The sequence below is a fragment of the Xenopus tropicalis genome, chromosome 3 (genome assembly GCF_000004195.4).
Source record: "Xenopus tropicalis strain Nigerian chromosome 3, UCB_Xtro_10.0, whole genome shotgun sequence".
NCBI lineage: Eukaryota > Metazoa > Chordata > Amphibia > Anura > Pipidae > Xenopus > Xenopus tropicalis.
Window position 1 is genome coordinate 147504670 of NC_030679.2, and position 143514 is coordinate 147648183.

The following is a 143514-nucleotide window of genomic DNA, read 5'->3' on the forward strand; positions in this document are numbered from 1 at the left end:
CTCTAACACCCAGGATGAATTTCTCTATGAGTAAGTCACCTAGATACAGTGCTACAGCCCCATGGAAGCCGTATGGCAGCTCCCTCTTCACTATATTGTGATTTGGTGGATCTGTTGAGCCTGCCCTGCCAGATACATAGTTATTAGGATCACCTCGGGGTCGCTGGGGATCCTGGGAGTTGGAGTCGGATGGAACCTGAGCCTGATGTTATGTAACCCGTCTCCGTGCCTCAGCCAAGAATGGGGCCACTCAGCACTTTTCTAATCCTCTGTGTCAGCAGAGAGAAACCAGCGCATTACTGGGGGCCTCAGTGCGGGGTAAATCCAGTGATACAAAGCAGGGCTCGTTGGCCCGGGGCCCTCAAACACATGGGCCCTCTTGGCATGACGGCGCCGGCTACAGTCCAACAATCACATTGCAGGTCATGTGACTGTATCCTCTGGCCGTTACTGGCTGTAGCCCCCAAACAGCTGATGTAGCTGAATGCTTACCCTATAATACCCAGGTTCATGTTGCTAAGTAACAATTGTGAGATAGAAACCAAACGAGATACAAGATCTGCCCCCCAATTAGTCCAGTTCTTCCTCCCCTTGGCTCGATCTCCCTCCACTCCCCAAGTTTCCCATCTTTCCATCGCTGATCGCACTCAGGGGGTCACACTCGGCTCTGGTCCCAGGCCCGGCCCGATGCTCCAGGCCCACACTAAGGCCATATGGAGCCCAGAAGGGCTGGGGCTCGCAATCCTATAATAGGCCATTGTTTCCAGCCTAACACACAGCATATGCACGTAGGACTGAGATGTAACTCATTGGTTGATACCCTGATGCCCTTGTGGAGACTGAAGCAACCAGAGGGGGGCAGGATTGGCTCAGAAAGTCACCTACCAAGTTAACCCTCAGCTGTCAAGTAGGAGCTCATTACTGACTAGGGCTAATTGGAAAGGTTCCTGGCCATCCTTGTCTCCTTCAGGAGAGCTATGATTGGTTCAGCACAGAACAAGAAAGTAAAGATGTAGGTGGGACAGAGAGTAGGTGAGTACTGCAGTTGGAAGGATAGGGAGCAGGTGAGTACTGCAGTCGGAAGGATAGGGAGCAGGTGAGTACTGCAGTCGGAAGGATAGGGAGCAGGTGAGTACTGCAGTCGGAAGGATAGGGAGTAGGTGAGTACTGCAGTTGGAAGGATAGGGAGCAGGTGAGTACTGCAGTTGGAAGGATAGGAAGTAGGTGAGTACTGCAGTTGGAAGGATAGGGAGCAGGTGAGTACTGCAGTCGGAAGGATAGGGAGCAGGTGAGTACTGCAGTCGGAAGGATAGGGAGTAGGTGAGTACTGCAGTCGGAAGGATAGGGAGTAGGTGAGTACTGCAGTTGGAAGGATAGGGAGCAGGTGAGTACTGCAGTTGGAAGGATAGGGAGTAGGTGAGTACTGCAGTTGGAAGGATAGGGAGCAGGTGAGTACTGCAGTCGGAAGGATAGGGAGCAGGTGAGTACTGCAGTCGGAAGGATAGGGAGCAGGTGAGTACTGCAGTCGGAAGGATAGGGAGTAGGTGAGTACTGCAGTCGGAAGGATAGGGAGCAGGTGAGTACTGCAGTCGGAAGGATAGGGAGTAGGTGAGTACTGCAGTTGGAAGGATAGGGAGCAGGTGAGTACTGCAGTTGGAAGGATAGGGAGTAGGTGAGTACTGCAGTTGGAAGGATAGGGAGCAGGTGAGTACTGAAGTTGGAAGGATAGGGAGCAGGTGAGTACTGAAGTTGGAAGGATAGGGAGCAGGTGAGTACTGCAGTCGGCTCAGCACACAACTAGGAAGTAGAGCAGATGGAGCAGTGTGCTGAGCCGACTGCAGTACTCACCTGCTCCCTATCCTTCCAACTTCAGTACTCACCTGCTCCCTATCCTTCCAACTTCAGTACTCACCTGCTCCCTATCCTTCCAACTGCAGTACTCACCTGCTCCCTATCCTTCCAACTGCAGTACTCACCTGCTCCCTATTCTTCCAACTTCAGTACTCACCTGCTCCGTATCCTTCCAACTTCAGTACTCACCTGCTCCCTATCCTTCCAACCGCTCTACTTTCTAGTTGTGTGCTGAGCCGACTGCAGTACTCACCTGCTCCCTATCCTTCCAACTGCAGTACTCACCTGCTCCCTATCCTTCCAACTGCAGTACTTACCTACTCCCTATCCTTCCAACTGCAGTACTCACCTGCTCCCTATCCTTCCAACTGCAGTACTCACCTGCTCCCTATCCTTCCAACTGCAGTACTCACCTGCTCCCTATCCTTCCAACTGCAGTACTCACCTGCTCCCTATCCTTCCAACTACAGTACTCACCTGCTCCCTATCCTTCCAACTACAGTACTCACCTGCTCCCTATCCTTCCAACTACAGTACTCACCTGCTCCCTATCCTTCCAACCGCTCTACTTCCTAGTTGTGTGCTGAGCCGACTGCAGTACTCACCTACTCTCTGTCCCACCTACATCTTTATTTCCTTGTTCTGTGCTGAACCAATCATAGCTCAAGGGAGACAAGGATGGCCAGGAACCTTTCCAATCGGCCATAGTCAGTAACGAGAGCACTTTGGTAAGCTCCTACTTGACAGCTGAGGGTTAACTTGGTAGGTGACTTTCTGTGCAAATCCTGCCCCCTCTGGTTGCTTCAGTCTCCACGAGGGCATCAGGGTATCAACCAATGAGTTACATCTCAAGCCTATTTTGGACCACGGCTCCTTTTAGGAGCAGCTTGCAGGGGTAGGGCCCCTTTCTTGAGAAGGTTGCCAGTCCAGATGGTAGTCTTGATGCCAAGAATAATAGAGATAGGAAGGTCTATTTCCCAGAATATGAGCAAAACGCGTTGCCCAGGAGTTTGAAATCAGACAGCTGATGTTTTTGTGCAAAAATGTACTATTTTGGGATGTGGGTTGAGGCTTCTGTCCCCAAGCACCGAGAAAACGATGAAACGGAGACACGACGACTGGCACCAATAAACAGACACTGGTTTTCCTGCCATTGGGCACAAAGCCCCCCAGTCCGGCCCTGACCCAGGCGCGTTTCCAGCCACTGAAGGATGGTTTTCCGCTAAATATCTTTATTTCTGTAACAGGAGGGGAAAGAAAAACAGCAGATTGTAGGGAGAATGATAAACGGTTGCATGTGTACGAGGGCCGATGAGATAACTGCCCAAAGATCAGCCCCCGGGGGCACAGAGGGAGCGTGGGATACATACAAAGCCACATGTGGGGCAGAACCCGGACCACACACGCTAAGGAAAGGTGTGTGTGTGCTTTTAAAGGAAAACTATACCCTATTTAGAATTGTCTTGTTGATTCATGTCTATTTGTATTTATTATACACATGGGTGGGAGCTGCCATACTGTTTCCCTTGAGGAGATACCTTGTGCTTTCTGTGCAGAACATTCTCTATATATAAGCGTAGGAGATGAAGGTATATGTAGGGGTAGGGGCCGCCATATAGGAATAGGCACATTCTGATCATTTCCATGTACGATTGTCGGGAAAAATAAGGGCAAGTTAAACCCTATAAAAATCAGAATTCTGCCCCAATACAAGGCTGGAGCAGTACTAATGGTAGGAATATTCTTCTCCTGTCTCTCCTCTCCCCGCAGCTTTCTCTCTCGCTGTCTCTCTCCCTCCCGCCTCTCTCATTCCGTCTCTCCCCTCCCTCTCGACTGGTCTCTCTGTTTCCTGTCATTTTTTTTTTTTTTTTAACTTCTCACTGGACGAAGCCCAGGAACCAGAAGAAAACACATAGAGATCTCCAACCAGCTAAGATCCAGCGCTCCTCTCATTCTGTGGGTTTCTCCTACCTGCGGGGCCCTCACCCACCTCCACCGCCCAACTCCGCTGCCGGGAATCCGACTCCGACTCTTGCCTCTGACATCTTTAGCGATACCCCCAGGGGAATATTTTTGGCTCAAAAAAATATATATATATACACCAAGTCTATGGTCTATAGGTCACTGTATTATTCATTGGATGATATCCGAGGGGCCCAACAAGATGGCAGCTGTTCGGCCAACTAGCGTCACATCTCTCCGGAATGCCGCGGTCTTTTCGAGACGGAATCTGGGACAGATTTTCTATCAAATCCAATGTGTGGATCTGGTTTATGTGGATCTTTAATATCATGGTGTCCCACAGGAGTCCATTGTCTTCTCCTCCCAGTGATACTTGAATATTGTGCCCCTAACAGATCTGCTTGTACCCCTAACGGATCTGCTTGTACCCCTAACGGATCTGCTTGTACCCCTAACGGATCTGCTTGTGCCCCTAACGGATCTGCTTGTGCCCCTAACGGATCTGCTTGTACCCCAACGGATCTGCTTGTACCCCTAATGGATCTGTGTACCCCTAATGGATCTGCTTGTACCCGTAACGGATCTGCTTGTGCCCTAACGGATCTGCTTGTACCCCTAACGGATCTGCTTGTGCCCTAACGGATCTGCTTGTACCGCTAACGGATCTGCTTGTACCCCTAAGGGATCTGCTTGTACCCCTAACGGATCTGCTTGTCTTCTCCTCCCAGTGATACTAGAATATTGTACCCCTAACGGATCTGCTTGTACCCCTAACGGATCTGCTTGTACCCCTAACAGATCTGTTTGTACCTCTAACGGATCTGCTTGTACCCCTAACGGATCTGCTTGTACCCCTAACGGATCTGCTTGTACCCCTAACGGATCTGCTTGTACCCCTAAGGGATCTGCTTGTACCCCTAACGGATCTGCTTGTACCGCCCTGGCCTGCGGTGCTGCCATTGTGATTTACTCTCCGGTGCCTATTTATAGCAGTCATGGAATTAGTCAGTGATTTATATGGATGTGAGTATGATTACGAAAGTCTGGCGTATGGAGACGACGCAGATTTTGGATATTTATATTGCAATTCGGACGAGCCAAGAAGCCCATAAGTTACAGGGGAGTTGCAGTAAAGTGACAATGAGTCGCTGGCGTAAAAAAGGCGCTGGAAAGCGTACCCTGCTGCTGCTTATTCTCCTGGCCTTGGTATTGGGGGGCACGGCGCTCTGCTTGGCCTCTGTCAACCTGATACTGACCACCACAGAATGGGGCAAGAGTCTACACCAAGGACAGGTGCTACTGCATCAGGTAAGGGAATCAGCCAATCGTGGAATAGATCCAGTACAGTAGCTGAATTGCTTGTATATTAGTTGGCCAATCTTGGAATAAATCCAGCACAGCAGCCCAATGGTGTGTATGTCAGTTGGCCAATCATGGAGTAGATCCAGAACAGCAGCCGAATGGTGTGTGTTAGTTGGCCAATTATTGAGTAGATCCAGAACAGCAGCCGAATGGTGTGTGTTAGTTGGCCAATTATTGAGTAGATCCAGAACAGCAGCCGAATGGTGTGTGTGTTAGTTGGCCAATTATTGAGTAGATCCAGAACAGCAGCCGAATGGTGTGTATGTTAGTTGGCCAATCATGGAGTAGATCCAGGACAGCAGCCGAATGGTGTGTGTTAGTTGGCCAATTATTGAGTAGATCCAGAACAGCAGCCGAATGGTGTGTATGTTAGTTGGCCAATCATGGAGTAGATCCAGTACAGCAGCAGCCAAATGGTGTGTATGTTAGTTGGCCAATCATGGAGTAGATCCAGTACAGCAGCAGCCGAATGGTGTGTATGTTGTTTGGCCAATCATGGAGTAGATCCAGAACAGCAGCCAAATGGTGTGTATGTTAGTTGGCCAATCATGGAGTAGATCCAGTACAGCAGCCCAATGGTGTTTATGTTGTTTGGCCAGTCATGGAGTATATCCAGAACAGCAGCTGAATGGCATTTACATCAGTTGGCCAATCATGGAATAGTTGACCTTTATGATCCATAGGTATGACAAAGTAACAGAAGCATTTTGATTAATAATACAAAACACCATTCTGGGCAACTTCCCAATATAAATTATACATTTTCAATAATATGGGGCTAAAAATGGCAGAAAATGGCCATTCAAACCTTACCCCACACCCCACACAAGTAAATGATTCCCAAGTCCCAAAACTGCCTCTGGCAAAGCATTGACTCTCAAACAGCAGCATATGTGGAACTCACCGACACTCCTGTACTGCTGTAAGGGCATTGAGGGATCATGTATTGGTAATAGGGCCCGACAGTAGCCCCTTAATCTGCCCAATAAGTCACCTTATACCCTTAAATAATCCAGTTAGCCACCACAGATTCCTAAATCGTACAGGCCACCACCACTGTACTAATATTAGGCACAGTACAACAGCACTGTGGATCATCAAAGATCACTAACAAGATAGTGGGCCACCAAAGACCCATCATGAGAACAATGATTATCAAAGATCACTAACGAGCATTGAGGGCCACCAAAGACCCATCATGAGAACAATGATTATCAAAGATCACTAACGAGCATTGAGGGCCACCAAAGACCCATCATGAGAACAATGATTATCAAAGATCACTAACGAGCATTGAGGGCCACCAAAGACCCATCATGAGAACAATGATTATCAAAGATCACTAACGAGCATTGAGGGCCACCAAAGACCCATCATGAGAACAATGATTATCAAAGATCACTAACGAGCATTGAGGGCCACCAAAGACCCATCTTGAGAACAATGATTATCAAAGATCACTAACGAGCATTGAGGGCCTCCAAAGACCCATCATGAGAACAGTGATCATCAAAGATCACTAACGAGCATTGAGGGCCACCAAAGACCCATCATGAGAATAGTGATCATCAGAGATCACTAACGAGCATTGAGGGCCACCAAAGACCCATCATGAGAATAGTGATCATCAAAGATCACTAACGAGCATTGAGGGCCACCAAAGACCCATCATGAGAACAGTGATCATCAAAGATCACTAACGAGCATTGAGGGCCACCAAAGACCCATCATGAGAACAGTGATCATCAGAGATCACTAACGAGCATTGAGGGCCACCAAAGACCCATCATGAGAATAGTGATCATCAAAGATCACTAACGAGCATTGAGGGCCACCAAAGACCCATCATGAGAACAGTGATCATCAAAGATCACTAACGAGCATTGAGGGCCACCAAAGACCCATCATGAGAACAGTGATCATCAAAGATCCCTAATGAGCATTGAGGGCCACGAAAGACCCATCATGAGAACAGTGATCATCAAAGATCACTAACGAGCATTGAGGGCCACCAAAGACCCATCATGAGAACAGTGATCATCAAAGATCACTCATGAGTATAGTGGACCATCAAACATCACTAGTAAATAAAAAGGACCACCAAAGACCATTAAGGAGTATAATAGACCATTAGTGATCTCTAAAAAAGCACAGTAGGCCACCAGATCTCTAATCAGTAAAGTGGACCTCCAAAGACCATTAGTGAATACACTGGGCTACTAGATGACTTGTTAGTTCTATGGACCTCCAAAGTGACCAAATGTCACTCAAGCTATTTGTTGAGCAGCTCTCCGGTTTGTAATTTTATCAGCTGTATGGTTGCTAGGGTCCCAATCACCATAGCAACCAAGCAGTGGTGTGAGTGAAACCCTGGCATATGAACAGGAGAGGCCTGAATAGAAAGATACGTAATAAAACTTAGACTTGAGAGGGAAAAATAAAAGTAAATGTAATCAAGGGATGTCTGGAAGTTGCCTAGAATGACATTTAGGGTTTATATCCCCTTTAATGTGCCCCTTTGCCACCCCTGTAAGCAGCCAATACTGGCAGTGTGAGTGTGGGGCCGGGTTTAGTGTATGTCTGTGGGGCGGCCCCACATGGGGGCCCAGGAATAACGGGGGCCGGCCGGAGGGGCAAGGGGGGACATGGGAAGCTCAGGCACGGATAATGCTGACACAGGGCTCTGGGCTCAGCCGTTACCCCGGCAACTCATGTGCATCAGTGTGGGGCCCGCCCCTGGCCCTGTGGGAAATGCAGCATCTGGCACAGATTAGCGCCCAACACATGTTCTTGCCTGTCAGTTATCTAATCAGGCAGTTAGCACAACCGCGGCTTGGCAACGGGGACACGGATACTCTGGCGCCTTACGCTTCTCTATTGGCAGCCACGTAAGGGGCCGGCGCACGTGTTATATACAGGCCAAAACCTTGCGTTAGAGCTGCTGGGGGATAAAGGCAATGAAACCGATTAGAGGTTTAGTGTGAGGGTATGTTGGTGTTAGTGTGAGGGTATGTCGGCGTTAGAGCGCTGTTAGTGTGAGGGTATGTTGGTGTTAGAGTGCTGTTAGTGTGAGGGTATGTTGGTGTTAGAGTGCTGTTAGTGTGAGGGTATGTTGGTGTTAGAGCGCTGTTAGTGTGAGGGTATGTTGGTGTTAGAGCGCTGTTAGTGTGAGGGTATGTTGGTGTTAGAGTGCTGTTAGTGTGAGGGTATGTTGGTGTTAGAGTGCTGTTAGTGTGAGGGTATGTTGGTGTTAGAGCGCTGTTAGTGTGAGGGTATGTCGGCGTTAGAGCGCTGTTAGTGTGAGGGTATGTTGGTGTTAGAGCGCTGTTAGTGTGAGGGTATGTTGGTGTTAGAGCGCTGTTAGTGTGAGGGTATGTTGGTGTTAGAGCGCTGTTAGTGTGAGGGTATGTTGGTGTTAGAGCGCTGTTAGTGTGAGGGTATGTTGGTGTTAGAGCGCTGTTAGTGTGAGGGTATGTTGGTGTTAGAGCGCTGTTAGTGTGAGGGTATGTTGGTGTTAGAGCGCTGTTAGTGTGAGGGTATGTTGGCGTTAGAGCGCTGTTAGTGTGAGGGTATGTTGGTGTTAGAGCGCTGTTAGTGTGAGGGTATGTTGGCGTTAGAGCGCTGTTAGTGTGAGGGTATGTTGGCGTTAGAGCGCTGTTAGTGTGAGGGTATGTTGGTGTTAGAGCGCTGTTAGTGTGAGGGTATGTTGGCGTTAGAGCGCTGTTAGTGTGAGGGTATGTTGGTGTTAGAGCGCTGTTAGTGTGAGGGTATGTTGGTGTTAGAGCGCTGTTAGTGTGAGGGTATGTTGGTGTTAGAGCGCTGTTAGTGTGAGGGTATGTTGGTGTTAGAGCGCTGTTAGTGTGAGGGTATGTTGGCGTTAGAGCGCTGTTAGTGTGAGGGTATGTTGGTGTTAGAGCGCTGTTAGTGTGAGGGTATGTTGGTGTTAGAGCGCTGTTAGTGTGAGGGTATGTTGGTGTTAGAGCGCTGTTAGTGTGAGGGTATGTTGGCGTTAGAGCGCTGTTAGTGTGAGGGTATGTTGGTGTTAGAGCGCTGTTAGTGTGAGGGTATGTTGGCGTTAGAGCGCTGTTAGTGTGAGGGTATGTTGGTGTTAGAGCGCTGTTAGTGTGAGGGTATGTCGGCGTTAGAGCGCTGTTAGTGTGAGGGTATGTTGGTGTTAGAACGCTGTTAGTGTGAGGGTATGTCGGCGTTAGAGCGCTGTTAGTGTGAGGGTATGTTGGTGTTAGAGCGCTGTTAGTGTGAGGGTATGTCGGCGTTAGAGCGCTGTTAGTGTGAGGGTATGTTGGTGTTAGAGCGCTGTTAGTGTGAGGGTATGTTGGTGTTAGAGCGCTGTTAGTGTGAGGGTATGTCGGCGTTAGAGCGCTGTTAGTGTGAGGGTATGTCGGCGTTAGAGCGCTGTTAGTGTGAGGGTATGTCGGCGTTAGGGCGCTGTTAGTGTGAGGGTATGTCGGCGTTAGAGCGCTGTTAGTGTGAGGGTATGTCGGCGTTAGGGCGCTGTTAGTGTGAGGGTATGTCGGCGTTAGAGCGCTGTTAGTGTGAGGGTATGTTGGTGTTAGAGCGCTGTTAGTGTGAGGGTATGTCGGTGTTAGAGCGCTGTTAGTGTGAGGGTATGTTGGTGTTAGAGCGCTGTTAGTGTGAGGGTATGTCGGTGTTAGAGCGCTGTTAGTGTGAGGGTATGTTGGTGTTAGAGCGCTGTTAGTGTGAGGGTATGTTGGCGTTAGAGCGCTGTTAGTGTGAGGGTATGTTGGTGTTAGAGCGCTGTTAGTGTGAGGGTATATTGGTCTTTGAGAACTATTAGTTGCAAATAGCAAACCAAGGCAGTTAGAGCTCCCCTAGAGGCTGCCACAGGTAATGCAGAACTTTCATTCCCCACTATCAGCTACACACAGGCATGTATGTATATTATATGTATGTAACGCAGGGAACTCTGTGTTTTCTCTTTAAAGGATTTGCCCCCCCAGCAGCAGCAGCTGGACTCCGACACTCAGGTGAGACCCCCATATATATAAATGGGACAGTGTGTCTGTACGGAGACCCCTACACCTCCCTGTGCTACTGTGCCGGGCACAGCATTGTGTGTATATATATACTGTATATCAGAAGCATTGTGTGTATATATATATACTGTATATCAGAAGCATTGTGTATATATATATATACTGTATATCAGAAGCATTGTGTGTGTATATATATATACTGTATATCAGAAGCATTGTGTATATATATATATATACTGTATATCAGAAGCATTGTGTGTATATATATATATACTGTATATCAGAAGCATTGTGTATATATATATATATACTGTATATCAGAAGCATTGTGTGTATATATATATATACTGTATATCAGAAGCATTGTGTATATATATATATATACTGTATATCAGAAGCATTGTGTATATATATATATATACTGTATATCAGAAGCATTGTGTGTATATATATATATACTGTATATCAGAAGCATTGTGTATATATATATATATACTGTATATCAGAAGCATTGTGTGTATATATATATATACTGTATATCAGAAGCATTGTGTATATATATATATATACTGTATATCAGAAGCATTGTGTATATATATATATATACTGTATATCAGAAGCATTGTGTATATATATATATACTGTATATCAGAAGCATTGTGTGTGTATATATATATATACTGTATATCAGAAGCATTGTGTGTGTATATATATATACTGTATATCAGAAGCATTGTGTGTATATATATATATACTGTATATCAGAAGCATTGTGTGTATATATATATATACTGTATATCAGAAGCATTGTGTATATATATATATACTGTATATCAGAAGCATTGTGTGTATATATATATATACTGTATATCAGAAGCATTGTGTGTATATATATATATACTGTATATCAGAAGCATTGTGTATATATATATATACTGTATATCAGAAGCATTGTGTGTATATATATATACTGTATATCAGAAGCATTGTGTGTATATATATATATACTGTATATCAGAAGCATTGTGTGTATATATATATATACTGTATATCAGAAGCATTGTGTATATATATATATACTGTATATCAGAAGCATTGTGTGTATATATATACTGTATATCAGAAGCATTGTGTATATATATATATATATACTGTATATCAGAAGCATTGTGTATATATATATATATATACTGTATATCAGAAGCATTGTGTGTGTATATATATATATATACTGTATATCAGAAGCATTGTGTGTATATATATATACTGTATATCAGAAGCATTGTGTGTATATATATATATACTGTATATCAGAAGCATTGTGTGTATATATATACTGTATATCAGAAGCATTGTGTGTATATATATATACTGTATATCAGAAGCATTGTGTATATATATATACTGTATATCAGAAGCATTGTGTATATATATATACTGTATATCAGAAGCATTGTGTGTATATATATATACTGTATATCAGAAGCATTGTGTGTATATATATATATACTGTATATCAGAAGCATTGTGTGTATATATATATATACTGTATATCAGAAGCATTGTGTGTGTATATATATATACTGTATATCAGAAGCTGTATATAGACCCCTACACCTCCCTGTGCTACTGTGCCGGGCACAGCATTGTGTATATATATATACTGTATATCAGAAGCATTGTGTGTGTATATATATATACTGTATATCAGAAGCATTGTGTATATATATATACTGTATATCAGAAGCATTGTGTGTGTATATATATATATACTGTATATCAGAAGCATTGTGTATATATATATATATACTGTATATCAGAAGCTGTATATAGACCCCTACACCTCCCTGTGCTACTGTGCCGGGCACAGCATTGTGTATATATATATACTGTATATCAGAAGCATTGTGTGTGTATATATATATACTGTATATCAGAAGCATTGTGTATATATATATACTGTATATCAGAAGCATTGTGTGTGTATATATATATATACTGTATATCAGAAGCATTGTGTATATATATATATATACTGTATATCAGAAGCTGTATATAGACCCCTACACCTCCCTGTGCTACTGTGCCGGGCACAGCATTGTGTATATATATATACTGTATATCAGAAGCATTGTGTGTATATATATATACTGTATATCAGAAGCATTGTGTGTGTATATATATATACTGTATATCAGAAGCATTGTGTGTATATATATATATATACTGTATATCAGAAGCATTGTGTGTATATATATATACTGTATATCAGAAGGAAAGCTCATTAGAGGAATGGCTCACTGTATAAACCTTATTGCCCCCAACAGATCTATTACCAGAATGTATGGGAGAAGCAGCAATATCTGTACCAGAAGCTGAGGGAGAAGAGCCGGCCCAAGCGCGCAGGTAGCCAATGGGCGGATGTGTTAGTGCCGGGGGTAGCGAGGCCTCGCCCTGTACGTGGGGCACAGTCAGTAAATAATATTATCTGCCCTTTCCTTCCTTGCAGCAAAAAACAGAAACAAACGTAAAACCCTACTGAGTGCAGCTCATTATGAAGGTTTGTGCCCCATATACCCCTCCCTATTGCCCCATATACCCCTCCCTATTGCCCCATATACCCCCTCCCTATTGCCCATACCCTCCTATTGCCCCATATACCCCTCCCTATTGCCCCATATACCCCCTCCCTATTGCCCCATATACCCCTCCCTATTGCCCCATATACCCCCTCCCTATTGCCCCATATACCCCCTCCCTATTGCCCCATATACCCCTCCCTATTGCCCCATATACCCCTCCCTATTGCCCCATATACCCCTCCCTATTGCCCCATATACCCCCTCCCTATTGCCCCATATACCCCCTCCCTATTGCCCCATATACCCCCTCCCTATTGCCCCATATACCCCCTCCCTATTGCCCCATATACCCCTCCCTATTGCCCCATATACCCCTCCCTATTGCCCCATATACCCCCTCCCTATTGCCCCATATACCCCCTCCCTATTGCCCCATATACCCCCTCCCTATTGCCCCATATACCCCTCCCTATTGCCCCATATACCCCCTCCCTATTGCCCCATATACCCCTCCCTATAATTGCCCCATATACCCCTCCCTGTAATTCCTCCTATTGCCCCATATACCCCTCCCTATAACTCCTCCTATTGCTCCATATAACCCCTCCCTATAACTCCTCCTATTGCTCCATATACCCCTCCCTATAACTCCTCCTATTGCTCCATATAACCCCTCCCTATAACTCCTCCTATTGCTCCATATACCCCTCCCTATAACTCCTCCTATTGCTCCATATACCCCTCCCTATAACCCCTCCTATTGCTCCATATACCCCTCCCTATAACTCCTCCTATTGCTCCATATACCCCTCCCTATATCTCCTCCTATTGCTCCATATACCCCTCCCTATAACCCCTCCTATTGCTCCATATAACCCCTCCCTATATCTCCTCCTATTGCTCCATATACCCCTCCCTATAACTCCTCCTATTGCTCCATATAACCTCTCCCTATAACCCCTCCTATTGCTCCATATACCCCTCCCTATAACTCCTCCTATTGCTCCATATACCCCTCCCTATAACCCCTCCTATTGCTCCATATACTCCTCCCTATAACTCCTCCTATTGCTCCATATACCCCTCCCTATAACTCCTCCTATTGCTCCATATACCCCTCCCTATAACCCCTCCTATTGCTCCATATACTCCTCCCTATAACTCCTCCTATTGCTCTATATACCCGTCCTATAACTCCTCCTATTGCTCCATATAACCCCTCCCTATATCTCCTCCTATTGCTCCATATACCCCTCCCTATAACTCCTCCTATTGCTCCATATAACCCCTCCCTATAACTCTAATTGGTCCTCCTGTACCATCCCCATCTCTTAACTCTTATTTCTCTTAACCACTCCTCCCTCTACCTCCAACTAGCTCCGCCCACTGCCCCACATAGTCCCCAGTTATAGCTCCCCCTATTGCCTCTCTGACATCTTGTTTCTTTGCAGTCAGATTACCCAGAGGCTTGGGTCAGACAGAGATGAATGCAGGTAAGTACACAGTCCCCTGTTGAAACCCTGAATGGGCCATACAACTGAAATATCAGCTACTGACCCATAATCCTTATTCCTTTTGCAGACAAAAATGGTACAATCCTGCATTGGGCGGAGGTGCCTCTGAATTCCAGCAGCCCAATCCAGTATGATGGCAAGAGGGGCGAGTTCATAGCCAACCAGAGAGGACTGTACTATCTGTACTGCCAGGTAAGCACTCACTGCTCCGGCCTATTAACCCCCCCCACTCCCCATATAATTGCTTTATTATACTTTCTAGCACATATTTTGTTTGAAGGAGCAGTAATATCTGTATAATTACATTTATGCTACAAAAATCCCTCTAAAGCAGGGGTGTCGAACTCAATCAGAGAAGGGGCTAAAATCTAAAATCCAGCCTAAATCTTGGGCCGAATGGTTTACTGAACAGTCAGAAACTGACAATGTTAACCAGAAATGTGGAACAATCTTTTCCTTAACAGTGCTGTTAACCAACTCACATGCTATCAAGCAAACCATAGCCCCCCATACCCCCCATAGACAGTAGCCCCCACACACAGTACCCCCAATTGCCCCCATAGAAAGTACCCCCAATTGCCCCCATAAACAGTACCCTCCATAGACAGTAGCCCCCACACAAAGTGCCCCCAATTGCCTCATACACAGTACCCCCCATAAACAGTAGCCCCCACACACAGTGCCCCCAATTGCCCCCATAGAAAGTACCCCCAATTGCCCCCATAAACAGTACCCTCCATAGACAGTAGCCCCCACACAAAGTGCCCCCAATTGCCTCATACACAGTACCCCCCATAAACAGTAGCCCCCACACACAGTACCCCCAATTGCCCCCATAAACAGTACCCCCAATTGCCCCCATAAACAGTACCCTCCATAGACAATAGCCCCCACACAAAGTGCCCCCAATTGCCTCATACACAGTACCCCCCCATAGACAGTAGCCCCCACACAAAGTGCCCCCAATTGCCTCATACACAGTACCCCCCATAAACAGTAGCCCCCACACACAGTACCCCCAATTGCCCCCATAAACAGTACCCCCAATTGCCCCCATAAACAGTACCCTCCATAGACAATAGCCCCCACACAAAGTGCCCCCAATTGCCTCATACACAGTACCCCCCATAGACAGTAGCCCCCACACACAGTGCCCCCAATTGCCCCCATAGAAAGTACCCCAAATTGCCCCCATAAACAGTAGCCTCCATAGACAGTAGCCCCCACACAAAGTGCCCCCAATTGCCTCATACACAGTACCCCCCATAAATAGTAGCCCCCACACACAGTGCCCCCAATTGCCCCCATAAACAGTACCCCCAATTGCCCCCATAAACAGTACCCTCCATAGACAATAGCCCCCACACAAAGTGCCCCCAATTGCCTCATACACAGTACCCCCCATAAACAGTAGCCCCCACACACAGTACCCCCAATTGCCCCCATAAACAGTACCCCCAATTGCCCCCATAAACAGTACCCTCCATAGACAATAGCCCCCACACAAAGTGCCCTCAATTGCCTCATACACAGTACCCCCCATAGACAGTAGCCAGCCCGCACACACGGAGCCCCCACAGAAAGTACCCCCAACAGACCAGTGATGTCGGCGGCTCCTTCTCTCTTATGCCGCGGCAACAGGCACTACTATAAGGTTGCGCCTCGTCGCTGACGTGTGACGTCATACGCACGGGCGCAACCTTATAAAAGGGCCTGTTGCCGCGGCATAAGAGAGAAGGAGCCGCTGGCGAAGACTTAGGGAGCGGCGGTACTGCGCATGCATAATAGATTGGCCGTCGAGATCACAAGCCTCCTATGACAGCGCCGTGCGGGCCACATTGCAAGGCCTGGCGGGCCGAATTTGGCCCGCGGGCCTTGTGTTTGACATGAGTGCTCTAAAGCTATAAATATTGCTGTAATGCCCCATACTCACCAGTAGGTGGAACCATATGGCCGCAAAGTGCTCTCATTACTCACAAACTAATAGCAAATCTTCCAAAACCTAAAGCTCCTCCCCCCGGAGAACTAAGAACCAGGAAGGAAAGTAATAGGTAGGTAGAATCCTACTGGGTTTACAGTGATTTTTAGGAGGTATGGAGATCCAAATTATGGAAATATCCCTTATACGAAGCAACCCCAGGTCCCAAAGCATTCCAGATAATAGATCCTATACCTGAACAACTTTCAAAATTCGCCACCACAGCTTAAGGGCTGCCACCATAAATATGGGACACAGTCCAATCAGTGGAATGAAGATAGTGTGTGTGAGACTCCAAGCCAGCCTTGGAGGACAAACCATTGGTCTGGACCCCTTAGCTCATAACAAGGTCAAAGATATGGGAAAAAATGTCCTTTTTTTTTAGCCTTAATTACAAAATATATTGGGCAGAGAAAGGGTTTTCATTCTGACCTCAAAGCTAGACTTTCAGGTGTATCTAAGACCACAAATAGGTATTTTCTCCAAATCTAAGCCCAACTGGCCTTCAGGCTGAGGTCTATCTCCAGGACACGCCCCCTGGGAGCCAGCCCCACAGACTTCCAACCACTGCCCTAAGAGAATGATTTGTCGATGAAGTGCTTAATTGCTGATGGCTTCATTATGGACCAAGAAGCTCCTCAATATACAGCCACAGTGTAAATTAAATGACGAGTCTGCCTCCTTTGCCCCTCTCTCCCACAGGTTCACTTTAACGAGGCCAGAAGCGTCTACATCAAGCTCGATCTCCTGTTAGATGGTTCTCTGATCTTCCGTTGCCTGCAGGAATACTCCACCACTGCCGCCAGCATCCATGACCCAAAGTTGAAAAGTTGTGCTGTCTCTGGCCTCATCGCCTTACGCCCCAACTCATCCCTCCGTCTCCGCACCATTCCAGACGCGAGTCTTAGAGTTGACCGATTCCTGACCTACTTTGGACTCTTCCAGGTTCACTGATGCAACGTTCTATGATGCACCTCCCGAGGAAGATGGTTTGGAGATGGTTTTAGGAAACCCATTCCATTTTGGACATTTTAGAACCAGGAGGAATCTCGCTACTGGGGGCCAGAGGTGGTTTATTTCCAAGGAGATTTATCTGGATTAAAGTAAGGTCCTGGAGTGATAGATCCATACACATATTTGTCACAAATCTGGATTTTAAAATGTTTGATTAATGGGTGCAGGAATGCCTGGAACCCCATACCCAGAGAGAGAGATTGAGACTGCGGATATTATGTCTTCTGGCAACTGAAAGATAAGGACCAGAATGTACTGCCAATCATGAGCAATCCAAGGACTCCGAGTACTGTTCAATTTCAACGTTCTCTAAATTCCGAATCTGGGAACAAACAAGGAGATTTATAAGGTGGAAAATGTGGACTAAAGGGTAGATGAGGACTACCTGGAGCGGAATGTGATGGAAATCTTAAAAAAAACAAAACAAAACTATTGCTCTCACAGCCAGACAGGGTCAAGGATAGCAACATCTAGAATACATGGCTCATCTAGAACACATTACTGCTTTACAAAGTTGTTTATCAAACAACCAGACTGCACTGAAGATCTAGAACAGATTCTAGACTGACTTCCAAAAAAGAAAAAAGGGCAGGATAAGGATTTCAACAATGAAAAGGGAGACTACTACTATGCTCATCATGTACATTGAACCTCAGACAGATCCAACAGAGGCCTAAACACAGTGGTGTTCTAGAACCACATAAATGTCAAGATTTTGGGTTGTTTGAATGCATTTTAAAGCACTGGGTGGAACCCCTATCCAGTGGAGGTGTCAAGGTATCCATACGCCCCAACAGGTTCATCTGTGCTGTACCATAGCTTTATAAACAAACCTATTAAACGTTTCTAAAATGAAACCAAGGACTAAGGATGAAGGTCCTGCCTGTGTGTTAAATCAACAGACTGAACGGCAGAGATAGTGAGGGGCAGTGGCTATATATGATGTGCACATTTACTCATTTATCTACATTAAAGACATAATCAGGTACAGCTGTGGCCCAATTGAAAGCAGTTACATCTTGACTTTCTGTCTTCCATTGGCAAGTATTGAGGGTGACCATCTGGGGTAGAAGCCAACAGTGTTATTAGAGTGCTCACTTACAGCAGAAGGGTTAACAGAGACAAATGTAATAGAAAAGCATCAAGATACATGTCATAGGCACCTTCATTCCTACCAACAACTGCTGGGGGATTACTAGTTGAAGGCATCTGGTTTAGAACTTGGTCTATGGTTTTGTTGGGTTTTCTAGCTCAATGTGTCTGTTCTGTTCTTAGGGTCACATACAGAGACCCAAACTCTCTGGAGCATCTACGATCTCTGAACTCTCCCCTATATTGTCCTCAGGTCAGACCATCTACTTGGCAAAACTCAGATTCCAGTACACCCACTAGAGCCAACAAGGGTGCCAAATGAGACCCAGAGACCCAAACTCTCTGGAGGATCTATGATCTCTGAACTCCCCTATATTGTCCTCAAGTCAGACCATCTACTTGGCAAAACTCAGATTCCCGTATACCCGCTAGAACCAACAAGGGTGCCAAATGAGACCCAGAGACCCACACTCTCTGGAGGATCTATGATCTCTGAACTCCCCCTATATTGTCCTCAAGTCAGACCATCTAATTGGCTCAGACTCAGATTCCAGCACACTCACTAGAGCCAACAAGGGTGCCAAATGAGACCCAGAGACCCACACTCTCTGGAGGATCTATGATCTCTGAACTCCCCCTATATTGTCCTCAAGTCAGACCATCTACTTGGCTCAGACTCAGATTCCAGTACACCCACTAGAGCCAACAAGGGTGCCAAATGGGTTGGGGAGGAGAGCAGCAGAGGTGCAGAATAATTATGCTTTTGTTGAGTAACAGTAAGTGGCCAAGGTATGTGGAAATCAACGATGGTCTGTAGTTATAACTAGATTATAGGGAACTAGAACTTGAGGCGAAGGATAGTGGAATATGGGCTGAATCAGAATATCTGGAGATACTCTATTGCTCTGGTTGGCCCCAGTAACTGGCTACAAGTTGGTCTAGCCTTTAGTACATTCTAATGTTCTGACTAGTTCCAAGTTGGTCTATCCCAGAGAACATTCCAATATCTCACTGACCACATCCTGGTCTGCCCTGCAGATGAAGTAGATCCAGATATGTACAGCACTTGAGTATCATAGAGCCAATGCCACATTAAATTCTAATCAGAGAGAGACAGAGTGTATCAATGTAATCTCAAGCAAATGTGACTGCAAGGCAACTCTGGAAAGAGAGAAGATGATTGGGTCAAGACACTTTGACTGTATTATGGTGAAAAAGTAACCTTCTCATATGCCTCTGCCAACAATGCCAAATTGCTGACCACTTGTGCCTATAATAACGCCCTATACCAGCCTCTCTCTCATAAGCTCCACCCCTTCTGAGGCCCGTGGGAGGTAAGACTTTATACAGGTAAAGGGGTGGTTCACTTTGAGGATATCTTTTAGTATGTTAAAGAATAGCCCATTCTTAGTAACAGTTCGACTGGTCTTCCTCTTCTCTTTCCATCTTTTTAAATGGGGGGTCGCTGACCCCGGCAGCCAAAAAGCTATATGAGTCTACAATTATATTGTTATCTTTCTATTCAGTCCCTCTCCTGTTCATTTTCCTGTCTCTCTTTCAAACCACTGCCTGGTTACTAGGGTAAATTGGACTCTAGCAACCAGATAACTGCCGAAATTCCAAACTGGAGAGCTTCTAAACAGCTAAATCATTAAAAAAAACCTCAATTAGTTGTTGAACTACAGCCACCGCCATTCGCTGGTAGGTGCAGATGAGAGGTCGGAATGCCTGGACTTACAGCCAATATCTACTTATTGATTATATCACTGCAAACCCTGCCACTATACGGGAGTGTGTTGCAACTGTCTCTTTTCAAAAGTGACTGCTATCTGCTGTGTGTGGAGTCCGGGATACTGTCCGTTTCCCATATCCTGACCTTGTTTTGTATGGGGGTCCGGCCATTTATAGGGGGCCAGATATATTAATATATGCATTTATAACTGCCACTTATAATAAAGATATATTTTATAAAGAGCTCGGAGTAATGTTTCTTGGTGGGGGGGGGGGGTTAATATACAACAAATAATATATATAATTGTAAATCAGTTTGGGAATATATGATTGGTAGTGATGTGCTTATCCCAAGAGCTGACATTTCATTTAGAGTCTGGCTGTGGCATGCTGGGAGATGTGAAGATGCCCACTGCCTGGGAATTTGAGTGGTCCTACATTAACCCCCAGGTTCAGCACTTTCCTTTACAGTCCTAGGATCCAAGCCCTGGGGTCTCAGGTTCGATTCCAGCCGGGGGCGCTCTCTTGCACTACGTCTGTAAATTCTCCCCGCCTCCGGCAGCTTCATTGGCTCCTAATAAAAGTGACCAGGAGAATAATGATATTGGCACGGCTTGCCAACGCCGGATTTCCCCAGAAGCGCTCATTTGCATGGCATGATCTTTCCTGGTGACTCATTTAACCCTTTGTTAGGGAATACACCCACAGTTTGGGATAAAAAAAAGGAAGGCAGATGCTCGGGTAAAAGCTGGTGAGACTGTTGTTGTGATCTCCCTAAGGAGAAGGTACAGAAATTATAGTAAGGTAAGTTCTCTACTGCTTGGCTCCCTCTCTCCCCTACACCAACTCACCTGCCCCTCCATCAGCCCCTTCTCTCCCCTCACTAACCACTATCCTCCCCTTCTCCCCCTCCTCTGTGTTTTGGGACCTTTCACTCTCGTCTGTGTAACTTTCGTTTTCCTGTAGACACGACTTTCTTTTCCTTCTTTCTCCCTTTACTCTTCTGCTCCTACTGGATTCGACGGTTCTCCCTCCGGCTACCAACCCTCTTCAGCCTTGAGGTTCATCAACTGCCAAATGACGGTATGTCGGATTTGTTCTCTCTTCTCCAGTTCCATAAAACCCCATATTGATCTTTGATAACGTCATTCCTACATTCCTTCATGCTTTACCAGGCCTCAGAATCCCAAAATTCCCTTGCGGAGAAAAGTTATATATAGATTATAGACATTGTGTAACTAGTGTTAGATATCTTTAGGATTTATGTGAGCTGGGGCCCTCAACAAACCAAAGTCAAACAGGTTTGGGTTACAAATTAATGGTGCAGGTGCCAAAACTGCCACCTTGAGCCCTTGCACATTATCTTTTGGCGAGCCCTACTCATTGGCAGGCTCCTCCCACTCAGTGATGCCACTGTTGGGGAAAGGGTTCAGTTCGAAGTAAGACATTGTGGGTCCTAGTTCTTGTGACCCACACATCCCTAGCTTGATGCCACCATGAAGGCATACCTCAGGAACAGGAGAGCGCTTTCATATGACCATGGGCTGCCATATTTCTTGGCAATACTAGAATTATATCAGCACAATAACTTCACAATCTCTATGTCCTGTTAGAGACGCTCATAATGTACTGCCTAAGGCAGTGCTCCCCAACCAGTGGTTTAGGGGCAACATGTTGCTCACCAACCCCTTTGATGCTGCTTGAAGTGGCCTCAAAGTAGGTGCCTGTTTTTACATTCTTGGCTTGGAGGCAAGTTTTGGATGATACATTTTCACTCTAAGCCAGGGGTGGCCAATACGTCGAGTTGATCCTCCATGGATTTCTGGTGGACCGCGATCAAGCTGGGGATGCGGAAGTGCTCCGTGAATGCGTACACATGCACAACGCACTTTTGCGTCGATCCGGTCGATCGCGACTGGACCAAGTCTGGCCACCCCTGCTCTAAGCACAGCCCCCTGCAGGCTAGCAGCCCACATGGGACAACCAGATACCCAATAATTGGCATCCCCAAAGAACTTTTTTCATGCTTGTGAGGCTCAACAACACTTTACATCTGAGTTTGACTCACAAGTAAAAAAGGTTGGGATCCCTGGGAAACAAGATGGCAGCTTACCTTATGGGGTGCAGGACCATAAAGCAGCCCTATAAAGGTACTGCTCCTGCAGTAGAACTGGGCTCAGTCCCAGGCACCACTGTTTCTCAGCCTATATTCCTCACACACTCGCTGTGCCTTTATTCCTTCCTGTCATTGGGACGTGTTGCAATAAGCCCTTCATTCTGTCACGCCCTCCCTCTCTTCCTTTAAGCCACTGTCCCCAATTAAGGAGAAAAAGCAGAAGCCGGAGTCGTGATGTCCCACATGGTGATCTGCGGATCTGTTAGCCTGGCACGGGGACTCTGGGGGGGTACAGGAGCCTGGCTGGGGGTCCTCATTTGCCTCATTGCTCTCATGTGCCAGTCAATCCACATCGGCAACCTGCAGGTGGAGCTCTCCCTAATGAGAAAGAGTCAAGAGGAACCGAGGCCAGAGGTGAGTGGCTGACCTTGCACCTTGATTACTCCTCTACCTTTATTGGAGAAAACTTTAGATCCCCCCGTGTATGAATCAGGAGGGGACACCATGTCCTCCCTTATTAATTAAATGAAAAATATTCTAAAGCCTAAGATGCAAAAAATTGACACGAATGTCCATGTTTTCTTGTCCACTATGCTGCATTTTTTCCCCCAAAACTCTAGTGTTAAGGTTGCCATACACGTTAAGATCCACTCGCTTGGCGAGGTCACCAAGTGAGCGGATGTTCTCCCGATATCCCCTCCTACGCGTGGGCGATATCGGGAAAATGTAGGCTAATTCGATCGTTTGGACCTGGGGCCAAACAACTGAATTATAAAGGGAGCAATGGGAGCAGTCGGTTCGGGGACCGCATCAACAAGCCGATGCGGTCCCCGATCCGACTAAATCTTTTAACCTGCCTGATCGATATCTGGCCAATTTCAGGCCTGAGGGACCAATATCAGCAGCTACAATCGGCCCGTGTATGGGGACCTTAATAGCAGACACCTGTTGCAAAATGGCCACATCAACAGTCCTTGCCAAATGGCATCTATAATAGCAATCAGATCACCAGATAGACAGTGGTTGGGCAGGCCACTGTCCCCACACACAGGCCACCAATTCAGCAGCCAGTCCAGGCACGTATGGCCAGATGTTTATCTGGCAGCTGTTAAACTGAACTCCCAGCATGCCCTAATAGCAGAAGGATGTTTGTGGATGGTACTAGTTGTAGTGCAGCCAACAACAAGCTTGCACCACTAAGAAGGTCCATGTGGAATATATAGTTTAAGAGTTGATACAGTGAGGATTAATAGGATGGGACATCCACTCACGACCATATGATCCTTTACTACAGTGGTTCCTCATGTTGTGGTGACCCCCCAACCATAAAACGATTCCAAAACCGTCGGAAATATGTATTTTCCCATGGTCTTAGGTGACCCCTGTGAAAGGGTCGTTCGACCCCTCAAAGGGGTCCCGACCCACAGGTTGAGAACCGCTGCTTTACTATATCATGTGAGGCCACTGTGTAGCAATGGAAGAGTTATATTATACAGGGCCCTAATCTTGTGGAATCAGATGACGGTGTGCAAAACATGCAATAAATGCCTGGCTGAACAGTACAGTCGCACAAGAGCTGAGTCACACACCGCACCTTCCCGCTGGGTCTCTTTATCAGACTCATTAGGCGCTCACCATCCTCATGGTTATGTGTTAAAGAAACAGTCCCATGTGATAAACAGGCACTCAACTGTAATGAGATGGTTAATGGAGTTTGGGTATTACTGGGCTGAGCCTTCACACATCTCATCATTCCCATAGGTGAAGAAGCACCACAATACAAAAGAAGAAGGCCTGGCAATCTGTCTCAGACAGAAAAGAGACCTCACGGGAGCCAGAAGGCCAAGACATCACGGTGAGGTGAAGCAGAAGGGGTTGGTGAGAATTGGGTGGGAGATACTACTTTAGAGATCATTCTAGCTTACAGCACCCTTTCTTTTCTCTTGTAACGCAGGACTAGTCATAATTTGGTGGGGTAGAGTCACTACTCCCAACAGGCATGTGATTCATGGTGGGGCTGTATTATTATTCCCACTAGAGTACATGCTCTTGGTGGGGCTGTATTATTATTCCCACTAGAGTACATGCTCTTGGTGGGGCTGTATTATTATTCCCACTAGAGTACATGCTCTTGGTGGGGCTGTATTATTATTCCCACTAGAGTACACGCTCTTGGTGGGGCAATATTAAATTTCTTTCCATCATTCTCATGAGATGGTTATGACTCCCACCAGGGGGAGAATATTGACAGGGCTGTGAATTTATATTCACCGGGTGAATATTGTTGGTGGGGCTGGAATATTACAGTACCAGGCATATCCTCTTCGTGGCATTGCAACATGACTTCCACCAGACAAATGTTCTTGGGGGGACTGCAACAATACTTTCACATACCCTCTTGGCAGGACAGTAACATTACTTCCACCAACAGTACCCTCTTGGCAGGACAGTAACATTACTTCCACCAGGTGTATCTTCTTGGTGGGAATGCAACCAAAGCGCAGGACTGGGCAAAATAATGTTTTAGTGCTCCAGAAGGTACAGTCTGAGTTTTTTCTTAAAGAGAGTGGGTGAGTTTTCCCTATGGAGGGATTCAGAGATGGAGTTCCAGAGGGAAGGTAGCGAGATAGAAAGGGTTAAGCCGAGAGCGCGCAGTGGGTGTGGATGGTGTAAAGAGACGGAGGCTCTGAGAGGAGCGGAGGAGATGACCAGGAACGTGCAGGGAGACCAGTGAGGGAATGTAGTGAGGAGCAGGGAGACCAGTGAGGGAATGTAGTGAGGAGCAGGGAGACCAGTGAGGGAATGTAGTGAGGAGCAGGGAGACCAGTGAGGGAATGTAGTGAGGAGCAGGGAGACCAGTGAGGGAATGTAGTGAGGAGCAGGGAGACCAGTGTGGGAATGTAGTGAGGAGCAGGGAGACCAGTGAAGAAATGTAGTGAGGAGCAGGGAGACCAGTGAGGGAATGTAGTGAGGAGCAGGGAGACCAGTGAGGGAATGTAGTGAGGAGCAGGGAGACCAGTGAGGGAATGTAGTGAGGAGCACAGAGACCAGTGAGGGAATGTAGTGAGGAGCAGGGAGACCAGTGAGGGAATGTAGTGAGGAGCAGGGAGACCAGTGAGGGAATGTAGTGAGGAGCAGGGAGACTAGTGAGGGAATGTAGTGAGGAGCAGGGAGACCAGTGAGGGAATGTAGTGAGGAGCAGGGAGACCAGTGAAGAAATGTAGTGAGGAGCAGGGAGACCAGTAAGGGAATGTAGTGAGGAGCGGGGAGACCAGTGAGGGAATGTAGTGAGGAGCAGGGAGACCAGTGAGGCAATGTAGTGAGGAGCAGGGAGACCAGTGAAGAAATGTAGTGAGGAGCAGGGAGACCAGTGAGGGAATGTAGTGAGGAGCAGGGAGACCAGTGAAGAAATGTAGTGAGGAGCAGAGGAGGGAAGGGCTTTGAATGTCAGCAGAAGGATTCTGTAAGCTCCTTTGCTTAACAGGCAGCCATGCTAGTGAGCTTAATTGAGGCTGAGCAGGTTCCCTCTTAGGAGAGAGCAGGAGAATCCTGGCAGCAGAGTTTAAAATTGATTGCAGGGGAGAGAGGTGGGAGTCTGGGAGGCCGGTTAGTAGGAGATTGCAGTAATCTAAGCGGGAAAGGATAAGGCCATGTATTAGTGTTTTAGCTGTTACTTGTGAAAGGGGCGTATCTTGGCAATATTGCGGAGGAAAAAAGGCAGGTTTTGGCAGTGTTATTAATATGGTTAGAGAAGGAGAGAGACTGGTCAAAGATAACCCCAAGGCAGCGTGCAGAATTTACAGGGTTGATGATCATGCCATCAATAGTAATGGTGAAAGTAGGAGAAGGGCCAGGTTTGGGCAGGAAGACCATGAGCTCTGTTTTTTTGGTGGGAATGCAACATTACTTCCGCTAGGTGTATCTTCTTGGTGGTATATTTACTTGGTAGTAGAGCAATATTACTTTGATCAGGCTTACTGTCTTACTTGCCAAGACTGGAACATTACCCCCACTAGACGTATCTTCTTGGTAGGAGTGCAACATTACTTCCACCAGATGTATACTCTAGGCAGGACTGCAACATTGCCCACCAAACACTTCTTCTTGGTGAAGCTGCAGTACTGGTCATGTGCACCGTGTGAAGTCAGTCCCTTGGACCCATTTGGGTGGGTTTGTTTCCTCCCACTAGGCGGGGCTGTGACATAACATTACACACCAACTGACACTAAAATACTTCCTTCTGTGCTTCTAGGAAACCGTTCATATGTTCACCTGGTGCCTGATCATTTCTTTACCAATGGTAAGAATTCCAATCCATACCTCACCCCTGTCCCTCTAGTGTGGTGCCCTTTGGGAGTTCTAGACTCTTCTCCTTTGACCTCTCTAAAGAACCAGCAGCAATTATCATTCTGGGTTCCATGCTGTCTTCTTCACTAAGCAATCAGGATAACTTGATGTTGAATGGTGGGAAGGAACCAAGTGCTACAAGAGAAATTACTTTTGCAGCGTACCAGTGGTTAGGAAGGTCTCTTCTGGATGTGAGGGAATGCCAACGTCCTGGCAAACAGACTGGGCACAGTTATGCAAAGGTTCCTATTGTTCTATTCCGAGCATAGAATGAAGCAACAATTTGACATTTCAACATTTTTTCTCAAGTGTTTTGTTTTGACCAGATTGCTTAATTGTCTATTAATCCATTTCTGGGCAGGTTCTACCCACTCCGATACATCAACTCCAACGCCAGTTCCTCCCTTGTCCATTAATCCCAGAGACATAGGTGCGCTTACTTCAGGAAAATGGCAAATAGGGACGGAACCCTGCAGAACCTGAATTAGAACGCAGTGGGGCTTTTAATAACATAGGTGCCAAATAGTAGGGATGCACCGAACCCAGGATTCAGTTCGGGATTCAGCCAAGATTCAGCCTTTATCGTCAGATTTGGCCGTATCCATGCATCTGGCGTTCACCGAATCCACACCCTTACAATCATGTGACTTTTTGTCAAATAAAATATATTTTTCCTTAACCCTTCCTTATTCTAATTTGCACAAGCACAATTCGGTTCAGTATTTACAGAGGATTTGGGGTTCGTCCGGATCCTAAAATAATGGAATCGGTGCATCCCTAGTGCTAAACGGCACCAGTGCTGTTGCCTGTAGCAACCAATCAGATAACAGGTAATTTCTGGCCACACAAAAACAGCCTTCTGGGGGTATAAGTATGGGCGACTATTAAAAAAATATATTGCAAGGTTAATAGATTGCTTGTAATGCAGCGGTTCTCAACCTGGGGGTCGGGACCCCTTTACGACCCTTTCTCAGGGTGATGGTCTTAGGAACCGAGACACCGCTCCTCTATGGTTGGGGGTCCCCACAACACGAGGAACTGTATTAAAGGGTCACGGCATTAGGGAGGTTGGGAACCCCTGTTCTAATGGGTCGCTGCACCAAGATAATTTGGTGTAAATGAGTTTCTCCTGATAGAATCTACTGTCCCTTTCTTACGATTAACTTCCCCTTGTATCTTCCCCCCTCAAAAAAGTTCCCTAAACTTCCTGCGTTCTCTCCCCCGCCCTTTGTCTTTCAGACGCCCTGGATGCCACTCTCGTCTCCTGGAAAGTGTCTATGAAGGAAGGGCGAGCATTTCAGGTTCAAGGTGTTAATGTGACAGTGAGGAATTCTGGGATATATTCAGTATACAGCCAGGTATATCATTCCTATGTGTATCTCTCACTCTGTCCCTCTCTCTCTATAAGATACACAGCTATCTCTCACTCTATCCCTCTCTCTCTATAAGATACACAGCTATCTCTCACTCTGTCCCTCTCTCTCTCTATAAGATACACAGCTATCTCTCACTCTATCCCTCTCTCTATAAGATACACAGCTATCTCTCACTCTATCCCTCTCTCTATAAGATACACAGCTATCTCTCACTCTATCCCTCTCTCTCTATAAGATACACAGCTATCTCTCACTCTGTCCCTCTCTCTCTATAAGATACACAGCTATCTCTCACTCTGTCCCTCTCTCTCTCTATAAGATACACAGCTATCTCTCACTCTGTCCCTCTCTCTCTATAAGATACACAGCTATCTCTCACTCTGTCCCTCTCTCTCTATAAGATACACAGCTATCTCTCACTCTGTCCCTCTCTCTCTATAAGATACACAGCTATCTCTCACTCTGTCCCTCTCTCTCTATAAGATACACAGCTATCTCTCACTCTGTCCCTCTCTCTCTATAAGATACACAGCTATCTCTCACTCTATCCCTCTCTCTCTATAAGATACACAGCTATCTCTCACTCTGTCCCTCTCTCTCTATAAGATACACAGCTATCTCTCACTCTGTCCCTCTCTCTCTATAAGATACACAGCTATCTCTCACTCTGTCCCTCTCTCTCTATAAGATACACAGCTATCTCTCACTCTGTCCCTCTCTCTCTCTATAAGATACACAGCTATCTCTCACTCTGTCCCTCTCTCTCTCTATAAGATACACAGCTATCTCTCACTCTATCCCTCTCTCTATAAGATACACAGCTATCTCTCACTCTGTCCCTCTCTCTCTATAAGATACACAGCTATCTCTCACTCTGTCCCTCTCTCTCTATAAGATACACAGCTATCTCTCACTCTGTCCCTCTCTCTCTATAAGATACACAGCTATCTCTCACTCTGTCCCTCTCTCTCTATAAGATACACAGCTATCTCTCACTCTGTCCCTCTCTCTCTATAAGATACACAGCTATCTCTCACTCTGTCCCTCTCTCTCTATAAGATACACAGCTATCTCTCACTCTGTCCCTCTCTCTCTATAAGATACACAGCTATCTCTCACTCTGTCCCTCTCTCTATAAGATACACAACTATCTCTCACTCTGTCCCTCTCTCTCTCTATAAGATACACAGCTATCTCTCACTCTGTCCCTCTCTCTATAAGATACACAACTATCTCTCACTCTGTCCCCTCTCTCTCTATAAGATACACAGCTATCTCTCACTCTGTCCCCTCTCTCTCTCTATGATATATGAGCTGTCTCCCAGAATGATCCATGTGTATAGAGAAACAGTCTCTTATTATTCCCACTCAGGTTCTGTACAACGATTCCAGGTTCACGATGGGACACTTGATAACACGTAAGCTAGAAGGGCTCTCAGGAGGAGAGAAGGTGCTGCTACGCTGTGTGCAGAGCATGCCGCCCAATGAGAGCATGGCGTATAACACCTGTTACAGTGCCGGTGAGACATCCACAATCCTTTGCTGCTCTTCAAAAAGTTATAATATAAAACAGTCATTTACTTTTGGTGAGTTAATCTGTACTATGCATTAACCGATGGCAACCAAACAGGTTGGTCAATCCCCACTTAGTACCTAATATAAAAATGATGTTTCTAGCCATAATTTTACCCCAAATGTCACCCTAATTAAACTATCTCCCTTAACTCTTACATTAACCATAAGAACCCACAGATCGGTTGAGTTGCCCGCAATAGATCCCTGTTATCGTGGGCATCAAACCTCTCCGAAAAGGCTTTCCACCGGCAACAATAGAAGTTTCTGGTGCATCACTTCCGTAATCTGAAGTCTTGTGACGTTTCCTCCTGCAGCAACAGATAGACTTCTATCGTAGGCGACTCAACCGTTCCATGGGTTCTTGCCCTTAATCGTCTTCAGGATAGGACTCCCTTGGAAGGGTCAACCCCACAGTTTGGGAATTATTGTTCTCCTACTCAGATGGTCAGGTCACCATTTGGTTTAGAGCCCTTAGCCCAGTGGTGGGCAAACTGCGGCCTCGCGAGCCACAAGTGGCTCTTTAGCCCCTTGAATTTGGCACTCTCAGGTGCCCGCTCGCATGTACAGTGCGATCGCATTTTCGTTGCCCGTAGCAAAAATCAGCAGGAGGGGGTGGTCTTTGGGCTATGGGAGACGCGCCGCAGGCGGGGGGCGGGATACGCAGTGCAGGGGAGGCTCGCTTGTTTCATGCACAAGTGAGCCAATGACAGTCTGCAAAAAATGTGGGTCTCAAAAGAAATTTCAATCGCTGTTTTGTTGATATTTGGCTTAGTTGACTAATAAGTTTGCCCACCACTGCCTTAGCCAATGGTGATATTCTATTGGTCTACATCAGTGGTTCTCAACCTGGGGGTCGGGACCCCTTTGGGGGTCGAATTACCCTTTCACAGGGGTCGCCTAAGACCATGGGAAAACACATATTTCCGATGGGCTTAGGAATAATTTTATGGTTGGGGGTCACCACAACATGAGGAACTGTATTAAAGGGTCGCGGCATTAGGAAGGTTGAGAACCACTGGTCTACATAGTTTTACTCCATTAGCCAATAAATCTGTGATTACTGAACACTTACGCCTGGTCTCCTTCCTCCCCACCAGGAGTTTTCCAACTGCAAAAAGGGGATTCCATTAGCCTCGTTATACCTAGATCAAATGCCAATCTGGATGCCAGGGGTGAAGCCACGTTCCTTGGTCTTGTCAGGCTTTAAACAGTATTAAGTGTCTGGCACTCCGACTGTCCTTGTATCTTTCCCTAACAAAAGATTAAGGAGATCTCTGCAAGCAGCTCTCATCGCAGTGGTCGCTTCTTTGTGTACTGATGCCAAAAGCCGATCCATTAGAACCCGGGCAGTAGCAAAATCACAGAACTGTCCAACAAGAGAACTTATATCTATTACGTGTACCATTTTCGATAGTATTGCCTGCAGCTCCTATTACAAAGGCAGTACCACAGCGAGATCTGGAATGGCATGTTGCTTTGCATCCGTAGCGGTACAGTCGAGAAACAGTCGAGAAACAGTCGAGAAGGATGGAGATGGACAGTGAAACTTCGGCACTATGTTGGAAGATGAAAGTAACAGCTCTGTCGAGACTATACTTCTCTGGGACTTGGTTCAGACTACTCCGATATCTACAACCACAAATCGTTAGTGCCTAAGCAATCCAATGGGATAAGGAGGGTAGCAAATGGCGCAATAATGTGCAAGGAACACAGCTGGCTGATAAAGGTGTGGCAAGGAAAGGATTTAAAGCACATTATATGGAATTTTATGGAGGAGATATTTATAGAATGAATCTATTTTTGTTCCAGATCACCAACTTGGCCAAATCTTGAACCGAATCTGAACTGAATTTGCGCGTACGCACTAAAACGTAAGCAAATGGAAATAAAGAACTGTGCATTGCATCGTCCAGTGGTCTATAGTCATGTGTTTCTATTGGTTCAGATTCAGCCCAAGCAGACACACTGTTAGATAAATCCAAATCCTGCCCAAAAAAAAAAGGGCTTGGATTCGTCCAAAATCACAAGCCGAACCCAGGGTTCCATGCGTCCCTCCTTTCCTACAAATGTTAAGCAGAACAAACTGGGAGGCTATTCTCCGAAAACCACGATCAAGTAGCCACGTCTGTACTACTGCTCCACATACAGGGGTGGCCTGACTTTTGGTGGTTACGATCGACCGGATCGACGCGGAATGCAGAAGTGTGGCGTGAATGCGTACGCGACGCAACATACATACGCATTCACATCGCACTTCCACATCCCCGGCTTGATCTCAGTCCACCAGAAATCCATGGGGGAACGACTGGTGGACCGCAATCGGCGTATTGGCCACCCCTGACCTACAACATTTGGGTAAACCTGTGCGATACTAATCAGTACTACACATAATATTTAAGGCCCAGCAATGAGTGGTAGGTACACTTACATGCCCTGATAGTTGCCAACTTGCTGGTTTGTCTGATTTATTATATTGAGGAGGAGATGCCACGTTGCTAAACATGCAACCAAATCAGTGTATTAGGGATAGGAGGGCCGGCAGTTTAATCATCTTTAGGATAGGGCATGGTGGGAGCGCAGGAAGCCCAGACAGCAGCCGCATTGCCTACACAAGCCCTGTATTGTAACCACTCTTTTACCACCCCTGCTTTGCCAGGACATTCCACAGACCCTTGAACCTTTTAGGCACAAAATGTAGAGCAGGGGTGGCCAATACATCGATCGCGGTCCACAAGTCGATCCCCCGTGGATTTCTGGTGGACCGCGATCAATCTGGGGATGCGGAAGTGCTGCGTCAATGCATACCTATGATGCGACGCGTATATACGCATTCATGCCGCACTTCTGCATTGCGCGGTCGTCAGTCGATCGCGAAGGTAAAAAGTCTGCCCACCCCTGATGTAGAGTCTGCATTCCCTGACACTTAATAGTAGGGATGTACCAAATCCACTTTTTTGGATTTGGCCGAACCCCCAAACCCTTTGTAAAGGATTCCGCCGAACCCCCAAACCCTTTGTAAAGGATTCCGCCGAACCCCCAAACCCTTTGTAAAGGATTCCGCCGAACCCCCAAACCCTTTGTAAAGGATTCCGCTGAACCCCCAAACCCTTTGTAAAGGATTCCGCCGAACCCCCAAACCCTTTGTAAAGGATTCCGCCGAGCCCCCAAACCCTTTGTAAAGGATTCCGCCGAACCCCCAAACCCTTTGTAAAGGATTCCGCCGAACCCCCAAACCCTTTGTAAAGGATTCCGCCGAACCCCCAAACCCTTTGTAAAGGATTCCGCCGAACCCCCAAACCCTTTGTAAAGGATTCCGCCGAACCCCCAAACCCTTTGTAAAGGATTCCGCCGAACCCCCAAACCCTTTGTAAAGGATTCCGCCGAGCCCCCAAACCCTTTGTAAAGGATTCCGCCGAACCCCCAAACCCTTTGTAAAGGATTCCGCCGAACCCCCAAACCCTTTGTAAAGGATTCCGCCGAACCCCCAAACCCTTTGTAAAGGATTCCGCCGAACCCCCAAACCCTTTGTAAAGGATTCCGCCGAACCCCCAAACCCTTTGTAAAGGATTCCGCCGAGCCCCCAAACCCTTTGTAAAGGATTCCGCCGAACCCCCAAACCCTTTTAAAGGATTCCGCCGAACCCCCAAACCCTTTGTAAAGGATTCCGCTGAACCCCCAAACCCTTTGTAAAGGATTCCGCCGAACCCCCAAACCCTTTGTAAAGGATTCCGCCGAACCCCCAAACCCTTTGTAAAGGATTCCGCCGAACCGAATCCTGATTAGCGTATGCTAAGGGTTGGAAGGGTTAAATCTGGAAAAAAAATGGAAAGAATTTTCAACTTCAGTGTTTATGTGACAAAAAGGGATTCGGTTAAGCCAGAGGCATGGATTTGGCCGAATCTTGACCGAAACCCGAACTGAATCCTGGATTCGGTGCATCCCTACTTAAAAGATGTCTTATAGGTAGGGATTCTGGCAAGATTCGGCCTTTTCAGCAGAATTCAGATTCGGCCAAATCCATGCCTCTGGCCTAACCGAATCCCAATCCAAAAAAATCACATGACTTTTTGTAAACTTGTCACAAAAAACTGAATCAGTGAACAGCCTCTTTGAAATCTTTAAACAACTGCCCCTCCGGCTGTTCAAAGGTTAATAGTAAGGTTGCAGCTTCCACTTTTGACCACCTCCTCGCCCCCCCGCTCCTTTGGGCTGTTGGCTACTGAGCACGCTCACATCACAGCTCAGTTTACTAAACACACCCGCTCCAATGAAGAGATTGCTGGTTCCCATAGATACTCTACTGTAGTTACTGTATCTGCTGCTATTTTTTCTCCTAATACCCTCTCCTGAGCTCAGCTTAACCAGTCAGTCCAAACAGGACCATACACGTAGCAATAACGATCTGTCGTGCGACCATTGGTTGCAGGAAAGATTGTTCCAACCCATCACTGACATTCAGGGCTGAATCATCAGATATGGAGATAGAAACAATAGAAATTCTACCTCCACCTGATTCAGCCCCGAACGTAGATTTTGCTTGGGCGCCTTCAATGGCGTCTGATCAAAATCTTTTAACCTGGGCGATCGACGAGACGACCGATATCCACAGCCTTTTGCGACATCGCTCGCCTCTTCGAGCCGCCATACACACACCGAATATCGTCAGGGGCGCTTCTGCCATTAGGCGAGTTGAGAAACTCGCCTCAGGCGGCAGAAGCGCCCCAGTTACCAGGGGCGGCAAAAAGCCGCTCCTGGTAACTTTAAGAGCCGAATTTCTGGTTCGGCTCTTGCGCAATTGCGCTCTCTGCACTAGCGATCTCTCCGCCCCCGGACCCGCTCCTGCGCTCAGAAGTGCTGGGGAGCAGGGGGGGGGGGGGGGGCGGCATCCAGGAGCCACCTCAGGCGGCGATATGTCCAGAATCGCCCCTGAATATCGTACGATAATACCCGTGCCTATATGGCTGGCTTAAGCCTGCATTCTCGAGTGCATGAACTTTACACTGAATAAGGGCACATGTACTGTCTGCAGATGTAACTGACATCGATGTCAGAAGGAAAATGGCCGCCAGGTGAAAGCTGCCAAGGGAGGCGATGCATATAGTCTAAATGATGCACGTTGGGTGGGGAGGATGTACCCAACTTATATACATGGTATGAAAATTTAGGGTTTACATTAGGGATGCACTGAACCCACTTTTTTGGGTTCAGATCAGATCTATGGGGAGCGCCAACAAAAGGGCCATTTTGAAAGATAATGAAACCAGCACCATATATCATTCATCACTGCCTACATGTTTGGGGGAGGAAGGTTGTTTCACTATATGTGAATACCGAATTCGGTTCCGGATTCGGGCCGAATCCAGCCTATTTTTGATGGATTTGGTTTCGGTCAAATCCACTCAAAATGTGCTGAAAAAGCCACCGTCGCCTTATACTTGAGTTGGGTGCCATGGGTCCCTCCAGACCCTCTGTCCTTTGGGTGCAAATTAGGCCCCCCGCAACCAGACCCTCCAGTGCCCTGGCCGCTCCCAAATTCATCTCCCATCCTCACCTGTCCCATTCTGCACTACACATTGCACTTTATATTCTATATAAACTATATATAGTTTTGAAGGATTTTAACCCTTTGTGTTTTAGCTTGGTTGCTGATTGAGCCTAGGGGGTAGTACTCTTATGGTATCATTGTCGATACAATATTCTTTTTGTTGACCGTCTTCTCCACTTACAGAGCTAGTTCACTGTTTTTCTTTCAAATATTTATAATCATTTACCCCACTGATGCCCCAATTAATGTAATTGTATTGGTATTTATTTGATTATTGAAACTTAGCAGTAGCGGCTGCATTTCCCACCCTAGGCTTATACTCGAGTCAATAAGTATTTCCAGTTTTCTTAGGTGAAATTAGGTACCTCGGCTTATATTCGGATCGGCCTATACTCCTGTAGGGACCCATAGGTATTAGAGTTTCTATCACTGTTGCTGGGCAAAGTCCCATGTATCTAGTTCACTATACCTTATGCCTTATTGGCTTAGTTAGGATGACCACTCCCCTTGCGGACTGATAAAGTGTCTAGCAAGGAGGGGTGGCTTCCTCTTTGGCTGCCTTCTGACTCTCAGGGAACAACTCCATTGAGCCTGGGATCAGACTTGGCCCCAGTAAAGCCACCTGCCCTAGAGTAGCCCCTTGGTGCTCTAGTGAAGTCGGGGACAGGGCCCCGTGAATGAGGAGAAGTTAGGAGGAGAAGTTAGTGGTAGGATAGATCCTGTTATAGCACACTTTAGATAGTGTGAGATAGTCAGGGCTATCTAGTAAGAGCAGTATTGGCTCCACCATAGGAGAAAGTAAGGGTTCAGCATACCCCGGCTCTGTTTGCCTTGCTGTAGGGACCGCAGTTCAGACACAGGTATCAGGCAGTATCTCCCCCTGATCCACCGTTGGCTGTAATGATCTGGTCCAGTAAAGGGTGATCATCCTTAGGGTTTCTGCTTGTTCCACATCTGCCTCCTTTGTGGTGCTACTCTGCTTGTGCCTGTTACAACTGCCACTAAACGCTGTGGTAACTACCTCAACTATTGTGAGTATAACCCTGCTTCAACCTTGTCTGTGACAATAAACGTTCTACAGTTATTCAGCAAAGAACCTTCTGGCGTCCTATTTACTACGACTACACTACACAGCATCAGGGAGTTGTAGTTCAACAACATCCTCATCTCTAAATTAGCTCCTATAGGCCATCTCCCACTTAGCGGAGGCCCATCCTGGGAAAGGGGGATCGCATGTAACACACTATATACTAGCCTGGATTAACCCCTAACCGGCCAAACAGGTGTTACACCCCTTATACGGCTGAATTCCTGTCACAACTCACTAAAACGTGTGTATTATAATGAATGTACTGTTGGCAGATATGACGATATTAGCAGTCGCTACATGCCAAGCTGAATTCCCTATTAATAACATTGGAATGAAGCACCACTGTATGGAGCAGCCAGACCCTAGTCCCTGTATAGCTGCACTCTTGCCTTTGGCCTATACCTATACAGGGCCATGGAAGCAATGCATTTATTTGTCAGTAGGGGAATGCTAGTTACAATGCAGACCTGCAGCTGCGCAGTTCTCTCTAGCCAGGCTAAACTCTATCATCATTTTTTTTAGATTCAGGCACAAAACCTAGAAGCATCTCTATTGGCTGGGAGGTTTCCCGCCCCTCGTATTTATATATCCAATTACCTCACGCGTAGTCCTTCCCCTCGTTTTCTATTGGCTCATCTGTCTCTTCCTCCCACCTACTCCTGTGCTGTGATAGTTATGGCGGAAGTACGTCATTTTTATGCGTCGCTTGCTTCATGGCTCATGTCAGGGACCGGGTACGGCGCATTGCCCATAGCTTGGTATGTGGCGGCGGAGAAATGGCTCAGATTGGTAGTTATTGGTGTGCGACTGAATTACACAGAGTGTCACTGGGAACCAGGGTTTCCCGCCACATTCACCTACTAATTTACAGCCCAGGCGGTTTCCAAAGTACAAACCCACAAGGTACAGTTTGGAGCCTTGGCGGGTTTGTAGTTTGGAAACTAATGTGCCTGTCCCACTGCATGCTGGGTAATGTAGTTTGTATCTAACAATTAGCCTACAACTTGGATTAATATAAAACTACAATACCCAGCATGCAATTGGACAGTATACTCCCTGCTCTATAGGGTATGTGATTGTATTACTTTCTACTGGGATGTGGGGCAGCTCTGTAGTTGGTCCTTAAGCTATAACTCTCGGGATCTCTTGGGGCTGCTGGGAGTTGTAGTTCAACACACCCATATGTATATCAAGTCTGGGGTTAATGCAACATTCTGAATCCCCACATTCCCAGCTGGACTGGGCACAGAGGGAATTATCAGCCATCCCAGAAAGGCCAGTATATATTTTCCAGGGGAGGCAGAGCCCCGGAACGGAAAGAGTCACCGCTTGCCCTGCAACCGCATGTTTATTTGTTGTGTCTTACAGGAGCCGCCATTTTGGATTGGAGTTTGGTACCAGGAAGGTACTGAAAGTGGTTCTGATTGATGGAAGGATGTGAAGAATTTTTCCATTTGTTGGGGAGCGTCGGAAAGAAACCTGTAGAGCAGGAAGCGACAATGGCCGAAGAGAGTCGAGACTGGATATCGGGGGACGCGGGGGAAATGTTAGTGGAGGAAAGGGAGGCAGACGTGGGAGCTGGAACTTCAGTGGAGGCAGCGGGTTCAGTAGAGGGAGGGGGTTCAGTGGAGGCAGCGGGTTCAGTAGAGGGAGGGGGTTCAGTAGAGGGAGGGGGTTCAGTAGAGGGAGGGGGTTCAGTGGAGGCGGCGGGTTCAGTGGAGGGAGGGGGTTCAGTAGAGGGAGGGGGTTCAGTAGAGGGAGGGGGTTCAGTGGAGGCGGCGGGTTCAGTGGAGGCAGCGGGTTCAGTAGAGGGAGGGGGTTCAGTGGAGGCGGCGGGTTCAGTGGAGGCGGCGGGTTCAGTGGAGGGAGGGGGTTCAGTGGAGGGAGGGGGTTCAGTGGAGGCAGCGGGTTCAGTAGAGGGAGGGGGTTCAGTAGAGGGAGGGGGTTCAGTGGAGGCAGCGGGTTCAGTAGAGGGAGGGGGTTCAGTGGAGGCGGCGGGTTCAGTAGAGGGAGGGGGTTCAGTAGAGGGAGGGGGTTCAGTGGAGGCAGCGGGTTCAGTAGAGGGAGGGGGTTCAGTGGAGGCGGCGGGTTCAGTAGAGGGAGGGGGTTCAGTAGAGGGAGGGGGTTCAGTGGAGGCGGCGGGTTCAGTGGAGGCAGCGGGTTCAGTAGAGGGAGGGGGTTCAGTGGAGGCGGCGGGTTCAGTAGAGGGAGGGGATGGAAGTGGGGCCTTGGCATCAGGAGAAGGAGGAGAATTAGTAGGGAGCAGCCCCCCTCCTCATGTGACTGACAGTGAGACCCAGGTACTGGCGGCCGGAGCATTAGGTAAGACTGTAGGAGAGGGGGTTCATGGGCAGGGAAGTGACACGGCGAGTACGGAACTGGAGGCAAGCACTCTAACGCACAGGGACGTCACGCAAGGGGACAGCGGAGAAGAGAAGTCTGACAATGGGGTCCCAGATGCAGCGATCGCTCCCATGTTGGGCAGAGAGGAGGAAGATGAGGATTTTCAGGGCCCTGCAGCCAAAGTGGCACGTCTGGATGATTCCGCGCCAGTCTGTGATGTTTGTTTGGGGGACGGAGCAGAGGAAGCGAATCTGGCGGGAGAGCAGGGAACGGAACCAGAAGCAGAGACTGAGGAACCTACTGAGCACTTGGAAGAATCCTATTGGTACGGGCAGTAGATTTATCATCTGTCATCTATGCAACAGTAGGTTAGCTGAAAGCAGTTCTAATGTGTAGCGCTGGCTGAAAGCTCAGACTCAGGCACACTTTACTGCTGCGCTGCAAGTTGGAGTGATATCCCCCCCCCTCACCCCCAGCAGCCGATCAGCAGAACAATGGGAAGGGAGCAAGATAGCAGCTCCCAGTAGGTATCAGAATAGCACTCAATAGTAAGAAATCCAAGTCCGGCTTGGGACTCCTCCAGTTACATGGGAGTAGGAGAAACAATAGGTTAGCTGAAAGCAGTTCTAATGTGTAGCGCTGGCTCCTTCTGAAAGCTCAGACTCAGGCACACTTTACTGCTGCGCTGCAAGTTGGAGTGATATCCCCCCCTCACCCCCAGCAGCCGATCAGCAAAACAACGGGAAGGGAGCAAGATAGCAGCTCCCAGTAGGTATCAGAATAGCACTCAATAGTAAGAAATCCAAGTCCGGCTTGGGACTCCTCCAGTTACATGGGAGTAGGAGAAACAATAGGTTAGCTGAAAGCAGTTCTAATGTGTAGCGCTGGCTGAAAGCTCAGACTCAGGCACACTTTACTGCTGCGCTGCAAGTTGGAGTGATATCCCCCCCCCTCACCCCCAGCAGCCGATCAGCAGAACAATGGGAAGGGAGCAAGATAGCAGCTCCCAGTAGGTATCAGAATAGCACTCAATAGTAAGAAATCCAAGTCCGGCTTGGGACTCCTCCAGTTACATGGGAGTAGGAGAAACAATAGGTTAGCTGAGAGCAGTTCTAATGTGTAGCGCTGGCTGAAAGCTCAGACTCAGGCACACTTTACTGCTGCGCTGCAAGTTGGAGTGATATCCCCCCCCCTCCCCCCCAGCAGCCGATCAGCAGAACAATGGGAAGGGAGCAAGATAGCAGCTCCCAGTAGGTATCAGAATAGCACTCAACAGGCATTAAGGCGGCTTGTAAAAGGGAATATTGTGCTGAACTATAACATTAGGACAAAGCTTGTTACAGACATGAAGGAACCTGCAGTCGTAGCCACAATAATCAATTGAATGAATGAATTTGCAGACAAACGACATGTTCCTGTCACACTTCCCCAAAAGATACAATAGAAACCCAGTCAGACATTGATAAATGTTTGGAAATCTGGAAATCCCAGTGCAGATGCCTTGGGGGGGGGGGGGGGGGGGGGGGGGGGGGGGGGGGGACGGTGCCACTGTCCCCTACTTCTCCCTTTACTGAATGTGGCCCATTGTGTCGCACACAGAGAAGGGGAATGATGGGAAGGGATTGTGGGCAGATTCAGCCAATTTATGTGCTGCCTTAAAGCAGCAGTCGCTCCTTGTCCCACACTACAAAGTGGGGGGGGGGGTATGACTTGCTATGAAAATGAAGATATTCGGACTCTTAGAGCCAATTAGAACAAGAGGTCGGCCATCTTTATGCACTTGCAGTACCATTTTTCACCACTGCAGCCCCTTCTTATAAACAGCAGTAGAACAGCGCCACCATCTATAAAGCAACGCCTAACCACGTGGTTATGACTGGCGAGCAACTGCCTCTTTATTAAATACCTCTTTCTGTGCTCCTTCCTTAGCTCCTCCCAGTTTGACTTTTCCTGTCAGCCCTGGGCACTCGCGGGAGCTTGGCATGAATATTCAGCGCTGCCCGAGAACTTCCTGAAAGGCTGCAAATGGTAAGCCCCTCCTACTTACTATCCATGTAGCAATGGGAGTTGAGAGTCATTGGTCGCAGTTATGGGCTTATGGCTCATATAGTGGGACACTGCCCTATAACCATAATTCCTACCTACTGCTGTACTTCCTGGTTGTTGCTCAGACAGCTGCAGTACTCGCTTGCTTTCTCTCCCCGCCTACTGCTGTATTTCCTGGTTGTTGCTGAGACAGCTGCAGTACTCACTTGCTTTCTCTCCCCGCCTACTGCTGTACTTCCTGGTTGTTGCTCAGACAGCTGCAGTACTCACTTGGATTATAGCCCCCTTGACTGACCCACTGCCCGGTTATCTGCTCCCCCCAAGACGTGAGTGCTAAATACCCTTTTCCCCTTTCCAGGGCCCCTGACGGTACCTGCCTGCTGACCAACAGCGATGACAACATCCTGCGGATATATAACCTGCCCTCTGAGCTGTACACAGACAACTGGGAGATAGCGGAGGAAATGGTACTGTAAGGGGGCGGGGCTAAATGCATTGGGATGATGTTATTCCATCACTGCCGGATAATGAGCCTCTCTCTGTCTGTCATGCACAGCTGCCGGTTCTGCGTATGGCCGAAGGGGACACCATATATGACTATTGCTGGTACCCCAATATGACTTCCTCCGATCCCGCAACCTGCTTGTAAGTACTTCATCTTCATCTTCCTCAGTCTGTCGGTTTCTTAAAGGGCAACTTTCTCTAAGGTGCATCCCTGGAGTAATCGAACACCCTGGTCAGTATTAGCCCCGCCCTCGGCACTCCCTTATTGGCCCCTGTACCAATATCTGGGCAGGTATTGGTTAGACAGTAATGTAAACCCCAGTAAGGGAGGTATACACTCAATAGGCCAGTTTATGAACATGCTGATTGGCTCGTGTCCCTGTGTGTTTACGCCCTCAGTGTGGCGAGCAGCTGCAAGGACAACCCGATCCACGTGTGGGACGCCTTCCACGGGCAGCTGAAAGCATCGTACCGGCCGTACAACCACTTGGTAAGATTGGCCCGCCCCCCCCAGGTACAAGTGCCTGTGGGGGTCACATTCTTACATTCTCTCTCTCTCTCGCAGGATGAGCTGACGGCCGCGCACTCTCTCAGCTTCACTCCGGACGGCGCTCAGCTCTTCTCCGGCTTCGACAAGATGATCCGGGTGTTTGAGACGTCTCGGCCTGGGAGGGAGTGCGAGAGTCGCCCTACGTTCCGTACGTGAGTGGGTGCCTAGGCCAGGGGGGGGGTGCATAGGCCGGGGGGGTGCCACCCCGTATCCCCTCCTTACCTACGTGTCTCTCTGCAGATAAGAAGCAGGGCCAGGCCGGGATCATCTCCTGCATCGCATTCAGCCCCACGCAGGATATTTACGCCTGCGGCTCCTACTCCCGCTCTCTGGGCTTGTACTCCCGGCAGGAAGGGGTCACCCTGGCAATTCTGCAAGGGCATCAGGGTGGCATCACCCACCTGGGCTTCTCTCCTGATGGCAACTGTGTCTTCTCTGGGGGGCGAAAGGTAAGAGACTCCCATAATTCCCACTGTTCTGTCTGCAGGACCCTAGCACCCAGATTACATATATGTGTCAAGCTGCATAGAACCTGGTCACTAGGCTAAGCAGAACCCTAGCAACCAGATAACAGAGACCTGTCAAGCTGCATAGAACCTGGTCGCTGGTCACTAGGCTAAGCAGAACCCTAGCAACCAGATAACAGAGACCTGTCAAGCTGCATAGAACCTGGTCGCTAGGCTAAGCAGAACCCTAGCAACTAGATAACAACAGATATATTTCAGAACCTGGTCGCTAGGCTAAGCAGGACCCTTGCAAACAGATACATTTCCAGCTGCATAACACCTGGTTGCTAGGCTAAACAGAACCCTAGCAACCAGATAACATACATTTCAAGCTGCATTGAACTTGGTCGCTAGGCTAAGCAGAACCCTAGCAACCAGAAAACAGATATGTGTCAAGCTGCATAGAACCTGGTTGCCAGGCAAAGCAGAACCCTAGCAACCAGATAACAGATACATTTCAAGCTGCATAGCACCTGGTTGCTAGGCTAAGCAGAACCCTAGCAACCAGAAAACAGATACGTGTCAAGCTGCATAGAACCTGGTTGCTAGGCTAAGCAAAACCCTAGCAACTAGATAACAGATACATTTCAAGCTGCATAGAACTTGGTCACTAGGCTGAGCAGAACCCTAGCAACTAGGGATGCACGGAATCCTGGCGTTTTTGTAAGGATTCGGTTTCGGCTGGATCCGCGGCCCCGGGTGAGCATAGGCTAATTAGGATTGGACGGAATCCTGCCGGGTGGGTTAGGGGGTTCGGCCAAACCCAAAAAAGTGGGTCCTGTGCATCCCTACCAGCAACCAGATTTCTAGCTGCACAGTAGTTCAAATCCAATCATTTCTGTTTCACAGGACCCTGAGATCTTGGGTTGGGACATCCGTTACCCTGGTAACGTTCTCTTCACCTTGAGGCGCAACGTTGCCACAAACCAGCGGATTTACTTTGATGTCGATGTGTAAGTCCCTCTCTCACAGTTACAGGATGGAGCTTGATAGGCCGGCCAATCGGGAGATAGGAGGATAGAATAATATAATAATAGAAGAATAAATTGTGCCCGCGCCACAGGGGGGCCAGTGGGGTAACTATATATACAGCAGGGGGGCCAGTGGGGTAACTATATATACAGCAGGGGGCCAGTGGGGTAACTATATATACAGCAGGGGGGCCAGTGGGGTAACTATATATACAGCAGGGGGGCCAGTGGGGTAACTATATATACAGCAGGGGGGCCAGTGGGGTAACTATATAAGCAGGGGGGCCAGTGGGGTAACTATATATACAGCAGGGGGGCCAGTGGGGTAACTATATATACAGCAGGGGGGCCAGTGGGGTAACTATATATACAGCAGGGGGGCCAGTGGGGTAACTATATATACAGCAGGGGGGCCAGTGGGGTAACTATATATACAGCAGGGGGGCCAGTGGGGGTAACTATATATACAGCAGGGGCCAGTGGGGTAACTATATATACAGCAGGGGGGCCAGTGGGGTAACTATATATACAGAAGGGGGGCCAGTGGGGTAACTATATATACAGCAGGGGGGCCAGTGGGGTAACTATATATATACAGCAGGGGGGCCAGTGGGGTAACTAGATATACAGCAGGGGGGCCAGTGGGGTAACTAGATATACAGCAGGGGGGCCAGTGGGGTAACTAGATATACAGCAGGGGGGCCAGTGGGGTAACTAGATATACAGCAGGGGGGCCAGTGGGGTAACTAGATATACAGCAGGGGGGCCAGTGGGGTAACTAGATATACAGCAGGGGGCCAGTGGGGTAACTATATATACAGCAGAACCCACAGTCGCTGGGGGGCCCGGGCTTCTGTACCTTAGTCCCCCCCCTCCTACCTTAAACATAGTGGGGAAGGAGGGACTGGTCGAGCCGGGTTCTCTCAAAAGGCTTTTCTGCAGGGGGGCCCGGTGTGACCAAGTTATGCCACTGAGGGGGGCACTTTATAGTCCTATTACATAATGGGGTTCTTGCCCTGGGAGCTGGGGGACCCCCTGGTTCTGTCTCACAATATAATTAACCCCCCCCGCCCCCCCTTTCCCCCAGTTCCGGCCGGTACCTGCTGAGTGGGGACACACAGGGGCTGGTAACGGCCTGGGATGTATCGGCCCAGTCTGGGGAGGAGTCTCCGGCTCCCGTCCTGCAGTTCCCGGCCCAGAAGGACTGCGTCAATGGCATTAGGTGAGTATGGGGAACTGCCCCCCCTGACTGATCCAACTGCCCCCCCTGACTGATCCAACTGCCCCCCCCCTGACTGATCCAACTGCCCCCCCCCCCGGACTGATCCAACTGCCCCCCCCCCCCCGGACTGATCCAACTGCCCCCCCCCCCCGGACTGATCCAACTGCCCCCCCCCCGGACTGATCCAACTGCCCCCCCCCCCCGGACTGATCCAACTGCCCCCCCCCCCGGACTGATCCAACTGCCCCCCCCCCCCCCCCGGACTGATCCAACTGCCCCCCCCCCCGGACTGATCCAACTGCGCCCCCCCCCCCCCGGACTGATCCAACTGCGCCCCCCCCCCCCCCGGACTGATCCAACCGCCCCCCCGGACTGATCCAACCGCCCCCCCCCCCCAACTGATCCAACCGCCCCCCCCCCCCCCCGCCAACTGATCCAACTGCCCCATATGTTGGATAAACTGGCCTAAACTGATCACTTATGCGCCATGATGTCCAGCAAGCCCCAATCTGATTGGCTCTCTCATGGACGAGACAGGAACTCACACTGGGGCTCATTTATAAGATTCCCCCAGGGAACATATTTGCCCCGGCCGTGTTTATATTTATAAAGCTGGACCAGACTGGGGCATTTAATGCGCAAACATAATTACAAATTTATATTCTCAGCGCTAATGTCCTTTATAGCTTTTTTAAATGTGGGGCCCTTCCCAGACATAAAGCAGACACGCCCCCTAAGACAGAGACTTCTGATTGGCTAACGGTTCCCCCCCCCTGTCCCGCTGCAGCCTGCACCCCTCCATGCCGCTCCTGGCGACCAGCTCCGGCCAGAGGAAGTTCCCTGAGTTGGAGGACAGCGGCGACGAGACGGACGCACCCCCCCCTGGCGTTTCCGCGGAGAACTCCCTGCAGCTCTGGTGGTGTGGGGGGGCGGCACGTTAGCCACTGGGGCCGAGCGGCCACTTGTATATTTGTATATAAACCCTCTGTTGTATCAGAATTTTATAAAATACACTTGTGTGGGCGGGGCCTTTCCTACAGGCGGAGCTGCCATACTGGGCGCTTGGGGATAATCTGCTGTAAGTGACTTGGGCATTAAAGGGGACATTAAGCCTTAATAAAAACCTGAAACTGCCTGTGTGTGTTTATCAATAGATACTCCAGGATAAACATTCATGCAGTAGCCCTGTTGGTTCCACTCCCCGGGTCACTGGGGCCACAGGTCAGTTCCGCGCCCAGCTCATTGGGCCACAGGTTGGTTCCACACCCACCAGCTCATTGGGCCGCAGGTCGGTTCCGCCCCCAGCTCATTGGGCCGTAGGTCGGTTCCACTACCCCAGATCACTGGAGCCACCTTTCGGTTCCGCCCCCAGCTCATTGGGCCGCAGGTCGGTTCCACCCCCCCAGATCACTGGAGCCACAGGTCGGTTCCACCCCCCCAGATCACTGGGCCGCAGGTAGGTTCCACCCCCCCCCCCCAGATCACTGGAGCCACAGGTTGGTTCCGCACCCCCCCCGATCACTGGAGCCACAGGTCGGTTCCGCACCCCCCAGATCACTGGGCCGCAGGTAGGTTCCACCCCCCCCCCCCCCCCAGATCACTGGGGCCACAGGTCGGTTCCACCCTCCCCCCCAGATCACTGGGGCCACAGGTCAGTTCCACACCCCCCAGCTCATTGGGCCGCAGGTCGGTTCCGCCCCCAGATCGCTGGAGCCACCGGTCGGTTACACAGTAGCCAGGTTGCTTAGCTACCAGTTGCTTAGAGACAGTCTGTATACAGCTCTGTTAGTGCTGTGTCTCAGGACTCTCTCGTGCTGATGGAGATGTCTCATGTGATCTCTCTGCTCCCCAGTTGGACACCCCAGGCCTGATGTCTATTAACCCATCGCCCTCCCCTCGGCACAGACAGAAGGGTAATGTGTGTGTATGTGGTGCTGTGTGCTTGTGTTTAACCCCTACTGCCCCAGGGCTTGTTGGCTGCAACAGGTGGGGGGGGGCAATACTAGGGCAGATAATATTGTGTGTGTGTGTGTATTTTGTACTACAATTCCCACAATCCCCTGCCATACAGTCTGTATGTTGCACCTACACAGCCACATTGCCTATCTGATCCCTGTGCCCTCTGTCCGGCTAATGCCATTTGCACCTTTCATTTAACCCCTCGTAGCAATTTGAATGACTGAGATTGTTCCCATCACCCTTGCTTTTAGATATTAGCGGTTTTACACTGCTCCTATCCTACGTCTGATAAAGCTCTGACGCTCCAGTGGCCCAAGGGTTAAACTCCAGGCAGGGCCTCCGATGCCCTCGCTGTACGCCCCCCGTCCCTGCCTATTATTCAGATTTTGCATTTAATCCTTCGGGAGCTAGCGGGGCCCTGCCTGCCACGTAACTAGAAGCCCAAAAAGAGCGAATCTTACCCCGTATGGCCACCGTAATGGGGTCGTTCACCTTAACGTTTAGTATGTTATAGAATGGCCAATTCTAAGCAACTTTGCAATTGGTCTTCATTATTTGTTTCTTATAGTTTTTAATTATTTCCCTTCTTCTTCTTCTCTTTGCAGCTTTCAAATGGGGGTCACTGACCCCGGCAGCCAAACCCTATTGCTCTGTGAGGCTCCAGTTTTATTGTTATTGTTACTTTTTATTCCTTATCTTTCTATTCAGCCCCTCCCCTATTCATATTCCAGCCTCTCATCCAAACCACCCCCTGGTTGCTAAGGTAATTTGAACCCTAGCAACCAGATACCGGCTGCAATTCCAAAATAGAGAGCTGCTGAACAAAAAGTGAAACAATTAGAAAACTACAAATAATAAGAAATGAAGACCAATTGCAAATTGTCTACATCATACTAAAGGTTAACTCAAAGGTGACCAAGCAATGGCTTTCTTTCTCTCCTGAAGTAATCAGATGCCCCGCCCCCTTCAGTAGAACCAATCCTAACACCGGTTCCTGCTGCAGGTATCTGTATCAGGGGTAGAACCAGGGCTTCTTCAGGGGGGACCCAACCCAATAATATTGCTGTCTATGGAGCCTGGAGATACAAGAACCCAGGAGTAGCGCTGAGAGCCCAGAGCTACTGAGCATGTGCGGTGTCAGTGGCACTGAGGGCTGGCAGCTGGCAGTAATGCAAAATAAACCCCCCCTGTATTCCTATAGATGTTTCGGGCCACTCAGGTCATGCTTTGCCCCCTGGGGGTTGCCAGGCCTGTGCCAGGCTGAGGGACATGATCACCCAACTGCAGCAAGAAAAGGAGAAAGCCCTGCAGGAACAGCGGGAGGTATGAGAGGGGGGGAGTGGGTGGGGGTTGTTTATGGGGAGGGCTGAGCTCTGGACATTACATTTCACATCATCATTTGCCTTTCAGGCTTTCCAGAAGCAACTGGCGGAGACGGCCCAGAGCAGGAGGCACCTGGAGGAGGAGCGATTGGCCCTCCTGCGCCAGGAATTCCTGCAGAAACGGGAGGGCGACCTGCAGAGAGTGCGCCAGAGCTGGGAGGCGGAGTCTGTGAAGGCCACGGGTCTAGCCTATCAGGAGGGACTGAGGGAGGCGGAGAAAGCAAGAGAGAGGGAACTGCAAGCTTGGAGAGAGGCAGAAGAGGTAATGCCCCACCCTACATGCCCCCGGCACTGTCTGCCCTGAACCCAATACAGGCCTTGGGTTCCATCACTTGTCTACTGCTCTATTCATATGGTCCCCTGTGAGCCAAATGGGCTACACCCCTCCTGGGGGGGGGGGGGGGGGACAGACCCCCACACTGGCCCTTGTCCCTGCCTGGCTTCCTACCCAGCATCCCCTGTGAGCCATATGGGCTACACCCCTGCTGGGGGGGGGACAGACCCCTAGACTGGCCCTTGTCCCTGCCTGGCTTCCTACCCAGCATCCCCTGTGAGCCATATGGGCTACACCCCTGCTGGGGGGGGGGGGGGGGGCAAACCCCTAGACTGGCCCTTGTCCCTGCCTGGATTCCTACCCAGCATCCCCTGTGAGCCATATGGGCTACACCCCTGCTGGGCGGGGGGGGGGGGGACAGACCCCTACACTGGCCCTTGTCCCTGCCTGGCTTCCTACCCAGCATCCCCTGTGAGCCATATGGGCTACACCCCTGCTGGGCGGGGGGGGGGGGGGACAGACCCCTACACTGGCCCTTGTCCCTGCCTGGCTTCCTACCCAGCATCCCCTGTGAGCCATATGGGCTACACCCCTGCTGGGGGGGGGGGGGGGAGACAGACCCCCACACTGGCCCTTGTCCCTGCCTGGCTTCCTACCCAGCATCCCCTGTGAGCCATATGGGCTACACCCCTGCTGGGGGGGGGGGGGGGGGGGAGACAGACCCCCACACTGGCCCTTGTCCCTGCCTGGCTTCCTACCCAGCATCCCCTGTGAGCCATATGGGCTACACCCCTGCTGGGGGGGGGGGACAGACCTCTAGACTGGCCCTTGTCCCTGCCTGGCTTCCTACCCAGCATCCCCTGTGAGCCATATGGGCTACACCCCTGCTGGGGGGGGGGCAAACCCCTAGACTGGCCCTTGTCCCTGCCTGGATTCCTACCCAGCATCCTCTGTGAGCCATATGGGCTACACCCCTGCTGGGGGGGGGGCAGACCCCTAGACTGGCCCTTGTCCCTGCCTGGATTCCTACCCAGCATCCCCTGTGAGCCATATGGGCTACACCCCTGCTGGGGGGGGGGGACAGACCCCTAGACTGGCCCTTGTCCCTGCCTGGCTTCCTACCCAGCATCCCCTGTGAGCCATATGGGCTACACCCCTGCTGGGGGGGGGGGGGGGACAGACCACTACACTGGCCCTTGTCCCTGCCTGGATTCCTACCCAGCATCCCCTGTGAGCCATATGGGCTACACCCCTGCTGGGGGGGGGGACAGAACCCTACACTGGCCCTTGTCCCTGCCTGGCTTCCTACCCAGCATCCCCCTTGCCCAGCAGAAGGCCAGCCATTGGATGGCCATTGGTCAGTGAGTCTCCCTCTCATGCCCCACAGGTTCGGTTTGGCGAGCGGCTGAAAGGGGCTTTATCTGCGGCGGCGGCAGAGGGGCAGAAACGGGCCGAGGGGCAGAAGGAAACTCAGGGGCAGAAACACGCAGAGCAAGTCAAATTATTACAGGAGAAGTAAGAGAACTCCTTCTGGTACCTCTGGGGCCCCCATTGTCTCTTATAGGGGGGCTGAGTTATACAGGGAACTCTGAGTATCACTCATGTATTATAAGGGATAATGTACCCCCTACTGTTAATGATAAGGATATTAGCAGTCACTGAGGGGTTCTGTGCCCCCCATATAAAGGCACAAGGCTGCAGGCTGAGTTATACAGGGAACTCTGAGTATCACTCATGTATTATAAGGGATAATGTACCCCCTACTGTAAATGATAAGGATATTAGCAGTCACTGAGGGGTTCTGTGCCCATATAAAGGCACAAGGCTGCAGGCTGAGTTATACAGGGAACTCTGAGTATCACTCATGTATTATAAGGGATAATGTACCCCCTACTGTAAATGATAAGGATATTAGCAGTCACTGAGGGGTTCTGTGCCCATATAAAGGCACAAGGCTGCAGGCTGAGTTATACAGGGAACTCTGAGTATCACTCATGTATTATAAGGGATAATGTACCCCCTACTGTAAATGATAAGGATATTAGCAGTCACTGAGGGGTTCTGTGCCCCCCATATAAAGGCACAAGGCTGCAGGCTGAGTTATACAGGGAACTCTGAGTATCACTCATGTATTATAAGGGATAATGTACCCCCTACTATAAATGATAAGGATATTAGCAGTCACTGAGGGGTTCTGTGCCCCCCATATAAAGGCACATGGCTGCAGGCTGAGTTATACAGGGAACTCTGAGTATCACTCATGTATTATAAGGGATAATGTACCCCCTACTGTAAATGATAAGGATATTAGCAGTCACTGAGGGGTTCTGTGCCCCCCATATAAAGGCACAAGGCTGCAGGCTGAGTTATACAGGGAACTCTGAGTATCACTCATGTATTATAAGGATAATGTACCCCCTACTGTAAATGATAAGGATATTAGCAGTCACTGAGGGGTTCTGTGCCCCCCATATAAAGGCACAAGGCTGCAGGCTGAGTTATACAGGGAACTCTGAGTATCACTCATGTATTATAAGGATAATGTACCCCCTACTGTAAATGATAAGGATATTAGCAGTCACTGAGGGGTTCTGTGCCCCCCATATAAAGGCACAAGGCTGCAGGCTGAGTTATACAGGGAACTCTGAGTATCACTCATGTATTATAAGGGATAATGTACCCCCTACTGTAAATGATAAGGATATTAGCAGTCACTGAGGGGTTCTGTGAGCCATATGGGCTACACCCCTGCTGGGGGGGGGGGGGGGGGACAGACCCCTAGACTGGCCCTTGTCCCTGCCTGGATTCCTACCCAGCATCCCCTGTGAGCCATATGGGCTACACCCCTGCTGGGGGGGGGGGGGGGGGGGGCAAACCCCTAGACTGGCCCTTGTCCCTGCCTGGATTCCTACCCAGCATCCCCTGTGAGCCATATGGGCTACACCCCTGCTGGGGGGGGGGGGACAGACCCCTAGACTGGCCCTTGTCCCTGCCTGGCTTCCTACCCAGCATCCCCTGTGAGCCATATGGGCTACACCCCTGCTGGGGGGGGGGGGGGGGGGGGGCAAACCCCTAGACTGGCCCTTGTCCCTGCCTGGATTCCTACCCAGCATCCTCTGTGAGCCATATGGGCTACACCCCTGCTGGGGGGGGGGCAGACCCCTAGACTGGCCCTTGTCCCTGCCTGGATTTCTACCCAGCATCCCCTGTGAGCCATATGGGCTACACCCCTGCTGGGGGGGGGGGGGACAGACCCCTAGACTGGCCCTTGTCCCTGCCTGGATTCCTACCCAGCATCCCCTGTGAGCCATATGGGCTACACCCCTGCTGGGGGGGGGGGGGGGACAGACCCCTAGACTGGCCCTTGTCCCTGCCTGGATTTCTACCCAGCATCCCCTGTGAGCCATATGGGCTACACCCCTGCTGGGGGGGGGGACAGAACCCTACACTGGCCCTTGTCCCTGCCTGGCTTCCTACCCAGCATCCCCTGTGAGCCATATGGGCTACACCCCTGCTGGGGGGGGGGACAGAACCCTACACTGGCCCTTGTCCCTGCCTGGCTTCCTACCCAGCATCCCCTGTGAGCCATATGGGCTACACCCCTGCTGGGGGGGGGGGGGGGGACAGACCCCTACACTGGCCCTTGTCCCTGCCTGGCTTCCTACCCAGCATCCCCCTTGCCCAGCAGAAGGCCAGCCATTGGATGGCCATTGGTCAGTGAGTCTCCCTCTCATGCCCCACAGGTTCGGTTTGGCGAGCGGCTGAAAGGGGCTTTATCTGCGGCGGCGGCAGAGGGGCAGAAACGGGCCGAGGGGCAGAAGGAAACTCAGGGGCAGAAACACGCAGAGCAAGTCAGAATATTACAGGAGAAGTAAGAGAACTCCTTCTGGTACCTCTGGGGCCCCCATTGTCTCTTATAGGGGGGCTGAGTTATACAGGGAACTCTGAGTATCACTCATGTATTATAAGGGATACTGTACCCCCTACTGTAAATGATAAGGATATTAGCAGTCACTGAGGGGTTCTGTGCCCCCCATATAAAGGCACAAGGCTGCAGGCTGAGTTATACAGGGAACTCTGAGTATCACTCATGTATTATAAGGGATAATGTACCCCCTACTGTAAATGATAAGGATATTAGCAGTCACTGAGGGGTTCTGTGCCCCCCATATAAAGGCACAAGGCTGCAGGCTGAGTTATACAGGGAACTCTGAGTATCACTCATGTATTATAAGGGATAATGTACCCCCTACTGTAAATGATAAGGATATTAGCAGTCACTGAGGGGTTCTGTGCCCCCCATATAAAGGCACAAGGCTACAGGCTGAGTTATACAGGGAACTCTGAGTATCACTCATGTATTATAAGGGATAATGTACCCCCTACTGTAAATGATAAGGATATTAGCAGTCACTGAGGGGTTCTGTGCCCCCCATATAAAGGCACAAGGCTGCAGGCTGAGTTATACAGGGAACTCTGAGTATCACTCATGTATTATAAGGGATAATGTACCCCCTACTGTAAATGATAAGGATATTAGCAGTCACTGAGGGGTTCTGTGCCCCCCATATAAAGGCACAAGGCTGCAGGCTGAGTTATACAGGGAACTCTGAGTATCACTCATGTATTATAAGGGATAATGTACCCCCTACTGTAAATGATAAGGATATTAGCAGTCACTGAGGGGTTCTGTGCCCCCCATATAAAGGCACAAGGCTGCAGGCTGAATTATACAGGGAACTCTGAGTATCACTCATGTATTATAAGGGGTAATGTGCCCCCAAAATTTACTTTCTCACTAGCTGCCCAGAGCATACTGAGCATGTGCAGTGCCACTGACACTCCTAACAAGTACAGCATTTCTATGTTTGTTCTTAGGGTTTAGTTCTCCTTTAACATTCCTTATCTATCCTTCCCAGGCTCAGTGCGGTCCAGGAGCAGTTGAACAAAGTAACGCAAGAAAAGACTGATTTTGAGTGTAAATTTAAGGTATTAGTAAGTTTTCCTTATCTTTCCTACATTAGCCACCTGGGTACTCCCTCATCATTTCTAGCTCCTCCCTCTTTGAATGCCATTGGATGCTGTTGCCCTTTAAATCTGTTCCTTATGCCCTTTTGGCCTCTTAAAGAACGACTGCCATTGGTAGAGTCGAGCCCAGGGCTCCTGAAGTAGGTGGGGACAGTAAGTTTCCCCCCACATTTGTGAATGAGTAGACCTTCCTTTCCCAGTAAGCCACTCCCCCGCGGAGCCTAAGTCACGCCCCTGCGTTCCCTTCTCCAGGAGATTCAGCTGAATTACAAGCGCTTTATTGACCTCACCGACTCCAGCCTCCACTCCGACTACCTCCTGCGCCTGATCCACCTGGGAAAGCCTCCGGGCTACGTGCACTCAGCTACGCAGACTGATGATGTCATCAAACCATCATGCTGATGTCACAGACCGCAAAGTCTATACTATTCTTTATCATTTTCCTTTCAGACTTTCCCAGATTTTTATTTCATTTGGACTCCGACATCATCAGAAGAACAAGCTCATTGGTTGCCCCTTTGGCTATAGTGGGTGCCACGTAAGGATATGGGAGGGCTTGGGAAGAACATAACTATGGGCTTATTGGAAGTACAGGAGCCTGCAAATCCCTCCATGGGGGGCATTAGGAAGTGCAACAGATCTGATTTAGGGTTTCCAACTTTAATATGAACCCCCAAAGCCACAGAGCCTCGTACCCCCTGAACCCAAACATCCCCCCCCAATTAAAATAAAAATACATATGGGGGACACAGCAGTGTGTAATCAATGATTACAGTGAAGATTGGCCCCAGTGGTTCAAATTAGAGCTTGACCATTGGCCCATTCACCAGTCCGTTCCAATGGGGTCCCGCCCACTATTTCTGGTTGGTGGATTGCCCACCAAGCTTGTGATCCATATGAATTAGGGATGCACCAAATCTCCCCCCCCCCAATTGGTTGGCCAATTGGAGCACGGAACAGGTAAAAGGCCCATAGACAATTGGGCCCTTTAGACCAATTCAGCAGCTTATCTGCCCGTGTATGGGGCCCTCCCCAACCAAGATCTGTTCTCGATTGGACAGGGAATTCAGCAGAACCGCCCCCCTTCCCGCTCTACCTATTGTCGTCTCTTTGCTCCTCCCTCTTCTCTCTCTCGTTTCATATTCCTACTCTGTCTGAAGCTTCTTTTCTGTCTTCCCATCATCCTCTCCTACTCAATCGCTGTCTCTCTCTCTGTCTGTCTCTCTGCCATACATTGCTGTCTCTCTCTCTCTCTCTGTCTGTCTCTCAAAGGCTCTTGTCGAGGCGAGGAAAGGGTTAACCTGGGGAGAAAGTGCAGAAGAAGTTGGGCAAAGTGAATAAATAACTTGCGGGAAAGAAAAACACGTTGACAAATATTTACGGGAAATAAAATGGCTTCCCTGACAAAGGCGCGACGGGAGGCGGAGATGAAAGCCGCGTGAGGCTTATGCTAATAGGGAACAAAGCAGCATGGCCGCCATACAGGGCAAGAATAATTGGCCTTGTTAGTCCGGTCTTATTGTGAGTGCTATGGCCGCCCAGCTAATAACTGGCAGTTAGAGGCTATGGTTCCGCTGCCGCCGGCTAATGAGCCCCGGGCATTGTTAGGGGCAATTATCCCCCCCGGGAGCCCCCAATTACAAAGTGCTAAAGTTTTTTTTAACAACAAACCGACACACATTAACCCCTGTATGTGCTCGAGGCCGATACAGACAGAAGTTAACCCTTAGCGGTTCTTAGAAGAACATAAACAACTAAAAGGAGAACTAAACCCAAAAAAGAAATAGGAATAGAAAAGCTGTATTCTATTTACTGAACCAGTCTGAATCTTTATAACAGCAACGAGCCAGGGCTTTAATATTGCCTTGTATTGTGGCATTTTCTATATATACAGTATATAGTGAGTGGGTGAGTGCAGGTAAGTGCCAGCAGCACAGAGTATGTGCTGGGAATTAGTAGAAAAGAAGATGGGGGGGCTACTGGGGCATCTTTGGGGGCACAGATCTTCCTGCTAAAGGGCTATGGTTGATTTGGGCTGGTACAGAACCCAAAAACATATTTTGCAGCATTATGCTTTAAAAGAGAAGGAAAGGTTAAATCACTGGGGGCAAAATGTTAGACACCCCCCAATCACTTACCTGATACCCCTGGCTGGGCAGCGAGCATTCCTCTGTCTTCAGAATTCCATGGCCCACATTGTGCCTGAGTCTGAGCTTTCAGAAGGAGCCGGCGCTACACATCAGAACTGCTTTCAGCTAACCTATTGTTTCTCCTACTCCCATGTAACTGGAGGAGTCCCAAGCCGGACTTGGATTTCTTACTATTGAGTGCTATTCTGATACCTACTGGGAGCTGCTATCTTGCTCCCTTCCCATTGTTCTGCTGATCGGCTGCTGGGGGGGGGATATCACTCCAACTTGCAGCGCAGCAGTAAAGTGTGCCTGAGTCTGAGCTTTCAGAAGGAGCCGGCGCTACACATCAGAACTGCTTTCAGCTAACCTATTGTTTCTCCTACTCCCATGTAACTGGAGGAGTCCCAAGCCGGACTTGGATTTCTTACTATTGAGTGCTATTCTGATACCTACTGGGAGCTGCTATCTTGCTCCCTTCCCATTGTTCTGCTGATCGGCTGCTGGGGGTGAGGGGGGGGGGATATCACTCCAACTTGCAGCGCAGCAGTAAAGTGTGCCTGAGTCTGAGCTTTCAGCCAGTGCTACACATTAGAACTGCTTTCAGCTAACCTATTGTTTCTCCTACTCCCATGTAACTGGAGGAGTCCCAAGCCGGACTTGGATTTCTTACTATTGAGTGCTATTCTGATACCTACTGGGAGCTGCTATCTTGCTCCCTTCCCATTGTTCTGCTGATCGGCTGCTGGGGGTGAGGGGGGGGGGGATATCACTCCAACTTGCAGCGCAGCAGTAAAGTGTGAGTGAAGTTTATCAGAGCACAGGTCACATGGCTGTGGCACCCTGGGAACTGGAGAATATGGCTAGCCCCATGTGACATTTTAAAACTAAATATAAACAAAATCTGTTTGCACCCCGGCCAGGGGTATAATGCAAACGATTGGGTTTGGGGCCCTAGGGCCCAGGATAGGGGCGGAGCCCCCCGAGGGCAGAACGATACCAGACGAGGGCAGACGTTAGTAGCAGACATAATTTTATTTGAAGAGCAATAACATCACCCTCTTCGCCGTTCCTCCGCTTTCCCGTCCGACCTTTATAACAATTTGCTACATAAAATATCTGGATTACCTCCTATTAATCGGCGTCTGTCAGTTTTACAAAAATAACGATTCCGTCCCCGTGTCGTTGGACGCCGCCGCGATTGTCGCTTTTTACCGTATGGCAGCGCTGTGCAACCAGCTTTCATTGCCGGGGGAATAAAAGATTATTTGTAAAATAAAAGCCATGGGGGTTGTTTTTTTTTTTGTTGTCGTTTTGGTTCAGTCTCGGCTTGAATGTTCTTTGTGGCTTTCGGCTTGAATGTTCTTTGTGGCTTTCGGCTTCACCCATAGGGCGGCGCCACTAACCTCGCTCTCACAGAGCAGCATGGAGTATGCAACTTGATGTGTTAGTTTAACCGTTTCCATGCCCCCCCCCTCCCCGAAAGGCGCTTGGGCCCTGTACCCCCCTAAATGGCTAAATCTTTTGAGGGGTCTGGGGGCCATTAAAGCCCTGTTGTTTCCGTATGACCTTGTTCAATGCCCGTCCCATACTAACGGAAGTCTGGGTGTGCAATTGTACCCCCCCAACAACACACAGCGACGTAGCACCACAAGGCGACACCCCAACACACTTTTTTTGAACCCCCCAATTACAAGCGGATGTAGAAGGAGGCAGAAAGAGCAAGGTGCCAATGTCCGTGTTTCTCCAGAACGGAGCCGCCACGTTAGACAAACTGAAGGTAAGAAACACGCCACTTAAAGCTAAAGGAGGAGAGAGGGGGGCGCCGGGGTAAAGGAGACGCTTTACCCCAGGCCCCGCCCCTGCTAGTAATTATACAGCTGATAAAGTGCCTTGATTATGGGAATCTCAAAGTGTCCTAGTTAATTGCATGACGTAAGCGCTCTGACCCTATTCGCTCATAGGAATCTGTGTGTGCAAATCTGTCGTCGCCCAGCTCAGTGGGGGGCCTACGTGCCTAGCAGCTGACCCCCAATGATGTGGGGTTTCTAGTTGCTGATTGGAACACTCTAAAGAGTCACGTCCCCCGAACCCAGGGCAATACACTAATACCCAGTCCATCTCTGCCCTCATTGTACCCTCTGTCCGTCCATGACTGGAGGTGTGTGCGGGGGGCTTGGGGGTGTTTAGTGTTAGAGAACCCCCCCCAATAAATTAAAACGCAGCCAAACTAAAAGCGAAACGAGAGGCACTGTAGTCTGGAGTGAGAAGCATGGGGGGCACTTGGAGAAGACGAGGGGGCGGGGCTCCAGTGTGTAGGGTATGGTGGGGGGGCTCTCGGGCACGTCCGGCCGTACAGGCTGCGGCTTCTCACCAGTTCATGATGCAGCTGCGATTCAGGGTCATGAAGTAAACCTGGCTGCTCCCGCCCGAACGCACCGAGGCAAAGAACACCTGCAGGGCAACGAGACACAATAAGGATCCAACAGGTCTTTCCAAGGGGAAAAGCTCATTGTACATACCGTATTATTACTAACAGCTAATAAAGCAGCGACCCCAGGACCCCTTGCCCACACGGCCCACACCCCAGGACCCCTTTGCCCACACGGCCCACACCCCAGGACCCCTTTGCCCACACGGCCCACACCCCAGGACCCCTTTGCCCACACGGCCCACACCCCAGGACCCCTTTGCCCACACGGCCCACACCCCAGGACCCCTTTGCCCACACGGCCCACACCCCAGGACCCCTTTGCCCACACGGCCCACACCCCAGGACCCCTTTGCCCACACGGCCCACACCCCAGGACCCCTTTGCCCACACGGCCCACACCCCAGGACCCCTTTGCCCACACGGCCCACACCCCAGGACCCCTTTGCCCACACCCCAGGACCCCTTTGCCCACACCCCTGGACCCCTTGCCCACACAGCCCACACCCCAGGACCCCCTTGCCCACACCCCAGGACCCCCTTGCCCAAAAAGCCCAGTACCAATGTACCAGCCGCCCCCACAGTGAGCCGAGACCCAATCACTATACTGCTTTTAAAGCCGATGGAGTGCAAATCAGACTCAGTTAGCCAATAGCAAGACTGGATTACACACACCAGTGCCAGTTACTACAAAGCAGAGAGAGAAAGTAAAGGGGAACTTTTCTTCCCACTGGTTCCATATCAGAGAGTAGGAAAGGAACCCCAAGTCCCTGGGGGAGCTACATAAACCCTGGCAACTCATTGGCCCATAATCTCAAGGTGATGATTGGCTGATGGAATGAAAGGGGTGCATATGGAGCTGCCTGACATTAGATCCATTGCACATAATTGGGCCTCATTTCAGCACAGACCAACTGCATGTGTGGCAAGGTGGGGGCCTCTATGCCTATGGGGAAACTTGTACCCCAGTGTGCCTACCCCTACCCCATAAAGACGGCCAGTGGCACAAACACCGGGGCCCCCCCTCCCACATGGCGGGTACCAAGCACTCAGATTGGAAGGATCTGGATCCCCCCCCCCCATTTATTCACCTTGTCGTTGCGCTCACACAGGAACTTCAGCCGCTGAGCTCTCTTGTGCATGAAGACCCCGTCCAGGTGCCCCGTCTCCACCGAGCGGATTTCTATGGCCTTCTCCCCCCAGCCCATGATCTGATTGGAGCAGATATAGGCTACACGGGAGAGACAGAGCTCAGTTACACACAGAGTAAGGGCCCCCCAGCCCATGATCTGATTGGAGCAGATATAGGCTACACGGGAGAGACAGAGCTCAGTTACACACAGAGTAAGGGCCCCCCCAGCCCATGATCTGATTGGAGCAGATATAGGCTACACGGGAGAGACAGAGCTCAGTTACACACAGAGTAAGGGCCCCCCAGCCCATGATCTGATTGGAGCAGATATAGGCTACACGGGAGAGACAGAGCTCAGTTACACACAGAGTAAGGGCCCCCCAGCCCATGATCTGATTGGAGCAGATATAGGCTACACGGGAGAGACAGAGCTCAGTTACACACAGAGTAAGGGCCCCCCCAGCCCATGATCTGATTGGAGCAGATATAGGCTACACGGGAGAGACAGAGCTCAGTTACACACAGAGTAAGGGCCCCCCAGCCCATGATCTGATTGGAGCAGATATAGGCTACACGGGAGAGACAGAGCTCAGTTACACACAGAGTAAGGGCCCCCCAGCCCATGATCTGATTGGAGCAGATATAGGCTACACGGGAGAGACAGAGCTCAGTTACACACAGAGTAAGGGCCCCCCAGCCCATGATCTGATTGGAGCAGATATAGGCTACATGGGAGAGACAGAGCTCAGTTACACACAGAGTAAGGGCCCCCCAGCCCATGATCTGATTGGAGCAGATATAGGCTACATGGGAGAGACAGAGCTCAGTTACACACAGAGTAAGGGCCCCCCAGCCCATGATCTGATTGGAGCAGATATAGGCTACACAGGAGAGACAGAGCTCAGTTACACACAGAGTAAGGGCCCCCCCAGCCCATGATCTGATTGGAGCAGATATAGGCTACACGGGAGAGACAGAGCTCAGTTACACACAGAGTAAGGCCCCCCCAGCCCATGATCTGATTGGAGCAGATATAGGCTACACGGGAGAGACAGAGCTCAGTTACACACAGAGTAAGGGGCACCCCAGCCCATGATCTGATTGGAGCAGATATAGGCTACACGGGAGAGACAGAGCTCAGTTACACACAGAGTAAGGGCCCCCCAGCCCATGATCTGATTGGAGCAGATATAGGCTACACGGGAGAGACAGAGCTCAGTTACACACAGAGTAAGGGCCCCCCCAGCCCATGATCTGATTGGAGCAGATATAGGCTACACGGGAGAGACAGAGCTCAGTTACACACAGAGTAGGGAATGAGTGGCGGGACGGGGGGGCTGCACTTACCGACAGACGTGGGCATCTCTCCCCACTGCAACACCACGTCTTTAATGATGCGCCCGTAGGTGTTGACGTAGACCCCCTCGTCCTCGTAGCACAGTAACATCTCCATGCCGTCCGTGTTTGGCAGAAAGATGATGGCGTGGGGGTTAATCTGGCTCTGGATCTAAATAAGAATAGGGGGGGGGGGCAGCGGATGAGGGAGAGGGGATATTTGCCCCACTGGGCACATACAGGAATCAGTAGCTCAGCTTGCCCTCGGCCCATTGGCCCTGCTATTGCCTCTATAATGGAGACAAACAGGAGGGGTCACAATGGGCAGGGCCAGTCTTATAAACTACGGGGCCCAAGTGGGACCATTTTGGTGGGGCCCCCTACACAGGGTTCCAGGGCTGGGTGGGCAAATAGTGTGACTGATGGTGTAACCCCGCCTTTTCACCTCTCTTTCTCTTGTTCCATTGGCCCAATGTGGGCCCCCAGCCCTGACACAAGCATACTATATACAGTGTGATTATTGCCCCCCCCCCCCGGCACACTATACACAGTGAGTGGGTACCCAGGGGTAGCGGTATGAATGCAATCATTGTTGGGGGTGGGCTGCTGGTACGGGGCCCTCTTGGGCCCAATAGGTCCTGTCAATGGGCCATTGCTAGTACCCTTAATACATTATTGCCTGGGTTAGGTGGCACTCTATCCAAGGGGGGAGGCATGTAGACATCCCCTATCCCTCCCCCCTTAGGGAGTGGCGAAAAGTGCAGGCCACAAGGGGCCCCCCCATCATTACTACCTGCCCTTGTCTGCCCCCCTGACGCTGTGCTCTGCCCTTCAGTCCTTTGTGGGGCCCAAGGAAACTGTAAATGACCCCCCCCACACACCCCGTCCCAGAGAAAGGCTACTTTCCCATTCCCTGCTCTGACAGAAGGGAAATGATTATACCAATGCAATAACATCCCATGATGCACCAGAAGTGAAAACAACCCCCCCCAGCACAGAGTCACTTACATGGACAGGGATGTAAATATCATAGTTGTTCCCGGAGTCGACATCCACGGCGTGGAATCCCGACGAGGAACCGTAGATGACCTTGAGCCTCTGGCCTTCCTCCACCGTTAGGTCGACCAGCTGGGGCCGGTGGGGGATATCTGTAAACGACTGGATTGGTTGAGAAGGGAGACGTTGGTAAGACCCAATGAAATGGAAGCAGTAACAGACGCACAGCAATCGGCTCCTCCCACAGCTCCTTACCTTAAAAGCCATAAACTTGTGGTAGGGTTTGGGCGCCCAGGCGTAAACCTCGACGGAGTTTTTCAGTGCAATCACGAGGAATTTGATTCGCTCGTATTTTACTGGGCGGAGCAAAACAAGGGGCGATTAATCCCGACCCTTCTGGGACGCACTCGCCATTGGCTATCGGCGCCACTTACCGACTTTGTAATGCACGCAGCCGTCCATGTCCCCCACGGTGCTCCAGCCCTGCTTCTTCTCCACCTCGGGGTCGTTATGAAGGATCTTGTTGCGCAGCCAGGAGAGATAATACACCCGCAGCTTGTTCCTCTTACCTGGGTACAATCGGGGGGGTCATTAGAAACGACTATGTTCTGATTGGCTACAAATTGATTTAGCTCTTTTTAACCAAAATTGGTTTAATAGCCCCACATAACACAGAAACCCCCAAGTTGTTTGGGTTTAGTTCCCCTTTAAATGCAGCCGTGCACTCTATCAAAGTGGAAGTTCACCTTCAAATTAACGTTTAATTGGTTTTCATTTTTTGAGGTTTTTCAGTTATTTAGCTGTTTATTCAGCAGTTGGAATTTCAGCAGCTGTCTGGTTGCTGGGGTCTTGTTTACCTTAGCAACCAAACAGTGGTTTAGATGAGAAACTGGAAAATGAATAGGAGAGGGGCTGAAGAGAACGATAAGTAATAAAGAGTAGCAATAACAATAAAACTGGAGCCTCATAGAGCAATAGGGTTTGGCTGCCGGGGTCAGTGACCCCCATTTGAAAGCTGCAAAGATATAGAAATATTACATACAGTATATATATATATATATATCAGTCCTGATGGTGTCTGCACTCCAAGGCTTTAGTATTCTGTGGGGTGCACAGCCAAAATCTGAGTATTTAGCATGAAATAATCCATGGCCGGCACACCCTTAAAATTCAAAAAAAATTTTTTATTGAAAACTCATTGTTTAAAAACCAACGTTTCGGTCCTCATTAGGACCTTTATCAAGGATATATTTATAAATAATAAAGACCAGTTGCAAAGGAATATACTACCGTATATACTAAAAGTTACAGTAAAGGTGAACCGCCCCTTTAAAGCTGCAGTAGTATTATTACCCTCATCCTAAGATCCCCTACTCACGGCTCCGCCCTCTTAAAGCCGTAGACCTGCCTTACCACTTATAGTAATGAGCAAGTTGAGCCCCTCAAGGACGTCCATCTGCTGGAAGCGCCGGCGGGTAATTAGGGTGTATACTTTGCCCTGCCCACTGCGGTCCAGTAGCATCAGTCCATTCTCAGTGCCGACCAATAGGTTCACACCTGTGGGGGCAGTAAGGGACGGGTAAGGAAGGAACAGCAAAATACAAAACTCTGGGGCAACTCCGACTCCCCCTTCTCACCCCAGAGAGCGGCGCAAAGGATTTCCGAGTTGAATCTCTTCTTGTACTTGCGGATCTCCGGCGTGTCGCTGTGCGGCCTCGTATTGGTCGGATTTACATTGACGACAGATCCCTTACGGGCTTCGTATTTCAGCTGCTCCAGTCGGGCGGGGTCTCCGCTCACGTACGCCGCTGCCAAAGGAAAGGCAAAGATGGCGTCACTGAGGCCTTCACGCACACAATGCCGACGCCCATAATAAGTCGGCTGCTCATTGGCTAAAGGAGAGTGCCTAAAGGGCCCTTGGATTAACTATTAGTATGACATACACCGTGATATTCTGAGACAATTGGGCTTCATTTTTTATGGTGTTTCAGTTTTTTGTTGAGCAGAGCTTCAGCTGGGAATATTAGCAACTGGTTGCTAGGGTCTTGTGTACCTTAGCGACCAGGCAGTGGTTTGAATGAGAGACTGTAATATGAATAGGAGAGGGACTGAATAGAAAGATACGGAATAAAAATGAACATTAATAAAACTGGAGCCTCACGGAGCAATAGTTTATTGGCTGCCGGGGTCGGTGACCCCCATTTGAAAGCTGACCCCGGCAACCAAACCCTATTGCTCTGTGAGGCTCCAGTTTTATTGTTACTTTTTATTCCTTATCTTTCTATTCAGTCCCTCCCCTATTCATATTCCAGTCTCTCATTCAAACCACTGCCTGGTTGCTAAGGTAATTTGGTCCCTGGCAACCAAATAGCTTCTGGAAACTCCTAACTGCAGAGCTGCTGAACTGAAAATGAAATAACAAAAATACAAATAACAGAAAATGAAGACTAATTGCAAATTGTCTCAGAATATGACTCTCTACATCCTACTAAGAATTAACTTAAAGGTGAACTACCCCTTTAACGTGGGACTAGTGCCAGTCTATAATACAGGTATCAAAAAAGAATCATTACCTGCCACCGGAATGGTGTCTCCTCCTCCCCCCGACGACTGATACAGTCCCAGGTCCACAAACATTGTAAATGAGGTTTTGGGAGGGGCTTTCACCAACCCGCGAGACTGGTACTGGGAAAAGGAAAAGGAGAGTCTGAGCTTTCAGAAGGAGCCGGCGCTACACATTAGAACTGCTTTCAGCTAACCTACTGTTTCTCCTACTCCCATGTAACTGGAGGAGTCCCAAGCCGGACTTGGATTTCTTACTATTGAATGCTTTTCTGATACCTACTGGGAGCTGCTATCTTGCTCCCTTCCTATTGTTCTGCTGATCGGCTGCTGGGGGGGAGGGGGGGGATATCACTCCAACTTGCAGCGCAGCAGTAAAGTGTGCCTGAGTCTGAGCTTTCAGTCAGCGCTACACATTAGAACTGCTTTCAGCTAACCTATTGTTTCTCCTATTCCCATGTAACTGGAGGAGTCCCAAGCCGGACTTGGATTTCTTACTATTGAGTGCTATTCTGATACCTACTGGGAGCTGCTATCTTGCTCCCTTCCCATTGTTCTGCTGATCGGCTGCTGGGGGTGAGGGGGGGGGGGGTTATCACTCCAACTTGCAGCGCAGCAGTAAAGTGTGCCTGAGTCTGAGCTTTCAGCCAGCGCTACACATTAGAACTGCTTTCAGCTAACCTATTGTTTCTCCTATTCCCATGTAACTGGAGGAGTCCCAGTTGGACTAGTCCCTAGTATTTCCCCCTCTATCTCTCCCGCTTACATCAGAGCCGCCGCCCTCCTTGCTGGGAGAAGTGCTCTGTCCCTTGGGCTCGGTGGGAGAATGGCTCGGTTGCACCACGTCGGGCAGGTTGGTATATCCGTTACTGTCAGCATGAAGGAGACTGCGCTCCTCCTCCGGCGTCTGCAAAGGAATGGGGAGTGCGAGTCAGGGTGAGGCTGCCATTAACATTAATATCTAAACCCCCTTAAAGGGAAACTATACCCCAGACAATGTCGGTCTCTATATAAATATATTGCATAAACAGCTCATGTGTAAAGCCCTGCTTCATCCAAATAAACCATTTTCATATAAATATACTTGTTTAGCACCTATTGGCCACGACTGGGTTTTAAGAAACTTGGAGACCTAACACTTGGTCCTCAGTTTCCCACATACCAAGACCTACAAGACAGAGCTCTGGGAAAGCAGATACAATTTTATAGATACCTCCAACTTAGGCACGCCTTTCACGCACAATTCCACACCCTTCCTCCCACAATAACCACAGTAACCCTAGAGGACATCCTGCTCTCTCCATCTCCAGCCAAACTACTATCTAGGCTATACAAAGAGATTATGACAACAATTAAGCCACCCTTTGATCGAGCCTACCGTCTTTGGACGCAAGACATCCCAGAACTAGCACAAGACCAATGGGAGGAAGCCACAGAAAATGCCTATGATTTCCTAATCCCAATAAAGGATAGGCTCATACAGTACACATTTCTGCACCAAACCTACATAACACCCCTCAAACTGATGAGATTTGGGAGAAGACAGGATGACCTCTGCCCAAGATGTAAATCCCCCGGGGCCAATTTCTTCCACATGATTTGGTCCTGTCCCCCCATACACGAATTCTGGTCCAAAATAATGGAAACACTAGCAAGTGAACTGGGTACACCGCAGATAGTAGACCCAATAACCTGCCTATTAGGAGTCATAGATGGAATAATATGCACTAACGTGGCCAGAGTCAGACTGCGTACGCTCATGTTCTACGCCAAAAAACCAATAATTATGCACTGGATGGGAGACACCCTCCCCTCCCAAACATTCTGGAGAAGGCTGGTGGATGGAGCTCTCCCCCTTATCAAATTAACCTATGAAACAAGGGGTGCTTATGACAAGTTTGACAAGATCTGGGAAAATTGGTATAATCAAGACAATCTGGACACATAACCTACCCCTTCACACTAAATGTGACTGATCCGACAGAAATAAACACACTCACCTACACTGTGATAACTACAACGCCTAGTAATAGCACCCTTGACTGTATTGGCCTAAACCCGACTCGACACCATTTCAATCTTAACCCTTTAAGTGCCAGCCGAATTCGTCATTTCGGTTCCCCCCAGTGCCAGACGTTTTTTAAGCATTTTGTACTCATTCACTTTAACAATGTTTTTTGGTAGGAAAACCTCCACGAAACTAGGGAAATTATATATCGTTTTTTTCGTCACTAATTGGGCTTCGACATACATACCAAATTTTATAACTTTTCTGGAGATATGATGTGTATTTTGGGTGAAATATGTAAAAAAAAAATAAAATTATGAAAAATTTCTGTATATTTTGAGGTTTTTTTCCATAGAAAAGTTAATTTTACTCACTTTTTTTTATTGTTTGTAAAAGCCCTGATACTCCCAATTCCAACGATACCAAATATGTGGTGGTACCCCACAGTTCCTGTCCAGAAGTAACCCCCAAACTAAAGCAATACTTAGTACAATATCACACCAGAACAAAGCAGAAAAGCGCTTGTAACAGTTAATGCAGCATAACTTATATGTAAATCTAAAATATCCCCTCATGTTTGGTATCTTTAGAAACTACAGACCTTCAGGTTTCTAGGTGCAATGTAGTTTTCACTCAAAAGCCAAATACCTTTTGTCAGTGCATTGTGAAATTTGGAACTTTTTATGACATTTTTTTTTTTTTCTAAAACGTAAACTTGGACGCATGATCAAATGTGGATTTGACAAAAAAAAATCTCATAAAAATTTTCTAACAAAGGCATATTTGAAAGACAAACTTCTCCTGAATAAAATGATGCCCCATATGTATGGGTGCACATAAAGACATGGGCACCAAACACTCCAAAGCAGGGGCAATGCACAAGGGCAATTACAGCTAAAAATGTGGGGGCTGCGCTCTATGTGCACTTCCTGCAGTTTTTCAGTGTTAACCCCCCCTACCTGTGAAATAACCCCCACAAACTATATATTTATGAAAAGTGCACACCTTCAGCTATTCAGAGACACCACTCTTCTCTTTCTACATGGAAAATTGTGGCCGCAGTCCCTTGCAGAAGTAAGCGCTTTTGTCAGAAATCAAGGAAAAACCAGATAAAAAACCTAGATTTCTCCCCAAAATCTCCATGGCAACTACCAAAAACTTACTAAACATCGATCTGCAAGTTCCCCTGAATAAAACGATACCCCATATGTATGGGTGCACATAAAGACGTGGCCACCAAATGCCCCAAAACAGGGGCAATGCATAAGGGCAATTTCTGTTGAAATTTTGGGGGCTGCGCTCTATGTGCACTACCTGCAGTTTTTCATTGATAACCCCCCCTACCTGTGAGATAACCCCCACAATCTATATATTTCCGAAAAGTGCACACCTTCAGCTATTCAGAGACACCACTCTTCTCTTTCTACATGGAAAATTGTGGCCGCAGTCCCTTGCAGAAGTTAGCGCTTTGGTCAGAAATCAAGGAAAAACTAGATACAAACCTAGATTTCTCCCCAAAATCTCCATGGCAACTACCAAAAACTTACTAACCATCAATCTGCAAGTTCCCCTGAATAAAACGATACCCCATATGTATGGGTGCACATAAAGACGTGGCCACCAAATGCCCCAAAACAGGGGCAATGCATAAGGGCAATTTCAGTTGAAATTTTGGAGGCTGCGCTCTAGGTGCACTACCTGCAGTTTTTCAGTGATAACCCCCCCTACCTGTGAGATAACCCCCACAATCTATATATTTACGAAAAGTGCACACCTTCAGCTATTCAGAGACACTATTCTTCTCTTTCTACATGGAAAATTGTGGCCGCAGTCCCTTGCAGAAGTCAGCGCTTTGGTCAGAAATCAAGGAAAAACCAGATACAACCCTAGATTTTGGTCAGAAATCAAGGAAAAACCAGATAAAAACCTAGGATTTCTCCCCAAAATCTCCATGGCAACTACCAAAAACTTACTAAACCTCAATCTGCAAGTTCCCCTGAATAAAACGATACCCCATATGTATGGGTACACATAAAGACGTGGCCACCAAATGCCCCCAAACAGGGGCAATGCATAAGGGGGGGCTGTGCTCTATGTGCTCTACCTGCAGTTATTTAGTCTAAACACCCCCATACCTGTGAAATAACCCCCGCAAACTATATATTTCTGAAAAGTGCACACCTTCAGCTATTCAGAGACGCCACTCTCCTCTTTCTACATGGAAAATTGTGGCCGCAGTGCCTTGCAGAAGTCAGCGCTTTGGTCAGAAATCAAGGAAAAACCAGATACAAACCTAGATTTCTCCCCAAAATCTCCATGGCAACTACCAAAAACTTACTAAACCTCAATCTGCAAGTTCCCCTGAATAAAACGATACCCCATATGTATGGGTACACATAAAGACGTGGCCACCAAATGCCCCCAAACCGGGGCAATGCATAAGGGGGGGCTGTGCTCTATGTGCTCTACCTGCAGTTATTTAGTCTAAACACCCCCATACCTGTGAAATAACCCCCGCAAACTATATATTTCTGAAAAGTGCACACCTTCAGCTATTCAGAGACGCCACTCTCCTCTTTCTACATGAAAAATTGTGGCCGCAGTCCCTTGCAGAAGTCAGCGCTTTGGTCAGAAATCAAGGAAAAACCAGATAAAAAAACCTAGATTTCTCCCCAAAATCTCCATGGCAACTACCAAAAACTTACTAAACCTCAATTTGCAAGTTCCCCTGAATAAAACGATACCCCATATGTATGGGTGCACGTAAAGACGTGGCCACCAAATGCCCCAAAACAGGGGCAATGCATAAGGGCAATTTCAGTTGAAATTTTGGGGGCTGCGCTCTATGTGCACTACCTGCAGTTTTTCAGTGTTAACCACCCCTACCTGTGAGATAACCCCCACAATCTATATATTTCCGAAAAGTGCACACCTTCAGCTATTCAGAGACACCACTCTTCTCTTTCTACATGGAAAATTGTGGCCGCAGTCCCTTGCAGAAGTCAGCGCTTTGGTCAGAAATCAAGGAAAAAACAGATACAACCCTAGATTTTGGTCAGAAATCAAGGAAAAACCAGATAAAAACCTAGATTTCTCCCCAAAATCTCCATGGCAACTACCAAAAACTTACTAAACCTCAATCTGCAAGTTCCCCTGAATAAAACGATACCCCATATGTATGGGTACACATAAAGACGTGGCCACCAAATGCCCCCAAACAGGGGCAATGCATAAGGGGGGGCTGTGCTCTATGTGCTCTACCTGCAGTTATTTAGTCTAAACACCCCCATACCTGTGAAATAACCCCCGCAAACTATATATTTCTGAAAAGTGCACACCTTCAGCTATTCAGAGACGCCACTCTCCTCTTTCTACATGGAAAATTGTGGCCGCAGTCCCTTGCAGAAGTCAGCGCTTTGGTCAGAAATCAAGGAAAAACCAGATACAACCCTAGATTTTGGTCAGAAATCAAGGAAAAACCAGATACAAACCTAGATTTCTCCCCAAAATCTCCATGGCAACTACCAAAAACTTACTAAACCTCAATCTGCAAGTTCCCCTGAATAAAACGATACCCCATATGTATGGGTACACATAAAGACGTGGCCACCAAATGCCCCCAAACCGGGGCAATGCATAAGGGGGGGCTGTGCTCTATCTGCAGTTATTTAGTCTAAACACCCCCATACCTGTGAAATAACCCCCGCAAACTATATATTTCTGAAAAGTGCACACCTTCAGCTATTCAGAGACGCCACTCTCCTCTTTCTACATGAAAAATTGTGGCCCCAGTCCCTTGCAGAAGTCAGCGCTTTGGTCAGAAATCAAGGAAAAACCAGATAAAAAACCTAGATTTCTCCCCAAAATCTCCATGGCAACTACCAAAAACTTACTAACCATCAATCTGCAAGTTCCCCTGAATAAAACGATACCTATGTCTGGTTGCGCATAAGTACATGGCCACCAAACCTGAAAATGCATAATATTGGGGCTGCACTCTATGCACCCCTTTTTTTTTGCCTGCACCCGAATGAATGGAATACGCTCGGGTGCAGGCACATGTAGCCGATATACGCATGAAAACGCGTGAGAATGCAAAGTCTCGCGTTTTCATGCGTATATCGGCTACATGTGCCTGCACCCGAGCGTATCCCATTCATTCGGGTGCAGGCACAAGTAGCAAGCGTAGGGCTGAATTTTCGGCAAGCGTTTTTCCACTTGCTGAAAAAATCAGCCCTACGCCATGTGTGGCATCAGCCTAACCCTTGGCAATAGAAACTACCAGAACAATCTTAGCACCTCTGGACCTTTCTAGAACAACTGAAATCAAATGAAGTTAAAATGGAATAAAACCACTAAAAGCAATCAAAGAACAATAGTTGCAATGAAATCGGTGGTCAGAGCCCTGGATCCACCAATGTCACTGCAAAAGCAACCTTTTAGGGGCACTAAACACACAAAGAACAATGCAAAGATAAAACACCATAAAATCAGTAAAATCCAATAAAACCACCTAAACCAACAGAAGAACAATAATTGCAATGAAATCGGTGGTCAGAGCCCTGGATCCACCAACGTCACTGCAAATTCAGCACCCAATAGCAATAAAAAAGTTACAGTGCAATAGAATAATTCAAAAACAGAAATCAATTATGAAAATGCCAAAAAAACACTAAAATGCAACCAAATAAATCAGATAATTATAGAGCAAGATCAGAAATAAAGTTTTAGTAAAAAAAAAAGACTGCCAAAGAAAGCAAAGACAGAAAGAAAAGAAAAGAAAGAAAGAAAAAAAAAAAAAAAAAAAAAAAAAAGTGTAAGTGTAAGTGTGTGTGTAAGTGTCTGTGTGTGCTTGGGAAAGTTGTAAATAAGTGTGTATGTGTACAAAAGTGTAATAATAACAAAGATAGAAGAAAAAATTGAAAAAAAAAAAAAAAAAAATTTTTAGACAGTTGAGATAGAAATAAGCAAAATAAACAGTGGTAGAGAGTTGTAGTTCAGCTTACCCAAGGCAGGCAGGCGATCAGAGGCGATCAGGGGCGATAAATCCAGCAGGAAGGCAGCAGGGGAGCTCCATCCGGTCCAACGTGCGCAGCAGGAGTGAGGGAGCCGACAGTAGGCGGCGACTTTTAAAGGGACAGCAGTGGACACGTCATCAATGCGTGTCCACTGCTGTCATTGGCTGGAGCGACGATCGGTGCGGCTGGGCGACCGGATCGGTGAGTATGTCCTTGTTCGCTCGTTGCCTAGGGGGTTGTGACGGCTTTACAAGCGCTGCGCTGCTTTAAAAGCGAGCGCAGCGCTTGTAAACCCGACAGTGCCATTGGACGTAGATTCTACGTCCCATGGCACTTTGGTCCCTTGGTACCTGGGACGTAGAATCTACGTCCCTTGGCACTTAAAGGGTTAATGTCAATATATTATACACTGTTTTGTATTTTTGTTTTGTGATGTTGTAAAACCAATAAAAAACTTACCTTTAAAAAAAAAAAAAAAAATTTACTTGTTTAGCAGTATGTGCCATTGGGTAATCCTAAATAGGAAACTGCCATTTTATGTACTAAGGGCCGCCCCCTGGGATCATAGGAGTCACAGTGCACACAAACAAGCCAAGGCACACATACATGCTAGGCCCCATCAGCCAATGAATGGGCAGAGTTCTGCCTTTTGCTCCCACACTACTTCCTGTTACAGTTAGAGCTGCATCACTTCCTGTCAGCTGATCTCTAGAGGGCGCACACAACCCATCACTAAATGGCGGCTCAAGGGAAAGGATGTAAAAGGGCAATATTTACTGATTTACTCACTCTCTGAACCACCATGGTGCCGTCGCCGTAGGAACTGTCAGACGTGCTCCCCATCAGCTCCTCCACATCATGAACCACCATGGTGCTGACGCTGTCTGTATCTGCGTCTCGCCCGCTGCGACTGGAACGAGGGAAAGCACCAATCAGGGACTTGCACAGGATATTGTGCTCCACCCCCAAGCAGTACCTAGCAGGAGAGAGTAGCCCCCCACCCTGAGTGTGCCCATTATACCCATTATACCTGGCTCCTGAGCTGTCCCTGTTGGGCTCCTGTCTCTCAGCATCCCCCTCCTCTTCCTCTTCATCACTGCTGTCCAGTTCATCGCTGGAGGAAGAGTAGTCCAACGCTTTCTTAGGGGGTTTGGGCACATCTTCGGGCCGGTCCTTCACCAGGAGGTGATCCTATTGGGGGAAGGAGGGAAAAGGCAAATGGGTGGGTTAGACAAGGAGTGTGTGGGGTTAGAGTACGGGGCAGAGACGAAGCAAAGCGGAAGCAGAGGGAGAACATGAGAAAGAGAGGTATAACAGGAGGTTATGGGCAGAGAAACGTAACTACAATGGGGAAAACTGAGACAGGATGGAGAATATGTAACTGACTGTGTAGCAGTTTAACACTCGGCTGCACCATGTGACACGTGTGCAACACATACACTAAGCCCCCACAAACAGCAGCTGCCCCTTAAATACCCAACGCATTTAGCAGTGCCAGTCACACGTCCACCCCACATCCTCCGCTCCAGCAAAACCATTGGTCTGCCCCACCCGTGCGTTCGGTTCCAGTCCAACCCCCAGCCCGCCCCACCCGTCCGTTCGGTTCCAGTCAAACCCCCAGCCCACCCCACCCGCGCGTTCCACTACAGCCAAACCCCCGGCCCGCCCACATGTTCCGCTCCGGCCAAACCACCGGCCCACCACACCCGTCCGTTGCACTCCAGCCAAACCACCGGCCCGGCCCGCCCACATGTTCCGCTCCAGCCAAACCATCAGCCCGCCCCACCCATGCGTTCCGCTCCCGCCAAACCATCAGCCCGCCTCACCCACGCGTTCCACTCCAGCCAAACCACCCGCACGTTCTGCTCCAGTCAATCTGCTGATTCACCTGCGCTTTCCAATACAGCCAAACCGCCCATTCACCAATTCTCCAGCCAATCTGCCCATCCACCCACACATTCCACTCCACCCAATCCGTCCATCCACCCACGCGTTCCACTCTAGCCTCCACTTGCACTCTTTGTTCCAGCCTGCCACTCACCCAATTTCTGTTACAGTCAACCATTCACCCAAAGACTGTTCCAGGAAGTCTCCCACTCACATTAGCGTTCCCACCCAGTAATGCCCCCCTGAGGCACAAGTGCATGAAGGTTATGAACCCCAGAGATGGAGCCGACATGCAACGTGTTAGGGCAGGAACTAACCTCTCCTATGGCTCTCTTATAGCTCTGACAGCCGCGGATAGAAGGAGAGAAGAGGAAAATGCATTCAGCATAAGGAACAGAAATTCTCTCTTTCACTGAGGGCAGAAGCAAGGCGGGGGAGAGGGGCAAAGTGGGGGGGGGGGGGCAGGATGAGGAGGAACATGGAAGTGTCTGCCCCATTTGTATAAAAATAAAGAGAACTCTTCAGCAAGCGTGCCACAAACTGGCAGAAATGTGAATCTACCCTCCAACAGGAACACAAAAAATGAAAAAGTTTATTAAAGTAATTAATATATTATATACTATTGCCCTACACTGGTACCACTGGGGTGTTTGCTACAGAAACCCTTTCTTCCAGCTTGGCTGCCCGGTGGCTAAGGGTCTTCTTTTAGCACAATCTTAAAGGGGTTGTTTGCCTTTAAATACCCTTTCACTATGATGTAGACATCGATATTCCGAGGCAATTTGCAATTGGTCTTTATTTTTTGCATTTATATTTAGCTTTCTCATTAGCAGTTCTGCACTTTGGTTTCCCAGCAGGGTCTTATTTCCCTTAGCAACCAGGCAGTAGTTTGAATGAGAGGCTGATATATGAATAGGGGAGGGGCTGAATAGAAAGATAAGGAATAAAAAGTAACAATAACAATAAAACTGGAGCCTCACAGAGCAATAGGGTTTGGCTGCCGGGGTCACTGACCCCCATTTGAAAGCTGCAAAGAGTCACAAGAAGGCGGCAAATAATTCCAAAGCTATAACAAATAAATAACGAAGACCAATTGCAAAGCTGCCAGGAATAGGACATTCTGTAACTTACTAAAAGTTAATGTAAAGGTGAACCTACCCCTTTAGGGTCACTTCTCCCTATTCAGCCTTGTAGATCTCATAGAATTGAGTATAAAAAAGGGGCAAAAATACTTGTAATCACACTCACTGCTGGGCGCCCAGGGCGGGATCGATGCTCTTCTCCTGGGGTTTTGCTCCCTGGAGGGCTAATAGAGGATTCCTCCAGCTTGTGGGGGGCTGTAAGAGAAATGAAAATGACTTTAACAGTATGTAAGTGGTGCTTAGGCTGTTGCTATGGGTGAGTATGTTGGGAACAACAGGCAAGTGTCTGGCTGTATATGCTAGTTACTGCCATAGGTGTGTCTTACCTATGCGGTTCCTCTCGAGGGAGCCAGCCTGGGGCAGGTTAGGGTGGGGGGACTGCAGCAAAGAGTCTCCTCTCTCCCAGCCGCTCTCTGCCCGTCGCAGGTCCGGGTTACTGGGCACAAACACACACACACAAGGTTAGAAGATGGCCACTGGAAGAATCTTCTCATAGGGGGCGCTAGAGCAAGAGTATTCAACCCAATCAACCGGGCAACAAAAGATGTAATACCGTTCCTCAACATAAAACTGCATAAGAATTTTGAGATTCAGTACATAGTACTGCCTGATCGCTGCAGCCACAAACGCAAGTTACCCCTCTGCCCCCGCAATATAAACATATCCATACCTGGCTCTCACAGCCTGCACCGGCCTGCTGCCCCCAGAACCACTCGTATTCAGGGCCGTGGCAATGGACGTTGTTCTCTGGGGAACCTGAACGGGAGGGAAAAGGCAAAGACTGATTCAGTGGGGTAAAAAGGGTAAGACAGAAGAATGGGATGATGGGAAATATTAGAAAGAGGGAGGGGTATGGAAGTAGACAGAAGAATGGGATGATGGGAAATACTGGAGGGAGAGGAGAATGGGTTAATGTTAGAGGATGGAAGAATGGGATGATGGGAAAGGATTAAGGGAAAATCCAGCAGCAGAGGCTCAGGCACAGAGGGAATTATGGGTCGTGCAAACCCTGGCATTCTGTACATGCCCACAGTCCCTTTGCTGCACGTGTTCTTTACATGGGAGTGTTAATAGCTTGCTGGACGTGCTGTTAGCAAACAGGACCCTGTGGCCCTTAGGGGGCGCTATTGGATGTAGCGCAGTGCGGCAGGAGAGAGGCCATTTGGGCTCTTTAGTTTCAGTCAGTAGTTTGGGGGTTACAGAGTACCAGGGTTGCTTAAAGCCAATGAGGAGGAGCAGGATCCCTTCCAGTGCTTCGGTGCCCCCTTATTAGCAACACCGCCCCCCCATACAGCAACTGATTGGCTAGAGACGACTACAAGGAAGATTTATAGACACACAAGATACTCAGCAGTCTAGGAAAGTCTGAAGATGTAGGGTAAGAAGTTCCCCGATATTCCCGGGGTTAGTAAGGGTGCAGGAAGCCCTCAGGTCAACAAGAAGCAGAGAGCAGCCCAATCCAGATACGGAGTCTGGAGACTTCACACACCAGGAGAAGTCATACAGAACCAGAAGTCATACAGAACCAGAAGTCATACAGAACCAGAAGTCATACAGAACCAGAAGTCATACAGAACCAGGAGAAAGCCTACAGAGAGCCAGGAGAAAGCCTACAGAGAGCCAGGAGAAAGCCTACAGAGAGCCAGGAGAAAGCCTACGGAGCCAGGAGAAAGAAAGTCATACAGGGCCAGGAAAAGTCATACAGGGCCAGGAAAAGTCATACAGGGCCAGGAAAAGTCATACAGGACCAGGAAAAGTCATACAGGACCAGGAAAAGTCATACAGAGCCAGGCAAAGTCATACAGAACCAGGCAAAGTCATACAGAACCAGGCAAAGTCATACAGAACCAGGCAAAGTCATACAGAGCCAGGCAAAGTCATACAGAACCAGGAGAAAGCCATACAGAACCAGAAGTCATACAGAGCCAGGAGAAGTCATACAGAGCCAGGAGAAGTCATACAGAGCCAGGAGAAGTCATACAGAGCCAGGAGAAGTCATACAGAGCCAGGAGAAGTCATACAGAGCCAGGAGAAGTCATACAGAGCCAGGAGAAGTCATACAGAGCCAGGAGAAGTCATACAGAGCCAGGAGAAGTCATACAGAGCCAGGAGAAGTCATACAGAGCCAGGAGAAGTCATACAGAGCCAGGCGAAGTCATACAGAGCCAGGCGAAGTCATACAGAGCCAGGCAAAGTCATACAGAACCAGGCAAAGTCATACAGAACCAGGCAAAGTCATACAGAACCAGGCAAAGTCATACAGAACCAGGCAAAGTCATACAGAACCAGGCAAAGTCATACAGAGCCAGGAGAAAGTCATACAGGGCCAGGAGAAAGTCATACAGGGCCAGGAGAAAGTCATACAGGGCCAGGAGAAAGTCATACAGGGCCAGGAGAAAGTCATACAGGGCCAGGAGAAAGTCATACAGGGCCAGGAGAAAGTCATACAGGGCCAGGAGAAAGTCATACAGGGCCAGGAGAAAGTCATACAGGGCCAGGAGAAAGTCATACAGGGCCAGGAGAAAGTCATACAGGGCCAGGAGAAAGTCATACAGGGCCAGGAGAAAGTCATACAGGGCCAGGAGAAAGTCATACAGGGCCAGGAGAAAGTCATACAGGGCCAGGAGAAAGTCATACAGGGCCAGGAGAAAGTCATACAGGGCCAGGAGAAAGTCATACAGGGCCAGGAGAAAGTCATACAGGGCCAGGAGAAAGTCATACAGGGCCAGGAGAAAGTCATACAGGGCCAGGAGAAAGTCATACAGGGCCAGGAGAAAGAAAGTCATACAGGGCCAGGAGAAAGAAAGTCATACAGGGCCAGGAGAAAGAAAGTCATACAGGGCCAGGAGAAAGAAAGTCATACAGGGCCAGGAGAAAGAAAGTCATACAGGGCCAGGAGAAAGTCATACAGGGCCAGGAGAAAGTCATACAGGGCCAGGAGAAAGTCATACAGGGCCAGGAGAAAGTCATAAAGGGCCAGGAGAAAGTCATACAGGGCCAGGAGAAAGAAAGTCATACAGGGCCAGGAGAAAGTCATACAGGGCCAGGAGAAAGTCATACAGGGCCAGGAGAAAGAAAGTCATACAGGGCCAGGAGAAAGTCATACAGGGCCAGGAGAAAGTCATACAGGGCCAGGAGAAAGAAAGTCATACAGGGCCAGGAGAAAGAAAGTCATACAGGGCCAGGAGAAAGAAAGTCATACAGGGCCAGGAGAAAGAAAGTCATACAGGGCCAGGAGAAAGAAAGTCATACAGGGCCAGGAGAAAGAAAGTCATACAGGGCCAGGAGAAAGAAAGTCATACAGGGCCAGGAGAAAGTCATACAGGGCCAGGAGAAAGAAAGTCATACAGGGCCAAGAGAAAGAAAGTCATACAGGGCCAGGAGAAAGAAAGTCATACAGGGCCAGGAGAAAGAAAGTCATGTCATACAGGGCCAGGAGAAAGAAAGTCATACAGGGCCAGGAGAAAGAAAGTCATACAGGGCCAGGAGAAAGAAAGTCATACAGGGCCAGGAAAAGTCATACAGGGCCAGGAAAAGTCATACAGGGCCAGGAGAAAGTCATACAGGGCCAGGAGAAAGTCATACAGGGCCAGGAGAAAGAAAGTCATACAGGGCCAGGAGAAAGTCATACAGGGCCAGGAGAAAGTCATACAGGGCCAGGAGAAAGTCACACAGAGCCAGGAGAAAGCCATACAGAACCAGAAGCCATATAGAACCAGAAGTCATACAGAGCCAGGAGAAGTCATACAGAGCCAGAAGTCATACAGAGCCAGGAGAAAGTCATACAGGGCCAGGAGAAAGTCACACAGAGCCAGGAGAAAGCCATACAGAACCAGAAGTCATACAGAACCAGACGTCATACAGAGCCAGGAGAAGTCATACAGAGCCAGGAGAAGTCATACAGAGCCAGGAGAAGTCATACAGAGCCAGGAGAAGTCATACAGAGCCAGGAGAAGTCATACAGAGCCAGGAGAAGTCATACAGAGCCAGGAGAAGTCATACAGAGCCAGGAGAAGTCATACAGAGCCAGGAGAAGTCATACAGAGCCAGGAGAAGTCATACAGAGCCAGAAGAAGTCATACAGAGCCAGGAGAAGTCATAACAGAGCCAGGAGAAGTCACACAGAGCCAGGAGAAGTCATACATGACCAGGAGAAGTCATACAGAGCCAGAAGTCATACAGGATCAGAGCGGAGAGTTGCAATAGGGAGAACAGCTAACACCACACCCTGGTTACCTTGGGAGGGTGCACCTCTGCCTCCTTTTTCACCCAGGGTCCCCTCTCTAGACGGGAAGAGGGTGGCACCCCATCAGGGGATGGGTCAGAGCTCTGGCGGGAAAGGTGATTCCGGTTGGCAGGAAGGGGAACAGGAGCATGACGGACAGGGGGTGCCATTGGGTCCTGCAAGGAGTTGGGCCGGGGAGCTGGCCTGAGAGCAGCACGGTTCTGAGAAGTAATGCGTAGTGGCTGATGGGGGATGCAAAAGGATGAAGGGATGGATGAATAATGGCCCCAACTGGTACCAGTACATTATTCTCAATACACCTGGCCGTGCCAAAACAGCAATCACTCTAAGCAATGCCAGCTCTTACCTGGAAATTACCCAAAATGTCTTTGTCTCATAGAAAAAACAAGAAGGTTAGAAACCAAAGAATAATCCTCCCCCCCATGAAATGATGTACCTTGTCACTCTATGGCTAGAGAAACCCACCATCAGCACTGAAACTTACAGGGGGGCAAGGGGTGAGAGATGGAATGGAGACATGGGAGGGAGGAGAAAGTCAGAGCAGGCAAAATGGGGGAGACAGGAGATTGAGGGATCAGATAGGATCTGTGCCACTGTGACAGAATGCTCTGTTATACAGATAGCTAGAATCTCAGCCATAAAGCAGGGCAGGACTGCTGCTTACAATGGGGGGATCAGATAGGATCTGTGCCACTGTGACAGAATGCTCTGTTATACAGATAGCTAGAATCTCAGCCATAAAGCAGGGCAGGACTGCTGCTTACAATGGGGGGGATCAGATAGGATCTGTGCCACTGTGACAGAATGCTCTGTTATACAGATAGCTAGAATCTCAGCCATAAAGCAGGGCAGGACTGCTGCTTACAATGGGGGGGGGATCAGATAGGATCTGTGCCACTGTGACAGAATGCTCTGTTATACAGATAGCTAGAATCTCAGCCATAAAGCAGGACAGGACTGCTGCTTACAATGGGGGTGGGGGATCAGATAGGATCTGTGCCACTGTGACAGAATGCTCTGTTATACAGATAGCTAGAATCTCAGCCATAAAGCAGGGCAGGACTGCTGCTTACAATGGGGGGATCAGATAGGATCTGTGCCACTGTGACAGAATGCTCTGTTATACAGATAGCTAGAATCTCAGCCATAAAGCAGGGCAGGACTGCTGCTTACAATGGGGGGGGATAGGATCTGTGCCACTGTGACAGAATGCTCTGTTATACAGATAGCTTGAACCTCAGCCATAAAGCAGGGCAGGACTGCTGCTTACAATGGGGGGGGATCAGATAGGATCTGTGCCACTGTGACAGAATGCTCTGTTATACAGATAGCTAGAATCTCAGCCATAAAGCAGGGCAGGACTGCTGCTTACAATGGGGGGGATCAGATAGGATCTGTGCCACTGTGACAGAATGCTCTGTTATACAGATAGCTAGAATCTCAGCCATAAAGCAGGGCAGGACTGCTGCTTACAATGGGGGGATCAGATAGGATCTGTGCCACTGTGACAGAATGCTCTGTTATACAGATAGCTAGAATCTCAGCCATAAAGCAGGGCAGGGCTGCTGCTTACAATGGGGGGATCAGATAGGATCTGTGCCACTGTGACAGAATGCTCTGTTATACAGATAGCTAGAATCTCAGCCATAAAGCAGGGCAGGACTGCTGTATGCCTGTGGATCTTTGCTCAGCAAAGCTTTAGGAACATTACCTTGTGCTCCTGTATTTCTGGAGGCCGCTGGGAGGGTGGGGTTTGCGACGGGTTTCCAGTAGACTCCACCGAGCTGAGCTTAGTAATGGAGAGGGGGGAACTCTGCTTGTTGAGCCTCGAACGCTCCTCCACCTGAACAAACAGAGAAGCTGCCATTAATGTGTGTCAGGAGCAGTGTCGGGGAATCAATACCCGGGTTATGAGCCCATTCAATAAGTTATAAAAAGCTAACCTATTGTTCCTCCTACTCCCATGTAACTGGAGGAGTCCCAAGCCGGACTTGGATTTCTTACTATTGAGTGCTATTCTGATACCTACTGGGAGCTGCTATCTTGCTCCCTTCCCATTGTTCTGCTGATCGGCTGCTGGGGGTGAGGGGGGGATATCACTCCAACTTGCAGCGCAGCAGTAAAGTGTGCCTGAGTCTGAGCTTTCAGCCAGCGCTACACATTAGAACTGCTTTCAGCTAACCTATTGTTTCTCCTACTCCCATGTAACTGGAGGAGTCCCAAGCCGGACTTGGATTTCTTACTACTAAGCCAAGATGAAAGGTTAATGCAGAGCCTATGTGCTTGAGCTTGTGGCTAAGAGGAATGATTGCTTGCTCTTGGGCTCAGTGGCTTCTGTTGTTGCAGTAATCCCAAAGTGACTACTGAGTGACCCTAGACAGAAAGGCTGAGGGTTGTTACAGTGAAGGAGAGGTATAACCCCAATATAGTGTGTGAGCGCTCACCTCTCTAGCCCAGGCCGGCTTCTCACTGGGGTTCATTACCCCCCGGTTGTAATGGTACAGCGGCTTCTTATCCTGCTGCTGCTGCTGTTGCTGCTTCTGTTGTTGCTGTTGCTGCTGCTGCAGAGACTTGAGATAAGCGTGTTCCTGCTGAAGCTGTCTCTGCAGTCTCTCTGACTGTCTCTGCTCCTCCAGCTGCTTCCGCTTGTATTCCTGCAGAGACAGCGCTGGTTTTACTGCTTTTATACGGAGAGCCAACCTGCTGAGCCCTCTAACCCTTCCCCATACTGACTCCCCAGTGTGTGTGTGTGTGTGTGGGTATGGTATCTATCTTATCTAATATATCTCACTCTATATCTATCTCTCTCTCTCTTGCTCTATATCTATCTATCTCTCTCTCGCTCTATATCTATCTCTCTCTCTCTCTCTCGCTCTATATCTATCTATCTCTCTCTCTCGCTCTATATCTATCTCTCTCTCGCTCTATATCTATCTCTCTCTCTCTCTCTCGCTCTATATCTATCTATCTCTCTCTCTCGCTCTATATCTATCTCTCTCTCGCTCTATATCTATCTCTCTCTCTCTTGCTCTATATCTATCTATCTCTCTCTCTCTATATCTATCTCTCTCTCTTGCTCTATATCTATCTATCTCTCTCTCTCTCTTGCTCTATATCTATCTATCTCTCTCTCTCTCTTGCTCTATATCTATCTCTCTCTCGCTCTATATCTATCTATCTCTCTCTCTCGCTCTATATCTATCTCTCTCTCTTGCTCTATATCTATCTCTCTCTCTTGCTCTATATCTATCTATCTCTCTCTCTCTCTCTATATCTATCTCTCTCTCTTGCTCTATATCTATCTCTCTCTCTCTATATCTATCTATCTATCTCTCTCTCTCTTTCTCTATATCTATCTATCTATCTATCTCTCTCTCTCTCGCTCTATATCTATCTATCTCTCTCTCTCTTGCTCTATATCTATCTCTCTCTCTTGCTATCTATCTCTCTCTCTCTTGCTATCTATCTCTCTCTCTTGCTCTATATCTATCTATCTCTCTCTCTCTTGCTCTATATCTATCTCTCTCTCGCTCTATATCTATCTATCTCTCTCTCTCTCTTGCTCTATATCTATCTCTCTCTCGCTCTATATCTATCTCTCTCTCTCTCTTGCTCTATATCTATCTATCTCTCTCTCTCTCTTGCTCTATATCTATCTCTCTCTCTCTCTTGCTCTATATCTATCTATCTCTCTCACTTGCTCTACATCTCTCTCTCTCGCTCTACATCTCTCTCTCTCTACATTTATCTCTCTCTCGCTCTACATCTATCTCTCTCTATCCATCATCTCTATATCTCTCACTCTATCTTTCTCTGTATCTCTCTATCATCTCTCTCTCGCTATCATCGCTCTCTATCTTTCTCTGTATCTCTCGCTCTCTCTATTCATCTCACTCTGGCTCTCTATTCATCTCACTCTGGCTCTCTATTCATCTCACTCTGGCTCTCTATTCATCTCACTCTTTCAATTCATCTATTTCTATATCTCTCTATCGCTAAAACGAAGACCAATTGCAAATTGTCTCAGAATATCAGTGTCTACATCATATTAAAAGTTAATATAAGGTGCACTACCCCTTTAATGGGTTTATTTCAAGATTACTATGATGGTTCATTCCATGTTCCTTTCTAGGGCTATGTAAACTGTTTTTATCCCTCCAAAATTTAGATTTTTTCCTATTAATAAACTTAAAAAAAAAAAAAAAAAAAAAAAAATCCAACTTCTGTTGTATTCTTCTCCTTTCAGTCTCAAGTCTGCCCAATGGAGTCTTATGATCCTTACCTATGGGAACCATAAGATCAAAATAGGCTCATTTAAGACTGAAATCCACCCCCCCCCCTTTCAAATAAGAATATGGCACCCTTACTAGTAAAAGGGTAGTTCACCTTGAAATTCCCTTTTAGCAATTGGCCTTCATTTTTTATAGTATTTGGTTATGTCACTTTTTGTTGACCAGCTCTCCAGTTTGGAATTTCAGCAGCTATCTGGTTGCTAGGGTCTTGTGTCCCTTAGCAACCCAGTCAGTGGGTATGAATGAGCGACCAGAATATGAATAGGAGAGGGAATAAATAGACAGATAAGGGATAAACAGTAACAATAAAAATAAAATTGTAGCCTCAAAGAGTAAAAGTTTTTTGGCTCGCGGGGTCAGTGACCCCCATGTAAAAGCTGGAAAGATATAGACAAAGACAGCGAATAATTCAAAAACTGTAAAAGAAAATATATCATGAAGACCAATTGCAAAGTTGCTAGAAATAGTACACTCTAACATACGCAAAATGATCTTAAAGGTGAACCACCCCTTTAAAAGGGTTTGTCCACAATCATTTCAGTTTTTGTTTGGCAGCTCTTGAACTTGGCGTTTCAGCAGCTATTTGGTTGCTAGGGTGCCAATTACCTTAGCAACCAGGGTGCAGTTTCAATGAAAGACTGATATACAGTATGTAATGCAGAGGACATGAACAGAAAAATAAGTAATAAAAAGTAACAAAAACAGTAAAACTGGAGCTTTACAGAGCAATAGGGTTTGGCTGTCGGGGTCAGTGACCCCCATTTGAAAGCTGCAAAGACACAGAAGAAGGCAAATAATGAAAAAACTATGAAAAACAAATAATAAAGACTAATTGTAAAGTTGCTTAGAATTGGCCTTTCCATAAGTTAACTTAAATATTATAGTGATGGGGATCTATTGGGGTTACTCACTGATAATCAAGGGACTCAGGACACATGACGAGGGCGTAGACAAATGGGAGGGGCCCTAAATAACAGGCATTGTTTAAAGAGGGAAAAGGTGCCTATAAAAGGGGCCTGGATGAGTTCTTGAAAGGCTATTGTGATACTAATATCTACAGTCAGTATTAGTGTTTGTATATGTAGTTTATCTATGTGAGCATATAGATTGGTTAGTATAGGTTTGTGGGTGCTGGGTTTACTTGGAAGGGTTGAACTTGATGGACTCTGGTCTTTTTTCAACCCTATGTACACAGATGAAGAAAAGAAATCCTGTGTTTCTTTTGATAGAGGTGCTTATGGTTGTATTTACATAGACCTTTCTGATAAAGCTTACTTAAGGTGGCCACACATGCTAAGATCCACTCGCTTGGCATGTTCCCCAAACATACGGATCCTCTCCCAATATCCCCCAACTTCAGGTGGGCGATATCGGGCAAATTCTGTCCTTTGGCCCTGGGGCCAACAATCAAATTAGAACGACGGGTATAGGCGTCAGTCGGTTTCAATGAGCCGATGCGGTCCCTGATCCGACAAAAAAAATCAAACCTGCCAGATCAAGATCTGGACAATTTCAGGCCAAATGTTGGTCGGGCAGGGCCGTAGTTAGTGTCCCTACATGGGCCGATAAGCTGCCGAATCAGTCTAATAGAACCGTTATCGGCAGCTACAATCGGTCCGTGTATGGGCACCTTTAGTTTTTACCTTTCCTTCTCCTTTAAAACAGCCGTTTAACTTGTATTGGCAAATTCCTCCTCTTACAGGGCTGTCGTGAGGTCAGGAATCTGCGTGAGGATTCGGCAATGAGGGAGATGTAGGGGGCGCAGGAGTGGAAGGGCTGTACATGCAACGGCTATGGAGTATGGAGGTAGCAAAATGTTTACCAGTAAGAGTGCCTGCTCCTGCAGAAGCTGCTGCTGAAGGATTTCTAACTGCCTCTGTTCTTCCTCTAACTTGTGCCTGATATATTCCTAGAGAAGGAAGGAAGGAGAGATGCACAGAGAGCAGAGAAAGAGGAGCGAGGCAGTAACAACAGGGAGAGTCAGAGAAATGACCTTACAGTGGGAGGAGGGACCCGCTGAGAAGAACCCTAACAGGGTGTATAGGTGGGTCTCACAGTGCCTTTCCCACCATGCTGTCTCCTAAGGGGTAGGCTTGGCAGTCATCCTCCAATCAGCTGTTGCTCTAAGAGCAAGATCGTTTGCCCCCTGTTTTGTGTTGGGCCAATAAGGAACTTTCCCCACACCGCTGCTCAATGATCTTTTTATTTTGGTTCCAGCACTTTCCCTAAGGGGGTTTTATATGAAGAATAACTTTAGGAAAAAGATTTGGCAGTAGGTCCAACTGGTCCTAATGATAACAATGGACCGCCCATCTCTGGGCTATGTTTTAGAGCTACAATTAAAGCTAGTTAAAGGGTAAGCAGCTATTTAATGGTTAAATGATTCCCTTTTCTCTGTGATAATAAAACAGTACCTGTACTTGATCCCAACTAAGATATAATTACCCCTTATTGGGGCAGAACAGCCCTATTGGGTTTATTTAATGGTTAAATGATTCCCTTTTCTCTGTAATAATAAAACAGTACCTGTACTTGATCCCAACTAAGATATAATTACCCCTTATTGGGGCAGAACAGCCCTATTGGGTTTATTTCATGGTTAAATGATTCCCTTTTCTCTGTAATAATAAAACAGTACCTGTACTTGATCCCAACTAAGATATAATTACCTCTTATTGGGGGCAGAACAGCCCTATTGGGTTTATTTCATGGTTAAATGATTCCCTTTTCTCTGTATTAATAAAACAGAACCTGTACTTGATCCCAACTGAGATATAATTACCCCTTATTGGGGGCAGAACAGCCCTATTGGGTTTATTTAATGGTTAAATGATTCCCTTTTCTCTGTAATAATAAAACAGTACCTGTACTTGATCCCAACTAAGATATAATTACCCCTTATTGGGGGCAGAACAGCCCTATTGGGTTTATTTAATGGTTAAATGATTCCCTTTTCTCTGTAATAATAAAACAGTACCTGTACTTGATCCCAACTAAGATATAATTACCCCTTATTGGGGCAGAACAGCCCTATTGGGTTTATTTAATGGTTAAATGATTCCCTTTTCTCTGTAATAATAAAACAGTACCTGTACTTGATCCCAACTGAGATATAATTACCCCTTATTGGGGGTCCCATACCTGTACTACATTTTTTTTATTTTTGAGGGGCATTTAGGAAAGAGCCCATCCCGCTGGATTCCATCTGCAGATTAAGCTCATTATTCATTATACCAGAGAGCCCAGGCAGAATGGACAGAGAGAGCCTGGCATTGGGCACACAGACAGGGAGGAGCTGAGTGACACTTAGTACAGGGAGAGATAAGCTGAGTGCCAGAAAGCACAGAGAGAGAGGCGCTCAGACATAATGTATCCTGAAGCAACATAGAGGCCTGCTCATGTGTATCCCAGAATGCAATGCTCTCAGCTGGGATTCCATACACACATTTGCTGGGCAGTTGCTGGGCTATGGCTTTACCTGCTCTCTCTCTGCCATCCTCCTCTCTTCCTCCCGCCGTAAGTCATCGCGGCGCCTTTGCTGCTCCTTCTCCTGCTGCTTCCTCTGCTCTCTCTCCCGCCGCTGTTGCTGTTAAGATAAATGGCAAGATGTGTCACGGCTCAACAGGACGACTGGCGTATATGTTCCAACATTCAACTGTTTCATGGGTTAATTCCCCGTAAGACCAGCAAACAAAAGGTCTCTGTGTGAACCCAAAGCGAGAGGTCCGATTGCGCCAGCAGAAAATGACATAGAAGAGAGATCTTGCAGCTGTTCTGTGGCACTGGGCCTATTGTCACGCAGCCGTCCCTGCAGCTCTGCAAGTGACAGCCATTTCCCAGGCCACAGCTCCCTTTACCAACATGTCAATCAGTGAGCGGTGACCTGAGGTGCAAATACCCAGGCCTGAGAGCCCCACAAAGTCCTTTCTATTACAGGAACAGTTCAGTGTAAAAATAAAACTGCACAAATATATAGAAATATTTTTTTTTAATTGGCACAGTCTAATATAGTTAGTTGGGCAAAAATGTCATCTGTAAAGGCTGGAGTGGGCAGATGTCTAACATAATAGCCAGAACACTGCTTCCTGCTTTCCCCCCAAGTCCTTGATTGGTACCTGACTCAGAGAGCTATAAAGCAGGAAGTAGTGTTCTGGCTATTATATTAAACATCTGCCCACTCCAGCCTTTATAGATGACATTTTTGCCTAACTAACTACATTACAAATATTTTTTATTTTGTGCAGCCTATTTACCCAGTTTCATATTTACACTGAACTGTTCCTTTGAGCCCCCGGGAATTTATGGGACTAGGAAGTCACTGTCGTGTGTCTGAATCCTGCAAGGCCATTAGGGACCCTGGGAGTTTTTCCCATCTAAGTCACTTGAATGGGAAAAACTCCCAGGATCCCTAATGGCCTTGCAGGATTCAGACACACAACTCACTTCCCAGTCCCACTTCCATACCAGCTGATTGGCCGACTCTATGTCCGTCACATAGACACCCCAAGAGGTTCACCCCAACAGCAAGTCACAGCAGCACTTTTTGGCAGTGAGTTTACAGCAAGAAAACTATGGGAGGAAGATATAGCCCCCATGGAATGCATCCTGCCAGTTCCCTCCGACAGTTCTCACCTCTTCCACTCGCCGGCGCTCTTCCTTTTGCTCCTCTATGCGCCTCTGCCTCTCATGGAGCAGCTGCTTGATATGTGCCTCGGAGTCACGGTGCTGGGCGCCTATCTGCTGCTGCTTTAGGGCTTCTGAGTTACTTTTGTTCTCCTGCTGCAGCCTCAGGAACTCGCGTCTCAGAGTGGATTCCCCCGGCACGTTCATTATGGAACTGAAATAGGAACAAGGAAGGCAGAAAGTAAAATACTCTAGGATGGTCAGAGTTATGTGACTATTCTGAAAGTGGAACAATTTTGCCCTGCAGGGGTGGGGCTATGTCATTAAAGGGGAACTCCGGCTTTCCAAATTGATTAAGGAGCCCCAAACAACACAGATTACAGTGATAGGTATATTAGGGGTTTCTGTTTCTTTAAGAAGTAGGAATAAATCCCATTTTTATATGTTGAAATCCAGCTGCAAAACAGCTCTTCGCTTTCTGCATCATTTGAAATTCTGGCAGGGGAGGAGGGACTAAAACACTGATGTTACAGATTGTAACAACTTCCCCACAGCTTACAGACAGCATGAAGGAATTACATTACCCACAATGCACTGCACTGACACGTGCCTTTCCTTATATCATGTGTGCAGCAGGGCATTGTGGGACTGGGAGGAGGCAGGCTGAGGACTAGCGACTACTGTTACATTGTATTTGAGTCACAAAGTAGTCAGTCAGATCAGCAGGGGGTGGGGCTTAGGGAACTGTTCCAAACCAGATAATTACATTAAACATCATAAAAAGGCTGCATATTTTTAATTGATGTATATTGCAAACTTGCTTGGAATTATGTTTACTTTTCAAACAACGTCCCCTTTAATTGTATTACCCAACCTTCAGGGTGCCTTACCTTGGTTCTCCTTCCTCTCCGTGGTTCTCCTCCTCATCCTCACTGCCACTGTATTCATACTCTGTCTCATCTGTGTGAAGGAGGAATAGAAATAACTGAAGTGCATTGTGGAGCCCAAATAGGAATATTGGCTATGCAAAGGGTTTAAGGGGAGCAAACTATGGAAATATTCCTATTATTGATTTGTTTTATTCCTTATCTTTCTATTCAGTCCTTCTTCTATTTATATCCCAGTGTCTCATTCAAACCACTGCCTGGTTGCTAAGGTTAACAAGACCCTAGCAACCAGACAGTTACAGAAATTTCAAACTGGAGAGCTGATGAACAAAAAACTAATGAGCTAAAAAACCACAAAAAATAAAAAAATGAAGACCAATTGCAAAATGTTATTGCCTATCTCATATTACATAACAGCTGCTAAGTAACAAATCAGATTTGTTTTCAAATCAGGAAATGTTACCTGCTGATTGGTTGCTATGGTTTACAAGAACCAGATGCACCTTTGCACCTATAGGCTGTGACACTACAGGGCAGCTGCCTCCCTAATATTCCACTGAATTCCTACCTTTCTCACCTCGCTTTTTCCTAGATCTGTCTATGTGATCTTTCAGCTGGATCCGGACCTGCCTCTCCGTCGGCTGGTCCTTGATAAAGGGGTGCTTCAGCAGCTGCTCGGTGGGTGGCCGGCTCATGTAGTTCTTGATCAGACAGGTGTCAATGAAGTCAATGAACTTTTTGGACCTGAATGGAGGAAACAGGACAAGCATTAAATTCAATTGGATATATGGTCAGGCAAGACTGTAAGAGAACAGAGACCCCCCAGCAACAAATATAATCATGTGATCCCCACTGACTGCAATGAAATCAATATTGCAATAAATTCAAGCTGGCCAACTGTGTCACACTAACCCCCGGTCTGGCCTACACTCACTCACCCCCGGTCTGGCCTGTCCTACACTCACTCACCCCCGGTCTGGCCAGTCCTACACTCACTCACCCCAAGTCTGGCCAGTCCTACACTCACTCACCCCAAGTCTGGCCAGTCCTACACGCACTCACCCCAAGTCTGGCCAGTCCTACACTCACTCACCCCCAGTCTGGCCAGTCCTACACTCACTCACGCCCGGTCTGGCCAGTCCTACACTCACTCACCCCCAGTCTGGCCAGTCCTACACTCACTCACCCCCGGTCTGGCCTGTCCTACACGCACTCACCCCAAGTCTGGCCAGTCCTACACTCACTCACCCCAAGTCTGGCCAGTCCTACACTCACTCACCCCAAGTCTGGCCAGTCCTACACGCACTCACCCCCGGTCTGGCCAGTCCTACACTCACTCACCCCAAGTCTGGCCAGTCCTACACTCACTCACCCCCGGTCTGGCCAGTCCTACACTCACTCACCCCAAGTCTGGCCAGTCCTACACTCACTCACCCCAAGTCTGGCCAGTCCTACACGCACTCACCCCCGGTCTGGCCTGTCCTACACGCACTCACCCCAAGTCTGGCCAGTCCTACACTCACTCACCCCAAGTCTGGCCAGTCCTACACTCACTCACCCCAAGTCTGGCCAGTCCTACACGCACTCACCCCCGGTCTGGCCAGTCCTACACTCACTCACCCCAAGTCTGGCCAGTCCTACACTCACTCACCCCCGGTCTGGCCAGTCCTACACTCACTCACCCCAAGTCTGGCCAGTCCTACACTCACTCACCCCAAGTCTGGCCAGTCCTACACGCACTCACCCCAAGTCTGGCCAGTCCTACACTCACTCACCCCAAGTCTGGCCAGTCCTACACTCACTCACCCCAAGTCTGGCCAGTCCTACACTCACTCACCCCAAGTCTGGCCAGTCCTACACTCACTCACCCCCGGTCTGGCCAGTCCTACACTCACTCACCCCAAGTCTGGCCAGTCCTACACTCACTCACCCCAAGTCTGGCCAGTCCTACACGCACTCACCCCAAGTCTGGCCAGTCCTACACTCACTCACCCCCAGTCTGGCCAGTCCTACACTCACTCACCCCCGGTCTGGCCAGTCCTACACTCACTCACCCCCAGTCTGGCCAGTCCTACACTCACTCACCCCCGGTCTGGCCTGTCCTACACTCACTCACCCCCAGTCTGGCCTGTCCTACACTCACTCACCCCCGGTCTGGCCTGTCCTACACTCACTCACCCCAAGTCTGGCCTGTCCTACACTCACTCACCCCAAGTCTGGCCAGTCCTACACTCACCCCCAGTCTGGCCAGTCCTACACTCACTCGCCCCCAGTCTGGCCAGTCCTACACTCACTCAACCCCGGTCTGGCCAGTCCCACTACACTGAGTGTAGGACTGGCCAGACTGGGGGTGAGTGTGACACAGTTGGGCAGCTTGAATATATTGCAATATAAGGACAAACAATCCCTGTTTTGCTTAAAGGGGAGGGCATTGCTTGGCAGCTAAATGCACAAAATGGCTTAATGTCCTATATATATTGGTAATTGGTATTGATATCTTGTTTCTGTCTAAGTGACTATTGAGGCCACAGCCCCACTGCACCCCCACCTAATGGTTCAAAATTGAGCACAACTTTCCCCTTTTATATAATAGTGAACAGGTATATAGTAAATGACTGGCAAGCCAGATATAATGTATGCCTTTGGGAATGAAAACCCCCAGTACACAGTATGGAGCCCATACCAGCAGGGGGCAGACCGGCACACTTACCACTTTTTGGACTTGAGTTTTGGGGGTGGATTCCTGGGGATAAGGAAGAGAGCTCTCATTGGGTGCATGTCGCAGAGTGCTGTTGGTAGGAAAGATAAGAAAAGGACGGCATTAGTAGGACAATAAAGAATAAAACACACATATCTAGATTGTACGCTCTACCTCCATCCTCTTGTCTCTTTGAATCTTAACTTACTGCAACTGTACCTTGTGACAGTGAAGCCCACGGAATCAGCAATCTTATTGGAAGGGGAGACTATAAGCAGAAGTCCAATAGGGAGCCAGGTAGGTGCTGTATTGCCACCCAGGAACTGATGGCTGATCTTTAAGCAGCACTGACCTCTATCAGCCCCTCTGTAAGTAGACTTTAATGTGTGTAGCCTGCTCCTTGGTGCTGCAATGCTAGCTCTTGAGTGCTTTTATGGTTGGGAGGGAAAGTGCTGCTCCCTGCACTTCAATCTCCCTGTGCCATTTGGCATTTCATTGGAGAGGCTGAGCACCATTATACGAACCCACAGAGTGCTTTTTACTTGTGCCTCTGACTAGGGGCTGCGTGTGGAACTCTGCCCAAACGCTGCCCACAAATGCCAAGTATGCCGCTGCCAGGGGTCTCAAAGGACAAGTGTAAGCTCAATAGGAGAGGGGATGCAAGAAATGTAAGAAAACAGAGAATATAAAGAGTCCTTGAATCTGTCAATGCAAAAATAGCATTGCTACATTCCAAGCTGGAGAGGAGAGAGCACAGTCAGATGGAAAAACAAGATATAAAGCTGAAAAATAGGTGTTTAAAGGGAAAGTAAAGCCTTAGCTAGGTTTGGGCACAAGTCCGTTTCATTACTGGTTGGGTTGGAGGGATGAACACATTACAGTCTGTCTCTGGCCCCTGGGCCAGTCCCACCCCTGCCTTAAGCTCACAGTGTCTTAACTCCTCCCTCACTCTGAGACAGACAGCACAAGCTGCCAATTAGATCTGTAAGTGACAGACGAATCAGGGCCCTGGTCAGTGATAGGGGCGTACGAGAAGAAACTTACGTGGGGCTCCCTCGGCCATTTCTATAGCTGTGATTCCCAGCGACCAGATGTCACTCTGCGGAGAAAAGGACACAAAATGGTAGGCAATGGTAGGCAATTGTGCAAAATTGTGTATAATGAATTCATTGGCAATACAAACGTCAGGAACCAATGGGGAGGAAGTTGACATCTTACCCTGTAATCATAGGTGGCATCTGGATTCTCATCGCAGGCAATCACCTCAGGGGCCATCCAGTATGGGGTCCCTATGAAAGTATTTCTTCTCCCCACTGTGCGGTCGAGCTGGGCGCTCACACCAAAGTCCACTGAGGGGCACCGTGATGGGAAGAAACAATGGAATGTTACAGAGCAGTCATTCTGTTCAGGGCAGAATGTGAATCAGGGAGAGGATCTAATGAAGGTACAAAGTGACCTAATGGCTTCACAGGGCCCTACTCCTATCCGATCACAAGCCCTTGGGCCTAGCAACTGGGTCAGACAAATGCGGCTGAGCAAACTGGGCACTCAAACAAGTGGCCCCTGCTGGGTTGGGCTAGCCAATGAGCAGGACGTGTAGCCCCATACAGGCTGGGGGAAGCCATATGGCAGCGAAGCTATGACTTACCGAGTTTCACCTCTGCATTCTCTGTGAGAAGGACATTCTGCCCCTTGATGTCTCTGTGTATCACTTTGTGAGCATGTAGGTGGGACAGCCCCTGCGCAAAACAAACAAACAAAAAGTTATACTGCTCTCTAATATCTATTACATCATGAAAGGATTGCTTTATGGCACCAACTGCTTGGACTTATACATATGGGTAAGGAGGTCCCATAGTGTTTCCCTTAGACAGTACAGTATGGGGGTACAGCTTATTGTGTGCCCAGAACATTCCTTCTCTGTATATTTGTATTTATACAAATGGGTAGGAAGTGCCATAGTGTTTCCCTTAGACAGTACAGTATGGGGGTACAGCTTATTGTGTGCCCAGAACATTCCTTCTCTGTATATTTGTATTTATACATATGGGTAGGGGGTGCCATAGTGTTTCCCTTAGACAGTACAGTATGGGGGTACAGCTTATTGTGTGGCCAGAACATTCCTTCTCTGTATATTTGTATTTATACAAATGGGTAGGAAGTGCCATAGTGTTTCCCTTAGACAGTACAGTATGGGGGTACAGCTTATTGTGTGCCCAGAACATTCCTTCTCTGTATATTTGTATTTATACATATGGGTAGGGGGTGCCATAGTGTTTCCCTTAAACAGTACAGTATGGGGGTACAGCTTATTGTGTGCCCAGAACATTCCTTCTCTGTATATTTGTATTTATACATATGGGTAGGAGGTGCCATAGTGTTTCCCTTAGACAGTACAGTATGGGGGTACAGCTTATTGTGTGCCCAGAACATTCCCTCTCTGTATATTTGTATTTATACATTTGGGTAGGAGGTGCCATAGTGTTTCCCTTAGACAGTACAGTATGGGGGTACAGCTTATTGTGTGCCCAGAACATTCCTTCTCTGTATATTTGTATTTATACATATGGGTAGGAGGTGCCATAGTGTTTCCCTTACACAGTGGGGCTCACTTACCCGCAGAATCTCCCTGCAGATGTAGGCGATGCAGTCTTCCTTCAGGGCATTTCCTTTGGTGTTTTTCACTAGATCTGTTACTGAGCCGGCTCCGCAGAACTCCATGACCAGCTACGAGGGGGGGGGATACAACATACATAAACCTCCTGCCTGCATGCAGCCAAATCCTACAGGCTGGTGCGCAGAGCTTGCAATCACTCACCCACAGCTGGTCGTCATTGCCCGGCGGGCTCTTCTTGATGAAAGCTCCGTAGTAGGTTGCAATGTTTCGATGATGAGAGTACTTCTTCAGCATATTAATCTCCTGTTTAATCTCCTCTTCCTCGTCCTGCCGGGGAGATGGGTGCATTAGGGCCGAGTGTCGGCACAGAGCTTACTATTCATTAGCCCTGCATCGGCGGCAGCTCCCCGGCGCTCTGTACCTCAGTACCAGCACAGCCGCTCCATTAGGCTCATACAGAGCACTAGGGACATAATTACCCAGACTCCCTGGCTGGCACGGCCCTGAGCTTGTGACTGGGTGAAACGCTAACGAGCACATCAGTGCCAATCAGCTCGAGGCTGGGTAAGGGCACGCTCAGTGACAGTCATTTCGGGGGAGACACATATGAATATCGTTATGTAATATACAGAGATATATAGATATATATACTAATACACACAGACTCTGCCCAAGCATTATACCTGCAAACTAATGCTGCTGCTGCTAAAGGGCACCAAGTTTTTTGGAGAAAAACACTTAGTCAAAAAACACTTAGTCACTCCAAGTCCCTGTATGAACTCCTGGCCCCCCTACTTCCTCCCTACATTACATTACATTAACATTTATTTATAAAGCGCCAACATATTCCGCAGCGCTGTACAATATGTGGGTTTCATACATTGGACATACAGAGTAACATATAAAGCAATCAGTTACCGATACAAGAGGTGAAGAGGGCCCTACCCAAAAGAGCTTACAATCTACAAAACCTAGCAACCAAACTGCACTCCTGTGTTGCTTTATGGCAAAAACCATGAATGCCCGGAATGTTTAGAACCTCTAACCCAGGGGTCCCCAAACTTCTAACCCAAGGGGCCAGATCAAGGGTCCCTCAGACAGTTTGGGGAGCCGGACCGCCATCACCAGCAACCCCCCCCCCCCTTCCCGCCGCCAGGGGGGAGGGTGCTGATGAATAAGCCCACATCCTTTTTCATATCCCGCCCGGCATGTCCTACCTGTACCAGTTGCCCCGGTCCGTCCATCATCTCAGCTCCCCTGTGCCGCTCCCCGCTGAGTCCTCTCTCTCCACTGCCAGGTGGGAGGACGCAGCGGGGGCCGGGTAAATTCCTCTGGGGGGCCAGATCCGGCCCGCGGGCCATAGTTTGGGGGCCGCTGGTCAAACCCAAGGGATTCTTACCTCTGTGACATCCATGACCTTGATAGCGGCCAGCTGCCCAGTCTTGACATGGCGGCCCTGAAGAAAGACAACAGACATTACTTGGGTACAGTTCCCCGGCCTGACTAAGGTCCCTCTTTTGGACAGACCCAAAAAGCTGTTCTCTGGGGGGGTGTTTTCATTTAAGCACTCTATGTCCATATGTAACCAAGGAGGAAAAAGGGTGGAAACCATTATATTATATATATATATATATATATATATATATATATATATATATACAGGCCGACAGTCATTGCCCTGTCACTCAATTCATGGTGGGTAATGGCGGCCATACAGTGGCAGATTTTAGCTGCTGATCCGGGTCCTAGATCAATATGGCAGCTTATCTGCCTGTGTACCCCCAATGGACCATTCAGACTGAGATCTAGCCTCGCCATATGAGCAGATCTTACCGTGTATGGCCACCTTTAGTTAGACGGGCACCGCCGGATAGTGGTCCTGCCTATAGCCGGGGGTCTGACTTCTGGATACAGTGAATATTTGTTCTTCACTTTTAAAGTAAAAATGCGCAGGGATATAGGGGAAAACCAACACACACACATTATATATATATCGTGCCTGTGGCTACGCAGGGTGGCACAGACAGTAGCAGCTGGAAGCCAGCCATTCCCCAGAGACAGAAGGGCCCCTGAGGGGCATTAGGATAATCCCACAGGATATGGAGGATAGAGAACTTCCTGCCTAAACTTGCAGTCCCTTTCTGTTGTTCAGCAAACCCTGCACTACCTGTTCCCCCTCCCCATAAATACCCTACCCACAATCCCACGCTTCCTCCCTACTTTGTGTTTGCCACGGTTGCTATGCAGTTTGCTTATCCTGCACTTTCCTGAGACAAAGCAGTCTCGCTGGGAGCGCTCACAGCGGCACCTTAACTCTTTGTACTCAGGATCAGGGGGTCCGGCTGCACCGCTACTGCCTTGTGTTAGGGGGATATAAGTACAGGCACTGGGGGTGTATGGGGGAGGGATCAGGGTGTAGGCGAGTACTACAGGTGCCTAGCAGAATGGAAGGTGTATGGGGGAGGGATCAGGGTGTAGGTGGGTACTACAGGTGCCTAGCAGAATGGAAGGTGTATGGGGGAGGGATCAGGGTGTAGGTGAGTACTACAGGTGCCTAGCAGAATGGAAGGTGTATGGGGGAGGGATCAGGGTGTAGGTGGGTACTACAGGTGCCTAGCAGAATGGAAGGTGTATGGGGGAGGGATCAGGGTGTAGGCGAGTACTACAGGTGCCTAGCAGAATGGAAGGTGTATGGGGGAGGGATCAGGGTGTAGGCGAGTACTACAGGTGCCTAGCAGAATGGAAGGTGTATGGGGGAGGGATCAGGGTGTAGGCGAGTACTACAGGTGCCTAGCAGAATGGAAGGTGTATGGGGGAGGGATCAGGGTGTAGGTGAGTACTACAGGTGCCTAGCAGAATGGAAGGTGTATGGGGGAGGGATCAGGGTGTAGGTGAGTACTACAGGTGCCTAGCAGAATGGAAGGTGTATGGGGGAGGGATCAGGGTGTAGGTGAGTACTACAGGTGCCTAGCAGAATGGAAGGTGTATGGGGGAGGGATCAGGGTGTAGGTGAGTACTACAGGTGCCTAGCAGAATGGAAGGTGTATGGGGGAGGGATCAGGGTGTAGGTGAGTACTACAGGTGCCTAGCAGAATGGAAGGTGTATGGGGGAGGGATCAGGGTGTAGGTGAGTACTACAGGTGCCTAGCAGAATGGAAGGTGTATGGGGAGGGATCAGGGTGTAGGTGAGTACTACAGGTGCCTAGCAGAATGGAAGGTGTATGGGGAGGGATCAGGGTGTAGGTGAGTACTACAGGTGCCTAGCAGAATGGAAGGTGTATGGGGGAGGGATCAGGGTGTAGGTGAGTACTACAGGTGCCTAGCAGAATGGAAGGTGTATGGGGGAGGGATCAGGGTGTAGGTGAGTACTACAGGTGCCTAGCAGAATGGAAGGTGTATGGGGGAGGGATCAGGGTGTAGGTGAGTACTACAGGTGCCTAGCAGAATGGAAGGTGTATGGGGGAGGGATCAGGGTGTAGGTGAGTACTACAGGTGCCTAGCAGAATGGAAGGTGTATGGGGGAGGGATCAGGGTGTAGGTGAGTACTACAGGTGCCTAGCAGAATGGAAGGTGTATGGGGGAGGGATCAGGGTGTAGGTGAGTACTACAGGTGCCTAGCAGAATGGAAGGTGTATGGGGGAGGGATCAGGGTGTAGGTGAGTACTACAGGTGCCTAGCAGAATGGAAGGTGTATGGGGGAGGGATCAGGGTGTAGGTGAGTACTACAGGTGCCTAGCCAGAATGGAAGGTGTATGGGGGAGGGATCAGGGTGTAGGTGAGTACTACAGGTGCCTAGCAGAATGGAAGGTGTATGGGGGAGGGATCAGGGTGTAGGTGAGTACTACAGGTGCCTAGCAGAATGGAAGGTGTATGGGGGAGGGATCAGGGTGTAGGTGAGTACTACAGGTGCCTAGCAGAATGGAAGGTGTATGGGGGAGGGATCAGGGTGTAGGTGAGTACTACAGGTGCCTAGCAGAATGGAAGGTGTATGGGGGAGGGATCAGGGTGTAGGTGAGTACTACAGGTGCCTAGCAGAATGGAAGGTGTATGGGGGAGGGATCAGGGTGTAGGTGAGTACTACAGGTGCCTAGCAGAATGGAAGGTGTATGGGGGAGGGATCAGGGTGTAGGTGAGTACTACAGGTGCCTAGCAGAATGGAAGGTGTATGGGGGAGGGATCAGGGTGTAGGTGAGTACTACAGGTGCCTAGCAGAATGGAAGGTGTATGGGGGAGGGATCAGGGTGTAGGTGAGTACTACAGGTGCCTAGCAGAATGGAAGGTGTATGGGGGAGGGATCAGGGTGTAGGTGAGTACTACAGGTGCCTAGCAGAATGGAAGGTGTATGGGGGAGGGATCAGGGTGTAGGTGAGTACTACAGGTGCCTAGCAGAATGGAAGGTGTATGGGGGAGGGATCAGGGTGTAGGTGAGTACTACAGGTGCCTAGCAGAATGGAAGGTGTATGGGGGAGGGATCAGGGTGTAGGTGAGTACTACAGGTGCCTAGCAGAATGGAAGGTGTATGGGGGAGGCATAATAACATGTGGATAATATAAGGCCACAATATATTGGACTGTACATACAATAAGGGGCACCACAGTGGGTTGTATTTTACCTTATACACCTGTCCGTATGTTCCATTTCCAACAACTTCAACGAGTTCAAATATTCCAGCGGGATCCTGCAACAGAAAACAAAATTTGAATATAAATTATAAAACATCAGAACAGAAATGCTACTTTCCCATGTTGCTATAAGTATATTTGGCCAGTAAGGGGGCACCTGTATAGGGAATGAGGGTGGGCAAGGCTGCTAGGCAGCTGGGTAGGAAGGTGAGTGGTGCTTGGGCGCCCCCTACAGGGCGGTACAACCAGAGACACCTACCTACAGTACTTAGGCATCTCTGCATTACTGTCCAAATGTATTAAAGGGGACATTTGCCTTTAAAAGGGGAATGCTACCCAATTATTTATTTACAAAAAATTCTCTCTGTGTAGCTAATATACACGATAAAACATTGCTTTGTTCTACAGTTTCTTGTAAATGTAATTAGTATCAAAAGTAGTGTTTGCATTGCTGGTTATGACGCAAACAAGATCATAAACAGAAGTCAGCTGATATAAAGACTTGTAAACATTTGCAAGGCATTGTGGGAATTTGTTGGAAGAGAGCTGTGGTTATATTTCTTATAAATGATGCTAAGCACAGGGTTTCTGGTATTCAGGGGCTGACAAGCATGGCTTAGGTCACCCCACTATAGTTCCAGGGGTACCCAGGGCACAAATAAGCACTCACCCCAAATCCCCCCCTAACTGACCTTCAGGCTGGGCCCCCTTAGCCCATAACAAGGTTACAGATATATAGAAACATTGGGGTAACAGTCACCCCGCTATAGTTCCAGGGGTACCCAGGGCACAAATAAGCACTCACCCCAAATCCCCCCCTAACTGGCCTTCAGGCTGGGCCCCCTTAGCCCATAACAAGGTTACAGATATATAGAAACATTGGGGTAACAGTCACCCGCTATAGTTCCAGGGGTACCCAGGGCACAAATAAGCACTCACCCCAAATCCCCCCCTAACTGGCCTTCAGGCTGGGCCCCCTTAGCCCATAACAAGGTTACAGATATATAGAAACATTGGGGTAACAGTCACCCCGCTATAGTTCCAGGGGTACCCAGGGCACAAATAAGCACTCACCCCCCCCCCCTAACTGGCCTTCAGGCTGGGCCCCCTTAGCCCATAACAAGGTTACAGATATATAGAAACATTGGGGTAACAGTCACCCCGCTATAGTTCCAGGGGTACCCAGGGCACAAATAAGCACTCACCCCAAATCCCCCCCTAACTGGCCTTCAGGCTGGGCCCCCTTAGCCCATAACAAGGTTACAGATATATAGAAACATTGGGGTAACAGTCACCCCGCTATAGTTCCAGGGGTACCCAGGGCACAAATAAGCACTCACCCCAAATCCCCCCCTAACTGGCCTTCAGGCTGGGCCCCCTTAGCCCATAACAAGGTTACAGATATATATAGAAACATTGGGGTAACAGTCACCCTGCTATAGTTCCAGGGGTACCCAGGGCACAAATAAGCACTCACCCCAAATCCCCCCCTAACTGGCCTTCAGGCTGGGCCCCCTTAGCCCATAACAAGGTTACAGATATATAGAAACATTGGGGTAACAGTCACCCCGCTATAGTTCCAGGGGTACCCAGGGCACAAATAAGCACTCACCCCAAATCCCCCCCTAACTGGCCTTCAGGCTGGGCCCCCTTAGCCCATAACAAGGTTACAGATATATATAGAAACATTGGGGTAACAGTCACCCTGCTATAGTTCCAGGGGTACCCAGGGCACAAATAAGCACTCACCCCAAATCCCCCCCTAACTGGCCTTCAGGCTGGGCCCCCTTAGCCCATAACAAGGTTACAGATATATAGAAACATTGGGGTAACAGTCACCCCGCTATAGTTCCAGGGGTACCCAGGGCACAAATACGCACTCACCCCAAATCCCCCCCTAACTGGCCTTCAGGCTGGGCCCCCTTAGCCCATAACAAGGTTACAGATATATAGAAACATTGGGGTAACAGTCACCCCGCTATAGTTCCAGGGGTACCCAGACACGTATCTATCAGGCGGATGAGATAATAAAGCACATTTATATAACAGACGGTTACCAGGAATAACATGGCTATTTGCGGCTATAGCAGAGCTGATTCACGTACGGTGGGTAGAAATGCCAATAATAACCGTTGTTTTCTGCTTAAAAGCGAATACTGAATATTTATATGTCAGACAAGTTCAACAGCAGTTGAATCTAATTGCTTGGAAATAAACAACTGATATATATATTCCAGTTTGGGGAGATTCTTTAATAGGTCACTTAATATAATATAAACGGTCTGTTGGTTACGTATTCATTCTGGGGGTATAGTTCCCCTTTAAGAGACTGGCCATTACTGATGAGGTCACAGCGTGGGAATAGGCCATTAGATAAAGGCCACTAATGTTTATTATTTGTACAAGGATCGGCGGATGATTGTCCCTCCCTATGAAACTAGATATCGGCTTCCCTATAGCATTTGCCCAATTTCTCCCACATAATAAGGAGTGAATCCTTCCTCTGGCCAATCAGAACGCACGGTAGCTCTGTCAATCAGGCACTCAAGCGACGTTTGTGTGTTTAAAGGGGAACTTCACCTTGTAATTAACTTTTACTATGCTGTAGACACTGCTATTCGGAGGCAAATCGGAGGCAGTTTTTTAGCTTTTTAGTTCAGCAGCTGTCTGGTTGCTAGGGTCTTGCTTACCTTAGCAACCAGGCAGCGGTGTGAATGAGAGACTGGAATATGAACAGAAGAGAAAAAATAAAAAATTGTAGCCTCAAAGAGAGGTTTTTTTTTGCCTAGTAGGGTCAGTGATCCCCAGGTGGAAGCTGGAAAGATGTAGACAAAGAAGGCGATTAAAAAACTATAAAAAAAGAAATAATAAAGACAAATTGCAAAGTTGCTAGGAATAATACATTCTTTAACATATATGAAAGGTGAAGCACCCCTTTAAAGGGATTGTTCACCTTTCAGTTAATCATTAGTAGGATGTAGAGAGTAATATTCTGAGAATTTGCAATTGGTCTTCATTTTTTACTTTTTGTAGTTATTTCATTTTCAGTTCAGAAGTTTTCCAGTTTGGTGTTTCAGCTGTTATTTGGTTGCTAGGGTCCAAGTTACCTTAGCAATCAGCAGTGGTTTGAATGAGAAACTGAAATATGAATAGGGGAGGGGCTGAATTGAAAGATAAGGAATAAAAAATAACAATAACAATAAAACTGGAGCCTCACAGAGCAATAGGGTTTGGCTGCCGGGGTCCCCCATTTGAAAGCTGGAAAGAGGCAGAAGAAGGAGGCAAATAATTCAAAAACTATAAAAAAAATAAATAAAAATAATGAAGACCAATTGAAAAGTTGCTTAGAATTGGTCATTCCAGGCAAATACCAGAGGGACTGCTGAAAGATGCCATATTTACTGTGTTATTGGGGGGCTGTTTGGGCCCCTCTGTGACACTTATTATAAATAGTTTCCACCTCCGCTCCCCAATCCCATTAATCAGCCCCCCGGAAACACTATCATTTAGAGGTGAAACCAACACATCGACAGCGGCACAGTAATTAATTACCTTAATTAGCAGGATATAAGGCTGATGGGGGCAATGCACTGACCACCTGAAGTACTGGCCAAACATTGGGTGCTGGATCCCAAACTGGCCAATCGCAGTGATTACAGCAGGCATGGATGGGCCAGTGAGACAGCGGATGGAAATGGACCAACTGCATGGGTACAGTCACCATCAGGTATGAGTGAAGACTCCCCGGAGCGAGGAAAAGCCGAGAAGAGCCCACAGTATCTCAGCTGGCGTGATTATCCCTTACACGCTAACGGCCCAAAGTGCTTAGTAAGGCCGGTAACCCCGGCACGCCACTCATTCCCACATCCCCTTCTGAGTCACGACATGGTCACGCGCCCCCGCCTCGGCTAGACAGTCCGTGACAGCCAGTTGCCCCCGAGTAACCGGATCCCTGCGCTGAGTTCTGCATACGGAGCAGCTGCTCGCCTTACCCAGGGGCCTTTATTTACACACAGTTACCCCCTCCCACCCTGATATCTCATCTACACACACTCCCGGGGGAATTGCAATTGGTCTTACTTTTTAATTGTTTGTGGTTTATGAATTATTGAGCTTGTCAGAGAGGGGTGGGCACAGGTCTGTAAATATCCCCCCCCCCCAGAAGAACAATGGGAAGGGAGCAAGATAGCAGCTCCCAGTAGGTATCAGAATAGCACTCACTAGTAAGAAATCCAAGTCCGGCTTGGGACTCCTCCAGTTACATGGGAGTAGGAGAAACAATAGGTTAGCTGAAAGCAGTTCTAATATGTAGCGCTGGCTCCTTCTGAAAGCTCAGACTCAGGCACACTTTACTGCTGCGCTGCAAGTTGGAGTGATATCCCCCTCCCCCCACCCCCAGCAGCCGATCAGCAGAACAATGGGAAGGGAGCAAGATAGCAGCTCCCAGTAGGTATCAGAATAGCACTCAATAGTAAGAAATCCAAGTCCGGCTTGGGACTCCTCCAGTTACATGGGAGTAGGAGAAACAATAGGTTAGCTGAAAGCAGTTCTAATGTGTAGCGCCGGCTCCTTCTGAAAGCTCAGACTGTTATGGTATCTCTCTGTACAGGCTATAAGCAAGCTCAGCAAATTAAAAGTACTCCAGAAAGGGTTAATGCTCTCTGATCCATATCATGTGAATGGAGCAGTGACCCACACAAACCTACTGTTAAATCCCATGCATTGCAGGAATTCCGCCCGGCTACAAACGGCACAAGGCTGCAGGCTGAGTTATACAGGGAACTGAGTATCACTCATGTATTATAAGGGATAATGTACCCCCTACTGTAAATGATAAGGATATTAGCAGTCACTGAGGGGTTCTGTGCCCCCCATATAAAGGCACAAGGCTGCAGGCTGAGTTATACAGGGAACTCTGAGTATCACTCATGTATTATAAGGGATAATGTACCCCCTACTGTAAATGATAAGGATATTAGCAGTCACTGAGGGGTTCTGTGCCCCCCATATAAAGGCACAAGGCTGCAGGCTGAGTTATACAGGGAACTCTGAGTATCACTCATGTATTATAAGGGATAATGTACCCCCTACTGTAAATGATAAGGATATTAGCAGTCACTGAGGGGTTCTGTGCCCCCCATATAAAGGCACAAGGCTGCAGTTATACAGGGAATGAGAATGGTAGAAGAACAACAAGACATTGTTAGGCAGCCGCTAAGGAAAGACAAAGGCAACACAGTTGCTACAATAACAGTAAGACAGACAGGCCCAGATATGCGGCGCTGCAGCTGAGAAGCAAACCAAGGCTGAGAGGAAACCTGGCAACTGCGTCTGTAAGAAAGTCATCGGTACCGACCCGGAGAGACACAGCGAGGCCTTAGAATTTTCAGGTACAGAAATAATGAAATGTGAATAAACTGCATTTCAGTTAACCTTTAGTATAATGTAGAGAGTGATATTGTGAAACAATTTGCAATTGGTCTTCATTTTTTTATTATTTGTTGTTTTTTAATTATTTCAATTTCTGTTCAGCAGCTCTCTATTTTGGAGTTTCAGCAGCTATCTGGTTGCCAGGGTCCAAATTACCTTAGCAACCAGGGAGTGGTTTGGATGAGAGGCTGATATATGAATAGGGGAGGGGCTGAATAGAAAGATAAGGAATAAAAAGTAACAATAACAATAAAACTGGAGCCTCACAGAGCAATAGGGTTTGGCTGCCGGGGTCAGTGACCCCCATTTGAAAGTTGAGTTCAAGAATAAGGCAATTAATTAAAAAAAAAAAGCGATAAATAATGAAGACCGTTCCCCCAGGGGCAGCGGTACAAAAAGAATAAGATTGTGCCAGGACAAACTAAAGCTGGTTCCCTGGCACCAATCAGACAGGAGCGCCCCCATTTGTTTAGGTGCGAGGATATTAATTGTGTTAATAAATCATGCCAAGCTCCCATTAATCAGCCAGTTCTAGGCCGGCTCCCATGCTGGGCTGCCTGAATGTCACCTGAGGGAGATCAGCGTAATAATCGGAGCATTTATAGGGCCACGCAAAGCATTCTGGGAGAAACGATTCCGAGTTCCAGGCACAATCTATCCGTTCCTTCGGCTTATACAGACGGGGGGTTTCTAAGGTGTGTGACCCACGGTAACCCCATGCTTTAGAGCTATAGGAGAGAAGGGAACACTGGGAACTGCAGGCAGGGGCAATAGTACAAACGCACAGGCACATACATATAGAAAAAGGCACACTGCTGTACATCTACTGACATTGGGTTGTTTATACAGAGGATCTCAGTGGACTGTGCAAAGGCTTTGCTCACTAAAGGGTCTGGGTCTAAAGCACCTAAAAATTGCTCGTTTGGAGCAAAATAATAAGTCAATGCGGTCCCAGAGCAACAAAAAAAAAATCAAGCCAGATATCAATCAGGGAGGGGCCTGTCGGAGGGCCCCACACACGGGCAGATAAGCTGGCGAGCTGGACTTAAAGGGGAAGTTCACCTTTTGGTAGTATGAGTGATATTGTGAGACAATTTGCGATTGGTCTTCATTTTTTTTTTATTATTTGTAGTTTTTTAATTATTTCAATTTTTGTTCAGCAGCTCTGCAGTTTGGAGTTTCAGCAGCTATCTGGTTGCTAGGGTCCAAATTACCTTAGCAACCAGAGAGTGGTTTGAATGAGAGACAGATATAGTATATTTTTACTATTTGTAGTTATTTCGTTTTCAGTTCAGGAGCTCTCCAGTTTGAGGTTTCAGCTGTTATATGGTTGCTAGGGTCCAAGTTACCTTAGCAACCAGGGAATGGCTTGAATGAGAGGCAGGTATATGAATAGGGGACGGGCTGAATAGAAAGATAAGTTATATAAAGTAACAATAACAATAAAACTGGAGCCTCACAGAGCAATAGGGTTTGGCTGCCGGGGTCAGTGACCCCCATTTGAGAGCTGCAAAGAGTCAGAAGAAGGCAAATAATTAATAAACTATAACAAATAAATAATGAAGACCAATTGAAAAGTTGCTAAGAATAGGTCATTCTATGACATACTTGATTCATCCAATCAACAGAGGTGATTTAAAGGGGAACTCCACCCAAACACAACGTAAGCTTTTGAAAACATAATTATCGTAACTGTGCAATATACATCAATTAAAAAATATTCAGCCCTTTTTCATGATGTTTAATGTAATAATCTGGTTCGGAACAGTTTCCCTAAGCCCCGCCCCCTGTTCCCCTGCTGATCTGGCTGCCTGCACCCTCCCAATCCCACAATCCCCTGCTGCACAGGTGATGTCAATAAGGAAAGCAACATTGTAGTGCAATGCATTGTGGGTAATGTAGTTCCTGCAGGCTGTCTGTAAGCTGTGGGGAAGTGGTTACAATCTGTAACATCAGTGTTTTAGTCCCTCCTCCCCTGGCAGAAAGAGATAAAAATGGGACAAGTTGCGGTTCCCCTTTAAATACTGTAACGTGTGAAAGGATGGAAAGCGTATTTCCGTGGGGGGGGGGGGGCAGCCTGTGCCAGGGGTATGTGATTACTGTACCGCCGAGGGGCCACTTTGGCCAGCGCTATTACAGGAGCGCCGCTGCTCTCAGGCTATAAATATATTCCGCTACCATAGAGCCGCCCCGGGAACCTACAATCATCGTACACAAACGGCGTTCAGAATTCCGACGAGGGACGGAGAACTTGCACCTATTTTCCCCGCAGGGGGGCAAGTCTGTGCCAGGGGTATGTTATTAACAACAGAACAACCGGGCTAAAAATACATTGCGGTTCTTTGGCTCTATACAGCACCGGAGTCCAAACCCGCCGGCCCTCGCTACACAATGGCGCCTATAATTAGCTGGCTCCGCCTTCAGCAATTCAGCTATAAAAGGGGAAAAACTGTCACCCTAAGAAATAATTCCAAAACCTTTTCTATCAGGTTAGTAGAGGAAAATAAACATTACTGACACTATATGAATTGTTTAATTTCTTTCCCCTTCAGTCTTGGAATTTACAGTCACAGCCAGGAGGCCGGCGCCATTTTGTGAACAATGTTATTAAGGCGGAGCTTTGTGTCCCTCCAAAATCTTAAGCATTTGCTATCCAGTAGATATCTAAGTAGTTGTAATTAAAAATCTGAGCTGTCAATCATATATTGCCTGCCCCGCCTCTATGCCGGAGGGCAGGCAATATATGATTGACAGCTCAGTTTTTTAAATACATTTATAACAGGTATGGATGATTTAATTAAAAAAATAATTCATTCAAGCATCCCTCAAGCAGAATAAATCATTTTTCTTTTGGAAGGACCCAAAAAAGCAGCTTTTTGAAGCTAGCTTGAAATTTTAGCCGTTACCTGGTTGCTAGGATCCAAATTACCTTAGCAACCAGAGAGTGGTCTCAATGAGAGATTGGTTTATGAATATATGAATAAGAGAGGAGCCTACTTTGCCTGCTTTATTTCTACATGAGTAATAGCCTAGAGCAGGGGACCTCAAACAAGGCCCCCCAAGGTCATTTACCCGGCCCCTGCCCCCACTGTGTCCTCACTCCTGGCTACTTGCCTAGGGTGAGGACGGGGGGGGGGGCGCAGTTTGCACAGGGCTAGTTCACGGTCCCTCAGAATGTTGGGGGGCTGAACTATAGGTAGTCCTCAAACTACGGCCCCCCAGCCCCTGCTGCACCCTCACTCCTGGCTACTTGCCTGGCAGGTAGTAGCCAGGGGTGAGGACGGGGGCTGTAGTTTGCATGGGTCCAGTTCACGGTCCCTCAGACTGTTGGGGGGGGGGGCAAACAATAGTTAGTCCTCAAACAACGGCCCCCCCGGCCCCAGCCCCCTCACTCCTGGATACTTGCCTGTCTGCCTCAGCAGACAGGTAGTAGCCAGGGGCGAGGATGGGGGGGGGGGGGCGCAGTTTGCACGGGCCAGTTCACAGTCCCTCAGACTGTTGGGGGGCTGAACTATAGTTAGTCCTCAAACTACGGCCCCTGCTGTGCCCTCACTCCTGGATACTCGCCTCAGTAGACAGGTAGTAGCCAGGGGCAAGGACACAGCGGGGGCATGGACGGGGGGCCATAGTTTGCACGGGGCCAGTTCACAGTCCCTCAGACTGTTGGGGGGCTGAACTATAGTTAGTCCTCAAACTATGGCCCCCCCGGCCCCAGCCCCCTCACTCCTGGCTACTTGCCTGGCTCCCTCAGCAGACAGGTAGTATGCAGGGGTGAGAATGCAGTGGGGGCATGGACGGGGGCCTGTAGTTTGCACATTGGTCCCTCAGACTGTTGGGGGGGGCCGAACTATAGTTAGTCCTCAAACTACGGCCCCCCGCCCCTGCTGCACCCTCACTCCTGGCTACTTGCCTGGCTCCCTCAGCATACAGGTGTAGCCAGGGGTGAGGGTGCAGCAGGGGCGGGGGGCCGTAGTTTGAGGACTAACTATAGTTCGGCCCCCCCCCAACAGTCTGAGGGACTGTGAACTGGCCCCGTGCAAACTGTGCCCCCCATCCATGCCCCTGCTGCGCCCTCACCCCTGGATACTACCTGTCTGCTGTTCACTATGGAGCTTGGCCAGACCATGGGGCATTTCTAAATGGCACTGCCCTAACCCGCTCCCTTTCCAAAGGCCGGAGGCCATGTTGGGCTGAGCCATACGGATCCGGCCATAATATAGAGGGGAAACGGTTAGAGATACAGAGCGGCTTTCTGCTTCCATAAAGCTATTTGTACAGGGATCCATAATCCTTTTCCCAGCACTGCCATCTGTTACACTTAGGAGGATTACTAGCACTTGTGTGTACCAGTGGGATAATGGCCACTGGGGAGTAGCAGTGGGCTACTGCTCAGCAGCGGCCGCTTGGATTGGATGTGGCTGCCACAGTTGACACAATGACGCTGACAGCCCGGGCTTCCTGTCCCTTATCATTCCCGCACCAAACAAGCCACAAATGGTGACAGGTTTCCCTGAACTCCGGCAGATAAGCCCCGGCACACAAGGAGTGGAGGAGCAGCCGGGCTCCCAGTGGTTTCACAGAGGTGGGGGCCGGCAAACTGACTCTCCTGTTCCATTAGGATGGCATCCCTTCCAGGAAAAGTGCCCTTACAAGCAGGCTGCTAGCCAAAGGCTACCCATAAGAGACACCCTAGCATTAGTTCTGAATAGGGTGGGAGTGGAAGGGACCAGGGGGAACCTCCTACTCCCATGTAACTGAAGGAGTCCCAAGCCGGACTTGGCTTTCTTACTATTGAGTGCTATTCTGATACCTACTGGGAGCTGCTATCTTGCTCCCTTCCCATTGTTCTGCTGATCGGCTGCTGGGGGGAAGGGGGGGGGATATCACTCCAACTTGCAGCGCAGCAGTAAAGTGTGCCTGAATCTGAGCTTTCAGCCAGCGCTACACATTAGAACTGCTTTCAGCTAACCTATTGTTTCCCCTACTCCCATGTAACTGGAGGAGTCCCAAGCCGGACTTGGATTTCTTACTATTGAGTGCTATTCTGATACCTACTGGGAGCTGCTATCTTGCTCCCTTCCCATTGTTCTGCTGATCGGCTGCTGGGGATGAGGGGATATCACTCCAACTTGCAGCGCAGCAGTAAAGTGTGCCTGAGTCTGAGCTTTCAGAAGGAGCCAGCACTACACATTAGAACTGCTTTCAGCTAACCTATTGTTTCTCCTACTCCCATGTAACTGGAGGAGTCCCAAGCCGGACTTGGATTTCTTACTATTGAGTGCTATTCTGATACCTACTGGGAGCTGCTATCTTGCTCCCTTCCCATTGTTCTGCTGATCGGCTGCTGGGGGGGGAGGGGATATCACTCCAACTTGCAGCGCAGCAGTAAAGTGTGTTCCATTAGGATGCCAGTCCTTCCAGGAAAAGTGCCCTAACAAGCAGGCTGCTAGCCAAAGGCTACCCAGAACAGACGCCCTAGCATTAGTTCTGAATAGGGTGGGAGTGGAAGGGACCAGGGGAAACCTACAGAGCCCGGCCAGAATACACGGCTGGCAGTACGCTGGCACTCTGGGCCCGACAATGGCAACATTGTGTAGCAATTGGCCTGTGCCCCATTCAGCTACTAATTACACACAGCGTGGCACACAGAATATTCTGGGCAAAGCCATAAAGATGACTGTGTAAACCCAGTATAAAGGCCAGCGAGGGGGAGATTTGGTGAAAATGCCTGTTTCACTTTTTGTTTGGAGTTTTTAGCAGTTATCTGGTTGCTAGGGTCCAAAGTACCTTAACAACCAGGGAGTGGTTTGGATGAGACACTGGTATATGAACAGGAGAGGGACCTGGATAAAAAATAAGTTATAAAGAGTAACAATAACAATAAAACTGGAGCCTCACGGAGCAAAATGTCTTTGGCGGTCAGTGAAGACCAATTGAAAAGTTGCTTCCAATTGGCCATTCTATAACATACTAAGAGTTAACTCATATGTGGCCCACCCCTGTAAAACTCGTCTTAACAATCCAGCAGCCATGTAAACACTGGGGCGGGAGGGAAGGGCCCGGAACTGGGGGTAGGTGAAAGGAGAGGCACTTACCCGGCGTTTCCCTTTAAAGAGAAAGCAATGACTATTTCCCCCTATTGCACAGATCAGTCTCCGTGGGAGATAAGCCCAACAGCGCCGGTTCTGTACTAATCACATGCACAGATCAACCGACACAAACCCATCAGCGCTCTAGTTTCCCTTCATGAGATGCTGTCAGGGGATTAGCCTACATTATAGGCCTAGCCCGCCAATGAGCCCTTCCCACATTACTATCAATGTATCACTGGGGCAAGTCTGAGCCCACAGTCTATACGGCCTGGGGGCAACTGGCAAATCCCCCCCTGCGCCGCCCAAATCAACTCTCATACCTCACATTCAGGGTTCAGCTGTAACATTTCAAAATGGTATCTGAAGAGACACATGTAACTGGAGGAGTCCCAAGCCGGACTTGGATTTCTTACTATTGAGTGCTATTCTGATACCTACTGGGAGCTGCTATCTTGCTCCCTTCCCATTGTTCTGCTGATCGGCTGCTGGGGGTGAGGGGGGGGGGATATCACTCCAACTTGCAGCGCAGCAGTAAAGTGTGCCTGAGTCTGAGCTTTCAGCCAGCGCTACACATTAGAACTGATTTCAGCTAACCTATTGTTTCTCCTACTCCCATGTAACTGGAGGAGTCCCAAGCCGGACTTGGCTTTCTTACTATTGAGTGCTATTCTGATACCTACTGGGAGCTGCTATCTTGCTCCCTTCCCATTGTTCTGCTGATCGGCTGCTGGGGGTGAGGGGGGGGGGGGATATCACTCCAACTTGCAGCGCAGCAGTAAAGTGTGCCTGAGTCTGAGCTTTCAGAAGGAGCCAGGCGCTACACATTAGAACTGCTTTCAGCTAACCTATTGTTTCTTTGTTTTTTTTATTTATTTTACTTTTTGTTCCACAGCTCTCCAGTTTGGAATTCCAACGGTTATCTGGTTGCTAAGGTCCAGTTTACCTTAGTAACCAGAGTGGTTTGAGAGAGTGACTGATATATGAATAGGGGAGGGGCTGAATAGAAAGATAAGTAATAAAAAGTAACAATAACAATAAAACTGGAGCCTCAAAGAACCAAAATTTTTTTGGCTGCCGGGGTCAGTGACCCCCATTTGAAAGCTGGAAAAAGGAGGCAAATAATTCAAAAACTATAAGAAATAATGAAGACCAATTAAAAAGTTGGGTCCAGCTAGGGTCCAAATTACCTTAGCAGCCTAAAGGACAGTCACAGCCCACCCCTTCAACCCTACATTAGAAGCTTGCTGCAGACTGCAGTGATACCGGCACAGCCATGCATTACCCGCTCTACATTGCTACTTTTCTCCCCTATTGCCCCTTCCTGGGCAGATATCCCCCGGTCTCTATGCAGCGCAGGCATCTGGTTTATTGTGTACTTATGTGCGCTCCCACGAGCACAGAACAAACAGTCATTTTCCCTTTCCTTCCTGAGCGCGGCAGGAACCGCTCCTCTCGCACGTCCTTTGCATTAATCTCTCTCGGAGAGACTCCAGAATATATCCTGGAATTGCTCTGCCATTTTCCTTCCCCTCACTAACTTATAATATTAATTTCCGCCTTCCTCTGGATCAACTGGCAGTTAGGCAGGTTATATATAGGCATTACGGTTGAACGTGATGGACGTATGTCTTTTTTCAACCCAACTTACTATGTTAATCATCTCACAGACTTGCCCAACTGCCCCCGCACCTTCCAATTTCCTACCCCGACTGCTGCAAAGATAGGGCATAACTACCTGGGCAGGCCCACTGGGCACACACCCCCCCCCTCACTGGGGAGGGGGGCACATAATTATTGGCCTTCGGTCGGCCCTACAGCATAGGCGTCATCGAGAACTGTATCAACAAGCCCCAATCTGCCAGAAAATCAAACCCGCCCAATCAAAATCTGCCCAACTTTAGGCCACATATCGGTCAGGTAGGCCTGTCGGGGGTGTCCATACAGATAAGCTGCGTTATCGGTAATCGGCAGCTGAAATCTGCACCATTACAGGCATGGGATCCCTTATCTGGAAACCCATTATCCAGAAAGCTCTGAATTAGGAGAAGGCCATCTCCCATAGACTTCATTATAATCAAATAATTCAAATTTTTGCAAAATGATCTCCAGTTTGGAATTTCAGCAGTTATCTGGTTGCCAGGGTCCAAATTATCTTAGCGACCACAGGCACTGGTTTGAATGAAAAAATATTCCAATAACATTTTTTTGGGTTCGGACGAACCCCCCCCCACCCACCCCCGATGGGCCGAATACCAAACTGAACCGAAAAATTCCCACCCCCCCCTAACACTTAACTAGGATTTGGATTCGGTTCGGCCAGGACCGTGGATTCGGCCAAAACCGAACCCTGCCAAAAAAGGCCGAATACAAAACCGAATCCTGGATTCGGTGCATCCTTACTCCATTGTAATCACATTATTCACATTTTTACAAAATGATCTCCAGTTTGTAATTTCAGCACTTATCTGGTTGCCAGGGTCCAAGTTACCTTAGCAACCAGGGAGTGGTTCGGATGAGAGACTGGTATATGAATAGGGGAGGGGCTGAATAGAAAGATAAGGAATAAAAAGTAACAATAACAATAAAACTGGAGCCTCACAGAGCAATAGGGTTTGGCTGCCGGGGTCAGTGACCCCCATTTGAAAGCTGCAAAGAGGCAGGAGAAGAAGGGAAATAATTCAAAAACTATAAAAAAATAAAGACCAATTGAAAAGTTGCTAGGAATAGGCCATTCTATAACATACTAAACGTTAACTGAACGGTGAACCAAATTAAGGAAAGACCCCTTATCCGGAAAACCCCAGGCCCAAGCAGTCTGGATAACAGGTCTCATACCGTTTATAAGAATAAACTCAACGTTGTGGTGAATCCAGTCATTTCCTCGACTGGTTTATTGCATAATAATTTACACAACTGAGTAATATAAGGAAGTTACACAATAACAATTAGGAGACAAAACAAAGGTGAAATTCTGCAAGGTTGCTAAAACTGAAAGGCCTGATGCCCTTATTGCCCGGGGGGGGGGGGGGCGGCTGTAGGGAACTGCCCCCTCTTATTTCCTTTCCCCTAACATACAACAGGGGCAAATGATCTGTACCAATAACTAGGGATGCACCAAATCCACAATTTTACGATCCGGCCGGACCACTTAGCGAAAGATTTGGGGGGGGGGGGGTAACCGAACCGAATCTGAATTTGCATATGCAGATTAGGACAAGGGCGGGCTAAAGAGCGTAGTGGGAATCTTTCAACTTCCGTGTTTGACAAAAAGTCACATGATTTAAAGGAGAAGGAAAGGCATCTTGGCATTTTATTGCCAATAGATTAGCCACATTAGTACAATCTAGAACCCTATATTCTGCAGAAAGCTTTCCCATACCTGGGTAATCAGACCTAGAAGTTCCCTCTGTTTGTTTAAGATAGCAGCTGCCATTTTAGCTTGGTCTCAGTAGCTTCCTGCTGCAGCTCTGGCTGCTGGTAGCTCAGATTACAGCAGAGAGGGGAGGGGGAGAGAGAAACAAACTGAGCAGACTCGTGCCCATGCCCTGAAGGATTTTTCAGAGAGAGAAGGAAGTCTGATACAGAAGAACACGTGTACACAAAAGACGACAAGAAATCCTGTGTTTCTTTCGATAGATGTGAGTGCTTATGGCTGTATTTACTTAAAGCTTACTTCGTTTTTACCTTTCCTTCTCCTGAAAAAGGCGAACTTGGGTGAATCCCGACCCGAATAACTAGGTTAACGCCTCAAGCACCGCAGAAGACTCAAACTGAGACTACATTATTTTCAGCAACATCTTTGCTCCATGGATATGAGCTCGTTCATTGGGCAGGATGAAACGTCCAATGAAAGAAGCGACTGTCCGGCAGCAGTGAAGCATGCTGGGAAACCCTGACCAAGAACGGCTCGGATTGTTCCGTCTTTTTTTTCCCCATTAGGATATTTGGTAAATGGAGACGCTCCCATACAGAAAGCGCCGCAGCCCTCCGACCTTAGGTGGTCTCGAGTTACAGCGCCGCCGGGATGCCAAACAAAAGCGCCCATCTGTAGAGCGGAAAGGTAGGAACAATAACAGACAAAGGAGCGGGATCAAACAGCAGTCTCTAGTCGCGAGAAGCAGGGGCGATGGGCTGAAAATTGACTCTAAATGCCTCACTATGGAAACGGAAGTTTTCTAAAGAACCGTCAGCGCTATTATGCCGGGGGAGAGTCTTTTTCGTGCAAGTAGAACACAATCAGAGTAGCAACGAGGCCCGTAATTGGGCAATTTCTGATTGGGTGGCAGCATTGCTTAGCAACAGCCCCAGCTCACTTACTATGGGCACATGGTCGGGCTGGGGGGTGAAGGGCCCACTGGGGCCTGCGCCCATAGCCTCCCCCCCCGGAGGGGCCCCCCTAACCCACCTCACAGGGTCCCCCACCCGACATCCTTCCCCGAGCGCGTAAATTTAACCCGTCGGGACAGTGGAAAGCGCCGCAAGGGTCGGTCTGAGCCGCCAGGGCCCACCGGGATTTTTCCCGGTGTCCCGGCGGCCCAGTCCGACCCTGTATGGGCATGTGACATAGGATCATGTGAAGTAGGATCATAGAGGAAGCCACCAATCTTACATCAGACTTGCTCATTATACTCATGTGTCTGACCCAACATGGCCGCCTGCACGAGAAACCTCTAGTGCTCGCTAGGAGCATTTTCTGGCCTAAAAATTATTGTTTCCCCCAACAAGTGTGTGTTCCATTAGCCCAAACTCCCACGGGGAAAAACAACTTCACTGTGATTGGTACCCTTTAAAGGCCCTGGTATAGGTGAGTTGCAATCTAAAGGGGGTCATACACGTTAAGATGCGCTCGTTTTGGCGAGGTCGCCAAGCGAGCGGATCTTCTCCTGGGCGATATCGGGTGAATATAGGCTAACACGGGGCGATAAGCTGCCGAACCTGTCTAAGGGCCTGATATCGGCAGCTACAACCAGCCCGTGTATGGCCGCCTTAAGACTTTACACTTGTAGCTTCCTAGCAACAAATGGCCCCCATTGTTGGCAACAGGAATCAAGTGGAAACACCAGGCCCCTAAAGGGATCATTCTCTGTGCCCAGTAAAACTTTAAAGGTGAAGGAATGGGGGGGGGGGGGTGCCAAAATGTTAGGTACCCCTCAGTGATTGTACCTTCCCTTTTCATTTAAAGGCACTAAGCACAGATCTTATTGGCGGCCCACCCCAGAGGCAAGAGATTAAATATGACAGCGCAGTAAAATGCTTAGCTCTCACACGGAGGCAGGGGCAGCCAAGCTCGAAATGAATAAAAACTGCCCCTGGGTCAGGTGATCCCCACAATACCAAATAAACTGATGCTAGCAGAATGTTGCAGAAACTATTCATCTGTACAAAACATAATAGCCTGACTAAACAAGCAAAATCCCTCCCACAGTCACTACCGCGTTTGTAAGTGGCCGAAACAGGTCGCGCTAAAGCTCCCACAACTTGGGCGATTGTCCGACCCTCGGGTTTCCGCTCAAGCTGCTCATCGCTAAGGAGAATCTCCTGCAGTTGTGCCGTCACTTTGTTGCCTGGAAACGCAGACTGTCATGTTTCCAGGCAACAACTTTTAAACCCCCAAGTACGGGTTTAGGTGAATTCAAACTTCAAGCAGGGCCCCCCCCCTCTTTTTAGCGATGTAATAGTACTGACCCCTCCCCTACAGCGGCTGATCCCGCCTACATATGCAGAACCTGAAGCAGATAAGGACTTCGGGCTAGGCTGAGATTGAAAAATACCTGACCCGCTTCTCACTAGTTCTCTTCCAAGTTAACAGGGGCAGTTTCAGGCCCTTAGCCCCACGTTTTAACTAGTTAATCTTCCCTTTGCCAGATCCTCCTTGCAAACACCATGTCCTTCTTATTGGCAGAGGAATAAGAGCAAACCCTTGACCAACGACCACCAAGCTCAGTCATGGTTTATATAGTCAATAAAGTACCCCCTATTGTAAAATATAAGGATACTATAAGTCCCCGAGGAGTTCCTTATAATATATAGTCAATAAAGTACCCCCTATTGTAAAATATAAGGATATTATAAGTCCCCGAGGAGTTCCTTATAATATATAGTGAATAAAGTGCCCCCTATTGTAACATATAGGGATATTATAAGCCCCCGAGGAGTTCCTTATAATATATAGTGAATAAAGTGCCCCCTATTGTAACATATAGGGATATTATAAGCCCCCGAGGAGTTCCTTATAATATATAGTGAATAAAGTGCCCCCTATTGTAACATATAGGGATATTATAAGACCCCGAGGAGTTCCTTATAATATATAGTGAATAAAGTGCCCCCTATTGTAACATATAGGGATATTATAAACCACCGGGGAGTTCCTTATAATATATAGTGAATAAAGTGCCCCCTATTGTAACATATAGGGATATTATAAGCCCCCGAGGAGTTCCCTATAATATATAGTGAATAAAGTGCCCCCTATTGTAACATATAGGGATATTATAAACCACCGGGGAGTTCCTTATAATATATAGTGAATAAAGTGCCCCCTATTGTAACATATAGGGATATTATAAGCCCCCGAGGAGTTCCTTATAATATATAGTGAATAAAGTGCCCCCTATTGTAACATATAGGGATATTATAAGCCCCCGAGGAGTTCCCTATAATATATAGTGAATAAAGTGCCCCCTATTGTAACATATAGGGATATTATAAACCACCAGGGAGTTCCTTATAATATATAGTGAATAAAGTGCCCCCTATTGTAACATATAGGGATATTATAAGCCCCCAAGGAGTTCCTTATAATATATAGTGAATAAAGTGCCCCCTATTGTAACATATAGGGATATTATAAGCCCCCGAGGAGTTCCTTAAAATATATAGTGAATAAAGTACCCCCTATTGTAACATATAGGGATATTATAAGTCCCCGAGGAGTTCCTTATAATATATAGTGAATAAAGTGCCCCCTATTGTAACATATAGGGATATTATAAGCCCCCGAGGAGTTCCTTATAATATATAGTGAATAAAGTGCCCCCTATTGTAACATATAAGGACATTATAAACCACCGGGGAGTTCCATGACCATATATACAAGTCATGGAACTCCGAGGTGACTTCCAATATCCTTATATTTCACAACAGGGGGCGCTTTATTATAATATACAAGTTTAAGCGAGTCATGTGGTAGAAATGACATCCGACTATAACACACTTAGCACCGTGTATATATATATATATATATATATATATATATATATATATATATATATAATTAACAGCCTGGTTCCATAGGGAAATTACCAAACTGTCTATAATATACATATAAAGTGCCTGCTAGTATGACTGAACCAAAGCACCAACACAAGATCATTATAACTCTTTTATTGATAAGAACCGGAACTCTGGGTAATTAAAGAGAGCAACACACCATTGATACCATCGCACAAGGGGCCAAAGGTTGCTGCAGTGGAAGGGACCGACTGTGCCCGAAGCAACTGCCCTTTTATTAAATCGAACCTGGGGCGTGATTCTCCTCCATTTCTTCCATTTGATTAAGCAGTGCCTTTACTTGCCCTTTAAAATGCCAATAAGCAGGCCTCTGTTGAAAACCTTTATATAAGATAAACCGGAGAAGGGGGTACCCAGAAACAAAAGTAATGATATCAGCAAAGCTGCCTCTGCAGGGGGTCACTGGCCCCCTAGCAACGAGAAAACAAGACCCCCCAGCACCCTAGCAACAGCAGAAAAGAAAGGCAAATCCTATAAACACCAACTGCAAAGGTGCTCAGAACACTTTCTCCCACAGCACAGCTGGTGGGATGGGGAGAGTTGTAGTTTGGTTAGATCCAATGCCCGTGCCTTTGGTGTTACTAGGTGAACTCCCAATAAGGCAGCGGCCTATGACATCATCGATTACCGAGTATATTTAACCCCTTCAGTGCATTTCTCCCCACACATGCCCGAATCGTTCCCCCCCCCCCCCTTACCCTTAGCGCAGACAGGTCGATGTCATCCAAACTCCGAGCCGGTGGGTCCGACGCCATGATGTCAGGCGTGTGGGTGCGTGACGTCACAGTGCGCACAGGTGAGTGGGGTCACATGGGTCGCTCACGACATGTACGCTGCAAACACACACACACATGCACCCTAACACACAGAGAGGGGGGGGGGTACAGACGCTGCAGCCACACCAACCTGAGGGGGGGGGGATAGATACGCCTGCAGCCGCCGCAACACTAAATGGGACTCATCACACACACTGCAGCTCACAATTCATACGCTCAGTGCTGTAGGCACAGTTACAGGCATTGTGGGTGAAACACACACAAACTGCAGTGAGTCACATGCTGCAGAGCAAACCAAATCCAACCCCCCCCCCCACACACACACAGACACACACACAAAAGTACAGACACCCACACTAGAGACCCGCAGCGCCCGCACACAATCCCACGCCGCCGCCGCCGCCAAGGCTCTCAATGTACAATATACACGGCACAATGCAGCAGTTACACTCCCACTACACCCACTCAGTCACACCCACGGCCTGCAGGGTGACACAGACCTACAGCAATGAGATGCACAGCCCTGAGCCCTGCCAAACACCCACTCAGCACCCACACCAACTGTCAGCTCCAATGCACCCTGACTGGGGGCCACTCACAGCCAGCAAGGGCCACAGACCTGTATGTCAACAACTACAGGGCCCTGACCAACCACTAGGCACTGTGGCACCCACACATACACCCCACTCACCCTGCCCACTCACTAACAACAAGCACTCACATACCCACAATGCAATCACAGCCACTCAGCACTCACACTGCCACAGACACGCCCACCACACTAACCTCCCACTCAGGTGCGCACACACCACCCCAACTCCCACTCAGAGGGGACACACCACCCCAACTCCCACTCAGAGGGGACACACCACCCCAACTCCCACTCAGAGGGGACACAGGTAGACAATGCGTTCTCCCCCGTCACAACACTTGGTATCTCCCTTCTGCAGCCGAAGTCTATAGATCCAGGTCAAGTTCAATCCTAAAAGGGGGGGGGGGTGTTGCGCTCCCCACAGTTCTCTGTGGTACGTATGCCACTCCCCTCCTTCACGCAGGTCCGTTTACTGGGGGGGGGGCAGATCTTTCACACGTTTCTTCTCTCACTTTGCCCGTGGAAAATCCGCCCCGCTACCGAGGCCGCACCTGAGCCGCGTAACGAGCGCTGGAGTCCGAGCGCTGCACCTGGGAGTATCCCGCACATAAGCCCGCCTCCGGCGATTGGCGGAGGGATCAATCACGTGACTCTCAACCGCAGTGAGAACACAGAGCAGCACCTGAGGCATAGAAGGGAAGGCTGAGTCTGTCAGAAAAGAGGCGGGGCGGGCCGAAGACACCTGGGCGGGGTTTATGCGGCTTCTGAAGGCTGGGTGGGGTTTCCCGGAGCGTCAGAACATGACAGAACTAGAGGGCGTGGCCCTTGCGGCTTGGGAGTTGAGTAGCGGCCATTTTGGAAGATGGCAAAGATGTTTCAAACTAGTATATAGGCGGCTTTTACTTAATTTGTAGTGGTGTAGGTTATTGAATACAAGAAAGGAGGCGGGGAAAACTGCCATTGGTCTAACTTGGGTCCTAGAGAAGTCTGAAGATCAGTATAGGTCTTCACTGGACTGGTTACTCTTTGGTGGAGACATTTTCTTATAAACCTGTTGGACTTTTTCTCTTATAAATAAGCCGCCATATAAATAGGGTCCCCCACCCCATCAGCTGTCAACTCCCCCTATTCTCCCGCTCCCCAGCAGCATTCTCCAGATTTTCAGTCTCACAAATTATTGTGGTGAATTTGGGGTGTTTGGTCACGTCATGTGATGCATTTGCGCACAGCGCCAGGTTTCTAATCTGGGCCCCCCGAGACTGCCCCCCATTTGTCAGGTAATTAATGCATAATGGTGCAACGTGTTCGCTAGTGAGGTGTGGGCCGGCCCAAAAGCCGCCGGTCGCCATGTTCAAGTTGGGAGCTATGGGGTATATTTATCAAAGAGTGCAGTTAGAGCTCACTACAGTCCACTAGAGTGAAATTCCGCCACTCTCCATTTATTTCTATGGAGGATTTATCAGTGAGTGAAAGTGAAAGTTCACCCTAGGACAGGGCTGGGCAAACTTTTTGGACACATTTACTCACCCCCGGGCCGGACCGGGCCAGGGCGGGCCTCCTTCTCTCTTTAATTCCGGCACGCCAATGAAACCAAGTCTCGCGTGATGAGACTTGGCGTCGTCGGCGGGCCGGATTAAAAAGGCAAAGGGGCCGGATGTGGCCCGCGGGCCGTAGTTTGCCCACCCCTGCCCTAGGATGAAGGCCATAGAAATGAATGGAGGGTGGTGGAATTTCACTCTAGTGAGCTCTAATTTCACTCTGATAATATACCCCTGTCACATGGGGGTCACATGGGGCTGGGAGTGGAAAGTAGGGATGTAGCGAACCTCAAAAAATAAGTTCGCGTTTGCGAACTTACGCCAAAAAGCGCGAATATTCGCAAACTTTGCGAACCCCATAGACTTCAATGGGAAGGCGAACTTTAAAACCTAGAAAAGCCATTTCTGGCCAGAAAACTGATTTTAAAGTTGTTTAAAGGGTGCCGCGACCTGGACAGTGGCATGCAGGAGGGGGATCAAGGGCAAAAACTTCTCTGAAAAATACTTTGTTGACACAGCGGTGCATAAAACCGCAAAGGCAGCTGGCAGACCTAGCGGAAATACGTGGCGTTTTTTGCTATTTCGCACTATTAGTACCATGGAAACGGGATTTGCTTACACCAGTACTAGGCTGAAAAACGCCATGTGTGGCTTGTGCGGCGTTTTTACGCCGAGAAATAACGCAGCGGAAAAAAACAATAGCGGCGAACCCAAATTGCGAACATATGCAAAAAGTTTGCAAACTTCCAAACACCCGATGTTCGCGCGAATTAGTTCGCCGGCGAACAGTTCGCTACACCTCTAGTGGAAAGATGTGTCACCTCTATACGGACTGTTATCCAAAGCTTGTGCCCTGGCTACCAATCCCAGGCTGGCAGAACAATACCCGCGGTGTTCCCATCATAAAATGATCATATAGTACTTTCACCCCATTCAATAAAAGACATATGAATGGACGCGGCCGGCGTGGGCACCTGCATGGCCAATGGGACGGGAGCCCCGGTGGGCCCTGCACCCCCCAGTCCGACCCTGATTTAGTTTACTTCAGTGGTTCTCAACCTTCCTAATGCCGCGCCCCTTTAATACAGTTCCTCATGTTGTGGTGACCCCCAACCATAAAATTATTCCTAAGACCATCGGAAATATGTGTTTTCTGGGTCGTTCGACCCCCAAAGGTGCCCCGACCCACAGGTTGAGAACCACTGGTTTACTTTGTCTGATATATTTCATTAATATTTTGAATCTGTTTAACATGTGCTAAAGGACATCTGTAGAGGTTAGGGAATTCGCTGAAGCCATAAGGTGCCATAAGAGATAAACTTTCAACTATACATCCGGGGGTGATTTTTGACATTAATACCCTGTGTTGTATTACAGACGTCTTTATTTTTTCTCCTAATACGTCTGAACTGAACGTTGACAGATAAAGCTTGACCATTGTCAAACTGTGGTGTATGGTGCCCACTGGGGCTCATCACCCAAGGGCCCAACATTCCTCAGTCATGGAGATCCACCACATTGCCCCACTGCATACCCCTTGTGGCCCCAACAATCCCCCAGGCAGGCAGCAGGTATGGGGTGGAGTAGCCCACAGGGATTTGTCCCGAGGGAGGGGGGAGGGAGTCCCAAGGGAGGGAGAGGGGAGGGAGTTCTTACCATTCTGGTGGGAGGGGGGAGCAGGAGAGGTGGAGAGAACTTCGCAGACTCTGGCCCCGGGAATTAAGGATGTTTCCGAGAGAGGAAGTCAGACACTGGAACATCATGTTTACAAAAAAAAGAGACAAGAAATCCTGTGTTTCTTTTGATAGAGGACAACATTATTGTAAGTGCTGTATTTATATAGACCTTTCTAATAAAGCTTTCTGAGTTTTTACCTTTCCTTCTCCTTTAAATATTGAAAAAACCCAGTAGGACTGTTCTGCCCCCAATAAGGGGTAATTATATCTTAGTTGGGATCAAGTACAGGTACTGTTTTATTATTACAGAGAAAAGGGAATCATTTAACCATTAAATAAACCCAATAGGGCTGTTCTGCCCCAATAAGGGGTAATTATATCTTAGTTGGGATCAAGTACAGGTACTGTTTTATTATTACAGAGAAAAGGGAATCATTTAACCATGAAATAAACCCAATAGGACTGTTCTGCCCCCAATAAGGGGTAATTATATCTTAGTTGGGATCAAGTACAGGTACTGTTTTATTATTACAGAGAAAAGGGAATCATTTAACCATGAAATAAACCCAATAGGGCTGTTCTGCCCCCAATAAGGGGTAATTATATCTTAGTTGGGATCAAGTACAGGTACTGTTTTATTATTACAGAGAAAAGGGAATCATTTAACCATGAAATAAACCCAATAGGGCTGTTCTGCCCCAATAAGGGGTAATTATATCTTAGTTGGGATCAAGTACAGGTACTGTTTTATTATTACAGAGAAAAGGGAATCATTTAACCATGAAATAAACCCAATAGGGCTGTTCTGCCCCAATAAGGGGTAATTATATCTTAGTTGGGATCAAGTACAGGTACTGTTTTATTATTACAGAGAAAAGGGAATCATTTAACCATGAAATAAACCCAATAGGGCTGTTCTGCCCCCAATAAGGGGTAATTATATCTTAGTTGGGATCAAGTACAGGTACTGTTTTATTATTACAGAGAAAAGGGAATCATTTAACCATGAAATAAACCCAATAGGGCTGTTCTGCCCCAATAAGGGGTAATTATATCTTAGTTGGGATCAAGTACAGGTACTGTTTTATTATTACAGAGAAAAGGGAATCATTTAACCATTAAATAAACCCAATAGGGCTGTTCTGCCCCAATAAGGGGTAATTATATCTTAGTTGGGATCAAGTACAGGTACTGTTTTATTATTACAGAGAAAAGGGAATCATTTAACCATGAAATAAACCCAATAGGGCTGTTCTGCCCCAATAAGGGGTAATTATATCTTAGTTGGGATCAAGTACAGGTACTGTTTTATTATTACAGAGAAAAGGGATCATTTAACCATGAAATAAACCCAATAGGACTGTTCTGCCCCCAATAAGGGGTAATTATATCTTAGTTGGGATCAAGTACAGGTACTGTTTTATTATTACAGAGAAAAGGGAAATCACTTGTAAATATTAGAATTATTTGCTTATAACTGAGTTGATGGGAGCCTTTCTGTACTTCGGATCCTATACCTGTACAAACATAGTTTGCAACAGACACCTCTATTCATAAATATTCAATATTATATTTGTTATGTATTCGTCCATACAAACAAAATATCTACTTAATTGGCTGGATCTTTCTTATGTAAAAGATAGATACAGATAATTTGCAGGCAATAATGTTTTGCAATAGATTCTCTTTAATCCCCGCTGTGAATCATAGCAGAAGAGCCATGTCGCTATCATTTTATTTTCTCCGTATCTGGGTAGGCAGATGCACTTACATGAATGCAATGCTGGAATTGAAACTCATAGGTTAAGAGCTACTTCAAGGTTTTTGATTAAAGGAGATTTAATTCTGCTTTAAGGAGAAGACAAACAACCTACCTATCCTTCAAATCGGATTCCAGTGTTTGTGCAAAGTGCGGGTACAGTAAGGACAGGGAGTTACAATGACCGGGAACTGGGCAGAATAACAAACCCATATCCTTGAAAGACTGAGTATAAAGAGATATTTCTCTTCTGTATTTTGTTTATAGGATTTATGAACTTTTATTCAGCCTGTCCTGTTTCTTTTGTCTTGTATCCGCGGCGATAGGGTGTATAGGAACAAGGGCACCGATCCGCTGGCTAATGGGGCTGTTCTGCCCCCAATAAGGGGTAATTATATCTTAGTTGGGATCAAGTACAGGTACTGTTTTATTATTACAGAGAAAAGGGAATCATTTAACCAAGAAATAAACCCAATAGGGCTGTTCTGCCCCAATAAGGGGTAATTATATCTTAGTTGGGATCAAGTACAGGTACTGTTTTATTATTACAGAGAAAAGGGAATCATTTAACCATGAAATAAACCCAATAGGGCTGTTCTGCCCCAATAAGGGGTAATTATATCTTAGTTGGGATCAAGTACAGGTACTGTTTTATTATTACAGAGAAAAGGGAATCATTTAACCATGAAATAAACCCAATAGGGCTGTTCTGCCCCAATAAGGGGTAATTATATCTTAGTTGGGATCAAGTACAGGTACTGTTTTATTATTACAGAGAAAAGGGAATCATTTAACCATGAAATAAACCCAATAGGGCTGTTCTGCCCCCAATAAGGGGTAATTATATCTTAGTTGGGATCAAGTACAGGTACTGTTTTATTATTACAGAGAAAAGGGAATCATTTTTAAAAATTTGAATTATTTGCTTATAATTGGAGATGGCCTTTCTGTAATTCAGAACTTTCTGGATGATGGGTTTCCGGATAAGGGATCCCATACCTGTACAAATAAATTCTTCCACTTTGGATCTTCTTGCCGTAATATTATTATTTTTATTTATATAGTGCCGTCAATTTGTGCAGCGCTTTACAGGGGTATAAATAAAGGGGTATAAAAGACAGAACAGTTAACATGTACATATATAGACAATTGACAAAAAATGGTTTACAGTTACATTTGGATAAGTATTGGAGACACTTGGGGGAGGGCCTTGGTTGCAAGAGCTTACATTCTAAAAGGGAGGGCTGAGACATAAGGTCAGGGTAACTAGCATGGCGGTAGAGTTCATGTCGGTGAGTAAAGTGACAGTAAGGACAGAGTAAGAAGTGAAAACCAGTGGTTAGTGAGTGTTTGAGGGAAGATTAGGGGCAGCTCAGTGGGTAATCTCATTTCTGAGGGATTAGATTATAGGTTTGAGTGAAAAGGTTAGTTTTATGAGACCGTTTAAAGGCTTGGAGAGTCTGGCAGTGCCTAATGGGACGGGGAAGGGCGTTCCAGAGGATGGGTGCGAGAGTGAGAAGTCCTGGATGCGAGAGTGAGAGGAGGGGATGAGTGAGAAGGAGAGAAGGAGGCCATGTGTAGAGCGAAGGTTACGTCTGGGGGTACTTGGGTATTAGGGTGGTTATATAGGGTGGCACAAGTGAGTGCTTTGTAGGTGAGTACAAGAACCTTAAACTGAATCCTGTATGTGACAGGGAAGCTCCATTGCCTCCATGGAATGAGGACCTCCTAGGTGACTCAGCTTCTTCTCAGCTAAACAAAGACATTTCACATAGATATGTTCCTCATCCTTTAGCGTTTGGTAAAACCTCTGCCCTAGTGAGTTCTGCATTACTGGGCAGGTTCGTTGGCATGGCTTTGGGTCTGGGAATTTCTTTTTCCAATTTTGCCTTTGCTCAGATCATGGTAGATCATGGTGGTTCTCTGCTTCCCAGGCTCATTTTGAGTAGACGCAATACCTTAAGAGACCAACACTTCTGGCAAATAGCCCTTCTAATCCAGTAATATTGGGGCTTTCAACTTGTTTTCTGGTTTTCTGTTTCTGTCTTCTGTTCTTTCTCTCTCTCAATATTTTCTGCTCTCCCAATATAAGGGACATTGTGTTGGCTTTCTATAAGAAACAGTCTGCAAAGAGACATTATTATTGTGCTGCTGAACTCTTCAATGGGATTGTCTAACCTCTTGTTAGAACATTTCTTATTTCTCTTCCTGAAATGAAAGCCACAAGAGAACATACTGGGAGAATCTTGCTTGAGGGTTCATCTCCTGCTGGGGCCTGCTGGACCAGTTCTTCTCAAAAGAAGAACTTTATGTCTGTGTAATTTTAGATAGTGGGGTTGTAGTAGGCCATGTACATACTTGCAGACTCACAACTTGTTATGTTGGGTTGAAAAACCCAACATACTGTTCTTCAACTTCAGCTTCTTATTCTGCTTCTTCTTCTTCTGCTTCTTCTTCCGCTTCTTCTTCTTATTCTTAGCTCCCCCCATTTTCTAAACGCTACAGTTTTAGGGGTACAACACCCAAACTTCCCACACTTCTTCGCCCTATAGCGGAGCAGGTTGCTTGCGCGTTTTTAAGCAATCCCGCCCCCCCCCGTCTTTTTGTGGCGCCGATCCGAACCCCCCAATTTTTCCGTTGACTTTGACAGGAAAGATTTTCAAACTGCTGCCACTCTTACAGCTTTGAAGCTGCACCCCCCCAAACTTATAATCATGGGGTCACCCCGAATGATGCAGCAACATTTGTTGGATGACCCAAAGAGAGAGGGGCCAACAACAGCCAAAAAGGGAGGGCTGAGACATAAGGTCAGGGTAACTAGCATGGCGGTAGAGTTCATGTCGGTGAGTAAAGTGACAGTAAGGACAGAGTAAGTGTGAGTGTTTGAGGGAAGATTAGGGGCAGCTCAGTGGGTAATCTCATTTCTGAGGGATTAGATTATAGGTTTGAGTGAAAAGGTTAAATTTAAGAGACCGTTTAAAGGCTTGGAGAGTCTGGCAGTGCCTAATGGGACGGGGAAGGGCGTTCCAGAGGATAGGTGCGAGAGTGAGAAGTCCTGGATGCGAGAGTGAGAGGAGGGGATGAGTGAGAAGGAGAGAAGGAGGCCATGTGTAGAGCGAAGGTTACGTCTGGGGGTACTTGGGTATTAGGGTGGTTATATAGGGTGGCACCAGTGAGTGCTTTGTAGGTAAGTACAAGAACCTTAAACTGAATCCTGTACATGACAGGGAAGCTCATTTGCTTGCTTGCAACGAGCCAACCAGTGGCTCGTAAGCACCATCCTGCTCACCACCCCCTTTGATGTTGCTCCCAGTGGCCCCAAAGTAGGTGGCCATTTTTAAATTTCTGGCTTGGAGGCAAGTTTTGGAAGCCCAGAGACACAGTTTTACCCCAAGCAGATCCTCCTGCAGGCCAGCAGTCTACATGGGGCTACCCAATAGCCAATCACAGCCCTTATTTGGCATCCCCAAAGAACTTTTTTCATGCTTGTTTGGCTCATCAACACTCTTTCCATCTGTGTGGGGCTCACAAGTAAAAAAGGTTGGGGATCCCTGCGCTTAGAACTTCATGAATGCCATCACTCTCTGTGTCTCTATGACTCTATGTCCTGTTTGTTGTTGTTTATATTGACTGATTTTCTCTACTATTCCACTACTCCTTTTGCAGAGCATCACCGGCACGTCAAAATGATTCTACAAGGCATGGTGGATTATCAGGGCCGGACTGGGGGGGGGGTTGCAGGGTCCACCGGGGCTGCTACACCAGAGGCCCTACAGGTGCTCTCACCGGCTGCATCTCCTGCACCCCCTAGGGGCCCTCACTGCACCCCCCTAACTCCCGCAGGGGCTCCCACACATCCATACCCATTATAAAGGCATTTAAAAAAACCAGCTGTCAATCACATAATGGCTGCCCCGCCTCTATGCCTTAGAGGTGGGGCAGACAATTACTTTCACTTTCCATTCAGCACTTACTTCCCCCCCTCCTCACTATCTAATTGTGTAGCATGGGCATCACCCCCCCCCCCCCCCCCATTCTGGCACATACACAAGATTTCAGGTTGATACAAAGCTTTGGTTTACTAACAGCGTCCACAAAATGGCGGCTCCCTGCTGGCTGCGATTGTGAATTCCAAGACTGAAGGAAACAATATTTCTATTACTTATACAGGGTAAGTGAAATTGATTTTGCTTGACAAATGTAATAGAATATAATTTGAAATGATTTCTTAGGGTGACAGGTCCCCTTTAATTAAGCCCCTCAGTAGCCATATGCCTTCAGTAGCCTACATTATATTAATATACACATACGCTAAGCTGATTTGTTCGGAACAGTGAGGGGCTGAAATGGTTTTGCATTCGGGGAATGATGCCTCCGTCACTCAGGGAAGGGATTTAGCCCCGTGTAGGAGCGGTCTCGCACATCTCTGGCAGTCTAACAGCGGGGCACTCTCTCAAAGTGCTGCTTAGTCTCAGCGAGAGGCTTCTGGGGCTCCACTAAAAGCTTAATGTGCCGGCTTAATGGTTAGCAGGACGGCAGCCAATGGGGATACAAACAGCTGGAACCGTCAGAATCACTCACAGTTATTGATCCACCTCTGCACCTTTCCGGCCAATTAGAGGTATATGAGGCGCACAAACACCCAATTAATGATTAGGCAAAACATCGACTGTAAGGAAGGGGGTCTTCTGGGGCCCCCCCCTATTGTATAATACAGTGTATAGAACGGATAGATACTTATTAACTGCCCATATATTGGTCTTAGAGTCTGACTTACAGAGCAGGTACGGCACAGGGCTCACCCCAAAAATGCCAAACCTTTATAATGGGGTGGCTGGAAGCAACGGCACCAGGGCCCCGCACAAGTTATTTGTATGGGGCCCCCCATGAACACAAGGGCGCAGTACCAACATTTTGGCCACGCCCCTTGTGTGTGCAACAGGGTCAGACTGGGGGGGGGGCAGGGCCCACCGGGACTGCCGTCCCAGGGGCCCCGCAGGTGCCCCAGCCGGCCACGTCCCCCGCACCCCCTTGGGGACCCTGCAGGGTGGTCAGGGGGTGCCACTGGGGTTTCCCTTCAGTTATTAACTCATTGGGGGGCATTGGGGTTTCCCTTCAGTTATTAACTCATTGGGGGGCAGTGGGGTTTCCCTTCAGTTATTAACTCATTGGGGGGCAGTGGGGTTTCCCTTCAGTTATTAACTCATTGGGGGGCATTGGGGTTTCCCTTCAGTTATTAACTCATTGGGGGGCAGTGGGGTTTCCCTTCAGTTATTAACTCATTGGGGGGCAGTGGGGTTTCCCTTCAGTTTAACTCATTGGGGGGCAGTGAGGTTTCCCTTCAGTTTAACTCATTGGGGGGCAGTGGGGTTTCCCTTCAGTTATTAACTCATTGGGGGGCAGTGGGGTTTCCCTTCAGTTATTAACTCATTGGGGGGCAGTGGGGTTTCCCTTCAGTTATTAACTCATTGGGGGCAGTGGGGTTTCCCTTCAGTTATTAACTCATTGGGGGGCATTGGGGTTTCCCTTCAGTTATTAACTCATTGGGGGGCAGTGGGGTTTCCCTTCAGTTATTAACTCATTGGGGGGCAGTGGGGTTTCCCTTCAGTTTAACTCATTGGGGGGCAGTGAGGTTTCCCTTCAGTTTAACTCATTGGGGGGCAGTGGGGTTTCCCTTCAGTTATTAACTCATTGGGGGGCAGTGGGGTTTCCCTTCAGTTATTAACTCATTGGGGGGCAGTGGGGTTTCCCTTCAGTTATTAACTCATTGGGGGGCAGTGGGGTTTCCCTTCAGTTATTAACTCATTGGGGGCAGTGGGGTTTCCCTTCAGTTGTTTAACTCATTGGGGGGCAGTGGGGTTTCCCTTCAGTTATTAACTCATTGGGGGGCAGTGGGGTTTCCCTACAGTTATTAACTCATTGGGGGCAGTGGGGTTTCCCTTCAGTTATTAACTCATTGGGGGCAGTGGGGTTTCCCTTCAGTTATTAACTCATTGGGGGGCAGTGGGGTTTCCCTTCAGTTGATTAACTCATTGGGGGGCAGTGGGGTTTCCCTTCAGTTGTTTAAGTCATTGGGGGGCAGTGGGGTTTCCCTTCAGTTGTTTAACTCATTGTGGGGAGTGGGGTTTCCTTTCAGTTATTAAATCATTGGGGGGCAGTGGGGATTCCCTTCAGTTATTAACTCATTGGGGGGCAGTGGGGTTTCCCTTCAGTTATTAACTCATTGGGGGGCAGTGGGGTTTCCCTTCAGTTATTAACTCATTGGGGGGCATTGGGGTTTCCCTTCAGTTATTAACTCATTGGGGGGCAGTGGGGTTTCCCTACAGTTATTAACTCATTGGGGGCAGTGGGGTTTCCCTTCAGTTATTAACTCATTGGGGGGCAGTGGGGTTTCCCTTCAGTTATTAACTCATTGGGGGGCAGTGGGGTTTCCCTTCAGTTTAACTCATTGGGGGGCAGTGAGGTTTCCCTTCAGTTTAACTCATTGGGGGGCAGTGGGGTTTCCCTTCAGTTATTAACTCATTGGGGGGCAGTGGGGTTTCCCTTCAGTTATTAACTCATTGGGGGGCAGTGGGGTTTCCCTTCAGTTATTAACTCATTGGGGGGCAGTGGGGTTTCCCTTCAGTTATTAACTCATTGGGGGGCATTGGGGTTTCCCTTCAGTTATTAACTCATTGGGGGGCAGTGGGGTTTCCCTTCAGTTATTAACTCATTGGGGGGCAGTGGGGTTTCCCTTCAGTTTAACTCATTGGGGGGCAGTGAGGTTTCCCTTCAGTTTAACTCATTGGGGGGCAGTGGGGTTTCCCTTCAGTTATTAACTCATTGGGGGCAGTGGGGTTTCCCTTCAGTTATTAACTCATTGGGGGGCAGTGGGGTTTCCCTTCAGTTATTAACTCATTGGGGGGCAGTGGGGTTTCCCTTCAGTTATTAACTCATTGGGGGCAGTGGGGTTTCCCTTCAGTTGTTTAACTCATTGGGGGGCAGTGGGGTTTCCCTTCAGTTATTAACTCATTGGGGGGCAGTGGGGTTTCCCTACAGTTATTAACTCATTGGGGGCAGTGGGGTTTCCCTTCAGTTATTAACTCATTGGGGGGCAGTGGGGTTTCCCTTCAGTTGATTAACTCATTGGGGGCAGTGGGGTTTCCCTTCAGTTGTTTAAGTCATTGGGGGGCAGTGGGGTTTCCCTTCAGTTGTTTAACTCATTGTGGGGAGTGGGGTTTCCTTTCAGTTATTAAATCATTGGGGGGCAGTGGGGATTCCCTTCAGTTATTAACTCATTGGGGGGCAGTGGGGTTTCCCTTCAGTTATTAACTCATTGGGGGGCAGTGGGGTTTCCCTTCAGTTATTAACTCATTGGGGGGCATTGGGGTTTCCCTTCAGTTATTAACTCATTGGGGGGCAGTGGGGTTTCCCTACAGTTATTAACTCATTGGGGGCAGTGGGGTTTCCCTTCAGTTATTAACTCATTGGGGGCAGTGGGGTTTCCCTTCAGTTATTAACTCATTGGGGGGCAGTGGGGTTTCCCTTCAGTTGATTAACTCATTGGGGGGCAGTGGGGTTTCCCTTCAGTTGTTTAAGTCATTGGGGGGCAGTGGGGTTTCCCTTCAGTTGTTTAACTCATTGTGGGGAGTGGGGTTTCCTTTCAGTTATTAAATCATTGGGGGGCAGTGGGGATTCCCTTCAGTTATTAACTCATTGGGGGCAGTGGGGTTTCCCTTCAGTTATTAACTCATTGGGGGGCAGTGGGGTTTCCCTTCAGTTATTAACTCATTGGGGGGCAGTGGGGTTTCCCTTCAGTTATTAACTCATTGGGGGGCAGTGGGGTTTCCCTTCCGTTATTAAGTCATTGGGGGGCAGTGGGGTTTCCCTTCAGTTATTAACTCATTGGGGGACAGTGGGGTTTCCCTTCAGTTATTAACTCATTGGGGGCAGTGGGGTTTCCCTTCAGTTATTAACTCATTGGGGGGCAGTGGGGTTTCCCTTCAGTTTAACCCATTGGGGGGCAGTGGGGTTTCCCTTCAGTTATTAACTCATTGGGGGCAGTGGGGTTTCCCTTCAGTTATTAACTCATTGGGGGCAGTGGGGTTTCCCTTCAGTTATTAACTCATTGGGGGCAGGGGGGTTTCCCTTCAGTTATTAACTCATTGGGGGCAGTGGGGTTTCCCTTCAGTTGATTAACTCATTGGGGGCAGTGGGGTTTCCCTTCAGTTGTTTAACTCATTGTGGGGCAGTGGGGTTTCCTTTCAGTTATTAAATCATTGGGGGGCAGTGGGGATTCCCTTCAGTTATTAACTCATTGGGGGCAGTGGGGTTTCCCTTCAGTTATTAACTCATTGGGGGGCAGTGGGGTTTCCCTTCAGTTATTAACTCATTGGGGGGCAGTGGGGTTTCCTTTCAGTTATTAAATCATTGGGGGGCAGTGGGGATTCCTTTCAGTTATTAAATCATTGGGGGGCAGTGGGGATTCCTTTCAGTTATTAACTCATTGGGGGCAGTGGGGTTTCCCTTCAGTTATTAACTCATTGGGGGCAGTGGGGTTTCCCTTCAGTTATTAACTCATTGGGGGCAGTGGGGTTTCCCTTCAGTTATTAACTCATTGGGGGGCAGTGGGGATTCCCTTCAGTTATTAACTCATTGGGGGCAGTGGGGTTTCCCTTCAGTTATTAACTCATTGGGGGGCAGTGGGGTTTCCCTTCAGTTATTAACTCATTGGGGGCAGTGGGGTTTCCCTTCAGTTATTAACTCATTGGGGGCAGTGGGGTTTCCTTCAGTTATTAACTCATTGGGGGGCAGTGGGGTTTCCCTTCAGTTATTAACTCATTGGGGGGCAGTGGGGTTTCCCTTCAGTTATTAACTCATTGGGGGGCAGTGGGGTTTCCCTTCAGTTATTAACTCATTGGGGGCAGTGGGGTTTCCCTTCAGTTATTAACTCATTGGGGGCAGTGGGGTTTCCCTTCAGTTATTAACTCATTGGGGGCAGTGGGGTTTCCCTTCAGTTATTAACTCATTGGGGGGCAGTGGGGTTTCCCTTCAGTTATTAACTCATTGGGGGCAGTGGGGATTCCCTTCAGTTATTAACTCATTGGGGGGCAGTGGGGTTTCCCTTCAGTTATTAACTCATTGGGGGGCAGTGGGGTTTCCCTTCAGTTATTAACTCATTGGGGGGCAGTGGGGTTTCCCTTCAGTTATTAACTCATTGGGGGGCAGTGGGGTTTCCCTTCAGTTATTAACTCATTGGGGGCAGTGGGGTTTCCCTTCAGTTATTAACTCATTGGGGGCAGTGGGGTTTCCCTTCAGTTATTAACTCATTGGGGGCATTGGGGTTTCCCTTCAGTTATTAACTCATTGGGGGGCAGTAGGGTTTCCCTTCAGTTATTAACTCATTGGGGGGCAGTGGGGGTTTCCCTTCAGTTATTAACTCATTGGGGGGCAGTGGGGTTTCCCTTCAGTTATTAACTCATTGGGGCAGTGGGGTTTCCCTTCAGTTGATTAACTCATTGGGGGCAGTGGGGTTTCCCTTCAGTTATTAACTCATTGGGGGGCAGTGGGGTTTCCCTTTAGTTATTAACTCATTGGGGGGCCGTGGGGTTTCCCTTCAGTTATTAACTCATTGGGGGCAGTGGGGTTTCCCTTCAGTTATTAACTCATTGGGGGCAGTGGGGTTTCCCTTCAGTTATTAACTCATTGGGGGCAGTGGGGTTTCCCTTCAGTTATTAACTCATTGGGGGGCAGTAGGGTTTCCCTTCAGTTATTAACTCATTGGGGGGCAGGGGGGTTTCCCTTCAGTTATTAACTCATTGGGGGCAGTGGGGTTTCCCTTCAGTTATTAACTCATTGGGGGGCAGTGGGGTTTCCCTTCAGTTATTAACTCATTGGGGGCAGTGGGGTTTCCCTTCAGTTATTAACTCATTGGGGGGCAGTGGGGATTCCCTTCAGTTATTAACTCATTGGGGGCAGTGGGGTTTCCCTTCAGTTATTAACTCATTGGGGGGCAGTGGGGTTTCCCTTCAGTTATTAACTCATTGGGGGCAGTGGGGTTTCCCTTCAGTTATTAACTCATTGGGGGGCAGTGGGGTTTCCCTTCAGTTATTAACTCATTGGGGGGGCAGTGGGGTTTCCCTTCAGTTATTAACTCATTGGGGGGCAGTGGGGTTTCCCTTTAGTTATTAACTCATTGGGGGGCAGTGGGGTTTCCCTTTAGTTATTAACTCATTGGGGCAGTGGGGTTTCCCTTCAGTTATTAACTTATTGGGGGCAGTGGGGTTTCCCTTCAGTTATTAACTCATTGGGGGCAGGGGGTTTCCCTTCAGTTATTAACTTATTGGGGGGCAGTGGGGTTTCCCTTCAGTTATTAACTCATTGGGGGCAGTGGGGTTTCCCTTCAGTTATTAACTCATTGGGGGGCAGTAGGGTTTCCCTTCAGTTATTAACTCATTGGGGGGCAGTGGGGTTTCCCTTCAGTTATTAACTCATTGGGGGGCAGTGGGGTTTCCCTTCAGTTATTAACTCATTGGGGGGCAGTGGGGTTTCCCTTCAGTTATTAACTCATTGGGGGCAGTGGGGTTTCCCTTCAGTTATTAACTCATTGGGGGGCAGTGGGGATTCCCTTCAGTTATTAACTCATTGGGGGCAGTGGGGTTTCCCTTCAGTTATTAACTCATTGGGGGCAGTGGGGTTTCCCTTCAGTTATTAACTCATTGGGGGCAGTGGGGTTTCCCTTCAGTTATTAACTCATTGGGGGGCAGTGGGGTTTCCCTTCAGTTATTAACTCATTGGGGGGCAGTGGGGTTTCCCTTCAGTTATTAACTCATGGGGGCAGTGGGGTTTCCCTTAGTTATTAACTCATTGGGGGGCAGTGGGGTTTCCCTTTAGTTATTAACTCATTGGGGCAGTGGGGTTCCCTTCAGTTATTAACTTATTGGGGGGCAGTGGGGTTTCCCTTCAGTTATTAACTCATTGGGGGCAGGGGGGTTTCCCTTCAGTTATTAACTTATTGGGGGGCAGTGGGGTTTCCCTTCAGTCATTAACTCATTGGGGGGCAGTGGGGTTTCCCTTCAGTTATTAACTCATTGGGGGCAGGGGGGTTTCCCTTCAGTTGATTAACTCATTGGGGGCAGTGGGGTTTCCCTTCATTTATTAACTCATTGGGGGGCAGTGGGGTTTCCCTTCAGTTATTAACTCATTGGGGGCAGTGGGGTTTCCCTTCAGTTGATTTACTCATTGGGGGCAGTGGGGTTTCCCTTCAGTTATTAACTCATTGGGGGGCAGTGGGGTTTCCCTTCAGTTATTAACTCATTGGGGGGCAGTGGGGTTTCCCTTCAGTTATTAACTCATTGGGGGGCAGTGGGGTTTCCCTTCAGTTATTAACTCATTGGGGGCAGTGGGGTTTCCCTTCAGTTATTAACTCATTTGGGGGCAGTGGGGATTCCCTTCAGTTATTAACTCATTGGGGGCAGTGGGGTTTCCCTTCATTTATTAACTCATTGGGGGGCAGTGGGGTTTCCCTTCAGTTATTAACTCATTGGGGGCAGTGGGGTTTCCCTTCAGTTATTAACTCATTGGGGGGCAGTGGGGTTTCCCTTTAGTTATTAACTCATTGGGGGGCCGTGGGGTTTCCCTTCAGTTATTAACTCATTGGGGGCAGTGGGGTTTCCCTTCAGTTATTAACTCATTGGGGGCAGTGGGGTTTCCCTTCAGTTATTAACTCATTGGGGGCAGTGGGGTTTCCCTTCAGTTATTAACTCATTGGGGGGCAGTAGGGTTTCCCTTCAGTTATTAACTCATTGGGGGGCAGGGGGGTTTCCCTTCAGTTATTAACTCATTGGGGGGCAGTGGGGTTTCCCTTCAGTTATTAACTCATTGGGGGGCAGTGGGGTTTCCCTTCAGTTATTAACTCATTGGGGGCAGTGGGGTTTCCCTTCAGTTATTAACTCATTGGGGGGCAGTGGGGTTTCCCTTCAGTTATTAACTCATTGGGGGCAGTGGGGTTTCCCTTCAGTTATTAACTCATTGGGGGGCAGTGGGGTTTCCCTTCAGTTATTAACTCATTGGGGGCAGTGGGGTTTCCCTTCAGTTATTAACTCATTTGGGGGCAGTGGGGATTCCCTTCAGTTATTAACTCATTGGGGGCAGTGGGGTTTCCCTTCATTTATTAACTCATTGGGGGGCAGTGGGGTTTCCCTTCAGTTATTAACTCATTGGGGGCAGTGGGGTTTCCCTTCAGTTATTAACTCATTGGGGGGCAGTGGGGTTTCCCTTCAGTTATTAACTCATTGGGGGCAGGGGGGTTTCCCTTCAGTTATTAACTCATTGGAGGGCAGTGGGGTTTCCCTTCAGTTATTAACTCATTGGGGGCAGGGGGGTTTCCCTTCAGTTGATTAACTCATTGGGGGGCAGTGGGGTTTCCCTTCAGTTTAACCCATTGGGGGGCAGTGGGGTTTCCCTTCAGTTTAACCCATTGGGGGGCAGTGGGGTTTGTCCCTGCAAAGCTTCTCTGCATTGGCTTTTGCTTCATACACAAGTTACTTACGTTTTTAGGCCATTTTTGTGGAGGTTGTAAATAACACAAGGCAGAGTATGGCACATAGGCAGCATAGGGCAGGAAGGGTATGGAACACATAGGCAGCTAAGGGCAGGCAGAGTATGGCACACACAGGTATGGCAGGCAGAGTATGGCACACACAGGTAGGGCAGGCAGAGTATGGCACACACAGGCAGGGTAGGGCAGGCAGAGTATGGCACACACAGGCAGCATAGGGCAGGCAGAGTATGGCACACACAGGCAGCATAAGGGAGGCAGAGTGCTGCCTGTGTGTGCCATACTCTGCTTGCCCTATGCTGCCTGTGAGAGGTGAACCTGGCAGGGGTTTCTTCTGGGAGTTTGTTAGCAGTTGGAAATAGCCATTAAATGGTCCCTAAGGTGTGTAATTATATGCTGGGGGTTGCTGTGCTATCCACAGGGTAGGAGGAGGCATATGGATTTAAGGGTATATCTTAATATGACATAATATAATTCTTTCACATATGAATGATGGTTGATATCCCCACAGTAAGGACCAAGCATTTGGGTTTTTGCTGCACTACCACCATTGTGATAAAATGGGTGTGATTTGAAGTGGGTGTGGTTCAAAAAAGGGGAGTGGCCAAAACTGGCTTCCATTAGCGGCCCTCCACCATGTATGCTAGAGAAATTCCGGCCCTCGGCACCGCAGAAGTTGGACAGCACTGGGTCAGGTGAAGGGTTTGCCCTCATTTCTCAATAGTCAGGAAATGCAGCAGATAAGCAGAAGGCTTAGGGCCAGTAGATCATAAGACCAATGACAAGCCGGATCAGGGTAAACAAAATAAAGTGAATGGTGCACTTAATAAGAATGGGCCGGCCAATCACTGAACAACTCATAACCCAACTGCACATTCATCTCTATCAGGCCTGGGGCTAAAGGACAAGCTGTGGGGCTAGTGTATGTCTCCGGCTTTCTGTCTGATTCAGAATTTCTGCATGCAATGCCTCAGCCTCCCAGGAGATGGCACTATAGCGTTAGAGTTTCCTTAATTATACGGAATTAGAAGCACTGTGGCATTACTGGAGCGATGAAAGATCATTATCTATCTATCTATCTATCTATCTATCTACTGTATCTATCTATCATCTATCTATATATCTATCATCTGCTGTATCTATCTAAATGTCATCATTATCTAACTATCTCATCTATCATCTATCTATCTGTCTATCTATCTATCTATCTATCTATCGTCTGTCTGTTTGTCTGTCTGTCTATCTATCTATCTATCTATCTATTTATCTTTCTATCTATTTATCTATCTATCTTTCTTTCTATCTATCTATCTATCGTCTATCTATCTATCTATCTATCTATCTATTTATCCATTGTCTAGCTATTTATCTTTCTATCTATTTATCTATTATCTATCTATCATCTATCTATCTTTCTAAATGTCAGCATTATCTATCTATCTATCCATCTATCTATCTATCTATCTATCTATCTATCTATCATCTATCTATCTATCATCTTTCTAAATGTCATCATTATCTATCTATCTATCTATCTATCATCTACTCTGCCTATTTATCTTTCTATCTATTTATCTTTCTATCTATTATCTATCTATCTATCTTTCTAAATGGCATCATTACCTATCTATCTATCTATCTATCTATCTATCTAACGTCTATCTATTTATCTATCTATCTATCTATCTATCATCTATCTATCTATCTATCTATCTATCTATCTATCTATCTACTCTATCTACTTATCTTTCTATCTATCTATCTATCTATCTATCATCATCATTATCTATCTATCTATCTATGTATGTAACGTCTATCTATTTATCTATCTTTTATCTATCTATCTATATTTCTATCTATCTATCTATCTATCTATCTATCTATCATCATCATTATCTATCTATCTATCTATCTATCTATCTATCTATCTATCTATGTATGTAACGTCTATCTATTTATCTATCTTTTATCTGTCTATCTATCTTTCTATCTATCTATCTATCATCATTATCTATCTATCTATCTATCTATCTATCTAACATCTAACTATTTATCTATCTTTTATCTATCTATCTATCTATCTATCTATCTATCTATCTATGTATCTATCTATGTATCTATCTATCTATCTATCTATCTATCTATCTATCTGGGAATGTTGGGAAGGATACAGCTATAGTTGGCTGCAGATATTCTAGCAATTGAATAAGGGACACCGTGGATATATATCTAATAATCTATTAGGGATTGAGAAGGCATTACAGGGTTACAACTGGGTTAGTGATTATTCCAGCAATAGTTTATTCTTATTTGCAAATCGGGATGAGAAATTGAGAAGTGAAGTGATGGAAAGTTCTGTGCATGGATAGTTGGATACAAAGGGCTGGGAGACCCTGGCACGGAGAGAGGGGGCAATGAGTGACTCAGGGGGGGCGCTGCGTTGGCAAGGAAACCCCTCTTTACCCACTAATTGGCCAATCAGCATCACCTACGGACCATTCTTTAGCCACAGAAGCGTCTTTTGTACCTTTCCTGGCGCAGGCGAAGCATTTACCCAGGAGGAACCCGCCATTTCTTGCAAAATGTTCCTTTTCTGTGAATTCTACACTTATGTCCTTTTATCTAACAAATTAACTCTTCCTGCCCCACGCCGGAGCGGGCAAAGCCAATCCAACAGAATGTTAGATACCTGCGACCCCCTCCCCCCCAAACGCCTGCTTAAGGGGCTTATTCTATAAAGCAATTTGCTGGACTGCAATGATTTCAAATATTTTGCCTATTACTATGGATATTTTCATTGGTTTAATTTATTTGTCATGTGACTTAGTAACCAAGACAGAGTAGGGTGCAAGCCTTACCCCCATTTAAAAGCAGCCAATAAAATGGACATACTGTGTGGCTAATTACTAGTTAATAAATGCACAAGGCATGGCCTCACCGGAGCCAGTACAGTCTGCAGCATTTAACTATTAACTCACTGATCACAGCCATCTTTCTCTGGTTTCTAAAACAGCCCCCCGCCCCAGGGCAGAGAGGGTAATGAGTACAGACCCCTCCCCTATAATGGTCATGGTACAGCCCCCCGCCCCAGGGCAGAGAGGGTAATGAGTACAGACCCCTCCCCTATAATGGTCATGGTACAGCCCCCCGCCCCAGGGCAGAGAGGGTAATGAGTACAGACCCCTCCCCTATAATGGTCATGGTACAGCCCCCGCCCCCAGGGCAGAGAGGGTAATGAGTACAGACCCCTCCCCTATAATGGTTATGGTACAGCCCCCCGCCCCCAGGGCAGAGAGGGTAATGAGTACAGACCCCTCCCCTATAATGGTTATGGTACAGCCCCCCGCCCAGGGCAGAGAGGGTAATGAGTACAGACCCCTCCCCTATAATGGTTATGGTACAGCCCCCGCCCCAGGGCAGAGAGGGTAATGAGTACAGACCCCTCCCCTATAATGGTTATGGTACAGCCCCCCGCCCCAGGGCAGAGAGGGTAATGAGTACAGACCCCTCCCCTATAATGGTTATGGTACAGCCCCCCGCCCCAGGGCAGAGAGGGTAATGAGTACAGACCCCTCCCCTATAATGGTTATGGTACAGCCCCCCGCCCCAGGGCAGAGAGGGTAATGAGTACAGACCCCTCCCCTATAATGGTTATGGTACAGCCCCCCGCCCCAGGGCAGAAGAGGGTAATGAGTACAGACCCCTCCCCTATAATGGTTTATGGTACAGCCCCCCGCCCCAGGGCAGAGAGGGTAATGAGTACAGACCCCTCCCCTATAATGGTTATGGTACAGCCCCCCGCCCCAGGGCAGAGAGGGTAATGAGTACAGACCCCTCCCCTATAATGGTTATGGTACAGCCCCCCGCCCCAGGGCAGAGAGGGTAATGAGTACAGACCCCTCCCCTATAATGGTCATGGTACAGCCCCCCGCCCCGGGGCAGAGAGGGTAATGAGTACAGACCCCTCCCCTATAATGGTCATGGTACAGCCCCCCGCCCCGGGGCAGAGAGGGTAATAAGTACCGAGTCTACCGACCCCTCCCCTATAATGGTCATGGTACAAAAGCAACATAAATATGGCTACAAATGGATTTCATTGCTTTGCATGGGGAAAGCCACACAGACTTCTCAAACTGACACTTTTGTAGTTGATCTGGACAGTGTGAGAGCCACCCACCTGGATGTAGTTCCCACAGTCCTGCAGGGCAACTTGGAAGACAACAGCAGTGCTTGTGCTCTGGGGGGCCGCTGGGCAGGCAGCACTGGGGGGTTCTAGAGTCAAGCCTGAGGCCTTTATGTTCTTCCCAATCCCATAGAGATCTGTGTGCACTGTCACAACCATCTTATCCTTATACACTGACAGTGGGGGGGTGACAGAGTTTACTGACCAATGCAGGATTCCCATTGGCTGTGCCATAATCAGGTACTGGCTGATCATACCCCAACCGTAACTGCCAATGAATTCTAGCGCAGTCCCTAGACACGCCCACCCTCAACACTGGCCGCAGCAGGGCCAACATCAGCCTTATAAGCACCCCCCACCATGAAAGGATTCGGCAAATACCAAACTGAATCTGAATCCTAATTGGCATATGAAGGGTGCACGGCGGGGGACACGGCTGGAGGATGCACCCCCCAGTCCGACCCTGAATAATAACTAAGGGGGGCACCCCTCCCTCTAGCCAATGATGCCCTTTTCTGGGTTAACATAAACCTTCCCCATGGTCTAATTGCTATTGAGCCCTGCAGCATGTGTATTTTATACGTAAAACTAGGGTTGTCACCTTTTTATATTTAGACTACTGGCCTTCAGGTTTGGGGGGGACGGGAAGTGATGTCACTTGGCGCAGAGTGATGACATCATAGGCTGGGGAAATGGGCGGGCTAGGTGGGGTTATGGAGTGGGGAGAAGGGCATGGGGGCAGGGAAATAGGCAGGTGGGGCAGGGAAAGGAGCAGGACAGACCAGGGTCAGACTGGGGGGTGCACCCCCCGAGGTATGCATTCCCTGCAGGGGCCCCTGCCGTGCACCCCAACCCCCCCCCCCCGCAGGGGCCCCCGCCCGATGCCTACTGATGCGTATGGAGGACATCGGCGACCAGGGGAAGCGCTAATAGGGTCGGGTCTGGGGCAGACACTCTCTCTATTTATAAGGGGGAGGGAGGGATCTATAGGTACCAACTCTCCAACCTTCACTGAGATATAGGGGTCTCAGTATGAGGCCGGCACTAAAGGGGTGAGGCGGCGACCCTAGCTAGTCATGGAACCCCCATTAATGGCCAAACGTGGCCCCTGGGGCCGATTCATCAAGCCGCGTAAATGATTTATGTTAGAAAACTGGTGTCATAAATACGTGTTATTAAATGGTATTACATTGATGAATGGACTTTTGCTCCCACACTACTTCCTGTTACAGTGAGAGCTGCATCACTTCCTGTCAGCTGATCTCTGAGGGGGCACACAGCCCATCACAAAATGGCGGCTCAAGGGAAAAGATGCTAAAGGGCAATATTTACTGATATATATATTCCAGTTTGGCGAGATTCTTTAATAGGTCCCTTAACATAATATAAACTGTCTGTTACTCCCACACTACTTCCTGTTACAGTTAGAGCTGCATCACTTCCTGTCAGCTGATCTCTGAGGGAGCAGACAGCCCATCACAAAATGGCGGCTCAAGGGAAAGGATGTAAAAGGGCAATATTTACTGATATATATATTCCAGTTTGGGGAGATTCTTTAATAGGCCACTTAATGTGGTGGTATAGCGTTCATTTATAAACAATGGGCAGTAACCCATAGCAACCAATCTGTCATTAGATTTTTTTTCCAGCCAGCTGCAGGTAGAAAAATGAAAGCACATTTCCGGTTGGTTGCTGTGAGATTCTGCCCAGTGTTTATAAATGAACCCCAATATTTCTAGCATTTATAGAGATTAGTTATCCAATGATGCAGCCGTCTCTGTATGGACTGAAACCCAGCCTGGCAGTGCAGGAGTTAATGTTCTGATGTTCTGCGCTTAAGGTGGAGAGATATTGTGTATAATTGCTGTATCTTGTGGCATGAAAAGCGCGGCGATTATGCACAGAGCCTGGCACCGCGTTACCTGGGCACCGGGGACGAGACAATACGGGGAATAAACAGGGCACTTTGCGCATCTGCGGGCGTCTGTACTGAGCAACGCAAATTGCACTGTAACTCCGGCGCCTCAGAATGGGCTAATTGCTGCGCCATGCAGATTCCTCCGTCCAATTTACCAGTTTTGCCTTTTCACTCGTTTCAGCTTTTTGGACCCACGGCCGCGGCTTTGTTTCTGCCGGGAACATTTTAAAGACGGATAATTCTACTGTCTGATCCCGCTGCGTTTGTGAGTCAGAAACCGCTAAACGTTCTGTTGTTTTGTTGAGTCCTGAGGTGACAGGTAAAAATCACATTTCATCTCAGAAAGAATCTCATGAAATCTCTCCCCAAAGGAAAGGAAGCGGAAGGTCATATTTGGGTCTGAGCGGCTTTGGTGGGGTTTTCGGGGTTGTTACCAGCACCCCATTAATGTCTGGCACCCCTTTCATGAATGGGCAGCCGTTACTTGCCATTGGCAGCGCTCACCTAAGGCTTTCTACCCAATGGCATTGTGGGGAATGAACTGGCAGAGTGGTATAAATCTAATAATATGCAAGTTATGCTCAGTAACTTCTAATATCCTTATAATTTCCAGTAGGGGGTACATTATTCCTTATAATACATGAGTGATACTCAGAGTTCCCTGTATAACTCAGCCTGCAGCCTTGTGCCTTTATATGGGGGGCACAGAACCCCTCAGTGACTGCTAATATCCTTATCATTTACAGTAGGGGGTACATTATCCCTTATAATACATGAGTGATACTCAGAGTTCCCTGTATAACTCAGCCTGCAGCCTTGTGCCTTTATATGGGGGGCACAGAACCCCTCAGTGACTGCTAATATCCTTATCATTTACAGTAGGGGGTACATTATCCCTTATAATACATGAGTGATACTCAGAGTTCCCTGTATAACTCAGCCTGCGGCCTTGTGCCTTTATATGGGGGGCACAGAACCCCTCAGTGACTGCTAATATCCTTATCATTTACAGTAGGGGGTACATTATCCCTTATAATACATGAGTGATACTCAGAGTTCCCTGTATAACTCAGCCTGCAGCCTTGTGCCTTTATATGGGGGGCACAGAACCCCTCAGTGACTGCTAATATCCTTATCATTTACAGTAGGGGGTACATTATCCCTTATAATACATGAGTGATACTCAGAGTTCCCTGTATAACTCAGCCTGCAGCCTTGTGCCTTTATATGGGGGGCACAGAACCCCTCAGTGACTGCTAATATCCTTATCATTTACAGTAGGGGGTACATTATCCCTTATAATACATGAGTGATACTCAGAGTTCCCTGTATAACTCAGCCTGCAGCCTTGTGCCTTTATATGGGGGGCACAGAACCCCTCAGTGACTGCTAATATCCTTATCATTTACAGTAGGGGGTACATTATCCCTTATAATACATGAGTGATACTCAGAGTTCCCTGTATAACTCAGCCTGCAGCCTTGTGCCTTTATATGGGCACAGAACCCCTCAGTGACTTCTAATATCCTTATCATTTACAGTAGGGGGTACATTATCCCTTATAATACATGAGTGATACTCAGAGTTCCCTGTATAACTCAGCCTGCAGCCTTGTGCCTTTATATGGGGGGCACAGAACCCCTCAGTGACTGCTAATATCCTTATCATTTACAGTAGGGGGTACATTATCCCTTATAATACATGAGTGATACTCAGAGTTCCCTGTATAACTCAGCCTGCAGCCTTGTGCCTTTATATGGGGGGCACAGAACCCCTCAGTGACTGCTAATATCCTTATCATTTACAGTAGGGGGTACAGTATCCCTTATAATACATGAGCCGGCAGCCTTGTGCCTATATATGAGCTGGGAATCAGCGGAGAATGTTATGTGCCAGACATGAGTTTGCATGTCGCTTTTGTGAGTATATTTTATACAAATAAACATTCTGCTGGTTTATTATAACCGGCACTATCGGCGCTCACCAATTCTATGATATTATCACATTACACTTACTATTTACAGGGAGCTGCGGGGGATAATGGGAGAGTTATCCTTTAGATAATAAGCAAATAGGTTTGTTAGCGGGGGCAGTGCTTATAGCAATAGGAGAGTGGATATTTCCCAGCATCCCCTGAGCTCTACATTCACATCCTTAAT

At 48.0% G+C, this 143514-nt stretch overlaps 4 protein-coding genes and 1 long non-coding RNA gene across 14 annotated transcripts; 4 read left to right on the forward strand and 1 right to left on the reverse strand.

The window, feature by feature from the left end:
• The first annotated feature begins 2659 nt into the window (after window positions 1–2659).
• On the forward strand, window positions 2660–20344 carry tnfsf12 (TNF superfamily member 12). Of its 2 annotated transcripts, XM_031899566.1 has the most exons (8): window positions 2660–3267; window positions 3622–5121; window positions 10140–10181; window positions 12518–12596; window positions 12700–12750; window positions 14224–14265; window positions 14354–14478; window positions 16967–20344. In XM_031899566.1, the coding sequence occupies exons 2-8, from the start codon at window positions 4831–4833 to the stop codon at window positions 17216–17218; spliced, it is 882 nt and encodes a 293-aa protein (XP_031755426.1). In that variant the 5' UTR covers window positions 2660–3267; window positions 3622–4830; the 3' UTR covers window positions 17219–20344. The 2 variants fall into 2 exon arrangements, with proteins under 2 accessions (XP_031755426.1, XP_031755424.1); XM_031899564.1 differs by having other exon boundaries at window positions 2660–5121.
• Window positions 20345–21151: 807 nt separating this feature from the next.
• On the forward strand, window positions 21152–31425 carry LOC101730941 (TNF superfamily member 13). The gene is made up of 8 exons (XM_018089853.2): window positions 21152–21184; window positions 22408–22631; window positions 23979–24072; window positions 26470–26517; window positions 27804–27922; window positions 29313–29460; window positions 30613–30756; window positions 30797–31425. The coding sequence occupies exons 2-7, from the start codon at window positions 22452–22454 to the stop codon at window positions 30720–30722; spliced, it is 699 nt and encodes a 232-aa protein (XP_017945342.2). The 5' UTR covers window positions 21152–21184; window positions 22408–22451; the 3' UTR covers window positions 30723–30756; window positions 30797–31425.
• Window positions 31426–38516: 7091 nt separating this feature from the next.
• wrap53 (WD repeat containing, antisense to TP53) lies at window positions 38517–45425 on the forward strand. The gene is given in 9 exon segments (NR_033391.1): window positions 38517–38818; window positions 40423–40521; window positions 40898–41184; window positions 41443–41533; window positions 41609–41741; window positions 41834–42042; window positions 42949–43052; window positions 44158–44292; window positions 45080–45425. It is a non-coding gene; the product is annotated as a WD repeat containing, antisense to TP53 (long non-coding RNA).
• Window positions 45426–45921: 496 nt separating this feature from the next.
• On the forward strand, window positions 45922–54673 carry LOC101731008 (trichohyalin-like). Its single transcript, XM_031899567.1, has 6 exons — window positions 45922–46205; window positions 47453–47574; window positions 47662–47895; window positions 49295–49422; window positions 52827–52896; window positions 53188–54673. The coding sequence occupies exons 1-6, from the start codon at window positions 46163–46165 to the stop codon at window positions 53335–53337; spliced, it is 747 nt and encodes a 248-aa protein (XP_031755427.1). The 5' UTR covers window positions 45922–46162; the 3' UTR covers window positions 53338–54673.
• A 1407-nt stretch (window positions 54674–56080) lies between these two features.
• mink1 (misshapen-like kinase 1) lies at window positions 56081–118479 on the reverse strand. Of its 9 annotated transcripts, none has more exons than XM_031898077.1 (33): window positions 117074–118479; window positions 97551–97616; window positions 94338–94394; window positions 93140–93265; window positions 92938–93048; window positions 91970–92060; window positions 91540–91670; window positions 91366–91420; window positions 90334–90412; window positions 88201–88367; window positions 87627–87696; window positions 86746–86950; window positions 85592–85699; window positions 83936–84022; window positions 80266–80475; window positions 79533–79664; window positions 77812–78042; window positions 74246–74331; window positions 73902–74011; window positions 73682–73770; window positions 72751–72774; window positions 71577–71737; window positions 71336–71456; window positions 64287–64427; window positions 63532–63643; window positions 62596–62766; window positions 62372–62515; window positions 61393–61527; window positions 61214–61314; window positions 60971–61120; window positions 59975–60134; window positions 58587–58726; window positions 56081–57518 (listed from the first exon to the last, which is right to left on the reverse strand). In XM_031898077.1, the coding sequence occupies exons 1-33, from the start codon at window positions 117128–117130 to the stop codon at window positions 57435–57437; spliced, it is 3912 nt and encodes a 1303-aa protein (XP_031753937.1). In that variant the 5' UTR covers window positions 117131–118479; the 3' UTR covers window positions 56081–57434.
• Between the last annotated feature and the right edge of the window lie 25035 nt (window positions 118480–143514).

What these genes read in the sequence shown, in the direction of transcription:
- tnfsf12 (XM_031899564.1), top strand. Translation starts at nt 4,831, where the DNA reads ATGGATGTGAGTATGATTACGAAAGTCTGGCGTATGGAGACGACGCAG. An exon ending in GAGCCGGCCCAAGCGCGCAG is followed by an intron (nt 12,597 to 12,699) that starts GTAGCCAATGGG and finishes CCTTCCTTGCAG; the next exon opens with CAAAAAACAGAAACAAACGT. An exon ending in GAGTGCAGCTCATTATGAAG is followed by an intron (nt 12,751 to 14,223) that starts GTTTGTGCCCCA and finishes GTTTCTTTGCAG; the next exon opens with TCAGATTACCCAGAGGCTTG.
- LOC101730941 (XM_018089853.2), top strand. Translation starts at nt 22,452, where the DNA reads ATGTCCCACATGGTGATCTGCGGATCTGTTAGCCTGGCACGGGGACTC. An exon ending in TGATCATTTCTTTACCAATG is followed by an intron (nt 26,518 to 27,803) that starts GTAAGAATTCCA and finishes TTTGTCTTTCAG; the next exon opens with ACGCCCTGGATGCCACTCTC. An exon ending in TAACACCTGTTACAGTGCCG is followed by an intron (nt 29,461 to 30,612) that starts GTGAGACATCCA and finishes CCTCCCCACCAG; the next exon opens with GAGTTTTCCAACTGCAAAAA.
- LOC101731008 (XM_031899567.1), top strand. Translation starts at nt 46,163, where the DNA reads ATGTCTATTAACCCATCGCCCTCCCCTCGGCACAGACAGAAGG. An exon ending in GTCAAATTATTACAGGAGAA is followed by an intron (nt 49,423 to 52,826) that starts GTAAGAGAACTC and finishes TATCCTTCCCAG; the next exon opens with GCTCAGTGCGGTCCAGGAGC. An exon ending in ATTTTGAGTGTAAATTTAAG is followed by an intron (nt 52,897 to 53,187) that starts GTATTAGTAAGT and finishes TCCCTTCTCCAG; the next exon opens with GAGATTCAGCTGAATTACAA.
- mink1 (XM_031898076.1), bottom strand. Translation starts at nt 117,130, where the DNA reads ATGGCGTCGGACCCACCGGCTCGGAGTTTGGATGACATCGACCTGTCT. An exon ending in CAGAGGTGCACCCTCCCAAG is followed by an intron (nt 74,332 to 77,811) that starts GTAACCAGGGTG and finishes CCTCCCGTTCAG; the next exon opens with GTTCCCCAGAGAACAACGTC. An exon ending in CTTGCTCATTACTATAAGTG is followed by an intron (nt 61,528 to 62,371) that starts GTAAGGCAGGTC and finishes GATTGTACCCAG; the next exon opens with GTAAGAGGAACAAGCTGCGG.